Source organism: Callorhinus ursinus, unplaced genomic scaffold (assembly GCF_003265705.2).
Source record: "Callorhinus ursinus isolate GAN/ISIS: 27379988/994484 unplaced genomic scaffold, GSC_fseal_2.0 scaffold6, whole genome shotgun sequence".
In the NCBI taxonomy this organism is placed as follows: domain Eukaryota; kingdom Metazoa; phylum Chordata; class Mammalia; order Carnivora; family Otariidae; genus Callorhinus; species Callorhinus ursinus.
In genome coordinates this window covers 72,630,134-72,771,550 of record NW_027397068.1, presented here as the reverse complement: position 1 = coordinate 72,771,550, position 141,417 = coordinate 72,630,134, and the positions used below count along the sequence as shown (strand labels likewise).

At 45.7% G+C, this 141,417-nt stretch overlaps 7 protein-coding genes, 1 long non-coding RNA gene, 2 other non-coding genes and 1 pseudogene across 13 annotated transcripts in view; 6 read left to right on the top strand and 5 right to left on the bottom strand.

Annotated features, from left to right (window-relative positions):
* MAS1 (MAS1 proto-oncogene, G protein-coupled receptor) overlaps positions 1 to 13,074 on the bottom strand; it is a 20,427-nt gene extending 7,353 nt beyond the window's left edge. The window contains exons 1-2 of one of the 2 annotated variants that reach the window (XM_025866428.2): positions 12,947 to 13,074; positions 1 to 98 (exon numbers count right to left, since the gene is read on the bottom strand). The exon at positions 1 to 98 is cut by the window's left edge and continues 7,353 nt beyond it. In XM_025866428.2, the coding sequence (XP_025722213.1) occupies positions 1 to 62 (62 nt within the window). In that variant the 5' untranslated portion in view covers positions 63 to 98; positions 12,947 to 13,074. Of the gene's footprint in view, positions 99 to 12,896 lie in introns of both variants that reach the window. The other variant, XM_025866429.2, reaches the window with a different exon arrangement.
* LOC112819389 (uncharacterized) lies at positions 1,019 to 9,064 on the top strand. The gene is made up of 3 exons (XR_003206838.2): positions 1,019 to 1,509; positions 5,464 to 5,727; positions 6,797 to 9,064. It is a non-coding gene; the product is annotated as an uncharacterized lncRNA (long non-coding RNA).
* A 24,583-nt stretch (positions 13,075 to 37,657) lies between the features above and the next one.
* On the bottom strand, positions 37,658 to 55,525 carry PNLDC1 (PARN like ribonuclease domain containing exonuclease 1). Its single transcript, XM_025866423.2, has 19 exons — positions 55,429 to 55,525; positions 54,930 to 54,987; positions 54,546 to 54,619; positions 53,329 to 53,368; positions 52,668 to 52,791; positions 52,418 to 52,506; positions 50,697 to 50,797; positions 49,199 to 49,275; positions 48,875 to 49,018; positions 48,298 to 48,367; positions 46,665 to 46,750; positions 45,349 to 45,404; positions 42,241 to 42,305; positions 41,744 to 41,797; positions 41,514 to 41,556; positions 39,882 to 39,981; positions 39,397 to 39,572; positions 39,170 to 39,268; positions 37,658 to 37,913 (listed from the first exon to the last, which is right to left on the bottom strand). The coding sequence occupies exons 1-19, from the start codon at positions 55,502 to 55,504 to the stop codon at positions 37,850 to 37,852; spliced, it is 1,596 nt and encodes a 531-aa protein (XP_025722208.2). The 5' UTR covers positions 55,505 to 55,525; the 3' UTR covers positions 37,658 to 37,849.
* A 1,510-nt stretch (positions 55,526 to 57,035) lies between these two features.
* MRPL18 (mitochondrial ribosomal protein L18) lies at positions 57,036 to 62,516 on the bottom strand. The gene is made up of 4 exons (XM_025866425.2): positions 62,275 to 62,516; positions 61,852 to 62,038; positions 57,911 to 58,142; positions 57,036 to 57,422 (listed from the first exon to the last, which is right to left on the bottom strand). The coding sequence occupies exons 1-4, from the start codon at positions 62,366 to 62,368 to the stop codon at positions 57,351 to 57,353; spliced, it is 585 nt and encodes a 194-aa protein (XP_025722210.1). The 5' UTR covers positions 62,369 to 62,516; the 3' UTR covers positions 57,036 to 57,350.
* A 795-nt stretch (positions 62,517 to 63,311) lies between these two features.
* On the top strand, positions 63,312 to 74,174 carry TCP1 (t-complex 1). Its single transcript, XM_025866422.2, has 12 exons — positions 63,312 to 63,547; positions 64,359 to 64,444; positions 64,637 to 64,765; positions 66,598 to 66,695; positions 67,075 to 67,185; positions 67,494 to 67,675; positions 68,064 to 68,190; positions 71,797 to 71,972; positions 72,339 to 72,462; positions 72,773 to 72,965; positions 73,102 to 73,265; positions 73,871 to 74,174. The coding sequence occupies exons 1-12, from the start codon at positions 63,484 to 63,486 to the stop codon at positions 74,085 to 74,087; spliced, it is 1,671 nt and encodes a 556-aa protein (XP_025722207.1). The 5' UTR covers positions 63,312 to 63,483; the 3' UTR covers positions 74,088 to 74,174.
* Positions 66,852 to 66,991, top strand: LOC112819465 (small nucleolar RNA SNORA29). The gene has a single exon (XR_003206861.1). It is a non-coding gene; the product is annotated as a small nucleolar RNA SNORA29 (small nucleolar RNA).
* Positions 72,518 to 72,648, top strand: LOC112819463 (small nucleolar RNA SNORA20). Its single transcript, XR_003206859.1, has one exon. It is a non-coding gene; the product is annotated as a small nucleolar RNA SNORA20 (small nucleolar RNA).
* Positions 74,081 to 90,462, bottom strand: ACAT2 (acetyl-CoA acetyltransferase 2). Its single transcript, XM_025866424.2, has 9 exons — positions 90,327 to 90,462; positions 89,656 to 89,790; positions 83,251 to 83,432; positions 81,618 to 81,735; positions 77,267 to 77,410; positions 76,270 to 76,392; positions 75,526 to 75,680; positions 74,888 to 74,998; positions 74,081 to 74,482 (listed from the first exon to the last, which is right to left on the bottom strand). The coding sequence occupies exons 1-9, from the start codon at positions 90,379 to 90,381 to the stop codon at positions 74,312 to 74,314; spliced, it is 1,194 nt and encodes a 397-aa protein (XP_025722209.1). The 5' UTR covers positions 90,382 to 90,462; the 3' UTR covers positions 74,081 to 74,311.
* On the top strand, positions 79,071 to 79,980 carry LOC112819415 (TEN1 subunit of CST complex). Its single transcript, XM_025866447.1, is given in 5 exon segments — positions 79,071 to 79,089; positions 79,511 to 79,576; positions 79,579 to 79,677; positions 79,680 to 79,788; positions 79,845 to 79,980. Coding segments are annotated over 5 exon segments (429 nt in total).
* Positions 90,463 to 97,303: 6,841 nt separating the features above from the next.
* Positions 97,304 to 123,062, bottom strand: WTAP (WT1 associated protein). 3 transcript variants are annotated; one of them, XM_025866419.2, is made up of 8 exons: positions 122,930 to 123,062; positions 115,477 to 115,514; positions 113,058 to 113,113; positions 109,935 to 109,993; positions 108,168 to 108,295; positions 105,121 to 105,299; positions 100,002 to 100,156; positions 97,304 to 98,568 (listed from the first exon to the last, which is right to left on the bottom strand). In XM_025866419.2, the coding sequence occupies exons 2-8, from the start codon at positions 115,504 to 115,506 to the stop codon at positions 97,985 to 97,987; spliced, it is 1,191 nt and encodes a 396-aa protein (XP_025722204.1). In that variant the 5' UTR covers positions 115,507 to 115,514; positions 122,930 to 123,062; the 3' UTR covers positions 97,304 to 97,984. The 3 variants fall into 3 exon arrangements, with proteins under 3 accessions (XP_025722204.1, XP_025722203.1, XP_025722206.1); XM_025866418.2 differs by lacking the exon at positions 122,930 to 123,062 and adding an exon at positions 122,593 to 122,777; XM_025866421.2 differs by lacking the exons at positions 97,304 to 98,568; positions 100,002 to 100,156; positions 122,930 to 123,062 and adding exons at positions 104,068 to 104,901; positions 122,593 to 122,777.
* Positions 107,038 to 107,150, top strand: LOC112819469 (U6atac minor spliceosomal RNA; annotated as a pseudogene).
* Positions 123,063 to 141,417: the final 18,355 nt, after the last annotated feature.

The following is a 141,417-nucleotide window of genomic DNA, read 5'->3' as shown; positions in this document are numbered from 1 at the left end:
CTGGAGGTGGAGGCGTTCGTGGACTTCTCATCAACGAATGACGTCACGTTCGACTCATCCATGAGGAGGCCTCAGGCAGGGGCTCTTTAGGTAATTTTCTATAAATAAGTAAAACAGAAACAAAAAAGACAGCATGAAAATTGATGTACTAGGGGAGAAGGGAAAATTTCAGCAACGGATCACGAACTTCATGTTATTAACAAATATGTTTAACTGACTGTACAATTCTTTTTCTGACAATGACAAAATTAGACATTTCACCAGAAAAGAGAACTGATTTCATGATTTTTCGGTCCACCAATAGCCCTTAATTCTGTATTATTATTTGCTTGTGGCTCAGTGCCAAAGGGATCCAGCAAAGCAGGAGGGTCAGAGTGCCTGGCGTCCATGTCTGGCCTGGCCCAAGCTTTCCGAATGGCATCTTCAAAATCATTCATCTTCTGCACCTTTGTCTCCCGTTTTGAGGAACCTGATTAATTGCATTCAGGTGCAAAGACAAAATATATGTTTGGTCAGTGTTGTTGCTGTCATTTTTTTTTTTAAATGAATGAAGTGCCGTATATGATGGATAAATGAGAGGAAATAGCTAGCAAAATTATGTTCAATCGTGTACCAATATTTTTGCAAGTGTGAACAATGAGAAGGCATTTGTCTTATGTGGTCTCGATATCTGTGACAAAACTGGGCACCTCCCCAGACTAGGTGAGCCAGGGAAACCAATGCTCTGAGTGACAGATGGTGAGCCTTAACGAGGTGTGGTCACATCGCCACAAAGCATAGGCCAGACCATGCAGGAAAACACTACTGACAGACATTCAACAAAGCACTAACTGGAAACCAACAGAAACACTGAATATTTGAGACGGCAAAGCAAAGATTCTCAGAAACTTTCTATCACATGTCTATGAATCGCAAAATAAATATATGCACAGTCCCCGCCCTCTTCCTGTTATGTAACAAATACACAGATGCCACTTCCCCCACTGGAGAAAGGACAAGGTAGGCCGCGGCAGAGATCCTCCCCCTGGTGCCAGCTTTAACTTGTCCTTGACTTTGTCAAGTCGTTGTTGTTGTTGTCATTTTGATGGTGGCGGTAAAATACTGTTCTTTGCTTTTTGAATTTTGACCTTGTAGACCAGCGTCCCTCCGTGCGCAAAATAATTAACCTGTAGGAAGTTGATCAAACCAATATTTTAAATTAATAGATATCTGCCTTTTCCTCACAAGCTTCCCTGAAGCAGAACAGTGCAGAGATGCAATACTTTATGAAGGTTGCACGTCTCGATGATATTAGATGTTTTTAGGATCGAGTCAGCAGAAGCCCAGCATTGGCACAACTCGGCGTGTGGGGCTCAGTACAGCTGTGCGTGACACCCAGACTCGCAGGCGGCCTGCTGAGAAGGATAGTTACCTCTCCAGTGGTGTGTTCCAGGAGCCCAGGGGACCTCCACCTCTGCTGTCCTCATCACCCATCTCCTGACTAGCACTTCCCTCAGCTGCTCTGATGAGGTACTGGCAATTATTTTCACTGGGGCAAGTTCTCCTTCCATTTCATAATTAAACAGAAGAAATAGACTCCAATACCTTCGGGAGCCCAGCACCAGGACCAGAATTCAGAATACTATGGCCTGGCTGACCAAAGATCTGTTGTAGAGACCAGCCTTTGTTAGAAGTCTGTAGGTAAAAGAGTCACATTCCCCACATTCACCCATCAAATATTTATTCAGAGCCAACTTCCTGCCAGGCACTATTCTAGGTGTTGGGACACGGCAGTGAAGGAAATAGATCAAGCATCAACCTCTTGGAGTCTCTGCTCCGGTGGGAAGGCAGTCAATAACCCAACAACAACCACAAATAAAAAGATGTCAAGTCCTAGTAAGTGCCACACAGAAAAAGCACAGACCATGCATGAGCTAAGATGTGGTTGTGGAGGCAGCAAGACATTGTTGGATTCTGGAGGCAATGTGGTTTGTTGGTGGATGAGATGTGTTATTGTAGAGAGAGAGAATGAGTTTTCAGCCATTTACTGAATAGGCAATGTGCAGTTGGAGTGGGTTAGGAGAAGTACACTGAGTTTGCAAAACCTATGCATGGGGTGCCTGGCTGGCTCAGTCGGTTAAGTGTCTGACTCTTGATTTTGGCTCAAGCCATGGTCTCGGGGTCGTGGGATCGAGTCCTGGGTCAGGCTGCACTCTCAGTGGGGAGTCTGCTAGAGATTCTCTCTCTCCCTCTCCTTCTGCCCCTCCCCACCTCTCTCTCTCTCTCTCTCTCTCAAATAATAAATAAATAAATCTTAAAAAAAAAAAAAAGAAAAGAAAAGCCTATGCAAATGGGGATGTCTAAGAGTGTCAGGAGCTAGGGAGACAGGTACACGCTGGGCATATAAATGCAGGTATTGTACGCAACCAGGGAGGATTTAAAATCATGAGGCTAAATGAGATTATCTATGAAATATAGGTAATTATAAAGGAAAAGAGGTCCAAAGACCAATCCTTGGGGCATTTCAAAGTTTACAGGTCGTGGGGAGGTGAAGAGAAAGAAGCAAAAGAAACGAAGAAGGATCTGGCAGAGAGGCTAAGAGACAACCAAGGGAGAGTGATGTCCAGAAAGCAGAAGTGCTTCACAAAGGTGTGATCAACTGTGCTAACTTCTACTCCAAGTTCAAAGTAGATGAGAGTTGGAAACGGACCATTAGAGTGGAGTCATTGTTGACCTTGATGAGAGCTGTTTAGGCAGAGTGGAGAAAACGAACGTCTGATTAACCAACATGGATTCCAGGGAGGATGGGAGGAGAGTAAGTAGAGACGGTGAGTATGGACAACCCTCTTGAGGAAATTTAATGTAAATTCAAGCAGAAATGGAACAGTAACTGGAGAGGGCTGCAGGGGTTTTGGGAGAGTTGATAAGCTAATAAGAATTTTCCAGGAGAGAAGAAAGAGTTGATGACTCATGACTTAGGGTTCTAGAGCTTGGTGGAGTTGCTGGCTTTTGCTGATAGCATAATTTATTCATCAGAGCAGAAGGGAAGGCAGAGTGTGTGGTTAAAAATGCAGTTAGGCAGGTAGGCTGACAGCAGGAGTGTTAGAAGTTGGAAGAAGTTCTCTTCTGAATGCACAGTATCTCCTTTTTCAGAAAGTAAGAAGCCAAATCATCAGCTAAGAGTGAAGAGAGGCAGAAGGTTCTCCTCATGTGGGCAGCATGTGAAATAATCAAGTGAACAAGGGAAAGGACCAGGGAAATACACAAAGAGCGAGATTTGGGGCAAACATCAGAGCCCACCAGTGGGTCTTTAAACCCCCACGAATTTAAAAATTCAGCATGACACGTGTTTTTCTCCAGCTACCGTTTGGCCGTTCAGGTGTGAGCACGGTGAAGGAGGGGGTTCGATTTAGCCAGGGCCGGGGTTTTCCCAGGCTGGTGCAACAGTGGACGAGAGGCGCCAACGGGATCAGACCACATGGAAGGGAATGGGCGCCATGATGGACTACAGAATTCAACGGGGTTAGGAGAAATGTGAGGTCCTGAGAGAAATGACAGTGAACAGGACACAGACGCCGTCGGATAGAGCCCGGTGTTGTCAGACGCCTGCGGAAGTCCAAGCACTGAAGGTAGGGGACCAGAATAAAGGAGGTGGGGCTGGAGAAAGGGTTGCTTGCAGCCAAGATTGTGGCAGTGCGGATTTGGGGTTATCGCCGTTGACGAGTGTAGAGTATGACCATGGGGAAGAACGGCGGAGGGAGAGTGGAGGGCAAGGTCATCTGAGGTGAGGTCAGGACCGGGAGCCAGGCTTTGGAAGACTTCTCTACACGAACGTTGAAATGACTGGGGAATAGTGGAATGTGGTTGTGGGGGGGGGGGGAGAAAAAACAGACTGTGCACTAGGTGCTAAAATCCTCAAGGAATTTGGGAACGCATCCCAGGGGTGTATAAATAGTCACAGTGAGGAGGGTCATAGGTAACATAGTTGGATGGTAGGTGCTTCAGAGCTGGGTGTTTTGTTGTTGGGGGTGGTGTTTTAGAGGCAGAAGAGAGGGAACAGAATAGTCTGGAGAACAAAGAGGGAGAGAGTAAGAAGGGTCTAAATCGGCACGAGCCAGTAGAAAGATAGTGCAAGCCACATGTCTTACGTTTTTCTAGTAGCTACATACAAAAAAACTAAAAAGAAACAGGTGAAATGAATTTTGATAACGATTTTATCTGACCCAGTGTGTTCAAAATATTATTTCAACGCGTAATCAATATAAAAAATATTAATGAGATATTTTACGTTCTTTTTCTCGCAGTGCGTCTTTAAACTCCCATGTGTGTTTTGTGGCCACATTTCGCAGGCTCAGTAGCCCCATGTGGCTGATGGCTACCCTATTGGACAGCCAGGTCGAGAACCATCACAAAACCGAAATACCTTATACAAGGAAGTCAAATGCTGTCATCTTTTCATAGCAGACCTAAATTAAAGACCAGATATGTCAAATCAGAACTTTTCTAATTTCTAATTGAATTCTAATCAGAATGTTTAAGAAAGCTGGCAAGAACATCTTTCTGACTCAGACTTGCATCCTCGAACATCTCACAGACCGCAGCATCGTGCGGCTACTCGTTACGTGCAAGAGAGCTGCTATGCCCTCCTCATAAAAGCCAGTTCGGAAAGGTGTTTCAACACATGAGATCAAACTGTAGTTTTCTTTTAAAGTCAAACCAAAGTAACCAAATTCACTTTCTGGAGAGAGATCACCCTCTGTCCATTTTCCAATAAACATTTAGATGTCAGTCACTGTCCCGAGTGTTCAGGATGAAGAAATAAATAAGACCCAGTCCTCTGCAGTTTTGTAGGGGGACAGACAGAACTAAACCTAATTCAATACAGGAAATGGAAGGAAGGGGTCCTTGACCACGTGCCAGGCAAGCACACAGCAGGAGGCAACGTCTCAGGCTTTCAAGGAAGGTTCTACAAGGCTGGGCCTTGAAGGGTCAGTAGGAGTTTGTTAGCTGAGGGAAGGAAGAAAGGCATTTTAAGAAAAAGGAACAGATGGACTGACCCATGGAGGCAGGAGGGCACAAGATGTTGGGGATGGGGTTCAAGAAGGTGGGTGGACCCTGGGCGGCAGCTGGGCTGAAGCATGACAGCCAGGTTTTGATGCTTCTCTAAAAATGTTAAGCTTCTTCTATAGACTATGCTTATCCAGCTTGGTGCTTAAAAATTACCTGGGATTGCTTATGAAAAAATGCAAATTCCAAGACCGCACTGTTTCAGAAAGCCTGGGAATGGGGCTCTGGAATCTGTAATTTCACAGTCCAGGGGATTCTGATGCCGGTGGGACAGGGGTCATGGCTGGAAAACCTCTGCCATTTGCACTGGGGGCCAGGAGAGGTTTCAGCGCAGGGCGGGGATATGCCCACACATGCGAGATCTTTAGAACATTATTTGCCACTGTGCGTTTGCCTGGTTGTGAATTTCAAATGCAGGAGCAACCCACAGCATGCCCCTCTTCCGTTCCCATGACTCTGGCCTGGAACCTCGGGAAGTATCTCCTTGCCTCCTGCCTCCTCGTTCCCTGCACCAACCATCCAATGCTCCCTTCGCCCACTCTGGTGTTCTCTCTCCTCGACATTCCTCCTGGCAGCAGAGTTAAAATTGCCTCTCCCCTACCAACCTGCAAACTTGTGGAAAACGGGGCTTTATCTTATTCGTGTCTGAATCTCCAGCACTTGGCACACCGTAGACATCCAGTGAGTACTTACTGAATTATTCCAAGAAATAAAGCCCATCACAGTGGTCCAAGAGAGAAAACCACCACCTCCAGCCCAGGACGTGCCAGTTAGTAGAAAGTTCTGTCGCAAAAGTCCCAAGGCAGATTTTGATCAGGATGTGATTGGAAAGCAAATAAAGATCCCATAAAAATTAATTCTTATTAAAAACTAATGATAACTCAGGGTGTCTGGGTGGCACAGTCAGTTAAGTGTCTTGACTTCAGCTCAGGTCATGATCTTGGGGTCCTGAGATTGAGCCGCCTTGGGCACCCGGCTCAACGGAGAGTCTGTTTCTCCCTCTCCCTTTGCTACTCTCCCTGCTTGTGCTCTCTCTCGCTCTCTCTCAAATAAATAAAATATTTTTTTTAAAGATTTTATTTATTTATTTGACAGAGGGAGACACAGCGAGAGAGAGAACAGAAGCAGGGGGAGTGGGAGAGGGAGAAGCAGGCTTCCCGCGGAGCAGGGAGCCCGATGCGGGGCTCGATCCCAGGACCCCGGGACCATGACCTGAGCTGAAGGCAGACGCTTAATGACTGAGCCACCCAGGCTCCCCTCAAAGAAACAAATAAAATCTTAAGAAAAAAAATAACAACTAATGCTTACTCTCCACATTGTTTTGTTAGAGTGGAGTTTTATTTAAATGACGCATTGCTAAAAATCGCATTCCCGGTCTTAACAAACTGAATTTCAGCCCCTCCAGGGAAATAGCAGGTGGCACAAAGCGCCTTGGACGCAGCTGGTCCGACACGCTCGCTGCCCACCCCCTTCCCCGGGGCTCCTTGGTCATTCTGTCCGTTATCCCCCCTGTCGGTGGCTGGCTAGGACATGTGAGGCTGGGCAGGAGGAGAGGCAGGGTAGCTGCTGCTGGTCGACAAAACCACCTAGCTCAGAATAGCACACAGCTGAGTTCTCAGAAAGCCCTGAGGACGCGGGGAAGCAATCACGATTAAAACCGAGAGTAACTTGTCTCCGTATCAGCGCAGGTCTAGTGCTCTGCACTCTGACCAGACAAGCAAATCTTTTTTTTTTTTTTTTTTTAACACAGCTCATCTTTAGAAAGACATCATATTTGCAGTGCTGTCTGTTACCTGGTGGTAACCATCCGGGGAGGAAGGAGAGCTCGTCCCTACAGCCCTCTGTGCCCTGATGTGGTCAATACCCCAACACCGCCTAAGATCTGGGTCAGAACAGACGGAGAGTTGAGTGGGGGATGGCACCCGTATTTGGCATGAACCACTGGCGGCATCATAGAAACACCTTCCTACCCTCTCTTCCTTCTCCCTGAAGAACCCCGATGGAAAAAGCAATACATCAGGGCAGGAGAAGGCCCCTGGGGCGGACGTAACCGTCCAAGGCATCTTCCCTTCAAGTTAACTTTGGATCCTTCAATCAGCTCCAGAAATGATAAGGAAGGTGTTACTGCCTCCGTTTTTATAAGGGAAAAAGGAAGGATTAGTAAGCAGGCCAAGGTCAGAGCCGCTGTGTCACGCATCTCCCCAGGGCACCACCCCGGGGTGCTACCGGGACCCTGCAGGGCATCGGGGCTGAAAGCTCCCGCAGACCCTGATCCCAGAGCCCCAGAGCCGCCCAGGGCAGGAGCCCAGACCCCGATCCTAAGGGAAGCCTGAGCCGGTCTCCCACTTAAAAAAGAAGTCCGAAACCACGGGTCTGACCAACCCCCCTCATTTTACAGACCCATAAATGGAAGCCCACAGTGGAGACATTGTGAGAGCCCCTCTCACAACCAGGTGGAGGCAGCCCTGTGGCTGGGAGCTCCCGAGGCTGACTCCGGGCCTCCTACTCTGCCCTGGGGCCGGACCCTATTTTTAAGACTTTACCTTTTATAGCCTGTTCTAGTCTGCCTCCAGTCTTCCTACTGGAGGAATTGAAGGCATCGGATTCCCTAATGTTATGGGGGATTTTTTCCCCCCAAAGACTTGATGACTTTCTAATTGTGAGTTTGCCAGAGTAGGACGGGGGCTGTGTGCTCTCTGCATCCAAATCCCACTGGGAGGGAAGTAGCCACAGGCGTGCGCTGAACTGCCTCAGGGGAGACAGGGCTCAGCCACCACTAGACATGCACCCCCACACGCTCATTTTATGATGTCTCATCCCAGCCCAAAATGGGGGTATTTTCTAAATGTTATTGCCTTTTTCTCTAATTATAAAACAGTATGTGTTCACTGAAGAAGATTTGGAACATTTAGTGGGGGAAAAAAAATCACAAGTAAAACCACTAATCAAAATTAATCTGCTTTCACGTTCGAGGATATTTTCTTCTCGTCTTGTTCCTAGGCGTGACACATGCTCCTTTTTGAAATTGAAATTGCTTTTTTAATCTGTTTTGGTAGCCTGCTTTTTTTTTCTATTCATACTCAATACCATATTGTAAACATTTTCTCTGTCAGCATGGTCTCTAAAGACATGATTTTCCTAGTCACTATTTGGACGAACCATAATTTAGTTTTAATAATTCTCTAACCCTGGACATACCTGTTGCTTCTTATTTTTCATCCTTATTTCTAAAAACAAAGCACTGTAATGAACTTCCTCGGATGCCAGTTTTGTGCACATCTTTAATTATTTCCCTAGGACATATTTCTAAAAGTGGAATTGCTGGATGAAAGGGTATAAATATTTTTGAAGATTTTAAAGCATATTAACAAATTGTCTTCCAAAAAACACCTGGACCAATTACACAGACATCTACAGTATATGAAAGCTTTTTTTCTCCACAGCATATACATGCATATACTCTCTACCCCCCAATACAATATCTCCATCTTTTTTTTAATTTGCAAATTTAGTAGGTGATAAAAGATTCCTCGTTTTACTTTGTATTTATTTGATTGCTAATGAGTTTAGATGTTCTTTCCTGTTTAACATTCACTTGTCTTTCTTTTTTGATGAACTATTTTTCTTCTTCACACCACCTCCTTACTGCTACAAGTCTGTCTGCTCTGTGTTGGTCATAGACATTTGGAGCTTAGAGGAATCCTGTATTTCTCAGGTGAGGAAGCTCAGCCACAAGCAGCCCAAGATCACATCTTGAGTTAACAGCAAGGCCAGAACCAGAGCCTACATCGCCCAGGTCCACACGAGCACTGTTTCTACTCCCCACGCCAGTTCTTTGTCAATGGGTCATGGACGTGGGAAGTTCATAACCCATACACTTGGTCAGTAAGACTTTTGGGACATTTAATAACAGCCTTAATGTCATCAGAATCCATCACCACCATCAACTTGATTGTCAGTAATGGTCTTTATTAAAAGCTTCAAAGGATGGACTTTTATTAAAGGTTACTTAATAAAAGGATGGATTATGTATTGTCATTGAAGGATAATAACTGCTTATTAAAAGATGAATATTATTTATTAGAGGATGGATTTTTATTTATTAAGGTGCCATCTACCCAATGCCAAACTCATAACAGCAACCACAAAACAGGAATGAGCTGCTTTCAGTTTCTTCTGATCCCCGTTTCTTCTGTGAAGGGGAATGACCCAGAGTCATCACCACCATCAACAAACACTTCTATTGATGAAGGGCACCATTCTTCACCGTTTTAGGTAGTGATTATTGAAGTCAGACGGGAACATTCAAGTTATGGCCTTTCATGAGGACAAGTAATAAGAATGAGCTGCATCCATCAGTCAGCATTGGGCTTTTAGATGAGTCTTCCAAAAGGGAGGTGATTTCGCCCTCACCCTGCCCCCCAGCACACACACAGAGGGTTATGGCCTCTTACTCCACGTCTCTGCTGTGGGCTCCATGATGACACCATTGCCTAGACCCGCTTTCTTCCTCTGGCTCTCCCCCTGGCTACCTGCAGCTTCTTCTCCGTCACCTCTCCTGGATCTCTTCCTACAGAGCTCTTGGGCTGCTGGGGACCCTTGCTGACCCTCCGCCCTTCCTACTCTACAGACTCCCCCTGCGCGGCCTTGTCCAACCTCCTCATTCAATATTACCACACTCTGGTGACACCAAAATCTCTAGCTCTAACTTGCCAGCTCCCCAGAATATCAGACCCTGTAACCCCTAGTCCTGGAGGTCTCCCATTGGGCGGCTCACAAAGGCATGCCAGCCCCAGCCAACCCAAAACAGAAATCAGACCTTCCCGACAGTTCCACGCTTGCTCTGGTATTCCTAGTCTTCTAAGCCAAAAAACTAGGTATTTTACTAGGCTTTACTCCTCTTATATGTTCCCTGCACCAGTCCCTTTTGTATGTTATTTGTATTATATGTGGTATTTTATTTAAGTTTATTTATTCATTTGAGAGAGAGAGAGAGAGAGCGGGGGGAAGGGGCAGAGGGAGAGGAAAAAACCTCAAGCAGACTCCACACCGAGCGCAGAGCCCAACTCGGGGCTTTATCTTATGACCCTGAGATCATGACCTGAGCCGAAGTCAAGAGTCTGACACTCAACAGACTGAGCCACCCAGGCGCCCCTTATATGCTGTATTCTTATAATGAAATAAGCTGGAGAAAAGAAAATGTTATTAAGAAAATCACAGGGAAGAGAAAATACATTTACAGTGTTGTACTCTATTTATCAAAAACAAAACAAAACAAAACCCTGCATGTAAGTGAATCCAAGCAGGTCAAACCCGTGTTGTTCAAGGGTCAACTGTGTGTGTGTGTGTGTGTGTGCGTGCAATGGGTTCCCATCAGCATCCCTGATTTCAATCCAACACCGCTGAGTACAGTTTTGTTTCTTTCTCTCCACATTTCTAACTCCCTTCTCTGATGGTGAGAAACTTGACCCCCATTATCCTCAACATATTTACTTATTTGATCCATCCACAGTTAGTAAATCACCTCCCATGTCGGCCACTGCCCATCTCCCGCCCCTGCACCGATGCTCCCCCGACGCAGTCAGGCCACTGCCGCCACTGGCCTCTGCCCTGGGACCCGCTCCTCACGCAGCAGAAGCTCTGACCCTGGTCCCCTCCCCATCCCGTGCAGAAGCCCTCACCCTGGCTGGGCTGCCCCCCGCCCCCGTGCTTGCAGCTCAACACCTCACACACGTCACGGTGAGCCAGGCTGATGGTGGTAGAGGGTATACTTAGCACCCACCTACCCCTCGCAAAAATCAAAAGAATTACAGGCAATTTGGCATCTGAACACAAAAGAGATGTTTGAGAAGAGAGATTTGACGTTGTTCAAATCACACTGCAGAGATGCCCGTCTATTCTGCCTCTGCCTAAGGCTACTTTGCCTCAAAGCCACATTTTTAAAGTGGCCACTAGGTGTGAGTGCTAAGCAAAGCAGTCTGGCCCCTTGACCCTCAGTTGCTTCACATAACTGGCATTTTAATGTATTTCTGGAAGGCTGGGGTATAAGGAAACCTAGGTATTGAAAAGCACATTGCCAGTATGAGTCTTGTGGAAATGCCAAATGGAGATAATGAATCAGCAAGCAGGGAAAACAAGTGTGGTGGTTTCTATAGACATTTAAGGATGTGGGCTTTGCAGAGCCCATGTCCTGGCAGGTCTCCTCGAAATTGCTACCTGCGTTTGCCTCTCCACGAAAGGGACAGGAACAGATGGACCGTGGAGCTGACAGACAAGCAAGGAGACTCAAAGAAGGCTGAGAGTTGTGGGGTTTCTTCAGCTTTATCGGGGCACAAGGCAGAGAATTTTAAATGCTATACATTTTGCTTCCTGAAGTTTTCTCTAGAGATCTAAGAAGCAAACATGCTCTTCCACATTCGCATTCAAGGGCCACAGTCCTCCCATGGTCCTGGATTCCCAGCCTGCCACATCACTCTTGGAAGAAAGAAGGAAGGGAGGAAGGGAGGAAGGGAGGAAGGAAGGAAGGGAGGGAGGAAGGAAGGAAGGAAGGAAGGAAGGAAGGAAGGAAGGAAGGAAGGAAGGAAGGAAGGAAGAAGGAAAGGGAGGAAAAGGAAAGAGAAAAACCAACAAAACTAGGGCTTCACCGTGGGTCATCTGAAGCCTTTTTTTGTTCCTCCGCAACCAAAAAGAGAGGCCTGACCCTAGGCTGGACCTCCCAGGTGTGCAGCTCCAGAGGAAAGGGCAAATTCCTCCTTCTGTGTGTGTGCAGTAACCTGGACAAACAGAAACCTATTTGTGAGATGGAATTTCCATGGCAGGTAAGGGATCTGATGGCAATGTGCAGGGCAGGGACATCTGTCCTGGTATTAAAAGCCTCGTCTCCAGCTTCCTACCACTTGAGCCATCTGCACGGAGAAGCAAAAACTTTCTGCTCCCTCTCCAAGTGTACAGCAGGATCAACTTACAACACTGGCCTCAGGGCAGGGGGATGCAAGGGGCTGATCCTGTCCCCTAGAAGTCATTTGGCCTGGAGATTTGGGTTGTTACAGCTGAGAGGAGGGGTCCATCAGCGTCTAGTGGTTGAAGCCAGGGATGCTGCTGAGCACGCTACCACGCACGGAACAGCTCCCCACAACAAAGAATGATCTGGCCGGAATGTCATGGTGCAAGGTTGGGAAACCTTGCTCTAGAGGGAGCCTTGTTACGGCCTTCTCGTTGCTGCTTACCAAGCAATTGAACAACATCCTATACGTTGTTTCCCCAAACGACCCCCACCCCTGTCCTGGAAATAATTGCCAAAGGACATCAAAGAGAAGATGGAGCAGGAGATTTCTTTGAGTTGAGCCTTGCCGCCCATGGGCTGCACGTCCGAGTTTATAAGCGACAGAAGCTAGGACTAATTCTGGTGCCCACTAAGGAAAGGCACACACACAAAAATCAATCCAGCTTGCCTCTGGCCATGCCCAACTGCTCCTGGTCCAGAGATTTCCCCAGAGGAATCAAATATAGTACACCCCTTTCAGACCCCAACTCCTTTATCCCTCGTAGCAACAAATTAAACAGCCCTGAACACCCCCCACGTCCACATCAGACTCATGAATCGATCCTCAGTTTCTTGCCCCCATCACGAGTCAAAGAGAAAAAGCGAACACAGAAGTTTCAACCCCGAAGTTGAAAAACAGCGTCGGAGGACAGTTCACCCGGCAAGGAAGCGAATTTTCCAAAACAAAGGCAGGAAGGAAGATACAGAGGTTTTGGCCAACACACAGCGTATCTCTAACACACCGTAAAAGCAGCGGGCACAGAAAGGGTTGCCCGGGCAATAGGTTTTTGAAGAGGGAAAATCTTACTCTGGTTGCCAAGGGCAGCTGAACAATTAAAACCTGGGGTGCAGACTCACTAGCTCCATTTGCTCAGGGAGGGTCAGAGGTGGCAGCAGGGACGGTGCCCCTTCGAATCCTGGGGCCCCACTGCCCCGCCAGCCTGTAGGGTCTCCGAGGGTCCCCACGTCTCCGAGGACGGCTGCAGCCTCCTTCTCTGAAGAAATCAGAGCTACTCTCCCACTGCTGAAAATATTTGAGATGTGCCAAGCAGATGGTCCCACGCTTATCAGCAGAAGCCGTGCTTCAAATGGCATCATTCAGTGAAACGCTCAAGTGAAAATCTTCACGCTGATCCAGAGTGGGAACGAGCTGGTGAGAATGTGGGGTGGTTGACCCCCGGGGAGCCGTCGGGGCAGCCAGGGCTCAGGAGAGAGGTGATCCCGAGGAGTGGTCTACAGAAGGGCAAAAGCCACGTGGGTAGCAGACAGAACCACTCCCCTCCCCGACAGCCTGGAACCGGCCAACTGGTCTCTGCAAAGCTCTGTTTAAGACTCTGTTTTCTCGCCTGTAAAATGGGGCCGATCCTATTACCACCAAAAGTTGGAATGAGGAAATGAGATGCAGATGTCGATGTCGACCTGCACAGTGAGGGACTCGCTGTTCGGTAGTTGAGTACCCGTTCCCTCCCCACAGCCCATGTTCAGGGTCACGGCCCATGTTAGTGTGCGAGCATGAAGCGGGGGAGAGAGCGCGCCCAGGAGCTGGGTGCCCAGACCACTTCTCCGCCTGGCTCGGACACTCACCCCTCCAGCAGCTGTTCCTGCGACATGTTTTCTCGCCCCTGCAGTCACGTTACCCTTCCCGCCCGACCCCTGTCCCCTCTCCAACAGCCCCAGTGTAAAGGCCTAAAGTCCCAGCCGGAAAATTCTGGATGGTTTGACTCGCCCAGCCCTGGCATGAAGACCCACCCTCCACTTGTGGCCGTATTTCTTCCTTGTCAAAAGCATCCCGTCATGGTTACTGTGTCAAAGTAGTGATGGACCCGGGGGACCAATTAGATCGAAACAGGGCGAGAAGGCGATTTCAGATTCTGTGGGAAAGCAGACTTGGGAGCCCATGCGTGAGGCTTTCCTCTGACTATTTCCATAAGCAGCAGGACGGAAGTGAGCCCTACGGCTCCTGTGGGAAGCCCGACCTGTGGCTCTGTCCCCCCCGGGGGGGGGGGGGGAGGAAGAAGAAAAGGGAGAGCAGGAGCTTTCCCTGAGGACCTCCAAGCCACGGGCAACACAGGTGAGGTTCAGGGCAGCCACGGGCATGCAGGTGCTGAGCAGCGCGGCCCCGCGGAGTCCAAGTACGCTCGCGTTACCTGGTTTTGACGTTCCAAGGGAGGAGAGGGGCAGCCTCCTGAAGGACTTTACGTCTCCCAGAGGACCATCAGAAACTGGAAAGAGACCCGGGACTGCCTAAACCAAACCACAAGGCAGAAAAGAAGGCGCACTCGGCGGGAAGGGGATCAGACAGGCGCAAGCAGAGGTGGTTCCGAGAGAAGTACCAGGCTGCTGAGAAGGGCACAGAGTCACGGTCGGGAAGGAAGAGGCGCCCCGAAGGAAGAGAGGAGTGAAGGAGACTGGGGATGGGCAGAAGGAACCACTCCGTTCCTCTGCTCCACATTTGCTGCTTCTCAGAAGCTCAGGGACTGTCCGGATTCTATGAGCGTTTCGCCCTGTCCCTGCGGGGGCTGTGAAACCCTGAGCAGAGTGACCAACTGGAAGGAAGACTCCAACGTCATGATTTAAGTCAACAGAGCACAGGGCCTCACCAGTTGGCTTTTCCCACCTCCCCACAGAACAGAGAAGTCTGTCCACGCTGACGGAGAGAACAAGTTGCCCAATCTGTAAGTTGGTGACAGTCGCAGGGTGAACAGGGACCAGGCCACCAGGACGGTGGAGAGGCCAGGGGGTGCCCAGGTGAGGGCGGAGGGCAGACAGGGGGCAGGGGCTGGTCGGGGGGAGCCTGGAAGAGAGGGCGCTCTGTCCCCCCAGACTGAGTGGGCGGTAGGAGGTGCCAATTGTTTTGTGACTAATTGGCACCCCTCACAAGAGCAGGAACCACTGCAGATGGAGCTGGGGTTTCATTTGTGGTAGATAATGATTTCTACTTAGAGAAAATACAGCAACTCTCTGTAAAAATAAAACTGCTTGCATTTAAGCCACAAATAGGTTGGCTATTTCTGTGCCTGGCTTGTCTTTGTGAGTAATCATCCTCCTCTCGAGAGGTAGGGAGAGTTTGGGGGGAGGGAGGTGTAGAGAGAACGGGTAACAGAGCCAGCAGAGCCTGGGGAAGTGAGGTCTGCGGTCCCCAACGTCCGCTGTGGAAGGAACTTCCGGCTTTCACCTCCGCGAGCCAAGTCCCGCCTTCCAAAGTTCCCTAGAGAAACACCATCCCTCTTTCTCCCAACAAACAACAGGGAAACGTGGCGGAGGGGCCCTTCGGAAGGGCATTAGAGGAACAAGGAAAAGTAAAATTTAGTAACCCAGAAGGCCAGAGAGTGGGCCCCTAAGTGGTAGAACCCAGAAGAGGTAGAACCCATAAGTAGACCCATAAGTGGAACTCCCTCAAATTCCAAACCCTCTCAGTGCCACGGGGCTCCTGCTCAGTGCTAACCCCAGGGATGCCCTGTGAATTCCACTCACATCCTAGAATGTATCCCTCATCAGGAAGGAAGTCCTCTTTACCCTGGAGGTTGAGCTCAGGATGGTGGGGAGATGGCCATCAGATGCTTCCCCAGAGCCCAGCAATCCCCTTAGAGTTAGAAAGACGCAAGAAGGAGAATAACAAGAAGACGGGTCACCATGCTGAGAGGGAATGGCTGGGGCTGGGGCAGGCGGGAGGGCTCATTTTCATAGGAAGATGACAGACCTCAGTCTGCGCTGGAAGCAACAGATCTCAGAGTGGCAGACGACTCATTCTGTACAAATTGCCTTGGTTCAGCATGTGGGGGTAGAGCCACTTCAGGTACGCTAGAAATGTGGACTTGCTACCTTGACCAGAGTGATGAGTACGAATCTTTACCCCATCTGTTTGATTGGCAGGGCTGGCCCTGCCCTCTGCCCTCCAGTCCTGCAAAGGAGACTTCAGATCTCACTGGCCAGATAAAAATCCAAGATAAAGCCCTGAGAACAGAACTCTCCCAGGCTGATCTGAATCCCATCAGCCTCAGGGAATGTTCTCCAGGCTTCTCCTAGCCTGCCCTGTCTGGGATTGGTTGGGTCTCTCCCAAGCAATGATCTTTACTTTCAGTACACAGTTCTTAAACATCAAATCTTAAAGAAAAATGGCTTATTTCTCCCCCCTGCCATTTCTTTTCCTGCAAGGAGACAGGCCCACGTGGTGGGGCAGAGACCACAGCAGGTATGACAACAGGGGGAAGCAAACCCACGAGGAAGTTACAGAGGTCGCCTTCCTGGATGAGCCTGGGAGGATTAGACCCAGCTGTGGGAGGCGAGGTCCCCAGCCCTGAGTCTTCCCAGACCTCCCACCGCTTTTGGGATCCGCCAGAAAGGAGACTCTTCCCCCTCCGCACCACCAGCACCTTTGCAAGGTGATAAAGGAGAATGTGCAGGACACCAGATGAGGCTGCGTGGGGACGTGGGGACACTCCTGTGTGGCGCTCCTCCACAGAGACACACATCTCAGGCAAGTTCCCTAATCTGAACAAACGGAGTATCTCCTCATCCTCCAAATCAGCACCTAATTGGCTACACAGACACTTTGCCCTCTAGATTCCTTACCTAGATTGTAATCATGTGCTCTCGCTTGTCCAAACATCATGAAAAAATCCAGTTGTGAGAAAGAATATTTTTGGAGCATTGCCTTGGGACATGGAGTCTATCCACTCCTCTAGATGTTCTAAATATTACCCTGGGTTCAGCCCTGCATACTTGGCCAGCATTGTCTTGGCCCTTCATAAAACTCTAATTTCTAAATTATTCTTTGGAGATATTCATCAGCTAGCATTTAGAGGCTCTATAAAAAAAAGAGAGTGAGACATAAAAAGATCAAAACTGTGTTCATGTAGGATCTGGCTAGCAGCCTTCCCACCAGACCTACAGAGTCTCCTCCTAGAGATTTCTGCATCAGGAATAGCTGAGCTTCTCCTAAGCAAGCAACCAATTTGTTTATGTTAATAGAATACCATCAAGTGTGTAATTGGGTTTTTTTTTTTCATTTCCTGCTGGAAAGCCTGAAGACAAATATTTGACCTGCTTTTGAAGTGGACCACAGGGCTACTTAAAAGAAAAATTGTTTGAAATCACTAATTGAGTCAGAAGTCCACGTGGGCACCATTAAACTTGTGTTCATTATCCCTTTTCTGGTCCTGACTATGGATCTGGACGATGTTTTTTTTTTTACCTACAACGTCCTGAAGGAGACGGAAACCAGTCACTTCCAAATGACAGTAACTTAGGTATTGGGACTACCACAGGTCGCTAGCTTACATACCAGTGACTGGACCCGTGCAGAGAAGTGTTCTCTAAATACTGTGGTCGCACCTATTAAATGACATTTTCAGAGTGACTTGTTTACGTGTCCATTCTCCCCACAAAACTTAGCTCCTTGAGGCAGAGGCAATGCCTTACTCATTTAGTATTAGCTGAGCAAAAGAACAAATTGAATAAATCAACTCTGCTTAGAATTGCTACCATAATTCCAAATCTTGGTTGTTTTATGATTGTTTTATAATGGTTATAAAATTGTTTTACAATTTCTTGGGTGTTCACCTAGTTTTCCCAATAGACTGTAAGTCACTGGGGAAGGAGCTGGGGGCTTCCCTGTGTGGGCCTTACGGGGCTGAGAACACTCCACGTGCAACGCTCCCGGGCAGTTTGACAGGTCCTGGGCTCTGTGTGATGCCAGTGGGGCCCCAGGTTGATGTTTTGCTGAGACTGTATCAGACAAAAACAAGTGTCCAGCCTATGACAGTGTAAAGAGACAAAATAAATAAAGCCAACCTTCTTGATTCAGGCCCAACTTTAATCACTGTTCAGGGTAAAGAGGAAAGTACGGTGAAGTTCCAGTGATTCGGACTGGAGCCCTGGTGGGTGGCCCTCCAAGTCCTTGACCTGCTCTTCTAGCCTTTGGTCTTTCCTTGTCCTGCAGACCTGTCACCACATAAAGCTGAGCCGGAGACACAAGGGAAGGGTAAGCCCACCATACTCTTAGGAGAATGTGCTGGAGAGGGAGGTTGTACTATTGGCCAAAATGAGACTGACAGATTTTCAGTATGTTCCATCGAACATTCTCTCCTCTCCCTGCGCTCTGATGACAAGGACGTATGGGTGGGCCACTATCCTTGAGTCAGAAGATGGGGTGGGGTGAAGCGAGTGGTACCGAAGGGGGTCCCTGAGTGCTGAGAGGAAAGGTATGGATGATGAAGGAAGCAGAAGGCGTCCAAACACAAAGCAAAAATGAGTGACCACTGAGAAGTGCACCTCCATCCCTCAGGGACTCTGTGGAGCCCACAGGGAGGGTCAGGGGCAATGGGCAGAGACCTGTTGATGTAGGTCCAGTTCAGCCCAACCTGGGTTTATGTCATCACTAATCTGTGTTACCTTCAGATCCCTTAAATGGGGCTGATACTCTGAAATTGTAAAAGGATAACCTGAGGTGAAGTTCTGGAAAGTTCTAGGATCAGAAGTCTTTCCTGACCAACTCCACAGACACAGATCCTCTGATACTGTGTTCTCCCTGCACCTGGGCACACAGTCTTGACAAGATGCCATGCTGTTTGACTCCTTGCTTCCCCAGGGACGAGGGGCCCTCCCTGGGATCTGCCTTGCTAGAGACGAAATTTGAGGTGTTTTCTCCTTCAGCACATCAGGCAGCCTCAGAGCCGGTGACATCTGACTGCCACTACCTGAGGGTGGGTCTTCGTGTACTGCACTCTGGAAGCTGGCTTGCTTATGCTGTTTGAACCCCAAGCTACACCAAGAAACAATCCGGTTACACATACAGGGAAGCCTTGCTCCCCATATCCACCTCCAACCAGACCTTAACACGGTGAGTTCCTGCAGGTAAGGTAGGGGCTGGGTAAACATTTGCACAGAGCAGGGGAAAGGGAAGGAGCAGTGGGGACAGGCAGGCCCATTAATACCACGGGCTCTGTGCTCACACTGTCCAGGGTTTCAATCCACTTCACCTCCAGAGTCCTCAGGCAAGTTTCTTGACTTCCCAAAGCCTCAGCTTCTTCACCTGTAAAATGGGGACAATGTCATACTCCCTTCATCAGGCTGTGTGGGCATTAAACCGGGAGATGCAGGAAGTCTCCTGTAAGTGTTCATAACTCTTAGCTGTTTTGTTCTTGTTGTTTCTGCGGCCATAGTGGGGATGTCAGTGTGGCTCAGAGAATGTGTCATTTAAAATTCAACCCAAATTTTCAATAAGTCGGTTAGTTGTTTTTATAATACAAACTATAAAAACTAGGGCTTAGCAAAGTCTTTTTAACTGATGGGCTGCAGCAAAAAGAGAATGGGAAAGCATGGTAGGTGGCATGGTTTTGGGTCCCTGGGGCCACTGTAACAAAGTACCACAAACCGGGGAGCTTCAAACCACAGAAATGGATTCGCTCACAGTTCTGGAGCTGGGAGTCAAGGTCAAGGTGTTGATAGGACCATGCCTTGAATCTCTGGAGATAGAATCCCTCCCTGCCTCCTCCAGCCTTCTGGTGGTCCCTGGGGCTCGGTGGCGATCTGTGGGGATACGTGGCGATCTGTGACTGTCTGTGGCTTATAGCTGCATCATTCCAATCTCTGTCTCCAGCATCACATGTCCTCACATGGCCGTCCTCTTACAAAGACACCAATCACATTGGATTCCGTCATCCTAACTAATTATGTCTACATTGACCCTATTTTCAAATCAGGTCACATTCTGAGGTACTGGGGCATTACCACTTCGATATATATTTTGGGGGCCCAAAACTCAGCTCGAAACAATTGCTATACAGGAGTTGAATTTTACTGCTCTGCCACATTCCGGGATGATATTGGAAAGTGTTCTTTGGCCACTGCTTAGGTAACTCCGGGGCACCAACACCTCTGCTCGGGGGTATAGGGTGTCCTGTGTGCCGTGAGCAGCCATCCTTGACACCAGGACACTCTAAACCCCAACCCAGCCCTCCGCAGGTGTGTGCTCAGGGAAAACAAAGGCATTTTAATATTATTGAAAAATCTCACGTGTGTGTTTGTGGGCTGGTGACTAGGGAGAAAAGGGATTTGTGAAGAAAGGAAGTTGTCCTCCTTTGCTGCCATCCTTTTAAGCCGTTTCTATGGAAATGATCATCGATGGATGAATGGATAAAGAAAATGTATATATACACGACATTTACATATATACCACATTGATATTTATATATGTCCACACACGCGCGCACACACACACACACACACACACACACAGTGGAATATTACTCATCCATAAAAAAGAAGGAAGTCTTGCCATCGGCAACCACGTGGATGGACCTCCATGTGGGCATTACGCCAGGTGAAATAAGTCAGACAGATAAAAACAAATACTACATGATCTCACTTATGTGTGGGGAAAAACAGCCAAACTGATAGAAACAGAGAACTGGTGATTGCCAGAGGCTGGGGGTGAAGGGTGGACAAAATGGGGGAAGGAGGTCAAAAGGTATAAACTTCCAGTTCTGAGATAATTAAATCCTGGGGATGTAAGGCAGAGCCAGGTGACTATAGTTAACAATATTGTAGTGTACATTTGAAAGTTGCTAAGAGAATAGATCTTAAAAGTTCTCACCGCAAGAAAAGAAATTGTAACTACGGATGGTACGGATATTAACTAACCTATGGTGATGCTCATTTTGCAAGATATACATATATCAGATCTTACATTGTATACCTAACACTAACTAATGCAATGTCATGGGGCGCCCAGATGGCTCAGTCGGTTGAGTGTCCGACTGGATCTCAGCTCAGGTCTTGATCTCAGGGGTCGTGAGTTCAAGCCCCACATTGGGCTCCACGCTGGGTGCGGAGCCTACTTAAAAAAAAAAAAACACTAATGCAGTGTTATATGTCAATTATATCTCAATAGAAAAGTGTCTGGTGGTCGCCAGAGGGGAGGTGGGTGGGAGATGGTGAAATAGGTGAAGGGGGTTAAGAGCACACTTCTCGCGATGAGCACTGAGCAATGTATAGAATTGTTGAATCATTATATTGAACACCTGAAACTAATATAACACTTCATGTGAATTATACTTGAATTTAAAAAAAGATGACGTGAGTAGACTTGGGTTTATATATAAATATAACATACATATAAAATATGTATATATAAATATAATATAAATCTAAGCAACTACTAAAACAGCTATACCAAAACACTACATATAAAATAAAACATAGTTCTAAAATGTGTTCAAGGAACTCACATGAAGGGACTAGAAAGAAAAAAATAAATATAAGAAAGTGAGGGAGAACAAAGAAAAAATGTTTGCGTCTACATCTTGAATAGGGTGGTGCTTATACAGGTGTATGCATTTTCTTAACAGTCATTAAGCCGTGTAATTAAAATGTGTTATTTTTTGTATGTAAATTATATATCCATAAAAAAATTTTTTTTTTGAAACTAACACAAAAGCAAAATGTCCTGAAACGAGAAAGAGCCAGAGGATAGAAAACTCAGGCATAACATGATTATGCCCTGGGCATTTTAGCGGATGGCTTTGCACCACACATGGTGTCGATGTATAAATTGAACAGTTACAGAGAAGCAAGGATTGGATCTTTCCCTTTATCAGTCTGAAGATGTCCATGTCTCCTGCTCTGCTCTGGAGGATTGTGGAGCAGGGGGCCAACCCCTCGACAAGGGGGCGGCATTGCTGGGGGAGTCCAGCCCAGATGGACGAGAGCCAGGCTGCGCTTTGGACAACACTGACCTCAGGGGCCGTTAACAGCAAGAAGCAGTGGCCCCCCACACCCTCCAGCACACGCCCCCCCACCCAGCCCTGCACCTCGTCGGTCCACGTGGCTCTTTTACCCCTTCTCCCCAGCCCCTTAGTACATACCCAGTCACAGTGGAAAAATGGCTCTGCAAGGACGTGCATGATTCTTTCCATCTTGGCAAATTGCAGCCTCTTTTTTCCCTGCAACTGCCTCCAATAATTGAGCAATGCAGGCACAGGGCTGGGGAGAAGCCTTCAAGTTACAATGGTGAGGAGACGGAATATTGGAAATATTAGAACCTCTTGGTGCCCTATGCCTGGTTTCCCTCCGCAAGAGAGGAGCTGGGACTCTGTCTCCAGTCTGTTTCTCCAGCAAGATGTGTCCCCGTGCGCCATCACGCGCGCGCGCACACACACACACGTGTCCACCCCTGGGGACAAAGGGCTCATGGCCCTGCCCTCTCCCACAAGTACTCCGGCTGCCGCTTCTAGAAGCCTTTTCCCCACAGCAGACCCCTGCTAACCTCTTTGAGCCTTGAGTTTTCTCAAGCTTTCCCCTGGGGTCCTGGACATGTGGCCCCTGCAGGAGCGAGCATCCACACCCTCCCTGTTGCAGCCCCACCCATGAGGAATCCTGACACGACAGGACAGCCAGTGGAGAAGGCCGCGCACCCCAGCCGTTAGCCTCTGTGTCGGTCCTGGCGAGCAGTGACATGAGGGGACCACTGTCATCCCCCACCGCAAAGATAACTCCCTACTCCTACCCCCAAGACCCTCCTGTAAAGGCCCCCTTGACTAGGAAATGCAATGTGATGCAGGTTCAAGTCTCATTACCAGACAGCCGGACATGAAACCTGCTCTTCGGAAGACCTCTTACTCTGCATGTAATTTTCCATGTTAAAATGTACCTATCATAAAATTTAACATGTTACCCATTTTAAGTGCCCAATTCAGTGCGCTAGGTATGTTCATAGTGTTGTGCAACCACATGACCCTCCATCTCCAGGACGTTTTTCATCTTCCCAAACGGCAGCTCTGTCCCCACTAAACAGGAACCCCTCTCTCCCCTCGGCCCCTGGCAAGCCATCGTCTTCTGTCTCTGAGTCTGACCACCCGAAATGCCCCCCGTGAGCAGGAGCATGCAGTGTCTGTCCCCCCTGTGACTGGCTTATTTCGCTGAGCATGATCTCTTCGAGGTCTGGCCACGTTGTCTCATGTGTCAGATTTGCTTCCTTTTTATGACTCCATAAGGTCCCATCGTATGGAGCGGAATGTGTTCGGAACACATTTTCCCCATCCACTTATCTGTCGATGAACTCGGGTTGTTGGAGGACGTCCTTCTTAAGACTTGTATTGGGGGATTTGCCTAAACGCCCTTCTTTCCCTCTAGCTTTTAGGACCCCTCTCAGAAGCAACAGTTGGGGCACCCAGAAGGCGCCCTAAGCCATGTGTGCGCCCAGGGACCTGTATCACGTAGGGTCCTGAACTGCGAATGACAGAAACGGCCTCCTGCTAATCTGAATAGAGAGGGGGTTTATTAAAAGGATATTAGCTAGCTCACAGACTCTCCAGGACAGAAAAATCCGGGCTCAGTTAGGATGCCAAAAACAACTGCATGATTGCGAAAATCGTGCGGCAGCCTTAGCTCCATCAGGACGGGGCTGCTCGGCCAAGCCTCGGATGATTCAGCGGCTCCGTCACCAGCACGGTCCTGCTGCCCTGGGCTCGGGGTCTCCCTGGCCACCAGCCAGCCCCACCAGAGAGCGTATTCGCAGTGACCCTCTTGTCACCAGCAGCTGGGGCAAGGTCAGGACCAGACACAGCTGCCTGGCTGCCCACAGCCCCGAGACAGGTGGGCCAGGAGGGTGAGAGCTCCCAGGGTAGACTGTGGCCCAGTGTGGCAGGGGCCAGGCTTCTGCACGGCCAGAGGGAGGATGAAGATCCACATGGACTTTTGGTCGCACCTCCGGCCCTATGGCAATCCTCACCCCGGGTAGCAGGTGTCCCAAATCATCCAATACGGCCTTTGGCCTGATTAAGTGGGACCCTGGCCCTGTGCCCCATGCTTTAAAGGCCCCCCTGTGGCTCTCTTCCATCACGTCCCATCCACCATAGTCCGTGCCTCCAAGCCATGTGCCTGGCCTGTGTCCGCCTCCTGGGTACCATCAGCCAGACAACACTCGGCCTGCTTCGAGGGCCTGCACAGACCTTAACTCTGGGTCCACCCTTCTGAGGGTGAACGGCACTGCCAGGAAGGACCCCCAAACTGGGCTGTGTGCAGTGAGTGTGCTGCCAGGGTTACCCGTGCCTGCGTCAGTGAGGCCGCTCCTGGTGAGGGACAGGGCCAAGTGCAGGCAGGGAAGAGGGCTGGGCCGAGGCCAGCAGCCAGCTCGCCCCGTGCCACCAGGTCCCCACACGGAACTCCAAGGAGTCCAAAAATTCTCGACGCCGAGCTGGCCTTCCAACTGTGACAAAGGTGCATTTGTCAAGGGAGAAAAGCATAGAACGGAGTTAACAGTGCAGCAGGTTAGCGTGTGTGGTAAGACAGATGTAAGTAACATAAAACTGACCTTGTTAACCTTTTTCAGGGCACGGTTCAGCCGCATTAAGGAGAGTCACACTGTTGGGCAACCACTACCACCAACCGTCTCCAGAACTTTCTCACCTTGCCAAACAGAAACCGTACACAGTATTTGTTCTCTGCTCGGGCTTCTTTCCCTTACCAGACTCTTTTCCAGGTCCGTTCCCCTCGTGGCCTGGGTCTGAGTTCCCTGAGGCTGAATCATATTGGGCGCAGGGAACATACCCCTTCGTTTATCTGTTCTTCAGGCCACAGACCCTCGGTTGTCTCTGCCCTTTCGCTGCTGTGAGCAATGCGGCTGCGAACATGGTGTGGAGTCCCTGCTTGCGGTTTTGGGGGGTGTAGTCCAAGCAGCGGAACTCCCGGATCAGGTGCTGGTCCCGTGGGCGACCTGTTGGGGAGCCGCCACACTGTTTTCCCTGGGGCTGCACCATTTCACGGGCCCACCGGCAACGGCTGAGGGTTCAGATCTGTCCGCATCCTCACCAACGCTTGCTGCTGTGTGTGTTTTGGGTACAGCCAGCCTCGTGGGCATGGAGGGTAGCTTGTTTTAGGGCGTGCAGATAGTGAGGTGTAGAATGTGCGTGCTCCCCTCTGAGCCCAGAATCACCAGGGCTGGGCCTGTCCTCACCACAGTTACTTTGGAGAGTGGGTTAGCTTCCTAGAGTAACAAATCACCACACACTGGAGGGCTTAAAACAACAGAAATGTATTCACTCACAGTTCCGAGGGCCGGGCCCTTCTCCTCCCAGAGTCCCTAGGGAAGGGGGCCTCCCTGCCCCTTCCGCCGTCTGCTGGCTCCTCGTGTCCCTTGGCTTGGGCCACATCCCCAACCTCTGCCTCCGTCTCCATGGCTCCTGCCCCGGGTAGGAGGGATCTTTAGCCTCGGCACCCCAACAGTACTCATCTCTTCCAGTTTAAATCGTTTCTTTCAGGCAGGAAGGCAAGAAGACTTTCAGTTCAGTTGTTTCGAACACCCGCCCCATACAGAGCCGTCCCTCCCTGAAGAGCCCGTTCCTTCCCTCCCCCTGCAGAGCCCAGGCAGCGCCAGTACAAGGCGGCTAAGGGATCCCGTGGCCTTAGGGGTGGCGTCGAGTAGGGTCCGAGGAGAGGCAAACACCAAGGTGGGACGGTATCCGGGGCAGTCCGCCACGTAAGAGCAAACCGCAAGCAGGCGGCAGGGGGAGAGTTGCCAGACCTCAGCGCAAGCCTGCTCCTGCCTGCAGGGGCGGGGGGAAGATGGTTGGTGGCCGTGGCCTGGCCCGCCTGTGGACCAGGAAGTTTCGGCAAGGCCGTTGGAGCATCCCTGAGCGCAGGACGGCTGTCTGTGGAGTCCCGGTTGCCCCAGCACCCTGTATGCGGCTCCGCCTTTGCCGGGAGCGGCCCCTGGCGGTGAGGCCTCCGGGCCCAGCCACTGCCACCTCTGGGCTCCCCCGAGCTGCCCCCCACCCCCCAGGCTGCTGGGCTCTGGGCCTCAGCGCCCTCCTGGCCCGGCTCTGGCATGTCTCCCTGCCCCGCCCCACCTCTACCCCAGCAGGACGTTCTCAGCCTACAAATGAAGCAGAAGGTCACACCAGGCTGGTCAGGCAGGACGCCCCAGGGCCCCTCCACCCAGGCTCCCAGCCCGGAAGCAGGGCAGACCACCTCTCCTGCACCTTCTCAAAGCCCCTGGGCTCTCCACTGCCTGGGTCTGAACGCCACGTCAAGCACCCCAGCTTCGAGCCTTCATCCCCAGCAGGGATTCCCTGACCAGCCTCAGCCCCTGAATGTCCAGTCTATCTTAAAATAGACGCTCCGTGTCTTGTCCTCCAGGCCAGCGCTAACGATATCTATAGCACCCCCAAACAGCCCCCAGGAAGTTGCTCCTTCGAGCATCTCCGAAAGCTTTTTTAAACTGGTTTAAACCCTGGCGTGAGCAACGAGGTCTGTCTCAGGCAGAGGAAGAGAGACACAAGTCACAAACTCTGCTGAGAACAAAAACACATCAAAACATATTTCAGAAAATAGCATCCCTGCCTCCATTTGGGAAAAAAATAAGAGTTTCAAATGACTCCACCTATAGGCAAGGACAAGCCCTTTCGGATTTCTTATTTTTTGGTGCCCTCAAGTGGTGACTTGGGTTTTCAAAAAACAGAACTCATTCTCATAATTGTATGTATTCTTCTGTTTCTCTGCTTCTATAAGAAGTTGCGTTTTTTGGGCGCCTGGGTGGCTCAGTCGTTAAGTGTCTGCCTTCGGCTCGGGTCATGGTCCCAGGGTCCTGGGATCGAGTCCCACATCGGGCTCCTTGCTCAGCGGGGAGTCTGCTTCTCCCTCTCCCACTCCCCCTGCTTGTGTTCCTGCTCTCGCTATGTCTCTCTCTGTCAAATAAATAAATAAAATCTTTAAAAAAAAAAAAGGTTGCATTTTTATCTCTTCAACTATTTTTAGGGGAATTTTACCCCCCAAAACCAGGGAAGATCCCCTCACCTTGGCAGACCCCAAATTAAATCGGCTGTTTTTTAAATGAGTGAGAGAGAGGCTGTTTTAAGCAAATGAGAGATTCTGAATTTCTTAGAGGCAGCACTCAGAAGGGGTTTTAATGAAGTCCCTTTGTTTTCCACACAAGGTAACATTCCGCTATTCAGATAATGCCCCCGATCGTCCACACCTTCTGATCGACGTTTCCCCCTTGAAGTTCCAAAGGTTCAAGATTGGGGGCCCGCCTGCCTTACAAGGGTGGACAGAGACTGGACCCGCCCCAGCCCTGCTCCCCTCCCACGAGGTGACCTGTCTCCCTCTTTTATGCCCCAAGATGACTGATAATGAAGACAGCCAATTACGACTGTCCCTGTCTCCGTTTGGGGACACTGAGAGGTGGGCTCGTTCTACATTGTTAACAGAGCCATGATGAAAAAGGCAAGCACGCAAAAGCTATCATGGCATAAAGAAAGCTCTAAAGACCAAAGAACAGCTTACGCTCTCGTTCTGCTTTGTCATTAGAGCTCCCCAGGATGACCTCTGGGGCCTTGCTGGGCTGCCTCTCCCGGGAGACGATGGAGGAGGTTCTGGTAAGCGCCATGCTTGCTTCTGCCCAGGGTCCCCAGAACACCTGTCGTAACTGAAAAACTCAGAGTGATCCTTGGGCTGCCACAGGTCCTGAGAATGTGGGTGCCAGGTGTCTTAAACAAAATACTGGACAAAGTTGAGTACAGTTCCGCACACAAAAGACAAACTTCTTACACTTATCTCTATTGTATATTCTCAATGCATCTCTCGGCGGAACACACAAAAGCAGAGGATGTGGTTCAAGACTGGAGACTGGCAGTCCTGAAGGTGAGATCATCCCTGTTTCTTGCAGGAGTGGGAGGCGGGCAGGAGGTGCTCAGGGAAACAGCCCATGGAGCCAAACAAGGCCAGAGTTCCTGGATGGGCATGTATGTTAGTCCCCCGCCTTCCCCAACTGTCATGGTGACTCACAGGAACATTAGCCCTGTTCCCATAGCAGTTACATGCCTGCAAGGAATAAGAAGGGAAGGCCATTAAAGCCCTACAGACACGCCGTTGTAGGAAATGTTCACCCACAGGAGTGCCCGGGGGCTGGCTCAGCCACTAGAGCGTTTGACTCTCCGTCTTGGGATCCTGAGTTCAAGCCCCACATTGGACATAGAGCTCACTAAAAAAAAAAAAAAAAAAAAAAAAAACACCCACACACACAAATAAATAAAATTAAAAAAAAGAAATGTCCGTCCATAAATAAATATTTCTTCACTACTTTGTTTTCACCCTTCTCGACTGCACAAAATATTTGAGATGATTTTAATGAATGCTTATAAATGATGTAGATAAAATTAAGATCTTAGAAGCACAGGTAGGATGAAAGATTTAGTCCAAAGGAAAAATTACCACGGAGCTATCCAGACTGCAGTCTCACAGATATTAATATGAATTCATAGCTACCTACATATTTGATCTGAGCTTCTTGGTGGTCAAAGCAAAAAGGGAAACATGATTAGCATTCTCCAGAAGGATACTACACCGATGCTGTTTCTTAGCTCTCTTTGCACTTAGATCTGAATACAATTTCTCCCCTGGTCTTCTTTGGAGTGAATAATGAATGTTTTTTTTTAGCATAAAAACACTGCAGTCCAAGTACACAGCTTTTTAGAGGTCCAGCTTGGAATGTGCTTAAAACCCTACATAACCTAGGAATAGACTGACAATCTTCAGAATATTTTCCATAAACTCAGATTTCTCTAGGTAGGTTCTTGATAAGAGTAGATCATCAGGCTGTTCAAGGATATAGTCCCAGGCAGTTATTTTGTTCTGTATCAGAATCAAAATAAACACAGCTACATGAGTTCCTGGTATCTGAAGGACATCCACGGCAGCTGCCTGTAACAGTCGGTCTGCAACTCTCAGTTTTCTAAAGGAAGCTACCTGACACTTAGCCCGTGTGTGAGTCATAACACTGCACAGAGGAAATATTCTCTACTGCTTTGACAGGACACAAATTCCACCTAGTGGCACTAAGAAACCACCCACACTGAACAGTTAATTCCTATTTCTTCGGAAGTGACTATGTTCCCATCAAAGAGGAAACGCTCTAATGCGGAAAGCGGTAATGAAGACACAGAGGATGAGCAGTGGCTACTTGGCTGGGTATCCAAGGCGCAGGAGGGACAGAGAAGCTGTCGCCTACAGAGAGGGCCGCGGGCCACGGGCTACGAGCAGCTCTGGGCCGACCACCGCCAATGAGGAGAGGGAGGGGTGGAGCTGATGGCTCTGAATCCATGAGGCAGGAGATGCGACTGCTTCTCTAGCCTTCAGGACCCGAGGTCTGTCCACACTTCGCTGTGGGACCACAGCGCCGCCGGCTCCCCCTAAGCCCAGCCCTGGCCCAGGGAGGCCCCCGCCACCATCTCCCTGCCCTCCACCTGGCAAGCTGTCCCGGGCTCAGATCCTGTCTGGTTCTGTCTGCAGGATGCGGCAGTTGTACAAAGGCTTGATGGTCTGCAAGTGACCGCCAGGACCGATAGCCACTGCTGTCTCTGGGGCACCCGGGGGGCTCAGACAGTTAAGCGTCTGCCTTTGGCTCAGGTCATGATCTTGGGCTCTGGGGCCATGATCCCTGCTCAGTGGGGGAGCCTGCTTCTTCCTCTGCCCTCTGCCCCTGCCCCCACCCGTGCTCTCTCTCTCTCCCCGTCTCTCTTGGATGCCAAAGCAACATCCCGCTGCCTGCGACACCCCCCCGCCACCAGTGCTCCCAGCTCCTGCTCAGAGAGGGCAAACCCATGTCGGGACCAGGTGGAAGAATCTCGCAAGGGCGGGCAATGAGGGAAGGGGCCGTATCCAGGAGGATAATCAAAGACAAAGAAAAGCCAAATACAAATGGTTGAGGAGAAAGAAAGAAAACAAGCCTGTTACCTTCTTTATGAAAGGATCTGGGAAGAAACAAGGAAAGAAGAATGGAAGTTTGGGACACGAATATTTTTGCCCGTTGCATATTTTTAAAAGGATATTCCTGTAGGACAGGCCTACATACAGAGCACACAAGAGAAAACAGTTGACCAGTGGAAACCCCTTTTTGGTTTCTGATTTTTGGTGCCACTATGTGGCTTTTCTGCCTCTAACAACTGGTTCTAATGATTATAGTCATTACTATATTGCCAGTCATCTTTCCCTTGGAGGTAACTGATATGACCCCTTCCTGAATTTTGATAACCTTCTAAAAGTACAGAATCTTTCTAAGAGGTGCCTATTTATCTTGGGGGTACAGTTGCCAAACCTCTTTACCAGAAATACTAGCTATACACGATACAAATTTGTCAACCTTCTAGATTTTTCTAATAGCATTTTAAAACTTGATTCTCGGGCAGAAAGTACTGACATTAGAGTGCCCAATTTTAAGCAAGACCCTTTGCAATTCCATATGGAGGGTCATCCGTATCCGAGTCTCCTTTCCTTTATTTCGGGGGGTTGGGAGTAGAGGGGGGCGCTGGGGTCTTCATTACCAGTAGGTCACCTAGTGCTTGACTAACCCTCACATTCCGGGGAGAGTTGCCACTGCCTCTCCAAAGCCAGCTGTTGAAGAGGAGTCACCATGGTTCATCTGCAGGTGCATTACAGGGGACGTAGAAGGTTCCAGGAAGTTGTTACCTGTAAGCAGCACTCGGGAAATGTCCATAGGGATGTGTGTGTGTGTGTGTGTGTGTGTGTGTGTGTGTGTGTGTGTGTATTTCACTTGCCTGTATTGCACAAAGGATGTGAAGTAGCTAAGACACATAAATTAAGTAAAAATGTGGACCTGGATAAAAGCCGAAATCAGAAGGGCACAGGCAGAATGGGAAAGAAAAGCCAAGGGGAAAGTGCTACAAACACACAGACCACAGAGTCATCCGGACACCAGCCACTGGGCGCCAAGCTCCCGGGCGTCAGAGCAAAGAGAAAAACCCAGTAGCGGCCATGACTTGTGTTCTCTGTCCGCTGACTAGTTCCCGCCTGCGGGGCGCAGTGCGGGGGAGGGAGGCAGCACACACACCCTGGTCTGAACAGAATTTCTACCGTGGATGTTCCCAGTGATACAGTGAGCAAAGACTTTGAGATCAGTCCTCAGGTGGTGTTTTTTATGCCTCTGTGGTTCCACACATTTTTGCTGGGATACAATTCATATACCATCACATTCACCCATTTAAAGTGTACAATTCAGGGGGTTTTAGTATATTCACAGAATTGTGTAACCATCCCCATCTAATTTTAGAACACCTTTATCACCCCCCAAAGCAAGCCCATATTCCTTAGCTTACACTCCCCATTCCCTGGCAACACAAACCTACTTTTCCAAGGTACCTATGGATTTGCCTACTCCGAACATTTCATATAAATACAACATACGGTCTTTTGTGACTGGCTTCTTTCACTTAGCATAAGGTTTTCAATCCATGTTGTAGCCCGGATCAGCGCTTTTATTGCCAAGTAATATTCTATTGTATCCATAGATCTTACGTCTCTTGTAAAGTTAAGCAGAGAGCATAATTCTGTGGGGGGGGGAGCAGGGGGGAGGCATCAAGTCAGAGGCTTTCTGGTAATCCAGCTGGATCCGTGGAGCTCACAGAATATCTAAGAAATGAAATGCACAGGTAGTCCTTCAAATTATGTTTGCAACTTTGTTCCAGACGGGTGCTTGATCAAAACTGAGCAGGGAGCAGCCCAAGTGCATACTGCCTGAAAGGTGGGACAGGCAGAGCAGACCTGTGCTGGTTAAGGACGGACACACAGACTTCAAAACCGACAGGCCAGATGACGGGATTAAGGACCTTTTCTGCTAATTTAGGACCCTAACCAAGATTCCTACTTAGAAAGATGACTATTCCATCCATGTAGGAGGCCCTTGCAGGCTGAGATAGAGTTTTACTTAGCCAACTGTTCTAGATCTTCCCCAGCATGTGAACAAAAAACGATCAAGACCACAAAGCTGTGCAGCAGAGAGCCCATCTCAGGAGGTTGTGAAGACTCTCAGAGCAAAGTAAACAAGTACCCACCACTATGCCAGAGAAATCTTAATGCATCATGAGAACCATCCACTACTATGAATAGGTTGCAAAATGAACCTCTAAGTAGACACCCGTTCCCTTGCTGACTATACTTGCTGAATACAGACCAATTAAATTTGGACAAATTATCTGGCATTTTTATTTAAAATCATTTTGGTTTAAAAAAACCATTCTGGTTTTAAGTGATTTTTTTTAAATGTTTTATTTATTTGAGAGAGAGAGAGATCGTGCATACATGCATAAGTGTGGGGGGGGGGGCAGAGGGAGAAGCAGACTCCCCGCAGAGCAGGGAGCCCGATGCGGGGCTCGATCCCAGGACCCCGGGATCATGACCTGAGCTGAAGGCAGACACTTAATTGACCGAGCCACCCAGGAGCCCCTTGTTTAAGTGATTTTAAAAAGTCCTCCTTCCTGACAGTGTTCAGGTTATAGAGCCAATTACCTACTACTTGCACTTCTAGCTTCTGATAATATGAGAAGTTATTTCTCATTTCAGTCTGTGACCCTTTGTCTCTGTCCCAGCAGCCAAAAGCCCTCTTGCCCGTCAGATGCTCCTGGCCTGGTGTTTGATTCATCATTAAACAAATGCTCACTGAGCCCCTACGTGTCAGCACTGGGGACACAATGGCAAGCAAGACAACAAACCTCGCCCTCACGGAGCCCACACAAGCAATAAACAATGAAGTGCATGCAAGGTGCTACTTAGTGCAAAGCAGAGTAGAGGCACAAGAGTGGGGAGGCATTATATATTAGACGTGGTGGTGGCATGGCAGCGGCCTCCCCGTAGACGTGACCTTGAACGGAGACCAGTGAGGCGAGGAAGAAAGCCAAGTGGCCTTGGATCTGGAAGGAAGGAAGCAAGTCACTTAGAAATTGTTCCCTGCAGCTGTGCCAGAGCCTCAAGGACTGGAAAGGGCTCTCACTTGTCTGTGATGGGAAAATACAGGCGTGAGTTGTGAGCGTGATGGCACGGCGGAATGAAGCATGTCTGTTCGGTTAGGGTTCAGCCCGAAAAACCAAGCTGCTAAAAGCTTAACGGGAATAAGGGAGGAACCAGGACTGGAGGTGGGGAAGTCAGAGGATCCGGGGAAGGCCCCCCTGGAGCGCCAGCACAGGTGGGCTGCTCAGAGCACACAGGAAAGCATCGTGCCCAGCCATCCTACAGAGGGGTGCCCACAGAGAGGGCGCAGCTCTGCAGAAGCTAGCTGGGGCTCCTGATGATGGGCAGGGCCACAGGCCAGCGTGGTATTTGCATCCACCTCCCAGCACGTGTCTCAGGATTGAGGGGCGAGGAAGGGGAGACGAAAGGGAAACAGCCCCGAATGTGTCAGACTTTTCCTGCTCCTGTCTCAAGTTCCCTTTGTGCACTTGCTGCATGCGAGCTTGTCACAGGGATGTAAAGGAGCTGCACGCCCCACCTGCATGTGCCTGTAGCAACCACCCTTGAGACACCCCGGGAAGGCTTCGTGGAGGCTCTCAGACTGGCCGCCAGACCACAATCAGGCGGCTTTCGGGGGAAGGTGCCGTGGTTTGGATTTGGTGGGTGATACGGTGGAGGTGTGGGGTCAATGACAGCTGAGAGCTTGCAGCTCCAATTCCACGGAACTGAACTTGGCAGGTCCCTGGGCCCTCTTACAGTAGCTCCTCAGACAGTAGAGGTGACCGAAATCTTCAGTAATCAGCACTTTGAATGAAATCTCATGCTATTCGAAATCTGCCCACTGGTAGGTTCTGGCTCCCTCCCACCTGACTGCCCCGATCAGACACGGTAATTGTGCCCGCCGAGCGTCACGCTGCAGCAGGTCTCGAGCCCCCGTACAGCTGGAAGAGAGGAGGACTCTGCCACCGAGTGTGTGTGCTTCCACCTGCCACACGGTAAGGCCCCTTATTCTCCACCCAAAACATACCGGAGCATCAGCGGTCCGCATCCTCAAGCATCCTGCCTTGTAGGTCCGGGCACGGCGCGCTTCGGGCCAGCCTCCCACGGCTGGTTTTAGGCTGTTTTTATCCCTGTCAAAGTCAACGCTGACATTGAAAGGGGAATGGTCAGTCTCCAAATGATGTCAATCGTTCACTCTTATCACTAACAGGCTGCGCATTAACCCAGATGTGCGTATTTATTGATAAGTTGTGTGCTGACCTAATGTACTGATATGCACGTGAGAAAATGAAACGTTGAAGGGTAAGGAAAATAAATACAAATGAGGTTCTCCTATTTCCTTTCCAAACGCCAACGTAGGTCTTGGGTTTTAGCACAGTTTAGACCCCCAGGTAAGTAAATAGGCCCCAGTGTGGGCAGTTTTTTAAGACGTACAGAAAGGACCCCATTTGGCCTGCAACGTAACAGCCAGGTGTTTAGGATTCTGTTAGAAATAACTTCAGGTGCGACTGCAGGGTGATGCTATGATGGCATTTGGTGAAGGAACGCAGGAACACTGGAACACTTCCTTGCCCGGTGACATTCCCTGGGTTGGCCAGGGGATCCTCACAGAGCCGGCGAAGGAACACTCTCTGAGCTGAGCTGCAGGCAAGGCCTCCTCAGGGCCTCCCTGACTCCAGACAGCCGCTCTGTGGAGCCAGACACGGGCCCCTTCCTCCAGGGGATGCAGCGCCTCGTCAGAGTGCATGGCCTGGGGAGTGCTGCCCGGACTCTAGGCCCCGCCCCCTGCTGGCGGCCAGGCCCACATGGGGTGGCATGATGGGACCCCAGCTGTGCCCACGGGGGCGAGCTGACACGGGATGCGCCCAGAGCCGGGGTGGTGGCTGCTCCTTCTGGTCCCTGAGCCCATGAGGCCCCTCGGGGCGTCGGCATCTGAGTGATCCAGCAGCACCCAGTCAGCAGTCCGCGGCCCCTCCTGGAGGAACTTTCCTTTCCCGGCTTACTCAAAACCGAAGCATTCCTTGGGCAATACACTGACCACGTAACATCCTGTAAAAAGGGAACCACGTGCCAGGAGACCAGGCAAGGGGGCGGCAGGCACGGGGCCCAGCCGCATGGCAGAGCCCAAGTGCCCCGGCCCTCCGCCTGACCCTGGGGCGAGACCCACCTGCTGCCTCACCTGAATCGCTAACCACCAATAAATGACAAACACTATCTCGACAATGAAAATACAAACGTCCCCTTCTCGCGGGCACTGAAATAACACAATTTCAACATACTCACATGGCGACACCAAGCTTCTAGCTGCTCGGGCCCAAGACCACACATCCCCGACTCCGCTCGCTCTTCGATCCCACATTCATTCTGTCGGGAAGCACAGGGGCTCTAGCCAGCAAAAGGCACCTGGATGCAGAGCCCACCACCTCCCACCACTGCTGCTTCCCCTGCCCCATTCCCAGGCCACACCAATAGCCTCCTAACCTCTCGCCCTCTGCCCCACACAGCCTGAGCCATCCTTTACAACCGAAACTGGAATTGAAATTTAAAAAATAAAAAAAATAAAACCTAAGCCAGCCGTGCCCTCCCTGGGCTTCAGTCCTCAGATAAAAGCATCACCAGGGCCTAGCCTGATTCACCCTCGGCTGCTTCCCTGCCCTTGGCTCCTACCTCACCCCCCTGGGCAGGCACTCCTCGGCCCCAGGGCCTTTGCAGCAAAGCCCCTGCTCACACAGCACCTCTGCAAGCCTCCTGAACACTCTAAGGTTGCAACCTTACCCCCGTCTTTCAGTTTCTGCACTGCCAGCTCTGAATGACCTCACGTCCCCTTTCATCTTGGTCGTGTCTGCCTGTGCTTTCCTGGCCGCAGGGCAGGTGCTGAGCGAAGGTTTGTGGATGAAAGACCATGCGCTCTGAGATCCGTGCAGGGGTTCAAACAAGCATGTTTTAAAGAGCAAGTCCAAAACGGTATTAAGGGAGAGAGAGAATGAGGGCCTGACTTTTCCGTTTTCTGCAATATATATTTTATTTTTAAAAATGTATAAACTCTGGCTTCTAAAGAGTCTGCAGCAGCACATTTCACACGAGCATGGGTCTCTCCAGGATCACACGGGCAGTGATGGCCCGTGCTTCTCCACAAGGCTGACGATGGGGCAGGAGGCCGGGCAGGTCCACGGGAGGCTAAAGGAATCATCCGTACAAGTTCATGAGCAGAAGCGTCAGTGCCCTTGACAGAACAGCCAGAGCTCACTTTGGAACCGCCTGCCCTGGGCTCTCACTGTGCCGAGCGCGCCTCGTTTTCGTGGCTCCACTCTCGGGTGGGGCCAGGCTCCCGGCAGTCAGGGCGCACCCCCTGGAAGGACTGGGGCCCAAGTCTACACCAGGGCCTTGGGCCACGCTTCCGGGGAAGCGAGGACAGACTGGGCTAGAGGGTCGGGGTGGCGGTACGGTGGGCGTTATCCTGTAACCTGGCGTGCGGAGCAGGCTGGACCGGGGTCGGGTGTAAATAACAAAGTGGGCTGAGCCCACGTCTCCCCCTATAATCTCTCTTTCCCAATGTTAGGACCTGCTACTTCTCTTTAGGAAAAGGGGTCAAGGCTAATGATAGCAAGAGTCCAGACAACAGGGGTTGGGGTGAGGGAAACCCGTGTGTGGGGGCTGCCTTGTGTGGACCCTTGGCCGACACTGTGGAAGCACCGTAGCATTCCAGAGACCACAGCGGCAGTGTGGGGTCCCCAGCAGAGGCTGTGGGTCACTGCCTGCAAGCCTGGCCTCCAGCAAAGCCTGCTTCAGCCTCTGCTTTGTCGTCGTAAGGTGGGGTTACACACACTTTCCTGGCAGGACTGCGGTGAGCAGCAGCGCCGTGAAGACGGGCCAACAGGTGAGACAGTCCCTTCTCCAGAACCACACAAACCAGCTGCTCCAACCCCGGAAAAGTCAAAATGGTGACTCGGTTCACTCTGCCAAGGGGGTGTTCACTTTTCAAGTTTGCTTACCGAATGCAGAGCTCATCTAACGAGACTGAGCCCCAAAAGCCCCCAAGAGAAAAGGGAGTGCTCCTCAGCGTATACAAAGTTACATTCAATGGGGGCTGGGGGGACCTCACTAGGATGCCTTTTGGACAAACGGGTAAAACTTCCTTCCCCCCGGCCCCTGGAGAGCATGCCTTCACTGGTCCGACCATGAGCTGCCCCACTGGTCACTCACGTCCCTCAGGACGGGCCTGGGACTTCTGGAATTGCGTCTGCCACCACTAGTGCTTCCGCTTTACGGAGAAAACACTCCTCCGCACCCCGCCCCTCACCCTGAATTTAAGGAGGCTTTGCTAAATTGGTAAGTGAAGTTCACCGTTGAGAAAAAAGCCCAGCCAAGTTCAGCTCCTTTACACACACACACAGACACACACACACACACACACACACACACACACAGCTGGGTGAGGCGTGGAGCAGCGTGGCCCACTGCAGGGAAACAGAGTAACCGGATTGTACCTGGCCTCAAAAGGTACACAGCTGTGGCATATAAGTAATCTTTGCTTCTGAAGCGAATGTTAAATATTATAAACCACAAAACATTACCAAAAACATCACAAATGCACATGGACACTTAGCTTCATTTTTTCCCCCTTTACTAAACTCAGGCTGGTAGGGATTTAGGTCTGGGGAACGGCCTAGCGGCCAAGAATTTCTCTCCCAGAAATAACGGAGCCTTTGGTTCACCTACTGTCCAGCTCCAGTGCTAGTTGTCTGGGCAGGAGACCCTCTGGGGGTCTAGCCTAAATTCCCAGAGGCGAGGACTTCTCCCCATTTAAAGAAAGAAAAGCTCCGGCCACAAAAGTACCACATCTAAGGATTTCTTTATCGTTGATAATCATTACAGAATTTCACCTTCAAAACAAAGTTCCTCATAAGGACCGCAGAGATTGGTCTGCAAGTAAAATATGATTTACACAAACAAAACCCACAAAAAACCCAAACGGATGGCTGTCCCAGGGAGGTGCAGAGATAGGACAGAGGCTGCCGGCTGCACTCAGGGGCCAGGTCTTCCAAGGAGAAGCGCCAGGAGGGCCCAGGTGATGACCACGCCACAGACCCTGCAAGACAGAGAGGTCAGCGGTCCTGGACGGCGGCGGGCTGTGTGAGAACGAGCAGGTCCAAAGCCAGACGCAGGCCCCCACCACCCTGCTCACTCAAATGTTCCTCCTGTCTTCCCATCATTCTCCCAATGTGAACTTGGGCTTTCGGACACATGCGGCCAAGTCATTTTCCTAGTGATTTACATCAGAGGTCGACAGATGCAGAAAAGACTGCCTAAGGGCCATTTTTCTTCAAGCATGCGGTTTTCTATAGATATGGCTCCTAACCAGCAAGCCAAAATCCTCAGAGCAATTCCATCTTTCAGTTGCGCAGGCCAAAAACCCCGATTCAAACTCGACCCTGCTCCAGTTGGTCCCTGATGCCCCTTTAGTGCCCCACCCTGCCAGCACGCAGCCCAAGCCCCGACCAGACGGTCCGCCCGCCTACCTCCCCGGCGCTCCGCACGCTCTGCCGTCGGCCCCACAGAGAGTCAAGCATAGCACCTCTGCTGAAAACCTCCAGCTACCCGCAGCTTCTCCCACAGCCCTTACCCACAGCCCTGCACTCCACCAGGCCCACGTTCCTCCCCAGCCTCTCCCCGGGGTCCTCTCGCGGCCCCGCGGCATCCCGGACGCCTCCCCACTCAAGGGCCTCCGCCCCACTGCCTGGCCAGTCCTCCCCAGTGCTCTCCCTGGCTTGTCCCTTGCCTCCTTGGAGACTTTAATGGGGTCCCCATCTCTTCCCTTAACCCAGTAACCCCTCCTTCTGGCCCCCCCACTCCTACCTCCTGACCTGCTCTTATTTTTAGTATATGCTTGTCACCTGATCGATCCTGAAATTCTCTTGTTCACTGTTACCTCCCACTGCAGTGTGAGTTGTAGGACAGCAGGGATTTTATTTGCTGATGAGGCCTAGAACCTATGACACTACCCAGTACAGCAGACGATCAATAATAAATGCTCGTCCAGTGTTACTGAGGGACATTCAGGTCGCCGTACTTGTGAATGACTTCCTTACAACACACACTAGTGGGTTGCCTGGCTGGCTCAGGCGGCTGAGCGCCCGACTCTTCGTTTCAGCTGAGGCCGTGACCTCAGGGTCGTGAGCTTGAGCCCTGCGTCGTGCGTGCTCGGTGCTCAGCGGGGAGTCTGCTTCAGATGCTCTCCCCCGCTGCCCCTCCCTCCGCTCGTGTGCACTCTCAAATAAATAAATCTTTAAACACACACACTCCCCAGTGAGCAAACTCCGCAGCCGTGGCCCCGGGCACACTTACTGTAACAGGCAGTTGATGTTCGGGGAGTGCCTCCAGTACCGGTACAGGGACACCTGCAGGGTGGGGTGGCCCCTGTACTCCTTCAGGATGCTCCGGGCACTGCCAAGAGACATTCTCAGGTCAGGCATGCAAGTATCAGACCTGCCGCTCCAAGCAGGCTCCAAGCGGCCACAAAGAGACGGGGTGGCTGAGGGGCACAGGGATGGGCCGAGAGCCGAGGCACCTACTCCTTAAACTTATTGGTCAAGAGCAGGAACTGGCTCCGCGAGAGTCGCCGCACATCGAACTTGCAGAGATTCTGAAACTCACGATAGACTTGCTGCTCGCTGACCCCAGGCCACCTCCGGACACGGAGGAGGAGGATGGGAGGTCGGATACTGGGGCAATCTGGACCCGAGAAATTCTAGAAGGCAGGGAGAAGAACAGAGGAGGTTCTGTGCACTTCCTACGGACAACTGACCTGGTTTGAAAATCCCGAGAGGCTAGCAGAGGCTCTGCCTGGGCTGGGAGGGGACGGAAGAAACGCGCGCATCCACGGCGGTTTGGGCAGGAAGACAAGAACAGAACAAGCCTGGCAGGGGCGGGAGCACCCTCTTCGCTCTGGTTTTGGTTGCTTTCAGACCACCTCTGAGAGATCCCCCAGAAAACCAGGCTGCTTCCCAGCACATGCCTCTGAGCAGGGGAAAGGAGCAAAAGAAAAAAGGCTACTCACAATCTTAGGGACCCCGGCTCGGATGAGATTCACCTGGTTCACATAGGGAGCGAGCACGTCAAGGTACAGAGAGAAGGAGGGCTCAGGCAGGGGGCCGACACTGCAGGGACAGAGAAAACCCCAAAGCATTCAGGCACACCAGCGGTCACGCACAGGTCCTCAGCCACAGCGAAGGGTCTGGGGACGGAACAGGGGAGGGTGCCGCCGCAGACCACTCTCCCCTTCCTCCTTCCAAATCGGCGGGCCTCCCCCAACCGACCAATCCCACAGAGCGCCCTCTGGGGCTCCAGCCACAGCTGAGCTTTCAGGGGTCACCGTCTGTCGGTGACACTTGGATAAAGACTCCTTGACAAGCATCGGCAATGGGCTCAGAGAATCAGTGAGAAGCCACGGTCCACAGGTCCACTTGACAGGCTATCGCCCTCGATCCCAAATGGCCGTCCCTCCGCCCTTGTTCTTGTGTGCCTGCCTCCATGCAGACACGACCATACACCGGAGCCCAGGCCTGGGGAAAAGCAGGGGCCTCGGAGCCAGGCAGGCCTGGGCCGCCGTGGAACTTCTCTACGCCTAGGAGGGTTTTGCGGTCAGGAGGATCAGAACACAAGGATGGGAGGCACCCAGGTGCAGAGCATGAAGGGCTCCCCCGTCAGGCACACGTGTACCTCCCAGTCGGCACTCAGATGCTGTCAAAGCACAGGAAAGAGAGAGGGCAGACTTCTTATTTAAGTTATAAGCCTCACGTCGATAGGTTATAGAGTACATGGCCATTACTAAAACGGAAAGATATAGGTAGTACCAAATTTAACAGATTAGTAAAATTAATAAAAATTTTGGACTAGTCTGAAAAGGTTTCCAAGACAGCCTCAAAGACCCTGTTACAATTTTGATTTGCTCTTTCACCGGGCCTAAATCCTATTTAACAAATGCATACACCAAGGATGGTGGCCTAGAACGCATATTCTAAGTGTGGCCTTGGTGCCTAGGGGCCTGGTGCCGTTACCAAGGGGAAATGCATTTAAGATTCCAGTTTGGAGTTTTAAGAATCTCTCCCCTATATGCCTTATTCCGAGTCACTACCCTTCTCTGCAGCCTGACTGTGTGGACCCCAAGGATGTGCCCTCCCACCTCACTGACTTCCGTGGTTACAAGAAACAGGCGGATTGGGCGCCTGGGTGGCTCAGTTGGTTAAGCGACTGCCTTCGGCTCAGGTCATGATCCTGGAGCCCCGGGATCGAGTTCTGCATCGGGCTCCCTGCTTGGCAGGGAGTCTGCTTCTCCCTCTGACCCTCTTCCCTCTCGTGCTCTCTCTCATTCTCTCCCTCTCAAATAAATAAAATCTTTAAAAAAAAAAAAATAAAAGAAAACAGGCGGATAACAGACAAAGCCAGCATACCACACACCGGGAAGCACCGAGGCAGGTGTGAGGCCCTGCACCTGACCTTACTGCCTTGGCCTCCTGGCACGTGGATCTGCCCGTGCCCAGCTCAGAGGGGGCCGGGGCAGTAGGAAAGGCCATCCCGCATCGTCCCGTGTTTGGGAGAGCCACAGGAGCCCAGAGGTCTTCACTTACAGCGAGGGCTCAGGGAATCGGACCACAGTTCCAGGAACAGGACGGAAGGAAGGAACACTCACCTGTGTACTCTCCACAGGAGCAAGTGTGCCACTTTCAGAAGAACTGGGGGGTAAAGCTAGAGATGTAACACGCGTCCAGGCTCAACCAGATCACCCCATCAAAACACGCGAACTCCTGCTTTATTTCCATTATGTGCAACCCACCTGGAAATAAATGGAGAGCCTCGGGATGGTGGGGGATTATCACAAATAAAGCAGGAGTCCCCCTTTCAGAGGAGAGCAACTCTCACCTGATCCACAGAGGAAGGCATCATACGCGGCCTCATGAGGGTACTTGGTCTCAACTGAAGCAGCGTTCCAGAACCAGGAGAGAGCATGGAGCAGCCATCAGTACGTGGCCTGGACAAGGGGTCTCCCCCCACCCAGCTGCACACCCGCACTGGCCACGCACACACCACCGACAACCATCGTTCCTCCAGAGATGTGTGTGCCCTTCTCCCCACCCACACCTGTCTTCACCCCGGTCCCCCCACAGCAGCAAGAAGCCGAGGCAGAGAGCCTCCCGGCAGGCCAGCCACATGTCCAAGGGGAGCAGGTGACCCCCAGGAGCTGCAATGCCTCCTGGGGTGGCTCCTCTGTAAGGGGGGGTACCTGGAGCACAGACAGGAAAACGATGGAGCACCCCACGTGGCCCTCACACACACCTGCCCATGGGGAGGCCAGGCCTCCACTCTGGTACCGCAGTACTCTGCCGCCCATGGAGCAGCTTATGCTCACAGGAACGTACCGTATTTTTCACACTTGCTTGCGTGAATGACCACTGGCCCGGAATTTTTGGTAGGATTCAAGTCACTAGTAGAGACGAAAAACAGGATAAAGAATCACCGCAGGTAAAGCCCTTCTTGGTCTCTCCTCCCCACATTACTATGAGTAAAAAGGTCCTCAGGACCGGGGTGCCCTTTTAAAAAAAGACAAACAGGAACAGGCGGTAGGATCTTGGTAGGCAGCACCAGGGCCGGAGGCTGCAGCCGGGTTGCTCTGAGCACCTGCCACACACTGAGCCAGCCCCGCGGCACCAGGACACACGCGACACCGGCTCTGCCTGCAGAGCTACCCCGTGGTCCAGAGGGCAGGCGCAGGGCTGGTCCCGCTGCTGCAGCACCCCAGGCGTGCGCGGAGCACTCAAGGACAGGGAGGCTGCGGGCAGTAGGGGGGGAAGTCTTCTTGAAGCAGGCAGTACCCCAGGAGTCCCGAACCACAGGAACTCGCTCAGCGGAAGCCACGGGGAAGTGTCCGGCATTTCGAGCACGGAGAGCACGCAGAGGTACCGAGGGAAAAGGAGCGAGGCCCGACGGCGCTGCCGAGGTGAGAGGTGTGGCCGAAGCCCCCGCGGGAAGGGCAAGGGCCGGGAGGAGAGCCTGGATGATCTGTGGCGGGGAGCCTTCAGGAACATGCGGAAGACGGACCAGAAACCTGGCTCAGTCAGGTTCATGTTTTGAAAGATGACTCCAGCGGCAGTACGCAAGGAGCCAGGACTAGGCCAGGGGCTACCCGTGGTGCCTCTACCGTCCCTGGAATGAAAGGGGCCGGGGCAAGGCAGACCTGAGAGACACGCTCAGGGCATCAGACAGAGGAGTCCACAGACTAGAAGACGTGGCTGGCCCAGCCCTGGCCTTGGCACAGGAGCTGGCCCTCAACGAGGAAAACTTCCCTTTGTTTTCCGACAAAACCTCTCAGAACCTGGGCGCGCACCGAGCGCCTCCGCACCGCTCATTTCCCCACCTGTCCAGTGCACGTGCCCGTTCGGTTTCAGGCTGCCGGTCACAAGGCCAGCAGCAGACGCCACGCAGACACGGGCCGAGCGCAGGCACCGGTTCAAGTCCTGTCCCGTGTGCGAGCACGCTCATGTCCACGGCCACCTGCGAGCTCCCCGCTGTCATGTCCTCAGGTCACAGGTGGTACAACGGAGGCTCAGAGAGATTCAGTCGTTGCTCACAAGCCCGTGGGTGGCAAAGCTGGCCTTTCAACCCAAGCAGTCTCGATTCAGAGCCTGTGTGTTTCCAACAAAACCCTCACATTCGCGCACGGCCCCCGTGGCCATGAGGACTTTGCAAGAGTTGCAGGCACAGAGGTGGGTTTGAGGGACGGAGAACAATGCCAAGTTAAAGGTGCCCGTGGCCGCAGGGGGCAGGAAAGCCCGGCAGCCGGGCGGCGAGTGAAGGGCTGTCCTGGACGTCTAAATGGTCACGGGCGGCAGTAGCTAAAGCTAAGGGAGTGCATTTGGTCACCAGGGACACAATAATAAGCAAGAAGGGGGTCGAGGAATGACCCTGAAGGGACTTATGGGATAGGTAGAAGAACAAGAGCCCACAAGGAATGGACTGAAAAACCATAAAACCCACCAGAAATCCAGGGAAGGGTACCACTGAAGCACGGGCGGGGAGAGGCTGAGGGTGCCAGGCTCCAGAGAGCAGTCACCATGCCTGTTCCTCAGGCCTCCCATGCATCGGCCCTCGGCTGGGACAACGGGGGAGTCTGCCCCGGGCAAGCTCATGACAGCGGGTTCCGTGAAGGAAGAGAACCTGACCTCCATGGGTCACGGCCGCGTAGAGGCCCCTGAAGAGGCATGTCGCAAAGAACGAAGGCTGTGGCAGCGAGTACACAGAGTCAGGAGGGGAGCTCTGCGGTTTCTGAGCCAGGAGAACAAGGCTGATGGCAGGGGAGGGGAGGGGAGAGGGCCAGGCTGGAGGCCCCGCCAGGGAAACCACCGAGCCAGTGGAGGCAGGACCACAGGGCTGGAGGCTGGACAGGCGGGCGCAGGGCAGCCCTTCCCGCCTGGGCCCCACACACAGGAGGCACTAGTGTCCTGGCTGCTGGGTGAGACCCCGACAAAGACAACACCGCAAATGTCTGCAGGGCAGGGCAGGGCGTGGAGACTGCCTGCATTTGGCCTCGGATTTTCTTCCTGGAAATGGGGACCGGGGTGAGGGGGGCGTTGGAGGAAGACCACAAAGGATGAGGAGACTACCACGCACCGCACTGCTGGGGGGTCAGGACTGTCCCCAACAGAGACTACCACGCACCGCACTGCTGGGGGGTCAGGACTGTCCCCAACAGAGACTACCACGCACCGCACTGCTGGGGGGTCAGAGGACTGTCCCCAACAGAGACTACCACGCACCGCACTGCTGGGGGGGTCAGAGGACTGTCCCCAACAGAGGAACAGACCAGTTCTCCTTTCAGAGAGGTGCCGCCTTCAGCTGCCATGATGCCCCGCCCCCCTGCTGCTTGGGGTTTCCTGGTCCTCCCAGTTGGGGAGGAAGGAACCAAGCTCCCCGGACCCTGGCACTTCCCAGGCATCGTGTCCCCACCAGCACGACCCAGGCCTCAGTCAGTCAGAGCTCTGAGGGGAGGTGGGAGCTGCTTCTAGAGAAAGGTCAGGGTTGTCCCTAGTATTGGGATCATTCTTTCACTCAAATGTTTGGGGCGCACCCTCCGGCCCCACAGCAGGCCCATGACAAACACCAGGGTCCAGATGGAAAACGGCCCAATATGCTGGAGCTTACCCCGCCAGTAATCAGACACAGATCAAGAGAAATTAAACCCTGGCCACCAGAAACCACCACATAATTCAACAGCTGTACGTATTTCACGGGTTCCTGCCCTCTAGATAGTGTGTACCCACCTCAGCACTAGAAACACTGTGGGTTGGGGAATTCTTGGCTGTTGGGGGCTATTCCTGTGCATCCTGGCCTCTACTCACCAGATACAGCCCCCAGTTGTAACAACCCACAATGTCTCAACATTGCCAGATGTGTCCTGGGGAATAAAATCCCCCCCACTGAGAACCTTTGCTCTAGGAGCCGCTAAAAAAAAAAAAAAAAGGCTTCCTTACCTGTTTAGGACTTCATAAACTTCTGAAAGATTTGAAACCCTTGGGAAATTCAGTTCCTAAAATTATGGAAAACAAATCAGGGAGAATAAAACTTGTGCTTCTGTTATCTGCTCTGAGTATTGCCAAATGGCCATTAAAAGAACATGGAAAATAGTTCCTATAAACCCCTCTTTCTATTCAGACATAAGTGTCCTTATTCCTTGATCAAGATGTCCAGGCACCTAGTAATCTTGGGTTTCCTAAAAGGCTCCCAAAAACCGAAGCTAGAAAAACTGCAACAGCTCCTACACCCTTCCTTCAAAGACATGTGCTTAAGTAGTTCCATAAACATACGCCTCCAAGGCACCTTCCTTCAAAGACATGTGCTTAAGTAGTTCCATAAACATATGCCTCCAAGGCACCAGGACATGGCCAAGGACATACACATAGGACACCAGGTGCTCTGAGAACCAGAGCCTTGGGACATGACAGGTCGCCGTAGAGCTCATCTCCTCTTGTGTGACAAGGAGTCCACATGGGTCCCCACAGATCAGCCCACATCCTTCCTGCTTCATGCTAGGACTGTGCCACATGAACACGAGCAGCATCACAGAGGTGTGCAAGAGCTAGAAACCAGGATAGTACAGTAATGAATGGGCTCTGGGCAAGGATGCACCAGGCAGCCCAGTGCCATTTCTGTGGCTCCCTTATTGGATAGTTAACTTCAAGTGACCAGCTTCAGGCTTTAAAATGCTGATCTGATTTCCCTTTCTCTGTTCCTCAGTTTAACTTCGAAGATGCATTTAGGCCAGTTGGGTGCCTCCCTTCTCCAAGTGTGCTTCTCACCCTAACTGCACTGCACAAGCCACTGCGAGCTTTTGAAATACATGCCCCCCCACCATCCCTCCAAACCACTGAGAGCTGGTGGGACCCAGGTGTCAGGATTTGGCCTCCTGGGTGATTGTAATGCACTCAGGGTGGAAAACCCATGACCTTACGCCTCAGTAAAGGTTCTTCAGAGACTCCTGCACCCTGATGCTCTGGGAGCTGGCTGCAAATACTCCTCACACATACCTCAAGCTCCAGCACAAGCTCTTCTGCGGAGTGCTTATTTAGATCAGACAAGCTCCATATACCTCATTCAAAACATGGGAGCTTGAATGACGGAAAGAAAACACTCAGAAGCTAATAGGATAACCCAATGTTAAAACACAAAGGCAGCCAATACTGGTTGTAAAATAGGAGAGAAGGGTTCCAGGAGAGATTTTTAAAAAGAGACAAAGTGAAGTGTGATTGGGACAAAGCACTCCTTAACCCAAAGCAGCCCAATTCCTTACCTTCCAGATATCCTTGGTCACGTTCTTGGTGTCAATGAGAACAGGGAACAGGTTGTGGATATTCAGCTTAAATTGATCATAGCTTTCTGAAGAGAAAGACCAGATAGAAGAGAGTTTGTTGGTAAAACGTGGGAAGATTCTCCCACCTAGCTTGTCACCAACACTAACAAAGCAAACAAAATGGGAATTAAAAACGTCCTTTCTCCTAAATCATTAAGAATTGACAGATCTCAAACCAACCTGCCATCACCATTCATGGTGGTGAAAGCCAAATAAATGGCTTTCCATTAAATTCAGGATATCGTCTATAGTCAAGGTTAATGCAGTTTGCAAGGTTCTAGCCAATGGAAAAAGGGAGACAGAAGTGCTATTGAAAAGGCAGATATGAAGTCGTCACTTATAAGGGACTATCCAGAGAAGATCCAAGAAAAATCAACTAAAAATTGTGAGTGAAGTACCCCGATAAGGAATTGCGCTATTGATAGGTTTATCTATCAAAGGCCTACCTGCACACAGTTTAAAGAGGTTTGCTACGAAACCAACCAACACAACCCTTGCTCTCCTCGACCCACTCCCCAGACAAGCACTTTCCAGTCCTTTTCTCTGGTTGGTTGGTCCCGGACTGCTCAGCAGGCAGCGCTGTGCTGCGGGCGATTTCCCCAGTTTTAGTCACCTATGTGGTTTCCTACTGTGTAAGAGGACAGCACGACTCCTGACTCACCCCCAGACCGCACCTCCTTGCTCTCATGGGGCCAGGTCACGTCCTCCCCCCCCCCCCAACTTTCCTTTCTTACCCAGCTCTTGTTCTCCCTGCAATTTTGTTTTGTTGTCAAAGTTTTTCTGGTCATGGCTTATATATTTTACCCCAACTTCTCACCCAATTTCCTCAATATGCTCAAACTAAGGTGTTTTATCATTTCTTGGGGAAATCTTAGAACCGTCTCACCCTCTTGATCTAGATAGTGTACATTACTTCATTTAATCCCCCGATACTAGGATATTGGTACCATTATTACCCCCCATTTTATAGGAAGCAGAGAATGTGCCTTGCTGGACCTCACACACATAACAAGGGGTGGAATGAGGAGCCACGCATGGCTCCCAAGTTCATGCTTTTAACGGCTACACTACCCTGTTATACATCCAGCCAGGGCACCATCAGTCATAGAAAAGTATGGCCCAACCACAAGACAAGGCCACACAGCCACTGATATGACATTTATTAGGTCAATGACACAAATGCTTTAGGTAAGTGGAAATAAAGCCAAACGTAAAATCACCTACGTAGTGTGATCTAATTTGTGAGAACTCACAGAGGAAAAAGCAAAGTGTTAGGATTATAGCTGAGATTGAAGGCAGCATCTCTCCTGCTCACATTTCTGATTTTATACGGTTTTATAGGAGGATCTGGGATAACTTCCATAATGGGGGCCAGAGTATCCATTCAAATGTAAGTTTTTCTGCCAGAAAGGCACCTGGCTTCCACTCTGGGAAAATGGGCACAGGCACAGAGGTGCTGGGACTCTGCAGAAGCCAGCGGATGGTGAGAAGATAGCACAGGAGGACTCTGGCTCCCACCCCTTCACAAGGTGGCAAGTGAAGGCGGAGAGGGGGATGGCACATGTGCCTGTACCTGGGAGTGGCCGGAAGAACTTCTCGTGCAGATGCAGCAGGTCCATCATCATATTGTGGCCCACTAAGGGCTACTTGGAGGAATCGGCAGGTGGCAGAGACGAGGTTTAAAAACAGACATCCGAGGTGAACACGCTCTCGCAGAGGGGGTAGCCTTAGAACCCATGGTGATCCTACCACACGGCAGTCCACCCCCCCTTCACCCCACCCTCGTGAGAGGTGGCCCAACGGCTCTGATGCCGAGAGGACAAGTGCAGTGCAGGAGGGATGTGGGGCACGGTGTCCTTGCTGGGGGTCTAAACTGAAGAACTTCCCCCAGCAGTCCTAGGTCAGCTAGTAGTGAAGCGGCTGTGTGCCCAACAGGGGGAAAGGAGCCGCAGGGTTTTATGCAGACACTCTGTCCCAGTTAACCCATCATGATTTGGGGAAAGCAAGGCTAGATCTAGATAGCCAGTTACTGACAGGAAAGAACCACTTATCTCAAGAAATCTTATTTTTGTTGGAAGACAGAGCACATTTCTATGCTCAGAAATACAAATGACTGCTAGGGATCAAGAGATTTTTTTTTCCCCCCCTACCTTCTGGGCTTTCACCAGCATCTGGAAAAAGACCGAAAAACCCCTGGCGGAGAGAAGAATCTTCTCCTTCCAACAGCTGGCTCGATCACAGGAGGTGTTTTCAAGATACCAGCGATGTTGTTTACTCACTTTTTTCACTATTATCTGAGACAAAAGTAGAGACAAGTTCTCTGAATCCTGGGTTCCTGGGAACGAAGCCAAAGAAGCAATTCATCTCAAAAGGAGAGGGGAAAAGATAAGAGAAAGCCTTTCACAGAGGCCAGATTTGGTGGAATGAGCGAGAACGGAGCCGCTGGGACCGCCCGCTCGCAGGTGGGAACTCACCCCCTGCTCTCTCAGGACCGTCCAGATGTCAGGGAGGGCCTGCCTCAGCACCAGCTGGACCTCAAAGGCCTGGAAACCTGTGGCAAAGGAGACGCAAGGCTCGCACAGAACCACCCAGACGGGGGTTCACTTTCCCCTCAGGAGAAGAAGTTGAGAGATGCATGGGTACAATGCAGAGGCAGATCTCAGGTGTACCTAAACCCAGGAGCCCCCACGACAGGGACGGCACAGCATTCTTCACATCCACTCTCAAAGTTTATCTCAGGGCCACTCTGAGACAGCCCTGGCGAGCCTTTGTGGGGGGGTTATAGCTTTTGACATTCACTGCGTTAGAACAGTGCACGTTAAACAGTGCAAAGTTCTCTTTTAAAATAATAAAACCATTACGCTGCTACCCGTGATTTTGTAACATCATGCACTGGTTATGTGAAAAATATTGGTTTGTGGAGTTACTCGAATCTTCTGATGTTCACACATTACATATGATCAACAAAAGACATGTACCATGGGCCATCAGAACGGTCTCAGTATTGGGAAGCTTGTCAAGCTCCCGGTGGCAGACCCGAGTTTTCCAAAATTTTAGTTTTTGATGGAAAGCTCAAATTTTATCACTCACAAATTCTGCGAGTTATTTTCCTGCAAGTGACAGGCTTACTTTTCTCACTTGAGAAAAGCACTGAAAATATCAAAAATCAAAATAACCACAATCTGTTCATGTAAAAACGACATTCCATTAAAAGAAAAGGCGTGGACTTAGCTCCCAGCTCAGAAACATGCACGAGCGCTTTCCTACAGGCAACCGCTGCACTTCGGTTAGCAACAGCAAGGTTTTACGCATATGTATTTTGACACACTGAAATTAAAAGATGAACAAAGGTTGAGATGTCATAAAAGAATTACTTCTTTGCCACGAAGATAGTTCATAAAAACTAGATTGTGTTTCTAAGCTGGAAGTGGCAACAAAGTACAGGAGGACAGCCAGCAAGGTCTGCTCCGAGGTGCATTTTTACCCACCGGCACCCCCCTCAGTACTATCCATGCAAATGCCCAGTGACAACGGCAAGTGACAACCAAGTGAGATTTTGACAATACTTTTGACCTTGTGCACCCCTTGGAAAGGGTCTGAGACCCCGGGGGCCACAGACCAGGCCCAAGGACCACTAATTGAGGGCATGTTCATTGTGATTCCACACTGTGCTGTGGGGAAGAAAAAAAAAAAAATCCAGAGGTGAACACAAGTAAATAAGAATAACACAGGGTTCTCAGGATAGACGACTCTGAACGGAACTGGACGTCTTCAACCTTAAAACTCAAAATAGGTCAAAAGGCCTCCGGCTTCCGAGTTGAGGTCAGAGCTTGATCTGTCCCCAATGACAACACGCCCGCTGAGCGTATGCCCAGGATCCACAGAAAGGGGAAGGTACGTGTCCCCCAACCCCTGCACCCAACAGTGACCAGCCCCAACACCCCCAGGCTGGGGGAGCAGCCTCCTGCCTACCAGCGATACCAGGGAGAGTCATCCAGTCGCCCTCCTCCGCCAGGTCCAGCCACCGTGTCACCTCATCGATCACCACCTTGATCTGGTCTTTATCCAGAGAACTGAAAATGGGCACATGAAAGTGGGATGCTGGAGAAAACCACGAGAACCTTAAGACAATGTTAACATGACAAGAGTTTCAGAGGACTCCGGTTTTAACATTGTGATCTCAGCAAAAAAATAGACCCAAAAAAGACTACTTTCTGAATCTTGCTCTGCAAGAGAGAGCCAGACGCTCGGCTGGTACTCTTCCCTACAATCACAGGAGCATGTTCCATCCCTTTCTGCTTCACTGGGATGCATGGGAGCTTAGCCAACACTAAACACTCCTGTCAGGCCTGTCTGCTTAATTCAGCTTTTGGGGTGAAAAAGCACCATGTGGTGAAATAAGGAAGAGACAGGAACTTTGGTAAGCACATCTTCTACGTTAGAAATATAAGAACATGATGTTATTTTGAGATAAGGAAAGACTTTTCTCCAACATTTGAAAATAACAGAAGGTTAAAAATTCAAATAGATCTTCTCTTACAAAAAAAAAAAAAATACATTTTTATATGAAAAACCCAAAATAAGGATTTCAGGGGGGGGAAAAAAAAAAAAAGGCACCTCCAGGGGCACCTGGCTGGCTCAGTCAGTGGAACACACGACTCTTGATCTTGGGATTGCAAGTTCAAGCCCCACATTGGTCATAGAGCCTACTTTAAAAAAAAAAAAAAAAAAACCCTCCAATATTACATAGTTATCTGGACCCAATATTCAATCATAATATTCAGAGTTAAAAATCGGTCTAATTTAACCTCCCATCCTGATAAAGGCAAAGAATCTAAAGCTCAAAGAGCTGAAATGACTAGTTCAGCTCCAGACTCTGCCAACACGCCCTGCCTGGGGCCCAGGGGACCACACAATGCTGTCACTCCATCACTCCTGGCCCCAGCTCCATAGAAGTACTGGTTTCAAGTAAGACAACTGGCACTGGGGGCTAAAAAAAAGGCAGAGAGGCGCCTGGGTGGCTCAGTCGGTTAAGCATCTGCCTTCGGCTCGGGTCATGGTCCCAGGGTCCTGGGATCAAGCCCCGCATCGGGCTCCCTGCTCAGCGGGGAGTCTGCTTCTCTCTCTGCCTGCCGCTCCCCCTGCTTGTGCTGTCAAATAAAAATCTTTAAAAGAAAGAAAGAAAGAAAAAAAGGCAGACCCCGCCTTCAGGAGCATGCAGATTTAAGAACACGGGGCAGTATGTCCAGGGCAAGGCACATGACTAGCGTGGTCAAGGTTACACGTCATTTACCACCGAGACATCCCCGAGATCACCCTGAAGGCCAGCGTAACATCTCACACGGAGTCCCACAGAGCCTGCTCCCCTTCCCCCCACCCCGCCACAGCACTGGCATGAAGCTCCCGCTTTTTCATTTGATTATGGAGTTAAGAGTCAGTGCCTCTTTTTCCTTCACCTTTCAACACGAAAATCATCCTCGATATAGTAGGACGGCTCTCATCTCAGGTGAGGGAACAGAACCACCAGCACCCTGAGCTGCTGTGTTTGGCTGATCGCATGCTGCCAAAACCACCCCAGCTAAAGGTGATGGCGTGAGGTCACCGTACCCTGGAGCCGGCACACCAACCCACAGGAAACTCGGAAGATCAGCAGAAACAGAGAGTCCCAAAGTCCCCAGAGAAATGGGCTTTACCTGCGAACTCTCCAGTTCCCAGTCAGGATGCTGTGTTTAATTTTCTTCTCCTGCTCCTCATTCATATATGGGATCCCATTTTTGAGAAACTAGACGGGGAACAAGTGGAGGCTAGTGGAGACATCCTCTGGGCAGGGGAGCAGAGGGAAAAGCCTTCCTTGTCCAGTTCACGTGGACAGAAAATGGGACTCAGCCCAGTTGGACCAGAGAACCTTTAAAACCTCCCCATTTGCCTCCTCTGCTGCCATACCTTGTTGTAGTCGAAGCCATACTGATTCAAAAACTGAACACTAGAAGCCTGGAAAGAGAATTCTGAATCCAAGATCCCAAATGTCGTTGGGAAGAGAAAGAAATTACAGGAATGGGCTACATACCTATAAAATAAATAAATAAATGTAAAAAGGAAAAGCCAAAACCATTTTTAAAATTCTAGCTCACAGAGCTGACTCTGGAGCAAGCTCCTCCTTTCATTCAAGGAGTATTTGAATGTTGGCTATTTCTAGTACTAACTGGCCCTGGGGCCAAAGGAAAAAGGCAGAGATCCTGCCCGCAGGGAAGAGTCTAGCCCCCATGCTGAGCCAACTGTTCAGCAGGCTTTCTGACTGCTGGTCCCTGGGAGCCACATCACCCTCATTATGACATCGTGTTAACTGCTACCTTGAGGGCACACAGAAATGGGGAGAGGAGCACCTAAATGCTGGGAAAGGCCCCCCAGAAAAGATACTGTGCCGGGAGAGACTTGGACAAGCCAGAAGCTGCAGGGGACAGTGGGGTGGAAGGGCACAGAAGCAGAGGAGACTATGGAATGTCTAGGGCCAACGTGGTTTGGACCCCGAGGCAGCTGGAGGGGAGCAGGTGGGGAGGATCAGTGGGCAAGAGCCAGGTGTTTTGCAAAAGGTCTTCATACATACTTGTTCGACTCTCCTTCAATACTGGAAAACACAGACAATCCTAGAGGAAAGAGAAGGAAATGAACACCAAAGAAAACCTACCAGAAGTGAGCTTCAGGAAGGAAACATTTTGAACAATACTTTGCACCTAAAGATACTGTGTACCCTTTAAAATAAGATTATCTCTTAAAGAAAACTTGGTTAAGCATCTGCCTTCGGCTCAGGTCATGATCCCAGGGTCCTGGGATGGAGCCCACATCTGACTCCCTGCTCCGCGGGGAAGCCTGCTTCTCCCTCTCCCCCGATTCGTGCTCTAATAAATAAAATCTTTAAAAAAAAAAGAAAGAAAGAGAACACAGACTTGGAACAGGAGAACTGTCAACTATAATTCACACTGAAATTATTAAAATAGGATGGTGAATGGTTCTTCAAACACAGAATACTGGCATATTTTTTTCTAGTTTTAAAACTCACCAGAGGAAATGCTAAAAACCATAGATTTATACATTTAATGGCTTTAAAATATCCATATTGCTAAAGAGACCCTACGCAAAGTGAGGAAGGCTTCAAAGTAGGGGAGGACAACAGAAAGGTATCAATGTGCTGTTTCATGTACTTTTCACAGAGGTCTTACAATCAAGAAAAAACCACGATAAAATAGCAAAGGACAAGGACAGATAGCAACACACACACAGATGGTCATCAGTCACAGAAAAAGCAGGGGTCAGTAAAATCTGCTGGAGGTATACCAAATACGTATGTACATGCCAGAACAACACGCACAAAAGGTAACTCAAATGTGCATCATTAGGAGACTGAGTCAATCGATATAATCAATTTGGAATACTATGTGACTGTTAAAAATGGAGAGCTGTTTATGTCAATATAGAAAGATTTCTAAGCTCCATTAGCAAGAAAGGCTACAGGGCAAGATACTTTCAACGTGATCTTGTTTGTATAAGTTTTCTGTAAACAAAAATCATACGCATTTTTCCTTGAAAGATGGTACAGATTCCTTCATGTTGATGAACGGAGGCAGAACAGTGCTGCTAAACGAGGTTTCTGCTTGTTGCACAGTGTTCGGCCCACAGGCACAACACGGACAAAAACCAAACAAGCATCCAAAACCATAGCCAATCTCCGAAAGGGGTCAAGGCTGTTTCACCAGCAGGAGACACAAAGACAACACAAGTATCTCCTTCAGTAACTCAGAGGGAACGGCTGAAGAGGACACTCACCAATCTGACAGATCGTGAACTGCTGAACACTGTGGCGGGTCTTTAGATACCACTCGGAGGGCAAGTCAAAAAGGCTGTGAAAAAAACACGCATCTCATTCCACAGGCAAGGAGAGGATATAAAGGTGCCACAGCCTCGGTGCCGCACGGGCACCTCTCAACCAGGGGCAGCATTACCTTGTTACCCCTGGTAGGGAAGGCTACCAGCATTTAGAGGACAAGGGCCAGGTCCCCAGCCTCCCCCCCCCAAGTACTGCCCTGCCCCCTCAAAGCCAACAAGGGGCCTGCTGAGAAAGGACCGGGACATGGCCAGAATGCTAGGCACAAGGGCACAGGTGAGCGCACCTCCCCTAGCTCAGCTGTAAGGCAGCTTTGGCTGCTGTACCTGATCTGCTGGCGGCGGGACAGGTTAGAGCGAAGGCCTGTGAACTCTATATCCAGACCTGCGGGCCAGGAAAAAAAAAAAGACAAGAGTCCCCAGACGCAGACCATTGCCACACTGTTCTTGCTGTCAATCCTGCGGGTGGCAAATGTGTTCGGCTCCCCGTCGGCGCTCAAGAGGCCAGGTGGGGTCAAGAAGACGCAAACGAGAAAGCCAAAGCAGGGCTAAGCCAGGCCCGTCATCCCACGGGCTCGGCTCCACCTGGGCCACAGTGGGGCCAAGGCCGTAGGTGCTGCTTAACGTCTCCCCGCCCGGCCGGGAGGACCCCCCCCCGCCCTTCGGAGGCGCCCTCTCGGAGCCTCCCGCGGCCTGGCGCCCGGCCCCGCTGGGCCTCACCTCTCCGCCCCGTCCGGCCCCCGCCGCCTCGGCCGCCCCGCCGCCTCCGCAGGCTCGCGCCCCCCAGAGCAGTCCGGCGACACAGCCCGACTCCCCCGCGCCTCACCCACGAAGTCTGCGCCCAGGACGAGCTCCTGCAGCAGGGGGAGACTCTGCTCGAACTCGTCGGCGCCCACGTCCATGGCCACGCAGCTCGGCCGAGGGCGCCCAGCGCGGCCACGTGCGGCCACGCGCTTCCGCCGCGCCGCCCTTCTTGGGGGGCTCGCACGGCGATTGGCCGCGGGCCGCCGCCCGCCCGCCCACAGGTGCCTGGTGCGCACCCCGCCCGCCCGCCCCGGCGGCCGGAGACCCGCCTTCGCGGCCGGAGCGCGGCGACCCTGGCGGCGGCGATCTCTGCAGTCGCTGGAAGGGGCCCTTCCGTAGAGCTGGGTATTAAGAGGCGTGGTAGGCGGAAACAGTGCGCGGGAAGGGTACGTGCAGACCGGCGGCCGCACCGGAAGGAACTGCAGAAGTAGGCAATCACGGCAGCCGCGGCGAGCGGCGGGGCCACGTCGCATCCGTGTTGAAATCTGCACGTCTTCGCACTTCGCCCCTGCTGAGCTGGCCCTGTCCCCTCCCCCCCACACCCCATCTTCACTTGGCAACGTCATCCGTAATACCGTCTCTCAAACTTGGCACAAAGACCCTCAGGAGTTGCCTATCAAACTGAGGAAACCTTTGGTGCAGAGATGATTCAGGACCATCCTGTTGCTTGCAGAGAAAACCCCTACCTACGGCGTTACCTCCAGGTGAACCCTATTTTTGTCACTGCCAATTTCCAAAGCCACTAGTCCAGTCTTTGGTCTTTACACCCGCCCTTGAACACCAGACTTGTTTGAAAAGCCTTCTACAACCACAGTCTTCAAAGTGAAGTGCTCCAATCTTTAAGATGAGGCAAGAAAATATCGGACCTATAATAAACACTTTCAAACGTCTCCACTGGGGTATTGATCACAAGCGGACCACTAAGGCACTGCATTCTGAAGGCCTCTCAGAACCAATCATACTTTTAAAACCTGTTGGTGCATACCCATCTTTTTTAAAATACCAAACACTCGGATTAGAAATAGTAATGTTATTTCACTTCTGTATAAATATGTAACTGGGATACACATTTAAAAATTGGGAAATGCTCTAGAAGCCACCTTAACTGCTTACAGGTTCTTTCTCATTGCACCGGTCTTATAAATAGCCAGAAAGTTATTTTGATTTAATCGACTCCTATAAAAGAGCTGCCATTGATTCCCACTTAGCCCAGCTTCATTTTAGAATAAGGTGATTGCACTTCAAGCTTCATCTCCTATCCAACAAATTCTTTTTTCAAGGCAAACTGAGCATACACCAACCCTGCTCCTTTCCACCTCCACTTTCAGTTCCTCACTGCATTTCTTTCTTCTTTCACATCTGGCTCTGCATGTCAGGATTCAGGAGCCCAACTAAGGTCACAATTTGCCCCTTCTATCTTCACAGCACTAAGACTGTTTATAATAAATTAACTGATACGGACAGTTCTTATTTTTAAAAAAGGTCCACACTCTGAACAGCAACAGCTGTCATTTATTGAGATTAACCACTATGAGCTGGACATGGTAACAAGTAGTTTGCACAAACCTCCTATGTGTACTCTTGCCACAGAGGGCTCAAAGGCAAAGAAGATTTCACGTAACCAGAAACTGCTCATATCTGCGTTTATTCTTTAACTTATAAACAACATTTAATTTGTCCTTGCAAAGTTAATTATAATTGGCAACAGCTTTTCCCAGATACTTCAGTCCAAGAGAGGGGAAGAATTTAGCCCTTGATTAAACCACTGCCCCCCCAACACACACACACACAAGGGGAGGAGGGGATGACCTTAACTAGTGATAACATTCCACCGTTACATGATTATACAAAACTTCCAAGCTGGCTGTTCTTCCAGATGCTCTCTTCTGAAGGACGGAACAGCTCACAGCTTTATATTCACACGTTCGGAACAATGCTCCTCTTTCATTCATAGATTCTCCGAGGCTCCTGCAGCACCACACCACCTTCTGTCATGGCACTCTGTAGTCGTTTCATCTGGTTTTGAAGATCCGAAAAAAGGGAAAGGTTAAGTCAGCACGATAAGGAAGCTGACAAACAGTTCGCGTCTCAAGAGAACTAAAACAGCTGATTTGCTCCTTGCTAACCCCCAGCCTACACTGATTTCCCAGAAAGTGATCTTAATAATGACACAGATAAGAGACTCTAGAGATGTCAAAGATTAGTGATGTTTCATCATACAGACAAGATGTTAACACATGAACGGGGAAGTAGAGTGGGGGACATCGCAGCTGTAGAGTCAGTCACCCTGGACTCACTCTGCACAAGCCAGCCTCAGGTGACTTGGGCATACTACTCCTGACCCTCTGGGCTATGAGGATGGAATGAGGTCCCACATGTCAGGATACCCACCTCAGTATCTGCCACATGGAAAGAACTTGATAAATCCAACTATTGTTATTATGTAAGCACCTGCTGTCAAGAATTCATACCTTTTAAAAATAAGTACATGAAAACCAAAATACCGAGTCTGAGGCTGCCTCCCAAGGAGTGGGTTGGTAGACCATGAAGTTGATTCCTGCCTCTAAGCATCGCTCTGCCAGCACTCGTCCTATACTCTCACAGGCCACCACGTTTTTGGTGCTGTAAAGATGCTTTTTAATAGCCCATTCCCGAGTGGATGCTGAAACCACAACCTGGCCGTTGCAACGCTCAACCAGCGCTTCTACATGATGCTGAGTCCTTATAACTCGCAACCTAAATGAGATGAGAAGAGAATAAAATCATAAAAGAATCCTAAAGATAAAAGGCCTCAGGTGAATAAAGGCCTACACATTACTCAAGAATGCAATGTCTGTTTCATTTACTTCAACAGAGTTAACCTGGATTTGACCTGGGAAAGCTATTTTTCCTCTGTCTTTATGAGGTTACCCTCAATAACAATAAACTAAACATTTCCACTTAACTTCAAATATCCAGGAGAAATTTGGTATTTCTGAGATGTGAGAATTATTACACAGCATCACTTCAAAAAAGGATCTGAGGAGGCAGAGCTAAGCTGTGACCCTCCAATGAGTAAGGATATACTTACTCTATGTTTCTACTTTCCAGTAACACCAAAATAAATGTAAGATTGATCAAAAATTTAAATTAAAAACTGAGATAATACTAGCAAGCAAATTGTTTTTTACAACCTAAGTCTATTTAATTTACTTAAATTCAATTAACATATAACGTATTATTAGTTTCAGAAATAGAGGTCAGTGATTCATCAGTCTTATATCCAGTGCTCATTACATCACGTGCCCTCCTTAATGCCCATCACCCAGTTATCCCATTCCCCCACCCTCTTCCCCTCCAGCAATCCTGTTTGTTTCCTATGATTGAGTCTAAAGCCTATTTAAATAGGACATCAAACCATGTCATCCTGATTTTACAAAGAAAAAATTGACAAAGTTTTCTACAGTTAAAAAAACAGTAAACTGAAGTCAAGAGGCAGCAAGAAAGAAAAAATAATTTAAACACATATTATTTGGGCGCCTGGGTGGCTCAGTTGGTTGGGCGACTGCCTTCGGCTCAGGTCATGATCCTGGAGTCCCGGGATCGAGTCCCGCATCGGGCTCCCTGCTTGGTGAGGGGCCTGCTTCTCCCTCTGACCCTCCCCACCCTCATGTACTCTTACTCTCTCATTCTCACTCTCTCAAAGATAAATAAATAAATCTTTAAAAAAAAAGAAAAAAAAAATAAACACATATTATTTGAAGGGCTAATTTCCATATGTAAAAAGCCTCCTACAATCGGAAAAAAAGAAAAAGACCAATACCTTAATAGGCAAAGGATCTGAACAGACTGTTCACAGAAACAAAATATTAAAGACTCTCAGGCCCATGAAAATACGCCCATCTCACTGATGAGATGCATGGACAAGGCAATTCACTGCTACATTGTTTGGAATCATTAAGGTAATCATCAATATGGAGCTAGCTAATTAAAACATCCATACGGTGGTGTTCTATCCAGTTACCGGAAGGAATGAAGGAGCTGCCATTTACTGAGCACCTACCGTGCCAGGCACCGTCCTGTTTACGGGCAGAGCTCATGTTTCAAAATGATCTCTCATTATTCTCTTTTTTTCTTTCTCTCTTTTTTTTTCAAGGCCACATAAACTGACATAGAAAGGGTAACTCTAGCAAGATTACAACTAATGGTAAGTAACAGAGCTAGGACTTCAGTCCAGGGGTCTGGCTCCAGAGCCAATGTTCCTAAACAACACAAAGGATTTCCAAGATGGATTCTGAAGGGGGCAGGGAGGATTCAGATGAAAAACAGTGTATGTGGTATGCTAATATTTGTAAACTTTTTTTTAAAGATTTTATTTATTTATTTGACAGAGAGAGAAAGCACAAGCAGGGGGAGGGGTTGGCAGAGGGAGAAGCAGGCTCCCAGCAGAGCAGGGAGCCCGACATAGGACTTGATCCCAGAACCCTAGGATCATGACCCGAGCCGAAGGCAGACACTTACATTTAAAACAGACTGAGCCACCTAGGTGCCCTAATATTTGTAATTTAAAAACTACTAAGTTTATACTTATGTGCAAAAATTATCTCCAAAAGGATACACATAAAACCTATTTGCCCTTTGGATTTTATAGCATACATTTATATTACACATTTAAAAATTAGGCTCACATTAAATAAAACACCAAAATTAGAGGTGACACCAGGACTCTTAATGTGAAACAGCAGGAAAAACACTAGATTGAGAAATGTGGGTTCTACACCTGGTTTTGCTGGCAGGCCTAGTAAAAATCACAATTTCTTAATCAAAGATCAACAATCCTTTTCCATAAGGGCTCAGACAGTAAATGTTTTAGGCTTTGTAAGCCATAGGGTCTCCTGCAACTGCTCAACTCAGCCATAGTAATACTAGAACAGCCAGGTGAGAATGAGTGGTGGTGTGTTACGGTAAAATATCCTTTGTGGATAATGAAATTTGAATTTTATATAATTTTCACATCACAAAATATTATTCTTTGGAATTCTTTTTCACGTTTTAAAGAAAGGAAATTTTTAGCTTGCAAGCCAACTATGGCCCATGGGTCATAGTTTGCTGATCCTTGTCTTAAACCATTTGTTCAACAAAGGCTTAGGACTCATCCTCTCTAAGGTCACTTCCTATTATAATATGCCAAAATTCTATACTGATAATACTGTGAATATAGCAGAGAGGAAAAAAAGTGGGAAAATAAATCTCTAATTATTTAAATGATCCAATATTAATAGGTTGAACGTGTCAAAAGAATTTTAGATTAATTCAAGTGATCTGCCTACTCCCTTTGACTCCTTCCTACGTACACTAAGTAAAAATGCTTCATAGCAACTGTAAAATTTTATTATCCCTATTCCATCTTCCACAACAAAACTTAAAAATTTTTGCTAACAAGGATGACATGTATTTTATCTTTGTATCTCCTGCATCTAGCACAATGCCTATGAAGCGTCATAGGCCTGTTTGTTGAATGAGTGTATCACAGTTATGACTCCTATTTAACTTCCAATTACAATTTACATAGTCCTTAAGAAATATTCCATTTTTAACAAATGCTTACCAAGTAAATAACCAGCAGATAAACACCAACATAAAGCAGCAAGTGGTAATACCTTATAGTGTCTTGGATCTTAGGTAGGTCGGACAAAACGTGTCTGTATCTTAGCTCTAGCGCTATTAACCTTGTCCCCCTAAGCTTCCATTCTCTTGCTCCCATAAAATGAAGGAAATTACTGTATCTGCTTCATAAAGTAATTAAATGAGGGTAAATGAGGAAATGCACATAAAGCAACTAAGAATTCCTGGCAAATACAAAGTGTTCAGTAAATAACCATCTTCGTAACAGAGTAGACTCCTAACTTGCCTTCCTGCTTCTATTCTTCCCCCGTTACAGATTTCTCCCCAAAGCAACTAGAATGATCTTCAAGCTCAGAATGTATTAGACTCTGTTTTCCACTACTGTGAAAACCTGTGACGTGCTTACTTCAATTTACAAAGTTAACGATCTGTCTCCTGCCTACCTGTCCATTTTCACCTTAACACCCCTCACTGCCTCCGCACACTCGGCTCCAGGTACACTGGCCTTGTAGCGGTCCAAACACACAGGCCCATTCCCACCCTAGCCATTTCCTCTGCTGGGAACGCTCTTCTTGGCAGATGTCTCCTCTTTCAGAAGGGGCCTGGGCAGGCGCCCAGCCTCCCCATCCGAACACCGTCCTCTTTAAACACCTACTCACCGTTTGTGCCTCCAGGCCCACCCCCCACCCCCCGGCCACTAACCCCTCCTCCTCCACCACCACGTGCAGCCTCCTGAGAAGACAACCTCCGGAAATATCTGGACCGCTGACTGAATGGATGAAAGCAACTGTAGGGCACCGAGCACCGCTGTGTGGGTCAATTACCTAGCCGACCCAATTACCTGTGCCAGAACTCACGCGGGGGCCACGCCGTCCCCCAACCCCGCTCCTTCCTGGCCACACCTAAGAGCTCCAGATTGCGGGGGTTCCGGTTGGTGAACTCTGGGGCGACAGCCGCATTTTCCAGAGGGCCCACGTCAGGCTTCGCCGCTGGCCTGGAACCGGTTGAGAGCGCTGCGGCCCCACACCCTAAGAACGGGAACCCCCACATGCATCTTAAAAGATGACAAACACGGACGCAACAGGACTGTGAGCCAACCCCTATCCCCATCCACTCCCCGGAAAGAAGAGGGAAATCCGGTCACAGGGTACAGCCACCACAGACCCTGGTTCTGAATTTCCTCCCACCGCCGCCACAATGCTGCTAGCCCGTTGACTGCTCGGTGGGGTCGAAGTGAAAGCACGACCTGCAGGCGCACACTTACTGCGCAGGCCCCGGGGAGTCCTCTGAGAGAAGTGGGAATTAGCAGGGCTCCGGCAAACCGACAGCCTCTCCCAGAGCCGCGCCCGGAGCGCCATTGCTGACGGGTCGCGGGCAAAGCCTCGGAAAAGCCTCGCGTCCTTTCCTCATCGGCGTCCCAGCCGCTGGCCGGCCGCAGCCATGTTAACTCAGGGAAAAGCTTTTGGATTCAGGAGGTCACCTACGCCTCGACCCGGAACTAACAAGCCCCGCCGCCGAGCGGCGGACAGGACGATCGGCTGCCTCGGCTCCTCCAATCACTGCCTACGATGGAGTGCACGTGACGCCGGAGCCCGCCAACCACTTGCCGCAACGCGCTTGAGGGCGGGGCCTAAACGAGCAGGCACCCCGCTAGTTTAGGCGCTGCGTTTCCCCAGAGTCGCGGTCGCGAGGCTCCCGTAACTTCACGTTGCTTTGTTTAGGCCTTGCGGTCGCAAAGCGCCGGCCGATCGTTGTTGGATCCACACCGCAGCCCCGCTGGGGAATGGGAGAAACCGGGGGCAGCGCGAGATGCAGTTTCTCTTCAGAAACCGTAGTTGTCATTTTTCCCGTATGGCCCATGTAAAGCTCTTGCCCGTCCAACCCACGTTCAGGCCCCCAAGCTTAGGCCCGTGAGCGCAGGAACCAAGCTCGTGGCTCGCCACGTGGTCGCCGAAGACCGTTAAAAGCGAACACGCGCGACTAGCTCAGAAGGCCAGCCTTCCCGTGAAGGGCCCGCCCTCTCCCGTCACGCCCCAACTCCAAGCCCCGCCCTACCGTCCACTTTTTCTAGAAGGCACTGGAATGGGCGAAGGCGCACGCGCAACCCGTGCCTGGAAGGGGGAGGAGAAGCTGCAGCCGAGCACCTCCTTCCTTCTCCCCGGCAAGATCCTTACTTCCGTTCTCCTGCCTGCGTGCCCTTCTTATTCGTTCTCTAATTGGGCGAAATGCTGAGCCCGCCCTCTCCCGGCTCCTCCCTTCCTGCTCTTCCGCACTTTACGCTCCCCGCCTAGCCCTTCTTTCCTTCCCGCCCTGCCCCGCGGCCGGGCGGGGGGACCGGTATTCCCAGCAGCCTTCGCGGCCTCGCTCGGGCTTGTTCCACGCTTTAGCCGCCGCCGCCGCCTCCGCCGCCGCCGCCGCCGAGCCTAGGGACCCAGACGCTGCTTTCCCGCTCGACGTGTACGCCGCCGCGAAGATGGAGGGGCCTTTGTCCGTGTTCGGAGACCGCAGCACTGGGGAGGCGATCCGCTCCCAGAACGGTAAGGGCGAACAAGGCCTGGGCCGGGCCCACGGCGGTGTGCGGCTGCGGGCGCAGTGCTTTTCCTTTTTCTCCCGGGAGAGGGCCTGGGGTCCGACCGCGCGTGTCTCGCCACTTCGCGGTGGGGCGGCAGCGCCCTCTCCCCGCAGGCGAGGAATTCCGGAGAGCCCCGCACGCTTTGGGGATCTGCCCCCGCTGCGTCCGCTTGGGCAGCGGATGCCCAGGCTCTGGAACTGGAAAAGCGCTCCCGGACCTGGAGAGCCAGCTCCCTGCAGTGACACGTGCCGGTCACGCCTCGAATCCCCTTTGGTCCGGGTGCCCTGCGCCTCCTGGGTTCCGACTCTAACTAGCATGAGCGTGTATCTCAACCTTTGCGCCTCGGTTTAGGACCATTACCCAGAAAAGACTAGTCTTAACTGCTCGTTTCGCTGAGGAACGAATGGCCGCAATCCAGATGACTTGCCCATTGTACCCCATTGGTTCGAATCTGCAGTAGATGCCGGGTGCTCCGTGCCCAGTTCCGGTTCTGACCCACCCATCGCTGACAGGTTTTCACGGTGCAGTTGGTTGAGGAAATTTCAGTTGAACGTTAGCCTGCGTGGTACTTAAAATGCGTTTTTCCTAGCAAACGGTACGAATTAAGACATTTGTTGTTGTTGAACCTCTTGAGAGCGCGTACACCTCGAATGTGTGGATGCCTGCCCATCTTATTTTAAGTAATTGGGATAGATTTGTAGATTTGGGAAATCCGGAGGCTGTTGGATGTCATTTGGGGCAGTGGATTTATTTATTTATTTTTTTCATTTCTACAGTTATGGCTGCGGCTTCCATTGCCAATATTGTAAAAAGCTCTCTTGGTCCAGTTGGCTTGGATAAAATGTTGGTGGATGATATTGGTGTAAGTACACCTGTTTGTTATTTTAAAGGAAAATAACAGTGCTTAAGCATTTAGCTATGTGAATTCTGTTTTTATCACAATGCTGGTATTGGAAGGTGTGGTAAAGGTGATAATGGGTTTGTGTTAATTTAAAGGATGCCCTGTGTTTGCCAGTGATTGTGTTGTCTTTTTTCTTCCCTGCAAATTTCTTAGGATGTAACCATTACTAATGATGGTGCAACTATCCTGAAGTTACTGGAGGTAGAACATCCTGCAGCTAAAGTTCTTTGTGAGCTAGCTGATCTGCAAGACAAAGAAGTGGGAGATGGAACCACCTCAGTGGTAGGTAGTTTATCACCTGGTAGATGGCTGTAGATGAGTTGTTTTCCTAAAATTGAACTTCCGACAAAGTGAAGCCATAAGCAAGTCATTTGTTTCTGAGTCAGAAATAAGTTATATACTTAAGGGAGAAAATTCAAGTTGTTTCTGGCATAATGATTCAGAAACAGAATTTGAAAATCAGTACTTACGGCTAGTTTGTACTGTTGAAAGAAGAGAAACTTAAGAGATAATATAGTTGACTCATTTTAAATGTGGATTTTCACAAGTTTCATGAGTTTTTCAGCTACAACAGTACGTATACATCGCATACAGAGGATTTTTTTCTTTTTAAGTTCTGTTTTTATGTTGCTTAGGTGGCTCAGTAAGTTAAGCTTCTGACTCTTGATCTCAGGGTCCTGAGTTCAAGCCCCTCGTTAAAAAAAGTTTTCTCCTCTCACTACCTGAAACTTAGAAGTTCCTAAAAATCTCTATAGCTAGCTAGGGGAAGAATGTTACTGGCTTTAAACCAGAAAAAAAAGATGTTTTATATTAAATGCTGATGGGCAATCTCGAGAGTTCACGGTGGGAGTGCAGGAAAGTAAACATGAACAATAACGTGATACAAACTTCTCAGGATCATCTAGCAAACCGATGTAGTGTGCTTTGTAGTATAGAAACACTGTTGTTTGGTAAGGAGCAAATAATAGTTTGCTTTAAAGAAACAGGCAGTGGTTTTTGGAGGAAATGTTTATATTTCAAGATTAAAGTTCAAACCATGAAAAAATGGAATGTACCTCTTCTGAAATAACAAAAATAGTTTCTAAGTAACTTGGTTACAGTATTATTAAAAATAAAGTGATTATAATTTCCCCAGAAGCAGCAGTTTTTGATTTTTTAATGTCTTTAGAAGAATGTTTTTTTTCAGTTTTACTTAAATTCAATTAATTAACACATAGTGTATTATTAGTTTCAAAAGTAGAGTTCAGTGATATCGGTTGCACATAACCCCCAGTGCTCATTATATCACATGCCCTCCTTAATGTCCATCACCCAATTACCCTATCCCCCACCCACCACCACCTCCCCTCCAGCAACCCTCAGTTTGTTTCCTAAGATTAAGAGTCTCTTATGGTTTGTCTCCCCCTTTGTCATCTTATTTTGTTTTAACCTCCTCCTATGATCCTGTTTTGTGTCTTAAATTCCACATGAGTGAAATCATATGAGTGTCTTTCTCTGATTGACTTACTTGGCTTAACATAATATTCTCTAATTCCATCCGTGCCCTTGTACATGGTAAGTTCTTCTTTTATGATGACTAATATTCCATTGTGTGTGTGTGTGTGTGTGTGTGTGTGTGTATACACCAATAGAAGAATGGTTTTTAAAATAAACCAATAATCTGAAACAGTGTAGGTAATAGTAGAGGCTTCAGTTGGTTTCTGTTGAGCACTTAATCTTTTAAAGGTAGTAGATGTGTAGTTCTCTACTATTGTTCTGCAGAACTGGTTTGTAAGCCAGAACAGTTTTCAGGCTCCTATCAGCCTTTGGCCATTTGCATATAAAACACTGTAAGGGGCACCTGGGTGGCACAGTCCTTTAATTGACTCAGGTCATGATCCCAGGGTTGTGAGATCTAGCCCCATGTCAGCTCCATGCAGCCTGCTTAAGATTCTCTCTTCTCCTCTCAAAAAAAAAAAAACAAAACTGTACAGTTATATTTTTTTTTTCAGATTCCCGATAAACAGTTATTTGCCATCACCATTTTGGTTGATAAAGCTGATCATTTTAGTGTTGTTTTTACATATGCATTGCACATGTTGTCAGACTAAGAGCGATGAATGTTTTCTTAACAGGTTATCATTGCAGCGGAACTTCTTAAAAATGCAGATGAACTAGTCAAACAGAAAATTCATCCCACATCAGTTATTAGTGGCTATCGACTTGCTTGCAAGTAAGCTTGTTTGCATTCAGAGAAAATTTTGCAGTTATGTGATGTTACAGTTGTAAACAGTTTGTGTTGTTTAAATGTTAATGACTAAATTTTATTTTGAAAAAGTGCTGTTCTGTAGTAATATTTGAAGTAAGAAGTGGGGCTAGTGTGTTTTTTTTTCCCATTTGACTACCACATTTTCTCCCAATAATAGATTTTGGTGGCTATGCTTATGGGATAGATTAAAATTGCCATGATCTGAAGAGGGAGGATTTATTTGTGTCCTCCTCCTATATGAAATGGCCAAACAGAAAATTGGTGCCTAACACATTTTGACAGTGATAAAAAAAAAAGTTGAGTAGTGAATTTATAAATGTTTTCTCTCACACACTTCAAACAGGGAGGCAGTACGATACATCAGTGAAAATCTAATTATTAACACAGATGAACTTGGAAGAGATTGCCTGATCAATGCTGCTAAGACATCGATGTCTTCCAAAATCATTGGAATGTATCCTTGTGATGGTTGAATCAAGTTTAGGCTTTTTTAAAAGCAAGATCTTGGTTAGTTTTTGTATTGAGTGATAACTGTATTGAAATTATTTGCTCCCTTCCTTGCTTTTCTAGGGGGAGAGATTAAATAAAGTGTCATAGTAATATGAATTGCAAGCAATGATAAATAGTACTCCAGTATTTTGATGGCATGATTAAAGCTTGTTTCTTTGATGAGATTGCTAAAAGTGCCTTTGAATTCCCTTGATTTTTGTGTGCACCCATTATCTATTCCATGTCTCTTGTTCTCCTTAACTCTTGGCTTAGAAATGGTGATTTTTTTGCCAATATGGTAGTAGATGCTGTACTTGCGGTTAAATACACAGATGTAAGAGGCCAGCCTCGCTACCCAGTCAATTCCGTTAATGTTCTGAAAGCCCATGGGAGAAGTCAGATGGAGAGTATGCTCATCAGTGGCTATGCACTCAACTGTGTGGTGGGATCCCAGGGTAAGGCTTAGGATTTGATACTAAAGGCTGAAGTTTGCTTTTTGTGGACTACGTACTATGTATGTCCTTCAGGTGAGCTATCCAAGACTAGCACTTACTGTTCTTTAGGGAAGCGCAGGGGAAAAGGAAATTGTACATCCAGGTTTTCAGTTTCGCTTGTGTAACTTAAGCACCTAAAACTTAGGAAAAAGGCAAGTTAAAGTACATGGGTAGAGGCCATAAAAATTTGTTTGTAGGGTTAAATGTAATAAAAATGTAAATTTCTATCTTTAAGGATAGTAAATTTAATATCTCTCACTGCTTTTATTATACTTTAAGAATAGCTGTATTTTATAAAATGTAACATTTTTATAGTTCTTACAAAAGGATTTAATATGTTTAATTATAGGCATGACCAAAAGAATAGTTAATGCAAAAATTGCTTGCCTTGACTTCAGCCTGCAGAAAACAAAAATGAAGCTTGGTGTACAAGTGGTTATTACAGACCCTGAGAAACTGGACCAGATTAGACAGAGGTATGTTGAGAGTTTATTTTTGATCTTTGAAAGAGGTGTTTGTAAATTTTATTTCTTTTAGAGCAGGTGACAGTAAAAAAGTATACTAAAAACAAGGAGTGGGGCACCTGGGTGGCTCAGTCAGTTAAACATCTGACTTGGACTCAGGTCGTGATCTCAGTCCTGAGATGGAGCCCCATGATGGGCTCTGTGCTCAGCAGGGAGTCTGCCTGTCCCTGCTGCCCCCTGCCCCCCCAATGCAATCTTCTTTTAAAAAAATAAAAACAAGGAATGTTACACTTTCTAGGTAACAGCAAGTAATCAACCAGTTGCCAGGTAGCAGAGGATGGTGATAATGCAACTGGATTGATTATCTTAAGTGTGGGTGTCTTGGAGGACTTGAAAAATTAATTTTTATTTATTTTTAACTTGGTTATTTTTGGGACGCCTGGGTGGCTCAGTTGGTTGAGTGTCTGCCTTCGGCTCAGGTCGTGATCCCAGGGTCCTGGGATCGAGCCCCGCATCAGGCTCCCTGCTCAGTGAGCCTGCTTCTCCCTCTCCCTCTGCCTGTCACTCCCCCTGCTTGTGTGCTCGTGCTATCTCTCTCTGTGTGTCAAATAAATTAAAAAGTAATTAAATAAACTTGTTTTTTTTAAGATTTTTATTTATTTATTTGAGAGGGTGGGGGAATGAGCAGGGGGTGAGGCAGAAGGAGAAGCAGGCTCCCCGCAGAGCTGGGAGCCCGATGTGGGACTCGATCCCAGGACCCTGGGACCATGACCTGAGCCAAAGGCAGACGCATAACAACTGACCACCCAGGCTTCCCAAAAAATTAATTTTTAACCGAAGTCAAACTCTTGCTGGAAAGTTAGAAGATGGTGGTGACTTGGTGTTTTAAGATAGATTTGGTATAAAAGTACTATGAAAATTTTGATTCTGTGTGTGATTAACATTAAAAATACGTCCAAGAACATGGCTCTTCAGATAACAGTGTAGTGCTGATTGCATGCTTGCTGCACACCAGGTGCTAGGGAGACTACGTGGTTATTGATTGGCTAGCGTGCTAGAGAACTAGAGTTCAGTTTGCCTGCCTGCTTCCATTTGACCCATATCTATCGTTCACATATTTTTTAATGGTTGGTTGGTTGGTTAAAAAATAAACAGAAACTGACCCAAACCTACAAGAAATCTGTGCCAAGAGTCAGGCATGCTCTCTCCTTTTAGATCTGCATATGTACTTTTTTCTTACCAATAAACTGAAATTGTCCTTTCTTCCACCAAATTCCTCTAGTGTAAGTGTTCTCAAGCTGCATCTTCTGTTACTAGTTCTATTCCATTTCTATTCCATTACTAGTTCTATTCCTTTTCTAAATTCCACTTGCAGCCCCTTTGTAGCTCTCTTAACCAGAAATAAAAGCCTCTTGCTCCCGGTACCCCCATCCTTCCCCATCTCTTCACAGCTGGATATCCCACGTTTTTTATACAAAAACTGTGTTCTTATCCTTTATTTTTCGTCTTCTCAGTTCTGTTTTGTTCTCCAGTGGAAGACCATTTGCTAAAGTCACTAGTGGTGCCTAGGGTAAAATTCACTAGACACTTTGAATCTTCATTTGACCTTTATCAAGCTGGTTGACTACTCTCTTGAAACACTTGGAGAAGTGGTGAGTGGCTTTGTGATACTGCCCCGTCTGTATTTGCCTGGGCAGCCCCAGGGTCTGCTCTGCTATCCCCGGGGTAACTTCTTGTCACTCCTAGGACTTCAGATATATTTCTGTGCTGGAGACTTCCAAATCTGTTTGAGCTCCGGACACCTATGAACGCTTCTTATGCATCTCCAAATCAATGTTTAAAACTGAACTTAAGGTGGTACCCATAAATCTACTTTTGCCGTTTTAGTGATGAGGACCCTCAGAGGAAACTAGGAAATATTCTTAACTCCTCTTTGTACCTCGTGCCTTTCCCCTAATCTCTAATCAGATCTCTTGCCAAGGCTGTTGTAGGGGCAGCCAAGCCAAGCTAGTCACTGGGTTTCACCCTTTTTTTTTTTTTAACTTCTATTTATTTATTTGACAGAGGGAGACACAGCGAGGGAGGGAACACCAGCAGGGGGAGTGGGAGAGGGAGAAGCAGACTTCCGTGGTGCAGGGAACCCAACGCGGGGCTCGATCCCAGGACCCTGGGATCATGACCTGAGCTGAAGGCAGACGCTTAACCGACTGAGCCACCCAGGCGCCCCAACCGGGGTTTCACTCTTGTTCCCTCTCCCAGACTGTTTTCCACACAGCAGCCACGTTGACCTCATCACTTCCAAGGGCAGAGCTTTTTGTAGGTTTCCCATTGCTCTGGAATAGATTTTTTTTTAATTTCTTACATGTTTTTTTCACTGTGGTCTGGCCACACCTGGAACTAAGATCCTCCAAACTTACCCTGCTGGTCCTTAGTAATGTTCTTTGCTCTGCCTGTGACATACTCTCAGCCTACTGGTTTTGACTGGTTAATTTTTTTATTTTTACTTATTCTTTAGCTGGCCAGTCTCTCAAAGCAGCTTTTCTTTTCTCCTTCAATCTAAATTCTACTCTGCCATGAGTTCTGTACTTGATCTTCCTGGGCCTTAGCACGATTTTGTAGGGCTCAGACTGTAAGCTCTAAAGGCAGAGCCTTGAACGATGTGCTTGGCTTCGCAGCTCCTGCCCACAGTGTGGCATCTAGCTCAGTATTCTTGGGGAGGTTAATTTGAGGTTCATCTTGAATTCATTCTACCTTAAAAATTCTTTGGTAAGTGAGATTATTTCAGTGATCTGTATTTTGCCTTCTTCAAATCTGTTACCCTTCCCCATAGCTTGCTTACGATTTCCGTTCTGTGTCTGCTTGCCTCTTGGCAGGCTCGCGTGAAGAACACAGGGGCCTCAGCTGTCCCTCTTGAAAACTGAACGCTTTCTCATCCTGCACCATTTTACCCCAGGAGCCATTGACTGACCCTCCGCATCACCTCAGCCATAAACTCAGACTTCTCTTCAGACCATGTGTTCTCCTCAGACATGGTCTTCGGTCTCCATTTACCACCTCCTTACCTCCTCCTCCATCTTGCCAGTGCAGTCTCTCCACCCTGACGTCAGGGCATCCTTTTGAAGACAGATTTGATAATACTCTTATTTAGAAATATTAAACTTACTAACGGTCCACACTCTAGCATCCGTACAAAAGGTTTTCCGTTTTCTGGTTCTACTGGCCATTCCAGTGCTGCACCCCTCTTAACTCCAGACTTTCGGGCTTTCGTTGTCTCACCTGGCAGGCTGGAGCCTGGCCTCTCACCCTCTCTGCATTCCATTGTAGTAACGCTTTTTCAGAGCATGGTTGACAGTGCTTCCCTGCCAGATCCCTAAAGGCAGGGTCACTGTTCCCTTCCTGACCACAGTGTTTGGTTAGGAACTCCCATTGGGGTGGGGGAGACAAGTGATAATTTTAAATTATTTGAACTTTTCTGTAAATTGATTTAAATTTTGATCACAGAAGGGAAAGGATGTTTGATGTAATTTAATGTGCACTTATTTTGTGGAAAGTACTTAATGGAAGTTAGAACTAGATTAACAACACAAAAGATAACTTTGGGTTATCCTGTCTCTGTAGAGAATCTGATATCACCAAGGAGCGGATCCAGAAGATCCTGGCTACTGGTGCCAACGTTATTCTAACCACCGGTGGAATTGACGACATGTGTCTGAAGTATTTTGTGGAGACAGGAGCTATGGCAGTTAGAAGAGTTTTAAAAAGGGACCTCAAACGCATCGCTAAAGCTTCTGGAGGTAGGGCTTCTGTTGGCTCCCAGCGGCGGTGTGTCACGTTACCGTATACACCAGCATGTCTCTTTATGTTGGAATGTTCTAAGCAGCTTCAAAAATATTATAAAGTTTTTACTTACTCCCTTAAATGCTTTGTGCTACAGATATATCTTAGCCATTTTTCATGTTACTGGAAAAGTTCTTTGAATTTCTTTACCTCAAGATGACATAGTTCCATGTTAGGATAAAAGTACAGTGGTTTGTCTGATGCCTAACTGTAAACCTTATATTTGCATCTATACATTGCTTTTGTCATGTTTCTGAATTTAAGACCGGATATGAAAACATTCATAGGAAAACCATGTTTACAGATCTTTGTCACTTTAATAGCAACTGTTCTGTCAACCCTGGCCAATTTGGAAGGAGAAGAAACTTTTGAAGCTTCAATGCTGGGACAAGCTGAAGAGGTGGTACAGGAGAGAATTTGTGATGATGAGCTGATCTTGATCAAAAAGTAAGCTGCTTTCTAAATTACAAAGCTGTACAGATTTTATTAGTGAGTAGATCACCTTCCCATTGATTTGCTGCTCTAGTCTTTTCAGTGATAGGAGCGGTTATACGCATGGGAGAGAACAATGTTAGGCCGTGGTTAATGGAGGTGGAGTGACCATTTCATCTCCTCTGTGCGGCCCAGACACTGCTTCTCTGTGTCTGAATGAACTGTTTGAGCAGGATTCAGTTAAGGTGCTTACAGTGAATTTCTATGTAGATTTATTTTATAAAAGTTACTGACGTCAGAATTCTACCTTTATTTTTTTGAATAGCACTAAGGCTCGTACATCTGCATCAATTATCTTACGTGGGGCAAATGATTTCATGTGTGACGAGATGGAGCGCTCTTTACATGATGCTCTTTGTGTGGTGAAGAGAGTTTTGGAGTCAAAATCCGTGGTTCCAGGTGGGGGTGCCGTAGAAGCAGCCCTTTCCATATACCTTGAGAACTACGCAACCAGCATGGTAAGAACATCTAATAACGTGTTTTTTTCAAGAAGGGTATGGGACACCATCCTTGGCATTTGGTTGATAAGGCCTTCTCTGAGGCCGGCACTGCTGCTGCGGGTTTTTTGTGATGACAGCTCGTCTTTCTTCTCAGGGGTCTCGGGAACAGCTTGCCATCGCGGAGTTTGCAAGATCTCTTCTTGTTATTCCCAATACACTGGCAGTTAATGCTGCCCAAGACTCCACAGATCTGGTTGCAAAGTTAAGAGCTTTCCATAATGAGGCTCAAGTTAACCCAGAACGCAAAAATCTAAAATGGTAAGCATACAGTTTGTCTCTTTCATGGTCACCCGTGTATTCTATGTGGTAGTGTAGCTTTGTTTTAAATTAAAGAAAAGATGATAGCTAGTGATTATATTAGCATGGGTCTATTTTTTTTTTTAAGGATTTTATTTATTTATTTGAGGGGGGGGCAGAGGGAGAAGCAGACTCCCTGCTGAGCAGGGAGCCCGATGCGGGACTTGATCCCATGACTCCAGGATCATGACCTGAGCCGAAGGCAGTGGCTTAACCAACTGAGCTACCCAGGTGCCCCTAGCATGGGTATATTTTAGTTAGCACCCCTGATTCCCAAATCTCTTCCTGTTTCTCTGGGTAGTCCCTGTACCTATACAAGGGTCCCACAGAGGCAGAGCGGGGAGTTTTGGGGTGACCTGAATCCTCTTAAGCAGTCCCTGTTTAAGATGTTAAATGATGTTTAGAAACAGTATCTTTATCCTCTAACCTTTACCATAAGGTCTACCATAAGGTCCCAACATTTTCCAGGATGAACATTTGAGTGGAGTGGCCGGATTTAAAGAGCTGGAATGGGATAGGTCTGCATTATATAAGAACCTGTTTAGCGTTTGTTTTTTTAATTGCAGGATTGGTCTTGATTTGGTTAATGGTAAACCTCGAGACAACAAACAAGCAGGGGTATTTGAACCAACCATAGTGAAAGTGAAGAGTTTGAAGTTTGCAACAGAAGCTGCAATTACCATTCTGCGAATTGATGACCTCATCAAATTACACCCTGAGAGCAAAGAGGACAAGCATGGAGGTTACGAAGATGCCGTTCACTCGGGGGCCCTTGATGACTGATCTGCTTTCTCTTTTATTTAAAACAATGGTTGGATGCACTTCTCTTGTTCCTCGAGTATTACACATTAAAAAATAACAAGCTGTCAAGCCTTGGCTTTTTATGAAAGATGGTTTCCATCCTCACTTTGGTCCTGTGATTTCACATACTGTAACTTAGTACCTTATTAGTTTAAAAAGAGATTAGGTTCCAATTGAGTTTAGGCATGATTAATTGTTAAGCAATTTCATCCTCTTTGAACACACATTGCTATGCCCATCCCACCCCCGATGCACAGGGCAGCAACACCACGGTGTCCACCCTTCCGCTCCATCGTGTGTAACAGGGTAACGAGAATCCGACAGCCAGATGCTCCAAGAGGGTGGCCCAAGGCTATAGCCCCTCCTTGAATGTTGACCTAAGAGGGAAAAGATACATACCATTTATTCTCTGGATATAGGGTAAAAATCCTAAATTATCTTTTCCCTTTTAACGTTACACCAGTAAACTCTCCTTTCAAATTCCACTTTTATTTTAACTGCTTAGGAACTTTATACCCATGTGACATCCACCCTACCTTACTAGTTTAGAAGAGTCATAATGCTCTGTGTCAAAAGTGAATAGAGTCCAGGGGTTTCACCCTGGGAAGCAATAAAATAACTCCTGATCCCAGCCAGAGCTTCCCAGTGTGCGCCCAGTTAACAAGACGGCCAGTACCTGCCACGCTGTGGGGCTCTGTACCTGGGTTTTGCGGTCTACAATCAAATTTGCATTGCAAATATTCACCCGCCTGCTGTCCTGGCGACTGCCTGCTCGGGCTTACCTTCTCCGGTTTTAATCCCAGTTCTTTAGTTATTGCAACAGAGAGGGCTGCAAACGCTTCGTTGATCTCAAATATGTCCACATCCTCCAGGGACCAACCTGCTTTTGCAACCTAAGGGAAAGATGAATGGAACAGAGGTCTAAAAACCCAGGTGGAATCTTTCTTGTAGATAGCAGAACAACAGACTGTGATATTAAAGGATCTCTTAAGGGTTCCCACATGAACCTAGTGATACCAATTCTAAGACTGTGGATAAAACATCCGCCTGGATTTTAAAAAGTTTTGAAGCAGTAACATGTTAAGCGTAGGTGAGACGATCTAGGTGACGCATCGGTTCCACTAAGAAGTGTTATGATCCAGATGTTCTCGGCTGTTTTTGGCAGGGAAGGAGACTAGAGAGAGAAAACTAAATGAACACGCTCATTGAAGGCCAATGGGAAGACTCGTACAAGAGAAACAAAGCAAATGAAACCTGACAGGGATAAACAAAAGCTCAACCTTGGCATTTTGGAGTGGAGAGGATCTGAGCCAAGGTTTAAGAAGGCGAAACTGAAAAGGGAATTACAGGGTGTTGGTCTGGTCCCGAAGAGGTTCGTTCTACCAACAGAACAGGTGCTAACATTCAGAATTAAACTCACAGCTTGCTTTATTGCTGGAATCGGTCCTGTCCCCATAATGGAAGGCTCCACACCTACTTGTGACCAGGAAACTATCTGTGCTAACGGTGTGAGCCCTCGATTAGCAGCCTCTGACTTCTTCATAAGAACCACAGCTGCAGCACCATCATTTATTCCTGTAAAATAAGAACGTCTTCATTTTTGAAAGGCTCATTCAGTTCTATACCTGTGTCTACTTTCTCTAACACCTGAAGACATGCACTCAATTATTCTTAATACAGCTTGGCAAAGTCATGTGCCATAATTCCTGTTTTACAATGTAGTTAGAAATGCTAAGTTTGGCAATATGACCTAAGTGGCCACAGAACATTCTAACCAAGGAAAGTGGAAAGATTAAAAGACTGGGGGAGGGAAGAGTCATGAGAAGAAATGGGAGAAAGAGCCTTGCTCTCACATAAGGCATTGTGCGTTTCTGGTTTTGGAAAAGCATCAGGGTAGGAGATTAAACTTTGTGGTTCCCTAGTTTGCTTTTTCATTCGTATGTCTAGTTAGGATGTCAGGAAGTCAAATCCATTCTTTAATGTATAGGTTAAGTTGAAAGTAGGGCGATGATAAGTAATGATCAAATATGAGAAACTACCTCTTCCCTTCAAGCAACTAAAGGTCTTAGCATAATTCGTACATAAATAATAAATGAAAAAGGCATTAATTTGGTAGACCTAGCAGAAGATGGTATTCCCCCACATGCCATTTGGGAAATCTAACCTGAAGCGTTCGCTGGGGTGACCGTCCCTGTTCCATCTGTAAGAAAGTAAGGCTTTAACTTGGATACAGCTTCTATGTTGGTCCCATGGCGAGGAAATTCATCTGCTTTCACTTCAGTAAGACCTGAGCAAAGGAAGATGAATTAACCAAAATTAGTACAGAGACGGCAGTGAGTGTATTAGGAATGGTGGAGTCCTCAGACATGATGCGTGAGGCTTCAGATATGGAAAGAAGGTTTATTAAAAAACACTTTCATTCCAACGGGAAAGCACACATAAAAAAGTTGCATGTTCAAACATTTCATAAGCACTGTCCTCATGAGATACTTCCAAGTGTCTTCCACAACCACAGCCCTTTCTGAGGAAGGCAGTTCTTTGTGCAAAAGGTGGATAAGGTGTGGAGCGTAGGACTTGCTGGTTACAAAACGACATGATCAGGGAACGTCAAAAGGCAATCTCCTAAGGGCTGGATGTAAGCAATGGCACTTATGGGCAACAGGACAGTTTTCAGTAACAGCTCTTTGACCGGAGCATTCCATATTCCGTAACAGCAAAGGACCCCAAAACACGCAACCTCATGAAATATGAAATGTATGCAGATACATACAGGAAGTAATGGATGTTCACCTCTGAGGAGATTGCACCTGGAGGGGCAAAACGTCACTGTTGCCTCCTAACAACCGGAGCCAAACTGGAGCCAATGCTCCAGTTTCTCACACAAAACCTGCTCCATCTACAGAACGGTGTGGACACTCTGGGACCAGGAGTGCTCAGTGCTGACCCAGTGTCCCATGTTCTTCACCCTCCAGCACCCCATAAACAAGACCCCCACCCTGCCATTTTCAGGCGTATCCAAGATCAATCTTTTCTTTGCAGCCGGAAAGACGTAACTAAGACACGATGTATAGACATTCCTGTGTATTATTTCTTGTGTATTATTTTTTCTTACGCATAAACAGGCACGCCAATGTTCAAACCATTACAATCTATATACTCACCTTTTCTAGAAGATACAAAAACTGGTATAATCTCTTTGTCAAAATAGCCAGCTTTCTGTGCACTTTCTGTCCTGTTCTGGGACAGAACGGCAAACTTGTCCTGATCTTCTCTGCTCACTTGCCATTTTTTGGCTACATTTTCAGCTGTGAAAGAAAATAATAATAATGAAGCGAAAGACAAACATTTTCAGGAACTGGCTTTTAGTAGCTCAAGTTTTTCACCTGAAACCGAGCACTGCAGCCCCCGCCGCACACGAGCAGGCCCGCTGCCGGGCTGGGACAGTGCTCTGCAGCCGTCCGGCCTCCCACGGCCAGTGACTTCGGGGAGGCCGCAGTGACTCTTAAGAAGTCATTTTTTTCTTTGCTTCCTTCCTTCTCTTTTCCTTTCTATGTAACTGTCAACTTTCAGAAACGTCCTTCATGCAGATTCACCAACTGTTTATATTTTTGCCCCATTTACTTCATCATTCTCTCTCAACCATCTGAGAAAAAGTTATAATCATGCCTCTTTATCCCTAAATTTTAATGTCGTTGTGTATTTCCCCCACACGGCCATTTTCTTACATAAGCACAGCTCTCAAAATCAGGAAATTTAACACTGACACAGGCCTATTATCTAATTCTTGGTCCATATTCCAGTTTCACCTTGTGTCCCAGGGATGTCCTTTGTGGCTAGTTTGTATGTTCAGTCTAGGATCATGCCCTGCACTTCACTGTCAATCTCTTTAGTGTCTTTTTACTGGAACAGTTCTTCACACTATCTTTGTGTTTCTTCATCTTGATATTTTTGAGGAGCAGGGGCCAGTTCTTTTATCACATGTCTCCAATTTAGGTTTCAGATTTCCTCAAGATTAGATTAAGATTTTGCAGAAAAGCAGGTATCCCACTGACATGACCTTCTCAGTGAATCTTAATCAGGATACTTGTGATATTATTGATCTCGGGTGGCGTGAGCTTTGATCACTTGGTTAAAGTGTCTCTACACTGTAAAGTTACTATTTTTCCATTTATAATTATTTTTTAATTTTTATTTATTTGAGAGAGCAACCGAGAGAGAAAGCACAAACAGGGCAAGGGGCAGAGGGAAAGGGAGAAGCAGACTCCCCGCTGAGCAGGGAGCCAGACGTGGGGCTCGATCCCAGGACCCTCATGACCTGAGCTGAAGGCAGACACTTAACTGACTGAGCCACCCAGGTGTTCCTCCATTTATAATTAATTAGGAAGTTATGGGAAGTTATTTTGACATTATGAAGAAATGCCTTCTTCCTCATCCAATTTCACCCACTACTTTTCACATTCCTGATTTTCTTATTGCATGCTGGACATTACAGTTGCTATACTGTTGAACATCCGGACTTTGTTATCTTTAGCAAGTATACTGAGTTTCATTCCCATTAACATACTGGCAGATCATCTGGATCCTTTTGAAGCTTATTTTTTTAAGCTTATTAGTTTGGGTCTAGAGTAGTCCTTACTCTGGGGCTAGAGGGACCCTGCCCCTAAACTGTGGTCTTTCTGAGATGTCAATGGAGTGTCCAGTGGGTTCAGTAAAGTTTCTACTCTGCAGGGTCAGAACTCCTATGTCTCCAAGTAATCAATTCACAACTCCCTAGAAGCTGTTTCTACTGGACCTGGTAGGGTGTTGTCCTACACATGCATAGCTGAGTATTTGACCCAAGAGTTGAGGGAACCCTTACGGAGATTTCTGGAGCTCCTTTCCTAGCTTCCTTCTCTCCAGTACTCTGCCCCTCAAACTCCAGGAGTCTCAGCAGCTCCAAACTCTGACCTTGGCCTCCCCAGTTCAATGGCCACCATCCCCCCAGGTAAAAAGTCAGTGACAGTGAAGTTTTCCCTTCTTTCAAGAATCTCGGGGCGCCTGGGTAGCATAGTCGGTCAAGCATCCAACTCTTGATCTCAGCTCAGGTCTTGATGTCAGAGTCATGAGTTTAAGCCCCACGCTGGGCTCCACGCTGGGTGTGGAGCCTACTTTAAAAAAAAAAAAAAAAAAAGAACCTCAGTCTTGCAACTGACTGCATTTGAGGTAGAGGTGGGGCTGGTGTGGGCGAGTCCCCCACTCTCGTCCAGGGGAGCCCTAGAGCAGCCCCTGGGGAGGGGACCCCAGAAGAAGGGCAACAAAATTGCTCTGGGTGGGGGAAAGCTAGGTGCTCTGCTAACCCGCCCCTCCCTGATCATGGGATTCTGTGAGGCAGAAAGAGGGAAGCCGAGGCCCCAGTGCCCTGACAGGAATCTGCAAACAGCCCTCTCAACTATTTCGGACGCTCCCCAAACCTGGGATCTATTACCTCCCCTGGGCCAAGTTCCGGACGTGGGCACACTGAGAACATTCGGCGGGCTGTGGCTCTGTGACATGACTCAATCCCGAATGACCCTGGGGGCTCCGCACGGATCCGACAGCACAGGATCCTGGTCTGCTCCAAGTTGGTGGAGCTGTTCCAAGCCCAGTTAGCCTCCCAGTACCTTGTCCTTGGGGAGCTCGAATACCAGAAATGGAAGAACAACATGTTCCTCCATACAAATCTAGGAGGAAGGGTTTCCCGAGGCTGACAGGAGGAAAGAGCTGATAGGCATCAGACGGAGGCTCCATGGGGAAGGCCTGGGTACTGACTTGTGTGAAAGGAATGCATCTACCCTTGTTAGAACAAGCCCTCCAGGAGCAGAGGAGGTGCCAGCAAGAGACGGGGAGCAGCCAGTGAAATGGCAGTTCCTGGCAACCATCGCCCACAACCTGCTCCGGAGGCCACGCCCACTGGAGATGCCTACACCACTGTGGAGATCATGCAGGACCTTCCCTGGAGTGACAGCCTTTGTCCGGAACCAGAGAGAAGGGGAGTGGGGGGCGGCTGCTAATTTGGATTGTTCCAGACACCCCCTGCCAGAAGCCTGCAGGAGGCCGAGCTGTGGGGTACTGGGGGCTGAGCCTCGAGTGGGAATATGGAGGGTTCTGGAAGGTCCTCACAAATAAGGGCCCCAGCAGCGTGTAAAAAAAAAAGAATCTCAGTCTTATATGATTGTTGGTTGATATTTGAAAACAGTAGCTTGATATATTTTGACCAGTTTTATATCTGTCTATATTAGGGAGTCTAGTCTTTACTAATTACTACATCCTGGCCTGAGTGTTTTTTTTTTTTTTTAAAGCAACAGAAATTTATTTTCTCAGCCCCGATCAAGGTGTGAGCAGGTCTGTTTTATCCTGAGGCCTCGCTCCCAGCCGCCTTCTCGCTGAGTCCGCACACGGTCTTTCTCCCGCGCTCATATCTCTCGTATTTCGTCCTCTTCTTACAAGGCTGCCACTTAAGACGGCATTCGGGGCCACGGTAAAGGCCTCGTTTTAACTTAATTACTCCTTAAAAGGCCCTGACTCCAAACACAGTCACGTTCTGAGGTCCTGCAGTTTGGGCTTCAACATAGGACTTCTGGAAGGTCGTAATTCAGCCCGAAACACCTCAGAAAGGGCTTGGGAGCTGGATTTTCAGGGACAGCCTCTGGTGACGTTGAGACAGTAGGCTGTCGTATCACACTTTGAGAACCCCTGGCCCAGTCTCGACGACCAGGAAGACCCCGGCCCGGTGCACACAGAGGCTGCCGGGGTGTGGCCACACTCTCTAGCCGTCCCTGCTGCCGCTCTAGCTCACGGGGGCCAAGACGCCTTAGCTCCTCACTACTCCTCTGCCTTGACACACACTGTCCCCTCTGCTTAGACTCTTGCTCTTTCCCCCACTTTCTCATCTGACTTCCGTCTGATTTCTACTTCTCCTAGACCCAGAGCCACTGCCACATGCATTTAAGGGTGTGTAACCTCTCAGGGCTTGTTTCTTCAACTACAATGAAATGTCCCTTCTGTTCTTGAGTTTTATGTTCTAAAAGCGGGAAAGACAGGAGGTCGTTGGATTTTCTGGCTGCTCTGCTGGTTCACCTGAACCGCAGGCGACTAAGGAAGGCCGGGTTGCACAGCACAAAGAAGGCAGCGTGAGGCACCAGAAGTACCCAGTCATCTCTGATAACTGCCTTGGCCACACAACCGCGGTTCGTGGGCCCTGGTCTCTTCCCATAGTAAAATGGGAGACTGCTCAGAGCTCAGAAGCCCCACCCACCCCTAAACTGCAAAGGTCAAGGAGTCACAGCAGGGGCAGGGGGGGAGGGGGGTGACACACACATAGGCTATTTCCTCAGTTGGGCTCAGCAAAGTGGAAGGAGCCCTGCCATCCGTGGTGCAGAAGGATCAGGACATGGTCCCTGCCCTTCAAGAGGAAAGCACCTGCAAAGCTGAAGATTATAGGATCTTTTGTAAACCTTTCTGCACTTGGTCTGTTTTCGGCTGTGTCTGCCTTACCTGTAATGCCCATGTGATAATTCTGGAATGCGTCAGTAAGCCCGTCACAGAGTATGCTGTCGGCCAGTGGCATTTCCCCAATCTTGACTCCTGCCCTCAGATGAATCAGGTGAGGAGCCTGGAAACAAGAAGTACAAATGGATTTAGGATGGTGTGACTAGTCCTCCTCATAGGGTCCCACTCAACTATCCAGTGGTTCCTCAGTCTTCACCTAGACCGCCCTCTGTGACCCTTCTCCACAGTTCTGGCCCACCCTCTTCCCCACCCAGGGTCTGGGACCTGAAGACCCTTGGAATCGGAAGGCTACTCTATCCTGCCTACTCCCGAGAAGCTGTTACTCTCCTACCTACCTATTTCCATTTACCACCAAATCTCTCCCTTCTGTGTCCTATTTCCTTAAGGACCTCATTTATTCTTTCCAAAGAGGCAACAAGTTATCTGTTAAATGAGGAGCTCATCTAAAAGCATAAAAGATGCTAACAGTGTGTCACTTATTTTGATAAAAGACATAATGCCTAAAATGAGAATAATCAGGTTGCCTAATTAACTAATGGGAAGGGATTTCTGGGTGGGGATCTTCTTAACTCCTACCAATTCAACAGCAGCTATAATAGGATGGAAACATTTGGGAGTCAGAAGATCTGTATTTGAATTCTGGCTCTGGGCCTCAGTTTCCTGATCTGTAAACTGGGAACGATACCACCTACCCTCTACGGGCTGCTGTGGCGGTTACGTATAAAAGCACCTGTGAAGTACCACAGAGACACTGGTGCACTCCCATCAGTCACTCTGATGCCGTTTGGTACCTTCCACTTACCGCCTCCTGGGCCTCAGCAACTGCTGAGCCGAATCGGCCTCCGTCTAGCGGATCCCCAGGTCAGACCCTGAACTACCTGTAGGAAGCCGGCGGTATACTTGTTCCTTTTCACTGCCATGCCAATTTGAGGGCTGGACCTTGGTGAAACAAATCCCACCTGGTCCTCTTTTCCACATTCTATGCTTCCCAAAGGTCAACTAAATTGGGTCCCTGGGGTCCTCCTTGTCAAGTGCAGGTCAGTAAGTCAAAACATCTGCTTTTGACTTTTCCCCATAATGAGAAAATTTGAGATAGGGATACCAACTGACTAATGTTATGGGTCTAATTCAGAAAATATTTTATGCTTTGGTAACGTTTTGGAAAAAAGTGTATTCTGTTCCAGTCACACTGGCTGATGCGCTTTTTCTACAACCTGGATCTCCCGTGCAACGTGGAAGACTAATTAACAACCAGGTAGAGGGGCGTCTGGGGGGCTCGGTCGGTCAAGGTCTGCCTCGGGTTCAGGTCACGATCCCGGGGTCCGGGGGTCCAGCCCCGTGTCAAGCCCCCTGTTCCGCGGGGGGCCTGCTTCTCCTCTCTTCTTTTGCCCCTCCCCTCCTGCCCCCCAGCTCATGCGCTCACTCTCTCTCAAGTAAGTAAATAAAATCTTTTAAAAAATAAAAATAAAACCATCCAGATAGGGATTCAAAGTTGAATCAGTTTTTTCAGGGCTTACTGTTTGGTTTCAGCTCTGCTATGGGTCAGTTTACTCCGCTATGGGACGGACATGAGCTTATTAGTGAGAGGTGAGTGACAGCCATCTCTCCAGAGGCTTACCTTGCTCATACTTTCCATGCCTCCTGCAACCACAATGCTGGAGTCTCCTATCCCTACTGACTGGGCTGCAAGGCACACGGCTTTTAGGCCTGATCCACAGACCATTTGGCAGCTCCATGCTGGAACCGAGTAAGGGATTCCTGCACCCACACTGGCTTGTCGAACAGGATTCTGCCCACAACCTGGCAGAGGGAACACAGAGACCTCACAGCAATCAAAGAGAAGGGCAAAATATTTAGATGAAAGGGCACAGATATCAGATTAACAACTGGGCTCCTGTCACTTCCCAGTCAAGCTGACCCAAGCCACACTCCCAACCAGACAGAAAAAGGCCCATGGCCACTCTATACTTGCCAGTAGGGCCCCTGACTATGGATTATCCTTTGTTTGTGGACATAAGCTTTCTTTTCCACAAGGAAGTTATTAATATCATAAGAAGGAAACATGCTTCTGGTGATCTTCTGACAGGGCCTGAATAAGCACACTCTCTCTTCTAAACACAGGGCAGAACTCGGGCATTATTCATGTTTCTAACTAGGGGTATGAGCTTCCATGATCATGGCTTAAGACATCTGGCATGGTAAGAGGGTTAAAGAGGAAGACTTCTTCCCTTCCTTGATATTCATCACACCTGCTTAACTGGTTATGTAACAAGACATGTACGAAATCAGAACTGACAAATACCTTTCTATAATTCAACTGTGGGGACCTCCTTCAGGGAATGCGAAGAAATACATTACACACATAATCGTAGCAGGGAAGGGAATGGAGTGGAAAGTTTCGAATATTCTCAGTACCCATTGTCTATTATCAAAGGATCAATGTTTTTACAATGGTCACTCTATTGCCAATTTCAGATATACCCACACCTAGTACCTTTCCTCAGTGAGTTTGTTAGCAAAAACCAGCACATGGGTCACAGACAAAAATTGAGAGATTATATTCATCACGGTGTTCTTTATCTGGGATTAGACTGGTAGCCCTGAGACTGAAAACAGATACAGGAGAAATTATTAAAAAGACAGAATGAGGAGCGCCTGAGTGGCTCAGTTGGTTAGGCGGCTGGCTCTTAATTCTGGCTCAGGTCATGATCTCAGGGCCCTGGGACTGAACCTCAAGGTGAGCTCCAAGCTCAGCGAGCAGCCTGACTGAAGTTTCTCTCCCTCCCTCTGCCCCTCTCCGTGCACACACACTCTCTCTCTCAAATAAATAAATCTTAAAAAAAAAAAAAGGAATCAAAATACCCCTGAATTAAACTCATAGCATGCTAGTTAATTAAAAAAAGACATTATTTACTTGGAAGCTAAACACCACTCTGCTCAAGAATGTTTGGGTCAACCAGGAAATCAAAGAAGAACTTAAACAATCCATGGAAATCAATGAGAACGGAAACACATCGGTCCAAAACCTATGGGATACTGCAAAGGAGGTCCTAAGGGGGAAATACATAGCCATCCAAACCTCACTCAAAAAAACAGAAAAATCCCAAATTCACCAACTAACCCTACATCTTAAAGAACTAGAGAAAAAGCAACAAACGATGCCTAAGCCATGCATTAGAAGAGAAATAATTAAAATTAGAGCAGAAATCAATGAATTAGAAACCAGAAACACAGTAGATCAGATCAACAAAACTACAAGTTGGTTCTTTGAAAGAATTAATAAGATCGATAAACCACTGGCCAGACTTATCCAAGAGAAAAGAGAAAGGACCCAAATTAATAAAATTATGAATGAAAGGGGAGAGATCAGACTAACACCAAGGAAATAGAAACAATTATTAGAAATTATCAACAACTATATGCCAATAAACTGAGCAATCTGGATGAAATGGAGGCCTTCCTCCAAACCTATAAGTTGCCAAGACTGAAATAGGAAGAAATTGACAACCTAAACAGGCCAAAAACCAGTAACGAGATTGAAGCAGTGATCAAAAACCTCCCAAAAAACAAGAGTCCAGGGCCTGATGGATTCCCTGGGGAATTCTACCAAACATTCAAAGAAGAAATAATACCTATTCTACTGAAGCTGTTTCAAAAAAAAGAGAAACAGAAGGAAAACTTCCAAACTCATTCTATGAGGCCAGCATTACCTTAATCCCCAAACCAGGCAAAGACCCCATCAAAAAGGAGAATTTCAGACCAATATCCCTGATGAATATGGATTCCAAAATCCTAAACAAAATCCTAGCTAATAGGATCCAACAATACATTAAAAGGATCATCCACCACGACCAAGTGGGATTTATCCCCGGGATGCAAGGGTGGTTCAACACAATCAATGTGATAGAACACATTAATAAGAGGAGGGAGAAGAACCATATGGTCCTCTCAATTGATGCAGAAAAAGCATTTGACAAAATACAACATCCTTTCCTGATTAAAACTCTTCGGAGTATAGGGATAGAGGGAACATTCCTCAAGTTCATAAAATCCATCTATGAAAAACCCACAGCAAATATCATCTTCAATGGGGAAAAGCTGAGAGCGTTTCCCTTAAGATCAGGAACACGTCAAGATGCCCACTCTCGCCACTACTGTTCAACATAGTACTAGAAGTCCTAGCAACAGCAATCAGACAACAAAAAGAAATAAAAGGTATTCAAATTGGCAAAGAAGAAGTCAAACTCTCTTTTCGCAGATGACATGATAACTTTATGTGGAAAACCCAAAAGACTCCACCCCCAATTACTAGAACTCATACAGCAATTCAGTAATGTGGCAGGATACAAACTCAATGCACAGAAATCAGTTGCTTTCTTATACACTAACAACGCAACTGTAGAAAGAGAAATTAGAGAAATGATTCCATTTAGAATAGCACCAAAAACCATAAGATAACTCGGAATAAACCTAACCGAAGAGGTAAAGGATCTATACTCTAGGAACCACAAAACACTCATGAAAGAAACTGAAGACGACACAAAAAGATGGAAAAACATTCCATGCTCATGGATCAGAAGAATAAACATTGTTAAAATGTCTATGCTACCCAGAGCAATCTATACCTTCAACGCCATCCCGATCAAAATTCGAATGACATTTTTCAAAGTGCTGGAACAAACAATCCTAAAATTTGTATGGAATCAGAAAAGACCCCAAATCGCCAAGAAAATGTTGAAAAAGAAAAACAAAGCTGGGGCAATCACGTTGCCCGATTTCAAGCTATATTACAAAGCTGTGAGCACCAAGACAGCATGGTACTGGCACAAAAACAGACATATAGACCAATGGAACAGAATAGAGAGCCCAAGATATGGACCCTCAACTCTATGGTCAAATAATCTTCGACAAAGCAGGAAAAAACATGCAATGGAAAAAAGACAGTCTCTTCAATAAATGGTGCTGGGAAAATTGGACAGCCACATGCAGAAGAATGAAACTCGACCATTCTCTAACACCACACACAAAGATAAACTCAAAATGGATGAAAGACCTCAATGTGAGACAGGAATCCATCAAAATCCTAGAGGAGAACATAGGCAGTAACCTCTTTGACATCGGCCACAGCAGCTTCTTTCAAGATACATCTCCAAAAGCTAGTGAAACAAAAGCAAAAATGAACTTTTGGGACTTCACCAAGATAAAAAGCTTCTGCACAGCAAAGGAAACAGTCAACAAAACAGAGGCAACCCACAGACTGGGAGAAGATATTTGCAGATGACACTACAGATAAAGGGCTGGTATCCAAGATCTATAAAGAACTTCTCAACCTCAACACCCAAAAAACAAATAATCAAGTCAAAAAGTGGGCAGAAGATATGAAAAGACACTTCTCTGAAGAAGACATACAAATGGCTAACAGACACATGAAAAAATGTTCATCATCATTAGCCATCTGGGAAATTCAAATCAAAACCACATTGAGATACCACCTCACACCAGTTGGAAGGGCAAAAATGGACAGGGAAAGAAACAACAAATGTTGGAGAGGTTGTGGAGAAATGAGGAACCCCCTTATACTGTTGGTGGGAATTCAAGTTGGTACGGCCACTTTGGAAAACTGTGGAGGTTCCTCAAAAAATTAAAAATAGAGCTACCTTATGACCCAGCAATTGCACCTCAAAGACACAGATGTAGTGAAAAGAAGGGCCATATGCACCCCAATGTTCACAGCAGCAATGTTCACAATAGCCAAACTGTGGAAAGAGCCGAGATGCCCTTCGACAGATGAATGGATAAAGAAGATGTGGTCCATATATACGATGGAATATTACTCCACCATCAGAAAGGATGAATACCCAACTTTTACACCAACATGGATGGGACTGGAGAAGATGATGCTAAGTGAAATAAGTCAAGCAGAGAAAGTCAATTATCATATGGTTTCACTTATTTGTGGAACATCAGGAATAACATGGAGAACATTAGGAGAAGGAAGGGAAAAATGAAGGGGGGACACCGGAGGGAGAGACGAACCATGAGAGACGATGGACTCTGAGAAACAAACTGAGGGTTCTAGAGGGGAGGGGCGGTGGGGGCATGGGTTAGCCCAGTGATGGGTATTAAGGAGGGCACGTACTGCACGGAGCACTGGGAGTTATACGAAAACAATGGATCGTGGAACATTACATCAAAAACGAATGATGTATTGTATGGTGACATAACATAATAAAATTTAAAAAAAAAAGATATTATTTAAGGCTCCTGCTTTTGAAGCTACAATTAATTACATATGCATTTAAGTAAACAACTCCTTCATAAAAATATTATGTGTCTATTCATAACCCCCATCTTCAAGGTAAGAAATGAGTGTTACACATAATTAACTAATAGCCTGGCATTTAGCAGAATATGAGTTCCATGAGAATGAGGATTTCTATCTGATATGAACACTGCTTATCCCTAGTGGAAAGAATAGTGCCTGGAGAACAGCAGGTGCCCAGGTAATATTTTTACAGGATTGTGGAGGGTACCTAGGCTTAAGGAGTCAGACAGATGAGGGTTCAAATACTAGCTGCACTTTAAAGTGTGCCCTTGAAAATCTCATTTAATCATTTGCAGAACGGATAATATGATTCAACGGACTTACTGACAGGATTCAATAAAGCAATGAAAGCACTAAGCAGAGTGCTTTAAAGGCCCAGCATTCAGCAGGTCCTCAATGAACATAGCTATTATTTGTATTATAATAATGTGGAGATCCTAGAGAGGACAGATGTGGAGGAGATAACAGAGAAACCAGCATGATGGACCCTATGGCAACTGAGTAAGTCTGAATCGTGGGTCTGGGAAGGAAGGAGGATGTGGGCAGAAGGCAGCCAGTCTGAGAATATTACATATTTTAAAGCCCTTGAGAGTCATGAGAAAGTGGTAGGTTCCAACTTTATAGCCCCTAAGGACAATTTGAGAAAGGAGAATCAGGAATTGGAACTACAAAACTATAAAGTGAATATAAGAAAAGAATGGGCCAGGTCTCCGGGTAAGGACAAAAGTTGGTTGTAAGTGAGCATTACCACTTACCACTGGGAACAATTAGAATTTATGCTCCTGAGTGAGCATGAATCTAGTTGTTTGTTTGTTGTTGTTGTTGTTGTTTTTTAAAGATCTTATTTATTTATTTAACAGAGAGAGAGACACAGCGAGAGAGGGAACACAAGCAGGGGGGAGTGGGAGAGGGAGAAGCAGGCTTCCCGCAGAGCAGGGAGCCCGACGCGGGGCTCGATCCCAGGACCCTGGGACCATGACCTGAGCCGAAGGCAGACGCCCAACGACTGAGCCACCCAGCCGCCCTGTTGTTGTTGTTTTAAGATTTTATTTATTTACTTGACAGAGAGAGACAGAGCGAGAGAGGGAACAGAAGCAGGAGGAGTGCCCCTCATGAATCTAGTTGTTAATAACCACCTAGGAATTGTCAGTGGTCACTGGTCTACAGACTCAGTGGGAACCAGAAGTGAGACTGGAGCGTTCCTGGTGACTCACCTGTCCCCAACCCAGGGAGTGACAGCCCTGTGAGGAGCAGGAAGTGAGCCTTATGGGGCCTGGGGGCAAGGACTTGACCTGTGTTGTTGGAGCACTCTCCGCAGCACCCAGCACAGTGCAGGGCACAAAGGAAGAATTCATACATTTCTGCTAAATGCGTGACACTTCAGGGGCATACGGAGGGCCGTGTACACTCTCTGATGGATGAGGCTGGGCCTCGTTCTGAAGAATGGAAAAGGTAATGGAGGCCCGTGGTCTAGTCTAGGTTCATCGGGAAACGCCTAGGAAAGTCGCGGGGTGTTGAGCCGGACAGCAGCTAGTGGCGGGGGCTTGGCGGGGGCGCAACAGAAGAGCCCCAACAGACGGAGCTCCGTGAGCAGATCTCCGGAGTCAAGACTTAAGTTTCGGGAGCGGGAGGTGTGAGGGGGTGTTGAAGGGCTGCTTCCAATGAACCTGACCTCCGCCGGGATCGCTGAGGAGTTACCTGCTGCCAAAACGTGTCCAAATATGACCTCCGACACCTCTTCGGGAGCCACAGCGGCTCTCTTCAGGACTTCTTTGATGACGGCTGCGCCCAGGTCATGGGCAGGGACGGTGGCCAAGGCACCATTGAAGGAGCCTGGGGAAGAAGGGAAGGTTCGGGCGATGAGGAGGGGGCCCAGCGCGGCTCGAGCGGGTCCCGAGCGGACCGGCGGGAAACCCACGCATCCGTTTCCCAAGCGCCAGCGGACGGACTCGGCCCACGCTTCCCTAACAAAAGGGGTCCACGGTCCCGCACGCCCAAGGGCTTTGAAATCTCTACGGCGCTACGCATCGGAAGGCAATTCTCAGGAATCCTCCATTCACCAGCGCGGCTCCGCTCGGACCACCCCGCGACCCCGCCCCTGCGGCCACGGGCTGACATGGTTCCTCCAGGAGCTGGCCAACCAGAGGACTCGAAAGAGAGCGCCTACCTTCGCCAGCCAATGGGAATGCAGAGCGGCACGGTGGTTCTACCCGGGGACCCAATCAGAGCACGTGAAGCGGAGTAGGCCTCACCGGGCGAGGACGGGGTTGGGCTGCCCGCCGGCAGGCCCGAGAAGGCGCGGGGTGCCTGTTCCGGGGCATCCCAGGGGTTCCGGGGTCCCCGCGGCTGAACCGCCGCCGGCCACTTACCTATGGCGGTCCGAGCCGCCGAGACGATGACCACGGGATCAGAGCCTGCACTCATGCTGCCGCACGATCGCTTCTCGAGCTGCTGCCGGCCTGACGCTGCGGGCGAGTGAAGCAAAACCCTGCTCGGCCGCTGACGGGCCGCGTCGGGGGGCGGAGCCGCAGGCTGCCCCGCCTCCGTCTCCGCGGGCGCCCGTGCGCAGGCAGGACGGCGGGGCGCGTGGCGGTGAGGTGGGCCGTGAGGGGGCCCCGGTGGCGGGCGGGCCCCCCGGGCCCCAGGCCGAGATGCGCCCCGACCTCACCTCAGACCCTTATCCGAACACCCCGGTGTTGTAGTTTGTCTTGACGTTTTTGTTTTGGGTGGCAAGCGTAGGTTTTTTTTGAACTGAAGTGTTTTTCGAGTCAGTGAAAAGTGGCGGTGACAGTAGTACCCCACGTTCAGCCCAGGACTCGGATCCCAGGGGTGAGAATGTGGGTACGAATCCTGCAGCTGCAGGCCTGCGGGCGGTTCTTTTGTGTGCTTCTGCTCTGGTGGCTTCGAAAGCTCCTCTCCGTTTGCCTGGGCGCCAGTGTCACCCATTCATTAGAGGTTACCTTGGTTCTCCTCTGGGCAAACCCTTTTCCGTGCATTCCCGCGGGGTTGGCACCATTTGCCTTATAATTATGCTGGCAGATCAGCTCCAGCGCTGATGGGTGAGGAAGTCGGGGTGTCAATCCTACAGACCAAAACATTTCCTCCAGTAACAGTAACCCGCTTTTCAGCCTCAGGTTTGGGTGTTTTCTCTTGGACATACCCCACAGTCTTCCAGAGCGAGCTCTTGCTTTGTCTTCTCTAGCCCTCAGGGCAGTGTTGGACCCACAGTAGGGGCTTAATGCATTAATAAATATTAATGAATTTTCATGATGCTATCCAAAAGCTTTAGCAATCCCCAAGGGCTGCATAAGACCCCATATAGAAATTAGAGTCCGCCACAGATACGGAAACTTAAATATTTCAATTGGGGTGGCTCCACTGGCAGAGCATGCAACTCAAACTCGGGGTTATCAGTTCGAGCCCCACACTGAGGGTAGAGATTACGTAAAACTAAAAATCGTTATGGGTGCTTGGATGGTTCAGCTGGTTAAGCATCTGACTCCTGGTTTCCGCACGGGTCATTATCTCAGGGTTGTGAGAGTAAGCCCTGAGATGGGCTCTGCAAGAGCACAGCATCTGCTTGAAATTCTCTCCCTCTGCCCCTCCCCCTGCTCACGTGCACCCATGCACTCTCTCAAATAAAATCTTAGAAAAAATTTAAAACTCTTAATTTTCTGAATAATTAACATTGAACAATCACCGATTGTCAATAGTGGCAAGGTGTGTTTGAGTCAACACCTGGGTGGGGTAATCGGCGGTAGCTGGAACATCATGGATTTAGACTTGATACTTTTCACCTCTTTCCATAGATCCAGTTATGATGATTGAGTCCCAACATCCATTTTACTGAATGGATATGTGACCCAATCTTTGCAACAGAAGGGTGAAGGAAGTTTGCTGGCTTCGTTCTGGGAACAACAGTCTCACTTCTAAGAAATAGAAAGAAGGATGGATCATCCTTTCCTTCGGACAGTGTCTGGGTGTGAGGCCTGGAACAGCTGCATCCACCTTTTGAGTATGAGTGGAGCCAGCACGACCCTTGGCAAGACCAACACACCGAGGACAGCAGAGTAGAGGTGAAAAGAGTACAGCCTTTGAGGGCATCTCTGAGGTCAACCCTAAGTTCAGCATCTGAATTCAACCTCTGATTTTCCAACTACGTGAGACAAATACTCCTTCTTGTTTAGGCCAGCTTGAGTTAGACAAGCTATTGTGTCACAGGCCACTGAGAACATCCTGATTTATCCACATGGAATTCCTGGGAGGAAAGTAAGATTTTTGGGTACGATAGGAAGGAAAGGGGTTTCTAGGCAGGCAGTGCTTGTTGAGAACACTGGGGCAAGAGAACTTTGTCACAATGTTGTGCAGGGGAAACTGCTGCCAAGCCTGGAAAAGTCTTCTGAAGAGCTTTCAAGTAGACTGAAAACTCATTAGGTCCTAGGATACATTAAGACTTTGCAGAGGTATGTGGATGGGCCAAATGAACCAGAGAAGACAGAGCATCGGCCCTCTAGTAGGATAGCTTGGGTAACAGTTGTTTTCTTTGGGAGAAATCCTTAGTCTGGAATAGTGGTGGAATCCACAGTCCTCCCTAAGAATTCAGCAGCAAATCTAAGAGTCTTCTTTCTGCCATGTGGTCCCTGTCCCAAAACATAGCACAATCCAGGCATGTATGGAACTTGTGCCTTGGCTTCAGGCTCTGTTCTATCCCCACGTCCCCTTACATCTCTGGCTACTCAGTCCCCTTTGTGGGCTTACTTTGACTGCCCCTTAATATATTCCCCAAGGTTGTTAGTTTGCACCAGCACTCTGGGTAATACCAGTGACTCCCATGGCTTCAGTTACCACTATATGCTGACCACTCTGAAATCGAGTTGTATCCTGAGCAGATGCCCTTTCCATTAAAATTCCCCACAAGCACATCAAGTTTAACACATCTAAACCAAACTCATTATATCTACCTCTTCCAGCCTTTATTCTTTAATCTCCGTTCAAAAAATCAGCAGTGCAACTTATCTTCTGTCAACCAATCTACTGGGTAGCAAGCATGCTCCACTTAGACATCACTTCTTCCAGGAAGCCTTCCTATCTCCTGCCTTTGGTGCCCCTTGGCATCATCTACCTAACTTGTCTTCTTACCAGATATTAAAATTCCTAGTTTCATCTGTCTCCTATAGCAGACTACATAAGCTTTGCAAGATCATCTTGTTATACTGCTTTATGCACAGCTCCTAACACATTGCAGGCATTAAATATGAATGAATATTTATATATTCTCTATGCCCAGTGCCTAACACACATGAATGAATATGAATATATTCTTCAGGATGCAAGGAATGTATTCAACTGTTTCCTACCTGGAGGCTCTATCAAGAACCAAGAGCAAAAATTGAGAGGATAATTGCTTGCGTCTGTTGAGGGGCTACACAAGCACCTGTCTTCAGGGGAGTCATTACAGTTGCTCAAAAAGCTCTATTCAGAGCTTTGTATGGGCCAGATGGGAACTAAGAATAACAAATAGGCAAAAGAAGACTATCATTCTAAAAATGGCATCTAGATCTACGATCATATGCTACCTAGGCTGGTAGAGTGGGTGGGGTAGCCACCATAATGTCCAAGTGCAAGTGAGGGGCCACTGCTACATCAGTGCTACTGAGCCAGTTTCTCCTGAAGGGGCCTTGCAACCGTTCTTGGTTAAGTGTCACAAACAGGGTTGCAGGAGTGCAGGCCAGATTTAAGCCAGAAGGTAGAATCCCCCAACCTCCCATGCAGCAAACCCCCTGGTTTGTCTGAAGGGAGCAATGACTCAACACTGTGGATTGGCCACAGCTAGTTTCCTGTGCACTCTTGACAACAGGGGTAAGCTCCACTCTTTCCTGGCACAACTCCCCCAGGATGGCTCCAGGTCAAAGGTAATATCATCCAGGGTTGTAAGAAGTGTTCATTATAACCACGGGGATAAACAAACTCCCAAGAAAGCATCAACAGAGGAGGGGGCAATGACTGGTCTAGAGGACAAACTGCTACTAACGAGAAATAAGGAATATCTGAAAATTGTGAGAAAGAATGGCTTTGCAAAATTGTTTGCAGAAGCGTCCTAGAAACTAGAGTGCTCAGTTGCATCAAATATAGCTGAGAGGCCAAGAAAACGAACATCTAGTGAGCCCTCTGTACCAAGCATGGTTACGTTTGTTCTCTTTACCACCTTTCCAGCAGCAGCATCCACTGAACCTTCTGTGAAGAAATGGCAACTGGTACACCACCCTCCAATCATGCCAGACCTTCATGAAATGTTCTCATCCCTCTTGTCCACAAACTGGTATGTCCTTCAAGTCAAACCACTGCTAAGACTATTCTTAACTAAACCCTCTTACTTTATCCAGCATCTTCAACTACATTCAGAAGTTTTATAATTTGCATTTTTCCCCCATCACCGCATTGCTGGTTCATTTGGTTGTTTCCAGCTCCTACATATTTGGCACAACCATTCAGACTGCTTGCGAGATGTCACGCTCAGCTCCAGCACAGTTCTTCCTCCTACTACAGAGGATGAGGCAGGAGGACACAGCAACAAGCCTGCGCTCTTGGAATCAAGACATGCTTCTGCTGCCAGCTCTGAGGCAGGTATTGTCCAGGAAGCCTTGACGACAGCACCCTAGAGCGCTGACCCAACACTTAAAAAACCTTTGGGTGATCACTTAACCCTTTTAAACCCATTTCCTGTTCTGTAAAACAGACAAGTGCCTCTTCTCACAGGGGGTGATAGTAAAATTGCATATATAAAATATGTGTCAGTTTCTGGCATGTTAAGTATTCAATAGATATCAAAAATGTTAAGGCTTTTTTTTTTTTTTTTTTTTACTATCTTCATAGTACAAATCTCCCTGGAATAATGCTAAAGTAGAGACATCAAAACCATCTTACTTTTTAGGTTTTACCCAAACGGACTGCCCTTAAAAGTAACCTTCTTTGGCAGTGCACTCAAGCTTTTGCCAAATGGTGGGATTCTCCATTTCCAGGAGTCATCTAAAGAATGCCTCAGCACTCTCGCTTGTACCAGGTGAAGAGAAGTAATACACTTTTAACAGGAAGTAAGCAGCTTTTCACTTTTACATCTCAGACATCACAATCCATTTAAACTAAGCTTCCATCTTTTCTACCAAATAATACAAATTTATATTTGAAGTAGTTTGATCAACAGAGATGGTCTATCATCAGGACTGGAACTTTGAGATAAGAGCAATGGCTAACATCTACTGAGCACTGTGTGCTTGGCACTGCTGTAAGCACTTTACATGTATTAACTCATTTAATGCAATTTACAGGAAAAAACTGAGCCACAGAGGGAGAAAGGAGTTTGCCCAAGCCATGAAGCAGGTTAAGTAGTAAAGCCAGGATTCAAATCCATTTGCTCCAGAGTCCACCTGCTCATCCTGGATTATGACTTACCACCTCTCTTATCATAGTTATACCAGCAAAAAAAGCATCCAATTCCAAAAATGAAGAATACTGACTCTGCACAATCCAAAGTTCTCTCTGCCCAAGTTACTCATCAACTAAGACAGATGCATCAGAAACTTCAAAATGAGTAATGACAGACAACAGGTCTATATTAAATTTAGTCATAAAATTCTATCACTAGTTGAAAAATTAATTTCCTACTGTACACCAAGGATTACAGAACATCAAAGGAAAGAGAAATTCCATTTTGGTTTAAATTGGGCAAGTTAAAAAAGGACGTACATAAGAAAAACCAAAGTCAAAAGTACTTTATAATGGGGAAAATACTTAGTATTTTAATATACACCAAAATGTTTAATTATCCTAAGTAAATGTATTTAAAATTGTGTAGAATCTATTTACTTGAGACTACACAAGAGGCTAATCAAAATTCAGGAAGTGCAGTTATCTTAAACACACCAATGAAGACAAGATATACCTGTATGCCAGTTAAACAAGCAAAAACACAGGAGCTATTTTCAAATAAGCTGTACCTGTTTCAAGTGTCGTTAACTCCACCTTCTGAGGTTCCTTGTTACAATACCTAAAACAAGAAAATATTTTCAACAGAAATCACATTTCATCTCAACCACATATATGAAAAGCTACAGATTCTAAAGCCATTCCATACCACACACTTTGATACTTAATGTTTAAAATCAGACAATGAAACCAACTTGAGTCTTCAAAACATCTTAAATACATTTTCTCCTTTATTCTAACAACCCACAGCCTTACCATGTAGTATCAGCAGGTATGTTACTAGTTAACTCAAGAGCAGTGGCTAATTTTATTTTTAAAGACTAATTTTAGAGAGCGAGCAAGCAAGCGAGCAAGCAGAGGGGAGACGGTTAAGAGGGATAGACAAACTCCAAGCAGACTCTGTGATAAGCGCAAGCCCGATGTGGGACTCAATTTCACGACCCTGAGATCATGACCTGAATGTGGCCAATGTTTTAAAATGAACATCACTGGGGCACCTGGATGGCTCAGTCTGTTGAGTGTCTGCCTTCGGCTCCAGTCATGATCTTGGGGTCCCTAGGATCAAGCACGTCGGGCTCTCTGCTCAGTGGGGAGCCTACTTTTCCTTCTCCCTCTGCCTGATGCTTCCCCTGCTTGTGCTGTCAAAATCTTAAAAAAAAAAATAAAAATCATTGACTATACAGATACCTGAATCATTTCACAAAAACTCTACTTTTCAAACTAAAAACTAATATGTAACTATTTTCTTCTAATACTTTTCTTTATACTGAAAATATCTGAATATTTTATAGTTATTTTTACAAGTCACAAGAATCATTTATAGTCCTAAATTCCATGTTCATTTTGCAAAACAAAGCATACTTGTTTTATTTTTTTTTTAAGGATTTTATTTATTCATTTGAGACACAGAGATAGAGAGAGAAGAGAAAGCACGAGCAGGGAGAGAGGCAGAGGGAGAGGGAGAAGCAGGCTCCTTGCTGAGCCAGGAGCCCGATGTGGGGTTCAATCCCAGGACCCTAGGATCATGACCTGAGCGGAAGGCAGACGCTCAACCATCTGAGCCACCCAGGCGCCCCAAAGCATACTTGTTTTTAAGGATTTTATTTTTTTAAGTAATTACTATACCCAATGTGGGGCTGTAACACACAACCTATGATCAAGAGTTCCATGCTCCACCAACTGAGCCAGCCAAACGCCCTAAAGCATACCTTTTTTAAAAATTAAGTGCACAATCAAAATTGATGCATAAACATAAGCTTCACCATTGTGGTATGTTGAAGGATGATGAGTAGAAATTCAGCAATTCAATGAAAATAAATGACAACAGTTAAACACAAACAAATAAAAAAACGAATGCAAGCGGTTACAATAAAAATCTTTATTTAGGTTTGGTCAGTACAGGTAAGATCTACTGGAGTCACAGAGCAATATGCATTAACAGGATACAACAGTTCATAAAAACTGAGTAACTATGCACACAAATTTCTTAAACATTCAGTCACCTAAAGAGAAAATGCACAGATGTATGGTGGAAAAAACTGTATCTAACACTGAAACTACTATAGGACTCCATCAGCAAGTCCAACTTTTAGTGATAAAACTACTGTACTGGGCAAACTTGGCAGTCAGAAACCCACATCTACTCTAACAAGTCTGAATGGTGCGTAAATATAGTAACAGCATGAGTAAGAATGCCCTTCCACAGCACAGGTTCTAGGAGACACATATTTATACAGACAGCATTGTGTTATACTTTAAGGAAAGATTTCCATTTACAACTTCACATGAACTCATATAAAAATAACTTGACCCTACACAAAATGTCCTTTTAGCAACATTCAAGGTAATTAACTGTTACAATTTCCGAAGTGGCAGAGGTATTGAAGCAAAGAAGGGGAGGGAAAAAAAAAAGGGGGGAGGAGGAGAAAAAAAAAACCACACCCACAAAAAAAAGGCAAATTGTGACAAAAGTATGCGTTAATTTCCTGGACAGTATCCTCTCCCAAATTAAATGACACTGTATAAAAATTTGCTGGAAAAAATATTACAAAACTGAACCCTGTACATTTACACTTGAGTCCAAGCCATTCTGAACGTGGCGGGAACCCGCAGTTCGGTTACCTTTCCCACTCACTGTTTTCTCCTCTTGAGGGTCATGATTGGAGTCTGTGTCATTTGAGTGGTGTGTGAGAGAGTTTTCACTGCCCGTGGGAGAGTCTACACTTTCATACCCCGCACTGAGTTGATTTACGTAACTACTACCTCCTCTGCCAGTTCTCTCCTCTGAGCTGTTGGAGGCCTTATTACCATTCCCAGGAGAAGAAGGAAAGTCATCTTCGGCTGTGTCCCCCTCCCTGTGAAATCCAGACCCAGACGTCCTCGGCCGGGAGGAACTGCCATTACTTGGTCCGTTGGCCAGCCGACTGCAGTCTTTACCTGTGGCCTCTGCCTGTGCTACAGGCTCAGAAGATGTAGTCCTGCTGGTACTTGGGGCTGGAGCTTGAGACTGCTGCTGTTGGTACTGAGCCAACTGTTGGCGAGTCTCTTTCAGTTGTTGCTGAAGAACTAGAATGGTGCTCTGCATACCCTCTACTTCTTCATCAAGTTGAATGATGAAGTCATTCAGTTCTGTGCAAAGGAGAGTCAAACCTACTTTAATATCTCTTAAACATATTTTATTTTTTTAAAGATTTAGAACATATTTTAAAATATTAGTGTCTGTCACAAAGCCAGTCAATACATGTTTAAGTGAACGAATACAATTCTAAAAATCACGAAATATTTTAATTAAATTTTTTTTGCTTGCAATTTAAGAATGAGTTTGAGTTTTTTGGGGGTGGGGAGTGGGGGAGACATGCTTAAAATACCTTAAAGCAACCAAATTAAAACTGATTCAAACCATCTAGCCATATACAACTGATTATAGTCCCCCAAATCCATTCCACATGTTTACCTGGGGCCCACATGGCTGGTTCCCTTTCTCCTTACCCCCCCAGCCAGTGTTTGTCTCAGCTCCACAGCAGGTTTAGCCCTAGGGAGCAGTGGGTCCTCTACTCTAACACTCCAAAGAGGCCTATGCTATAATGAAAACAAAAATTAGAGAAAATAACTGCTGAAAACTGATAAAATACACATGTCCATTAAGTCCTAAAAAGGCTTGGGAGAGGGGAAAGTCCTTGACTACTATACAAAATCTCCTAGTCACTATGTTTACAAATATTAAGAGCTAATAACTATCACTTTGAAAAGGTACGTTAAAAGGTATCATATTGACTACTGATCTTTGCAATTATCAAATATATTGACTTTCAATTTATTTATTTTTAGAATTGTATTAATTTGATAGAGAGCAAGCAGAGGGCACAAGAGAGAAGCAGGCTCCCCGCTGAGCAGGGAGCCTGATACAGGGCTTGATCCCAGGACCCTGGGATCATGACCTGAGCCAAAGGCAGGCACCCCTTAACTTTCAATTTTATTTCCAGAGTTCAGATATTTTAGTTACTATTCATCTTCCTCAAAAAGAGAAAAAACAGAAGGGATACAGCTACACTTGCCCCCCCAAAAAAGGCGGGGGAAGAAGGGGGACGGCAGTGGCCGACAATTAAGTCCAGTTTATCTTTAGCAAATTTAAATATTACATCTTATTCACTAAACAGGACCTTAACAGGTACAATTAATTCTGTATTTTTAGACCACTGGAAATAGCCAAATACTTCCAAGACTTACACTTAGAATATTGGTTAAGTGAAGATAACCCCCTTTTAAATATTGAATATGAATTTGTATATGTAATGCCTTAGTAATAAACAGCCTTTCACCAAATTCCACCCCCCCCAAAAACCAAAAACTTATGAAATTTGCACAATAAACAAGAGTGTGTGTGGGGGGGGACCACTAAAATTAAATGGCTTTGCTGACTCAACTAGAAATGTTTCATTTGTAACTTTTCAGGACCACTGGCACAGATTAGTACATACAGAATCTAATCTATTAATATTCATGCCTGGCAAATTTTTTAAAGCCAGTGCAAAGTTAACCAAACTTTTCAAAAAAACCCTTACCATCCTGACTGCTTTTAAGCTCCTCACTATATTTCTTCTGTAAAGCCAACTCTGCTTCAAGTTGTGCAATACGTCCCTGGGACAGCTGCCTTCCAAGCTCTTGATTCTCCTGGATAAGCATTCGACACTTCGCCATTAACTTTTTGCCTGTTTGGCTGCAAAGGAAAGAGCCATCCATCATAAAATGAAGACAAGTGTCTACAACCTTGTTTGCTTGCAATTATTACAGCAATAGATGTTAACACGTACAGAATGTAACTGTCACGGCAGCTGCCTCCCTATAATTACCATCTTCTTTTCTGGAACACGTCCATCTTCTGCATTTCAGTATTTTGCCAATACAGCAGCAAAAATAAACCCTAAACAAAAAGTACCCAAATGGCCACATTTTCTATTACACTAGTAATGGATTCTGATATCTATTTTCATCCCAAATTATCATTTGAAATGGAAACAAGCCAGTTAACTAATGCAAACCTCAGATATACCAATATTAATAAAACACTAAGGTACTTAGTTTCATGGAACAGAAAAGTTCTTGAAAAGGTAAATGCAATGACGTAGAGTATATTTATTGTTGCTAAAGTAGCATTTGATGAGGGTGTCTCTTCATAGGCAGCTGTCATAAGAATGTTTATTGCAGTAAATGAGGCATAGTCAATAATTGTTTTTAGAGACTTTTAATATTTTTAAAGTATCTCTACACCCAACGTGGGGCTTGAACTCATGACCCTGAGATCAAGAGTCACATGCTCTACTGACTGAGGCGCCCCTAAAAAACCTTTTTAAAAAGAGCCTTAAGAATATTTCCATCCACTAATCCCTCATTTAACTTTTTTATATACTTTTGAGCTGTCTTAAACTGTAACACAAGTTTTTAAAAATTTAATATTGATATGTGGTTAAGATTTTATCCATGTTATAAAAGATTACCTTTAGAACAGGAAAATAAGATTGGGGTTGTTTATCACAAATAATGTAAATATGTTAAGTATCTGCCAAATTAGGAGCACCAAACTTTCCACAAATTAGTTACCAAGTATTAGTGCAACCTTCTATAGAACCTACACACACATACACAGCAACTGCAAAAATGCAATCAAAAGCCTTGATAACAGTCCTCAATGAAACTTTGCCTTTTCTTTAGACTCAACGATAACAAGAGAAATGATCACTTTTAAAGGGATCTGATTTAAGTACATAATTGTGATGTTACCTGATACTTGACTAGGACAGCCTGATATTTAAAAAAAAAATTAAGTGGGCTCTACACCCAATGTGGTGCTTGAACTCACAACCCCGAAATCAAGAGTCACATGCTCCACCAGGGACAGTCTGATACTCTTCTGATGGTGTTAAGTTCAGAAAGACCTAACCTAACTGGTTAGAAAATTTTTTTGCTGACACTTTCTTTCCTTCACCTACCGGGGCTTTCACCCGTCTGATATATCACTTCAGAATGCATCTGAACCTGATTACCAAAGGCCTTCAGACTTAAAATGAGAGCATTTTGTAAATGATTCTCATTCTTTTGACTCCATGTTGTAAGGTGTTTTTTTTTTTTTTTTTTACCCATAGTACATATCCTACCCTAATGTAATTCAAGCAAAAGTTGGTAATTTAAATTTATCTGTGGTACAGTAAAACCTGGGTTACTGCTGCTCAAAGCAGCCTCAGGTGAAAGCACTTGCTAAGGGTTTTATTCTCTATATGGCAACTTTAGCTGGTGTTCTTGTTCATTGCAACTGTAGCTCCAGACAACTCCCCTCCCCGCCATTTCCCAGTATCACCCTCAGACTTTGGCCTCCAATGAACAGTTTAGAAATCTCACGAGGGAGTTCAGAGATAGGTACCACTGTCAGGTAGTGGCACTCCTCCCACCTTACTGTCCATGCTCCCATAATTTTGTTTTCTTACACAAAGTCTATATAGCATCAATGTTCTCCAACTAACCTGAAAATCCTTCTATGAATTTGAGAGCAGAAAAAAATACTGTAAAACCAGTAATTTGTGACCTAACTTAATCTCATATAAAGTCTATCATAAAGTGAATGCAAAAAAATGTTTCATTCATAGTCGTAGTACCTTTTTATAAAGGCCTGCTCTAAGATAATCCTATCACTTCTACAAGTCTTAACAAAACTGTTCTTTACGTATTTTGTCATTTTACCATGTCATATAAGATTTATGTTGTGTTCATCACATCCCCCAAAATGAGAAGAGTTCAATTACAAGTAACTGTCTTTGGAATAATTTTCTTTAATTACAACCCCCCCCAACCCATTCCTAAAATCAAATAATTCCAAAGAAAATATGAAAGGAAACAGTTTGAGAGAAAGATTTATGAAAAAGAACAGACACTATACATTGCTTTATAATCACAAGGAAGGGGGCCAAGATATCTGAGAGGTGTACACAAAATTACCTAAATGATTAAATGCAAAACAGAACTGTCAAAACAACTGAAATAGATCGCTCTTAAATACTCTTAAAATATATGCAGTGTTACATGTATGGAATATTTTAACTAAAGCAGAGAAGATAACTCAATCTTTCTCTTTCAAAATTAAAACAGAGTAAGAAAGTGTGTGTATGTGGGGGGGACCCACAACCCATTCTATTTTAATTATTCCAAACACAGTACTGACTGAGCACTGTTTCACGTTAATGATGTATTTATAGTACCGTTTATAGCCTATTCTTTACAGAACAAAAATCCATTTACAGGTGATTAAAATAAATTATGATTTATTAATACAAAGAAAATATTATGTAACCATTAAAAATTAAGTAATCTAAATGTACTTAAAAGATAAAAAACTGTGAAAGGGATAAAATGTGTGTTGGGAGGGGGGACACCAAGCTTCAATCATCTATGTTATGTACGTTCACATTTGTTTAAAATCGGTATCTATAAAATGACTGTATATGCATAATCTTGATGATACCCAAGAAACTTAGCAGTGGTTACTGCTCTTGGAGAACAGATTGGGGAAGGAAAGGTCACATCCAGGAGTGACTCTCACTTTTTGTCTCCATCTTTCTTCATGCTGTTCCAATTTTACACATGAGCCTGTATTAACTTATTAAAAAACGTTTTTAACAGTAAGAAGAAAAAAATCCACAGACCTCACAGTGACTCTTACCTAAGCGGCAAAGAAAGATGCTAGCTAATAAATCTGAGTACACGTTAATAATACATTTTATGAATTATTTCTTGACTTACTAAAAATACGTAGGCCATTTCTACTGTGATCTTAAATGGCATAAAATATATGCAAATGCCTTAATGTGGCACAATAAGCTAATTTCAAACAGATTTGGTTACTTACCCTCCAACCCCACAAATAGTGAGAATTTTAGAAGCGGATTTCTTGCTGTAAAGTCACACAAACCACTTCTTCAACCCACCCTCTGCCCCACAATCAGTTCCCTAAAGCACAAACATACAAGATACTTACAATTGATTTGAATGGTTAAGAGAGAACTTAAGTCACCCTTGTTAAAACTGCACTTAAACGTTGGGACAATCTGGAACATATATCTTCCACTCATCTTAGACTCCATTATCACCAAGTGAAAATTCGCACTGGTGACTTATAGAATGATCTGACGAAAAAAATTCACCTCCAGGATTGGATGGAAGCATGAAGAAAATAATGCCTCATTTATCTAAATGATCAAATGAATTTGCTAGAAATGATCACTATACCTTTTTTTCAATTCACAAAATGTCTCACTTAGGCCAGCCCACAGTTCCAATACATTATTTCCCCAATCTTCTGGTAGGCACCCTGTGAAGCTGTCCCACATTAATTTCTACTGCAATATCCTGGGACAAGGTGTCAAAAAGTAACAAGTGTCAAGTCTCCTTGTCTTTTATGATACCAGCTGGAAAAACGTAGGTCTTTAAAAATGAGACACAGCCTTTTCCTTCACTTTGAAGAGCACAGCAACAATTTTTCCAAAATCAATCTGCTCTCCACAGCCCCCCAAATCAAAATGTTAAAAGTACAACAAAATCATCATAGTATTCCTTGAACTTAAAAAAAAAAAAAAAAACAACTATTTCAAGGCACATTTAATTTAATATCAAGAGTGCAATACAAAAGGCCCAAATACAATGAAGGAAACACATTCCCCCATTAACACCAACGACAATGCTCTTTCAACATGTGCCTGTTGAATGGAATGGGGATTTAATTTCACTACTAAAAAAAATAATGCAGTGAGTCTCATCACAGCCAATATCCTTATACAATCTAGTAGTGAAATGAATGTTTATAATGCTTCAAACAGTTTCAACCTGAAGTTTGATACCACACCTTTTTGTTTGTACAGTCCTCAATAAGATTATCTACAGCATTAGCAACCATTCAAAGAACAAACCATTGATTAAAACCACATTGATTTAAGGCTCAATCAAGTAATATAGAGCCCCAAACTAAATGGTTAAATATATGAACTACTTGTACTGACATCTATTATTTGATTCTCTCGTGACTATTATTAAATTGGTTCTTAGCAAATAAACTCTTTAAAAGGCAAAATTCACCTCATTTGAGTTTTGACCCAGAAGTTCAACAACAATCACGAAGTCCACAGTCTTATTGGCAAAACTGATATACAGTGTCTCTAAGTCACTATGCTCAAGGTTAAGAGCGATGCATATTCCATTTTTACATTTTACTGGAATTTTACATGTTCAATTCATGATTTTAAATCTCTAGGTTTTCATTCCTCCAAACTGTCTGAAGACACAGTGTGCCACAGACTTAAAACTTCTGTTTCTCCCTCTATTTTCTTCAAACAGAAACATTTCTCAAGTGTCTACATGTTCTAGAAGGGGAATTTTTCGGAGGTGGCCACTTCTTCGGAATAGTCCGACGCCATCAGGCCTCTGAAGCAAGGGGAGGGGGAAGAGAAAAAAGCTGAAACACAAGGTTCATCTGGTAAGTTTTACATTAACCATTACAAGCTGGATAGTATAAGAATGTGGCTTTTTTTGGCTCAAAAAGTCTGAGTCTTGGTGTGGAAACGAGTACTTGGCTGTCCCACCACAGCTTTCTCGTAGTGGGACTGTCAGGGAAGTCTTGACTGGGGAGTATGATTTGTTTACCTATCAGGCGTAAACTTCCAGGCACTCAGTTCATTTTGGGCTTGTTCCAGTTTGTCTTTAGTCTGTTCCAGTTCACCTTTCATTTTTAGGAAAAACAAGTTGATCGCTGGGTCTACCATTGTTGATCTCAGTTGGGCAACGCTAGGCTGCTGGACTTGCTTGAGGTACTGGATTTGAGTCTGTACAAAGCAAAAAAAACAATTACTACCAAATCAAAGAAAAATACATACATAGGAAGGTGGGACAAAATCCCTTTCGTTCACAGAATTTACCAACTTAAGTCCTTCCCCCTTTGATCTTAATATCCTCTAAGAAAAGTACAAATTATAAACAACTATTTAAGGTTATCCATGTAGGAATTAAGGCTTTGATTGCATTTCCATATCTGGAAAGGCTACATCTTACTTTGAAACTAAAACGATACCAAAAAAAAATTCACTGTTGTATTTCCTAAAAGTGTTGACACCCACTAGAAAAAAGCCATGTGTAAAATATTATATAAGAGTACAGTGAGTGGTGCCTGGGTGGCGCAGTCAGTTAAGCATCTGACTCTCTTAGTTTCGGCTCAGGGTCATGATCTCACGGTGATGAGATCAAGCCCCACTGAAGTTTCTCTCTCCCTCTCCCTCTGCCCTGACCCACTGTGCACTCCTGCTCTATCAAATAAATATAAAAAAAAAAAAAGAAAAAAGTACAGCGGTTTACTCTTTCCAATTTGTATCTATGGAAATTATTCTATGTATATCTCCTAAAAAATACACCTAGTAAAAAATAACTTATAATACATATTTGTATTTCCAAATTTAAAAATATATAATGCTTATATTTACGTGAGTTGACATCACAGCATTATAAACAGCAGCTTAATCAATATATTCAATTTTTCCCTCTGAGTAGATTTGAATCATAGAATTGTATAGGTAGAATGTGCCTGACCAAATCCAAACTGCTTATTTTTGAAATTAAATAAGCTAGTTGTCCAAGGATACAGTTAGTTCAGTGCCAGAATTGAGACTTGAGACTAGAAAATGGTTCTCAAGCCTCCTCACTCCCAACCTAGGGCTTTTTCCACCACACCAGAACCCCTCTACTTACATATGAAACCTTCAATTTCGACTTCAGTTGTACTACTTACTAGCACACTAAAAATACATTTCTAAAATATGAAATACAGTTTATTAGCATTAAATGCATCACTTTCTTCACACCCAAAGTAGATTTGGTTCAACATCCTGCTGCACACTAAGGCTTAAATAGGATTAAAGTTAACAATTTATAAACTGTTAATTTCCACGATAAATTTAGTAAAAAATACAAATATCTGGATTGGGAATATATTTACTATTTCACTGAACAAACAGAAGTAATTTTTATTTAGCTTAATGAGATTTTTTTTTTTTAAAGTAACTCATTTTAAACAAAAAAGTACAACTGTTTATTCAATATAAGACCAGTTGCTAAAATAATTGAACAGGAATAAAGCATATCATATAGCATATACAACACGGCCTGGGATCCCTAAAGAAAACATGCCTCTCCAACACTGACATAGTTACTTTTTAGGTTTACAAAGTGACCTGCCCTCATCTGCACATATAATCTTGCCCTTTCCTTGTGTTTTTGCTCCTGCGGCCCTTTCTGCAAAACCTTACTCTGTATCTAACTGAAAACAGTTGTTCAGCTGACCTGTGCAGGGGAGAGCTGTAAAAAATATGACTGGAAATGGGTAGGTTCTTGTTCAAACAGCCTTAAAAACCTGGGATGAGAAGACAAAAGGGTGATGGAGCATCACCAAAGGCTTTTATCAGGCATCATACGATCAAAACTGCCAGAGTATATATAAAATAGCTGGAGAATCACAGAAGTGAGTCAAGAGCATATACTGTCTAGGTAAGTGTTAAGAAGTATAAGAACTACGTGTTGTATAAAAGGAAAACTCCCCTTGACAAGGATGGAACAGGCCCTCAGTCCTTACAACACATATATAGTTAAGGCATCGCCATCCACTGCGTGGCATCTAACCATTGTTTAAAAAAAAAAAAGTACATAAACTAGGATCGCAACAATAGGACCCAAGAAGAAAGAATTCAGGACACACTGGTGCTATGAGATAATACTACTGACATGATCCATTCACACTCTACCAGCGGCAGCACTTTGAAGGTAAGATTCATCCTTTGCATGTGATAAGCATGTAGCAGAGTGCCATGCAAACAGAGACCTAAAACTAGGTAGAATCTAGAATTGTTAATACCAGAAAAAGCAGAAAAGAACTAAAAAGTTTTAAAACTCAGTACTCTAGAGACATAGTACCCACTCCATTAGATATGAAAATCTAAGAGGGAAAAAAAATTTTTTTTTGAAGGGATGGAGTTACAAATAAAGAAAAAATTATATTCTAACTATTGGGCAAGACTTCCTGGAACTAGGTGTCCAGATTAAAAAAATAACCAAAGGTTGGGATGGTCAAGAGTTTAAATTACAGAAACTGAAGGTGTGTGATTACTGAGAAAAGAAATTTTAAGAAATAAAAGGACTCTGACTGAGCCCTAAAGAACACTATACTGGTAAGAAAAGAATTAGGAATAGGAGTGTGCCCCAAATATTATCACAGTCTCCAATGATCAGAATATTGCCTTCTGCATTAGATCTAACAAACAGTATTATCAGATCAATGGAGGTTACACAAAGAATTCAAGCAAATTTCAGATTTTTGGGGCGCCTGGCTGGCTCAGTCAGAAGAGCATCCAATTCGGCCCTCAGGTATCAAGAAAAATATCTGAATCAATATACTGATTCTTGTATCATGGAAATTTCAGAGAATAACTTAAAACTTTTAACTTCTTGGCCAAAAAAATTTTTATAATCCAACAATGGGGTGATCTACCAAAATTTTAGCATTTTATAGCTCAAAGCCTATCTACCTTAACAAAATGTTCGTTTGTAATTACTATTAAGTTTGTAAAATTAGCTAACTACCAATACATGTAATAATGCAGACTAAAAACCAATTCCTCAAAAAGACCTTAAACATTTGCAATACTTACAGTACACTCTTGCATCTCTTGCTCCTTGGTTGCTAGTCGCATTACAAGGATGTTTTCCCTGCGAGCAGACTCTTGCTGTTGTTGCTTTAGTTTTTCTTCAGACTCCCTTAACCCAGTTACATCATTAGCTGATAAATAAAAGAAAAAAATTCCAGAACATTATGAAATATAATTTCAAGATCAAAATGACCTACCCAAAATAAAGTTCTGATTGCCTTTGTCAAGAATAAAAGCAGGGGCAAAAAATTTCATCAAGTCTTTAATTTCTATCCTACTTTTATAACAATTTGTTATAAAATTTGTTCTTGATCATGAGTGCTCTTTTAGGAGATAGCGGTGTTAGAGTGGCCTACATCCACCTAATACTACATAGAATTATGTTGTTACTGTACAATCTACCTCCAACAGAACATGGGGAATGTCATTATCTTCATCTATAGCATGTCCACAACGTCCTGACTATATTGTTTTCAACCTATCCAATGAAAACATGCCAGTAACTACATAAACAATTATCACTTAAAGCTCTCACAATATTGGGGCATCTACGTGGCTCAGTCAGTTGAGCATGTACCTCTTGGTTTTGGCTCAGGTCATGATCTCTGGGTCGTGAGACTGAGCCCCACATGGGGTTGGGGCTCTGGGCAGAGTCTGCTTGAGACTGTCTCCTTCTCCCTCTGCCCCCCACAACCGCGCATATGCACGCGCAAGCTCTCTGAAATAAATAAAATCTTAAAAAAGAAAAAAAGCTTTTAGGGCACCTGGGTGGATCAGTTGGTTAAGTGTCTGCCATCAGCTCAGGTCACGATCCCAGGGTCCTGGGATCAGGCCCTATTTCGGGCTCCCTGCTCTGCGGGGAGCCTGCTTCTCCCTCTCCCTCTGCTGCTCCCCCTGCCTGTGCTCGCTCTCTCCCTCCCTGTCTCTCTCTCCGTCAAAAAAAGGAAATTGTAAAAAAAAAAAAAAAAAAAAAAGCTTTCACAATACTAATGTCTATGGATTATACTATAGTCATACAGTAATTGAAATTTCAGGGTATTAAGCTTTCTGAACTTGGAAAACAATACTGCTTGGTACACTCACAAATAGTATGTGACTCCTAACCCAGTGAAAAGTGACAAAAACTAAAATGGTTTGAAATTAATAAACTTTGTTGGTATTATTTTTCAGGTTTTGAAAAACCTGTAAATATGTACCTATACCCTATTATTACACATTAAGCTCTCAAATTTATGTGTTGCTTCAATGTACCTCCTTTCTAAAACCAGTAACTCATACTTCACTTTCAATTCTTCTGTGGAAGGAATTATGGACACATCAAGGAAAGTTTCAAGTGGTTGTGTATTTCCCCATCTCTACTCTCAGACACCTGTATGTAATTCTACTAAAACAATCATGCTATTATACAACTATTATATATCGGGTTTTCCCCAAATGACTGGGTAGGAATTCCTCAAGAAGAGGGATCATGGCTCATTCATCTATTTTGTAGCAGCAATATAGTGAGTGCTTGGGAGAGTTCTTTAACAAAATGCTTGAATGAAAATTACAATTGCTTAGGGGCACCTGGCTGGCTTAGTTGGAAGAGCGTGCGACTCTTGATCTCAGGATCATGAGTTTGAGCCCCACACTGGTGTAGAGATTACTTAAATAAAAACTTAAAAAAAACAAAATTACAATTGCTTAGTAAAACCAATTATCCTGTGTCTGTAACAAAAATCTAAAAGGAGACAGTCGCATAACTTTTAGGAAGCTAAAACTCAAACTTACAATTAAGATCTGTGTACTTGCCCTCCAAAGCTTGGACATATGCTTCATATTGTTTCCATCTAGTACAAAAATAAATTCATGTATTAGTTGTCACACTGATACTCCTTTTATTAAAAATACTAGAAAATTACACACATAAACTTATAAATTTAAGTAATGCCAGGAATTTCACTACATGATTTTTAACCAATAATAAAATTAGCCACTTCATTATTCCTTCTCAACTTACAGAAACTAGGTAAAAGAAAATACAGAAAAAAAGTGTTCTCTGCTAAGAATATACCAAGTATGCTCCTTTGGGTCAGTTCATATGTCTTACAGGACTTTGTATCTCTGAGGCTCAGCACAACGCCTGGATTACAAAAGCTAAGCACAAAACTTATTACTACTTTCAGATATGCTGTCTGCCTCAAACAAATGGAACCTAAGAAACGTGCCTAATTATAAAGAACTTAAAGGTTCTTTATCTTGGCTCTTTTGTGAAAATACCATAAAGCCAAAGCAGTGGTTCAAAGTAGTATTTATTTTTGTCTGTAAAAAAGGGAGAATATACTGTTTTCCAGGACTATTCTTTAAACCACACCTACTTGGCAGAAACAATCTGCATAAATGACATATACTATCAGAGTATGAAGGAACCTTTCTTCCTTGTTATATTCCTCTACCCTCAAAATACAAGCTATGTGAGCTTGGTAATTACTGTTGAAAACAAGGTCCCTAGTCTTATGTTTAAGCAACTAACAAAAAGTAACAAGCACTGAAATTCTGCTATCCTGCTTACTGAAGAGCTATGCTTTTAAGCTGCTCTTCAGTTACAGCTAATCAAAATTTACAGTTGATCCTTGACCAATGTAGGGTGGGGGTTTAGATGTGACAAGCCCTGCATAGTCAAAAATCCGTGTGTAACTTTTGACTCCCCAAAAAGCTTAATAAGCCTACTGTTGACCAGAAGGAAACCTTACTGACAAATATAAACACTTAAATTACACACATTTTGTATATGTATTATACACTACATTCTTACAATAAAGCTAGAAAAAGGAACCATTAAAAAAAAAAAAGAAAATACACTTGAAGTACTATACTGTACAAGATCTGAACTTAAGTGGACCCCCACAGTTCAAATCTGTTTGAAGGGTCAACGTACCTTTGATTTTAGAAAATCTTTCTATAAAACCTTAGTAACCTTGACAGGTTTGCTATGAGATATGTTAATATTACAATATAATGAAAAAAAATTTCCATAATACCAAGCTTTACATAAAGACTACTGTTCAAAGGCATGCTTATTTTTCTTTTAAGATTTTTATTTATCTGAGAGACCATGAGCAGCAGGAGGGGAGGGTAGAGGGAGAAGCAGTCTCCCCACTGAGTAGGGAGCCCTAGGTGGGACTTGATCCCAATGACGTGAGCTGAAGGCAGATGCTTAACCCACTGAGCCACCCAGCCATCCCTCAACCAAGAGCATCCTTTCAAAATGACAGATAACATAGAATAGTTAGATAAATAGCACTTGATTTAAAATCACCAAGAGAATTAACGAGGGGGAAAAACTCACTTAAAAGTCATACATGAGGGGGCGCCTGGGTGGCTCAGTTGGTTAATCAACTGCCTTCAGCTCAGGTCATGATCCTGGAATCCCAGGATCAAGTCCCGAATCAGGATCCCTGCTCAGCAGGGTGTCCTGCTTCTCCCTCTGACCCTCCCCCTTCTTGTGCTCTCTCTCAAATAAAAAATCTTAAAAAAAAAAAAAAAAAAAGTCACACATGAGAAGTCCCTAAAAGAAGTTAAAGAATATAAACTGCAGGGCTTAAAAACCTTAAAGGTAACTTAATATAAAAAATTGCTATGAAATTTTATTAAGATTATATTACTGATTTCTCTCCCTACAAATAAATGAAGACTACACATACTAACCAGAGATACAGAGAGAGTATCAACACGTGAGCGGCAGTATATCAAAGCAAGGGTCTACACCTCAGCAGGAGAGGACAAGTGTTTTAGAATACTAAGAATTTAAATTTCATGTATGAGAAAACAGTATGCAATGAAAAAACAGTCCTTTGCATGAAGACGATAAAGAGCTTGTCCACAATATGAGTAGCTAAGGAAGGTGGGAAATTACCAGACTCTATTTAACAATGGTACATGTTATCTGCACCTGCCTATTTTATAAAACACCTTTTCTGGGGCACCTGGGTGGCTGTCGGTTACACATCTGCCTTTGGCTCAGGTCATGATCCCAGGGTGCTGGGACTGAGCCTGGAGTCTGGCTCCCTGCTCAGCAGGGAGCCTGCTTCTCCTTCTGCCCATCCCCCAGCTCGTGCTCTCTCTCTCTCTAATAAAATCTTAAAAAAAAAAAGAAAAAAACTTTCTTTGTATCTAAAAATTATCATCTAAAAAACTTATCACCCAAAGTAATAAAATGTAAAAAGAACAAATTTAAGTTACACAACACAAAAGATGTGTTGATCCCATTTTATATTAAAAAAAGAAATACCCTTAATGCTGTTCTTCACCACCAGCTTTTAAAAGACATTTATAAGATAACCACAGAAATTCAGAGCTTGGAGTAACCTTTTAAAGTAATTTAATTCAACTCCTTAACTTGCAGAGGAGAAAATGGATATAGTTATACGAACTGACCAATGTCACAGTTATGAAAAAGAGTAACTTTGCTCTCAGTAAATAATGTATTTCTTCCATAACTAAACATGTCATCCTTTAGGACTACAACTTTTTCACGCATTAATCAGAAAAGGAAAAAATAATGACATCAAAACAAGTCTACGTTATTTGTTAAATTGAAAGCTTTCTAAGAGCAGGGTCTTTCAAATGCTTTAAGTTAAAATTCTGAGTATCTTCCCTCTGCAAGAAAAACTGAGGTTATCTAGCAATCTAGAAGTTACCCAAGCTAGTACTTTAGTTCTTTCAAGTGTTATGCTTTCCTCAGTGTTTACCTATTGAAGAAACAGACCATAGAAAGTGCGTTCAAAAAGTACATTAAATGATTTGAGGATGTATTAATGTTAAAAACCAAACAAACTTGAAAATAATTATAGGATAGAATCACAATATATTCTATAGAAAGCATTTTATATTTTTGATAAAAGAACATTTTACCTTAGAATTAACTCATCTCGTGCCATAACTTTGAAGTCTGTTTCACTCAGCCGAACCTATATATAAAGAAAATTAAAATATGAAATGACTGCTCTTCCTAAAACTTTTAAAATATTAAATACCACTGGCTCTTATATTCTTCATATTTTTTATAAAGACAGGATCTTATTTTAGTCCCCCAATTGCTCATTTCTGTTATTAGAAATACCCTTATTATTGAAGATACACAAAGTCCCTCCCAAAGGACCTCTGTGCTGAAATAATATGAAACCTCTCCAGAGCCCCAGGTTAAATGGCCCAGTACATATTATTGTTTTTTTAAAAATTTTATATTATTGTTTTTAAAAGGTACACTATCTTTAATATAGGCATCATTCTTAGGGAAATGCAAATTAAAACTCCAATGAGCTATCACTACACACTTTTTAGAATAGCTTTTAAAAAAATAGTGGTAACACCAAATGCTGGGGTAAGATGTAGAGAAACCAAACTTTCACACATTGCCGGTGAGAATGTAAAATGGTACAGCTGCTCTGGAGAATATTTTGGCAACTCCTTTTAAACTAAAAATGGATGTGACATACAACCAACCCAGCAGTTGCATTCATAAGCATACATCTCAAACAAATAAATTTATTTTCACACAGAAATTTGTAGATGAATGTTTACAGCTTTATTTGTAGTAGCCCCCAAACTGGAAACTACCCAAATGTCTTTCAACAGGTGAATGGTTAAACTATGATACATCCATACCCCTGGAATACTAGATTCACCATTAAAAAGAAAGCCTATGGATCAACTCAGATAAACCTCCAGGAAATTATACTGGGTGGAAAAAAATAACTCAAAAAGTTACATATACTGCCTGATTTCATTTGTACCTTTGTGAAATAGCATAATTACTGAAATGGAGAACTGATTAGTGGTTGCCAAGGGTTTGGGATGGATGGGGCTATAGATGATTGGCAAAATGGAAGCTTGTGGTAATGCTTCAGTTAACTATTTTGGTTGTGATGGTGGTTACACTAAGTTACCCGTGATGAAGCTACACTGAGCTATCAAAACACACACAATATGCCCGTGTTAAACTGGATTGTATCAATGTCAAGTTCCTGGTTTTGGTGTTGTTATGTAAGAAGTCTGATAGTTATGCAAGATTAACACTGAAGGAGGCTGGATGAGGAGTGCCACAAAACCCCCTGTACATTTTTTTGCAGCTTTCGGTGTAACAATAATTATTTTAAAATAAAAAGTTTTTAAAAATGGGCACAATATTCTAGCTGAAACTGCTTTGTAAACTGAGAAATATTAAGTATTTCTCTATACCAAGTGAAGATTGTAAAGGTGAAGCACCTCTGCTGCTTTAGTATAAAATTAATGCTTTATTAGTTTCCTTTATAAGAAACTTGTTTCAAATTTTAATACTAACCAGTAGCATAGTACCATTATAGAAGAGAGCTAATCATTGTACCAAAATATATTAAAAGTCTAACAGAAAGTGGGGCGCCTGGGTGGCTCAGTCGTTAAGCGTCTGCCTTCGGCTCAGGTCATGGTCCCAGGGTCCTGGGATCAAGCGCCACATTGGGCTCTCTGCTCAGCGGGAAACCTGCTTCTCCCTCTCCCACTCCCCCTGCTTGTGTTCCCTCTCTCGCTGTGTCTGTCAAATAAATAAAATCTTTAAAAAAAAAAAAAAAAATCTAACAGAAAGCACACAGTTAATTCTGATTATTAAAACACAGTAAAATTCTTTATTGCATGAATAATTCGACTTCAAAACTTAAGACAAATCCATACTACTTATCATCTAAACTGTTCATTTAAATATTCACTTGTTAATAAGCTCATACCCTGCTTTCCCATTTGAATTATAAATTACCTTCAGAAACTATGTTACTTTGCGACTTTAAGAGTGTGTGTTTGTGTGTGTGTGTGTGTTTAATAGTGACTAAACTGAAGCTAGGGAAACAGAACAGGGAGAAAATGAGACTAGAAAACAACTTCAGAGAAGAAAGCAGAATCTACAAACTAGCTATAACCTTCTGTTGAAAAATAAAGAAGTGGTTTTACCTTACAACCAAAGGGATTTAAAAAGTACGAAAGAAAAGAAAAGAAGTAACTTATAAACAACTCGTGAAGACATCTTTTTTCACATTTATAGTTATGTAGGTAGAAATATTCACAAAGCAAAAATTAAGAGTAGACCACAGAGATAAATTAGAACACAAGTTTTCCAAAAACTGAAAATATTCTAAAAATACATTGCATACAAGATAAAATATCTAGCACATTATACACCCACAATGCTAGTAGTGTTATAACGCAAGAGAGTGAAAAATAAGCAAATAAAAAGTCCTTTCAAATCTATTGATTGCCCCCCCACCAAGGACTTAAAAACTGTGGGCAAAAAAACAAAACACACCTTTTTGGGAAGAGGTTCCTCGTTGGTCATCTTGAATCCTAGGAAAAAGGGGCAGAGAAGAAGTTCAACTGATATTCTTCCAGTTAAGGTAGTAACAAGAAATAGCGGCTCTGCCAAACCAATGTATTAGGGAACTCAGATTTGACCAAATCATTAGTTATTTAATAACAGTTTTAGATTTACAGGAAAGTTACAAAAATATTACAAGGTTCCTGTATACTCCAAACCCACCTTTCTCCTTTGTTAACACCTTACATTACCGCTATTCTTAAGTTATTAAAAAAAATTCCTTTGCAAAAAAAGTTGATCATTCCTTTTGATATTCCTATAAAGGACTGACAGAAATGTAAATTTTCAATGCATTCTTACAACCACCCTATAAGAAAGACAAATCTCACAGAAGTGACATCACTGTGCTAAAGTCAGACACTGACCTCAGGCAGTATCCCAGGCATCTTGCTGAAAGGATATGAAGTATAGTTCCAGTTGCTAAGCCTTTCCTTTTACAACATCATGTTGTTAGAGTAAGGTAGACTCTATCATTGTGATAATTCACTACTGTACAATGCTTACATATATGATATATATTTACACCTTAATAAAATATTCCTACACTAATTTCATGCCACAGAATTTGTATCTCAAATTAGTTTCATAAATTTATACAAAATTGACTTAACAATAGCAAAACATAGGTTATGCAACAGAACTCTCATTAACTTTATTATGTTCACTGAAAACACTTCTACTTCCTAATATTCAAATAAGGACACAAGCTAATTTAAATTTATTCCTAGGTTTTATTTCCAACAGCTTTGTCATGAATCTTCCCCTTATATTTTACACTTCCTTTATATTCATTTTACTAAAAAAAAAAGATATATTCATTTTACTTACAACAAATTCCAAGAGATGTACAGCATGGTAACTATAATTAATAATACTGTATTGCATGTTTGAAAGTTGCTAAGAGAATAAATCCTGAAGGTCTTCAAAAGGAAAAAAGTAAGAACTATTTTCTATGTGGTAACAGATGGTAACTAGGCTTAAAGTGGTGAACATTTCACAGAATACACAAATATCCATTATGTTGTACACCTGAGACTAACTGACCTTACATGTCAATTATACAATTTTTAAAAAATTAGCCAAAGAATTTATAGTGTAAAACTGAATTTTTAAAAGCTACTGGACTTCATATTATTTGAGTTCCTCAAAAGGAGATAATCTTCCGATACCATTTTTTATGTTACATACCATCCCAACTCTGTAAATCAGATATTCCATTCATAAACTGCCATTAAAACCTCATTTTCAGACTAGATATACTGTGTTGAAGAAATCAGTACATTTTAGAAAAAAATCATAAATTGATCATATATTATATAGTAATATAATTCTTTTTTTTTAAGATTTTATTTATTCATCTGACACGCAGAGATAGAGATAGAGAGAGAGAGAGAGAGAGAGAGAGAGAGAGAGAGCATGAGCCGGGAGAGAGGCAGAGGGAGAGGGAGAAGCAGGCTCCTTGCTGAGCCAGGAGCCCGATGTGGGGCTCGATCCCAGGACCCTGGGATCATGACCTGAGCCGAAGGCAGACGCTTTAACCATCTGAGCCACCCAGGTGCCCCTAGTAATATAATTCTTAATATAATTCTGGCTTAATTCTTCCCTCTTTAATAATCTTTTTTTTTTTTTAAAGATTTTATTTATTTAATTGACACAGAGAGAGAGAGACACAGAGAGAGAGGGAACACAAGCAGGGGGAGTGGGAGAGGGAGAAGCAGGCTTCCCGCCGAGCAGGGAGCCTGATGCGGGGCTCGATCCCAGGACTCTGGGATCATGACCCGAGCTGAAGGCAGTCGCTTAACCAACTGAGCCACCCAGGTGCCCCCCCCTCTTTAATAATCTTATCATTGGATGCAGCAAGCAAAAACCTGAGTATGTCATTTTTCTTCTGAGCTAATCAAGCTGACCAAGTCTCTGGCCAATATCTATAAAGACATAACCATATTTCTATGATTTAAGGTCTGTACGTTTTTCTAATTTTTTCCTTTAAATTGGTCCCTGTTTACTTTAGACCTCTTCTTGTTGCCCAGTTTATACTCTGTTAGAAGTAATGGACAGCGCCTTAGTGACTATCCTAACATGTTACCAGTGATTCCAATCATTTGGGAAACAAACCTTCACCATGTTTATTCCCACAGAGATCTACTTCTATTTTAGTATGTTTAAAGTACATTCACTCTACTTGACTGCAACCTCAAGCCTGGCATTTCCTTGGAACTTCCCATTTGTCTAAGCTAAATATAATAGGTAAACATCGATTCTAGCCATTTGAACTTTTAGCCAATTTAACTAGTATATGTGTACCTATATATGTCACTAACCTGATTAAATCCTTCTAAAGGCTCCCATCTCACTCAAAATAGTGCATGCCAAACCTCTGCTATCCCCTCACATCAATCTTTATTTTTCTTCATAGTTCTTATCATGATCTGATATTTTACATACTTATCTGTTTCTCCCAATTATAAAATAAGCTCCATGAGAGCTGTTTCATTCACTGCTAATGCCACAGTACACAATAGGCACTCAAACATATGCTGAATGGAAATATGAACAAATGAATTTGCTTCAGTTACTACTGAAATCATTAGTAGTGAGCTAAATAATCCAATATAATTTTCCCCAAAAAATAACCATGATGACCTACTGTAAAATTTTGAGAATGTGAAACCTAATGTAACAGATACTGTGGTAAAAGGCTGTAAGTGACAGTTTGAAAATTTACCACTGCGGAGAGTCTACCTGTTAACTAGTTAACGGGCACTATAGCTACTCAAAACTTTAGTTATAAAACTTAAGCATTATGGATGTTACTCAATATAAATTCCAGTTATAAACTAGTAAATGCTTCTACAACATGACACTTTCCCCAGATTTATTAATTCATTCTTTCCTTAATACATATCCAAATTATTCCATTAAAGTAAAATTAATTGCAAGCTTTATTAGCAACAAATAAGCTACTGTTTTTAACGGGCATTGAAAGGACTAGGAAACACAGGAAAGAAGTTCTAGTAACCCTGCTTTTCTATAAGAAGGTGGAAACTATGAAAACAAAAAAAGCCACAGAATTTGAGCGTCGGTTTCCCATCCCAAAATGGATTATCACCACCAAGGCTCAAAATTATTCAGCTACTTCTAAAGATAAACTATATTAATCTTTAATATGGTCACTAGCACAAAATAAGCAATTACTAGTTTCCTTCTCCCCATGAAAAAAAACAAAGACTCTCAATCACTACTTCTTGAAGAAACTGAAGGGAGAATTCAAAGGCTGAGATAACAATGAAGACCTGCTGCTCCTGTCATTTTTTTTTTTTTTTAAGATTTATTTATTTGAGAGAGAAAGAGACAGAGTGGGAGAGGGAGAGAGAGCAGCAGGCTCCCTGTGAGCAGGGAGCCCGATGTGGGGCTTGATCCCAGAACCCTGGGATCATGACCTACACCTGCTCCTGTCTTTGTTTCTAAGCCCCACTGCAGAATTCTTGGTGATCTCCAATCTTTAAAACTCTAAACAGCAAGGTTTTAAATTTTTTAAACACTGGTTTATATTCTCTTCTAAAAAGTTTGATGGTGGACAAATTTTAATTACACATCGCTCAAAGAATGTGTATATTTTCTTTATAAAAATAAATATAAATTTGTGGCATACGCCAAAGATAAAAGCAGTTTTTGTATAAAGGTTTGCATTTCATGTTGACTCTGAGTCACATGTCATTCCACATGTTATAGAATATGTCACTTAGGAATTCAAAGGTTAAGCATTTTGAAAGAAATTCCTCCCTGATTTTTAGCTACTGAAAAATCAATCTTTCCTTCAGAGTCCATAATATGCCATAAGAGTTAAACAAGCAGCTTGGCAAAAGGCAAATTAGAACAGGTTTAAATTTAAAAGTATCAACATTCAACTATTTAGTCAAAATAAAATTTGGTTTTCAAATTTGACTTTCACATTGCATGAATATACTAAGAAAATTATTCCCCAAGGCAACCTTTAAATTACAACTGAAAGCACAACAGTCATCTAAAATCAATTCTAGATTCATGAAGACAGTGTACATCCCAGGTTCTTAGATCTGTTTTTGTATCAGAAAAATGGAGTAATTGAAATATCTGGAGTTGAATCCTGAATCTTGGGGGGAAAAATGAGTATATACTCATTGCTATGAGTCACACACTTAACAATCACAACTTTTCAAAGTCAAAGTTAGCCTCCATTTTCCAGATGATGAAAATGATTATGAGTCACTAAATGATTAACTCTGGTCAAAACAGCTATTAATTAATAAATTGGGGGTTAGGACCCCAAATGCAGCACCTCTCTAAAGTTGGGAACTGAGGAAGACGGATTATTCTTCCACTCTTCCATCCTCGATAATGAATAAGCTTAACTAACTAAAGAACACAGAAAAGCAAAAGAGAAAAAACTTAAAGTTGGCTAATATGGCTACCTTTTTGGAGGTTTAAGATTGCTTAAAACATGGTCTTAAAATTATGTGAAGGTTTTAGTTATTCACATGCATTAATTCAGGATAATCTCTTAAATTCAGATCTCAGAATCACTATGTACTCTTGATGTCTTTTAACACTGACAAAAACTTTACGATGGAGAGTTCAGTTTCAGTTGGCTAGGTGCCTAGCATCCCAGATCACAACACTTCCCTGGCTCTTAGCATTATGATCCTAAGTTATGCAACTCAGTTCTCTCTTAGAGAGGTGAACACCAGCCAACACAATTTGAAAAAGCACGTACCTCACTGAAACCAATCCTAACTAAACTCAAAAAACTAACAATCCGACAGCAAACAACCTTGGCTCTATAGTAAAAAGGGTATTACAGTTAGGAATCAGACGACCACCTTTTCCTGATTCTTATCAGTCAATGGATCTTGAGCAAGTCACTTAACTCTGGGCTGCAGTCTCCAAATCAGCAAAAAAAAAAAAAAAAAAATACCAATTTTGCCTGCCTTACAAAGTGCTGCAAATCTCAACGCTGAAGTGCCATAAAAATGTTACACAAAGGATTTTTCAAATAAAATATCAACATCAAAAGATAATTTTAATGTGCATTTTTAAAAATTAAACTAAATTCCACCAACTACATGTTCAAGAGTGGAGAATATTTATTTATAGCACCCAGTTCTAGCTTGATGAACCAGCTTAATATCCACTGGGATATACGGTTATGGGAATACTTAAAAGTTTTTCTGAGAAGCTGAGTATCAGAAAACATTTAGAGGCAAAAAAGTAGGAAATAATTTTAAAAATAAAAACAAGCATAAAACCAAACACTATCTGGATCTTGTTTTGCTAAAAGACCCATCAACTTAAAAATTTTAAGAGTCACCTTTTTTCAAGAGCAAGATAACATACTATTATATGGGGCGCCTGGGTGGCTCAGTTGGTTAAGCGTCTGCCTTCAGCTCAGGTCATGATCCCAGAATCCTGGGATCGAGTCCCACATTGGGCTCCCAGCTCAGCGGGGAGCCTGCTTCTCCCTCTGACCTCTCCCCTCTCGTGCTGTTTCTCTCTCTCTCAAATAAATAAAATCTTTAAAAACAAAAAAACCCATACAATTATATGAAAATGCTAAGACCACCAAGTACAGGATATTTTCAAGGAGATTCTATACTACATACATACAAGAACACAAAGGGCTTTGCAACCTGTAACGTCCTGTACAAACATAATCACAGCTCTTGTCTCCACACTGTAGAGATTTTCTGTATCATATGGACCAACTCATTCCTAACACACAAAAATATTTTGAGCAGGCATGACTCAAAATTGAATCAGTAAAACTAGATATTATTAAGTTCTGATGAGCGAAGTAAAACATCAGCAGTGCCTGGGACACACTTTTATTATTACTTGCCTCCTTTGGGATTTAGAAATTTATGCTTCACTTCCACCACTGGGAACTGAAAATACTACCACTTGGCTACAGCTATGTGTTTAAGACAAGGTAAGATCTAAAATAAAAGAACTCCCCAAATACACCCACCCAAACCCTCAAAATTTAACTTCATCCTTAGCACATGCCACCTGGTGCACTGCAATTTCCTTCCCCGACTTGCCTCATCAGGTGCTCCTGAACGACAGTAGTAAATAAAATTAGGTATCTTGAAAAGATTTTCCAACGTGAGTTTTTTTCTTAATGGGGGTTTGAATGTCAACAACCGATGCACCTATCACAGAAAACTTAATGGTCAGAACTTAAAAAATTAAAAAACGAGAACTCGTGACAGACCCGTGACTTCCACTTATCTTCCTCAGTAATGGAATTAGCTAAATTCTAAGAAATGCAAAACTAGATGGACAACTCAAAACTGTAAATACTCTCTTGGAAATACTCTTCTACCTAGCGCAAAAGAACCGTCTCTCTACTTTAGAAACACAGTTATTGAGGAATGTAACACAGTCCTTTAAGATCAAATTGACTTCATCCAAACAAGAACTTGGACTTTTCCACTGTGTCCTCCACTAACTAAATACGGCTTTCAAAAATCAAATAACCTTAGAGAGACCCAAGACGAGACTTAAAAATTGCACGAAAACCTCCCCCTACAGAATTAATACAGAATTCTCTCTTTACTCGGAACGTATGCCATCATTTAAAAAATGGAAGTCTCCAGGAGGATGCAGCTGCAGTAATAACCTGCGCGACGTGAAAATCTGGTCAACGAACACGGCTTTCCTTCCCTTGCTGAACTCGTTAGTGCCGCCAATCCTCGGAACCCAGAGGAGAGGTGGGAGAGGGCGACATAGAGGCGGGCACACGACGTGCACCGAGGGGGCGGCCTCCCGGTATCGCCGGCCCGCGGGAGCGCCCACCTCGCCCCCGGGACGGAGGATGGAGGCAAAATGGCCTCGGGACGGCGGAAGTGTCCCCGCAGGCGGGAAAGAGGCGCAGCTAACGGGAGGCCGGCGGGCCCGGGAGCCCGACTCACCCTCTGAGCTCTGCCCGCCCCTTCCCGGGCCGGCCGCGCCTCAGCCCTAGGGACCCGGAGGTCCTCGCGGCCGCTCCCGCCGGCGGCCCGCACCTACCTCTCCAGACGGAGGCCGCGCCGGCGCCGCCCAGTCACATAGGCCAAGGCCGCGCTGCCCGCTCGCTGCCCAGACCTCCAGACCTCACTACCCCCGGCCCCCGCGCTCCTCCTACCGCCGCAGCCCCGTCGCTCCCCTTTATTTGCGGGTCTCGCTGCCACAAAATGGCGCTGAGGGAGGACGCGAGGCCCCGACGCCCCACCCCCTTCCCGCTCCGCCCGCCGCCCCGCCCCGCCCCGCCCACCGCCCCGCCCGCCGCGCAGCCCGGCCCTTAACGCGCCGCAGCCGTCGCCCGCCCTCGTCGCCGCCCCGCCATGTTTGCGTCCGACCCACTCACCTAGTCGTCTCACGGATGCGGACGCAGCCACCACCCCGTCCCTGGGCCCCGCTGCAGGGAGTAGAGGCGAAGGGACGGCGCTCGCCCGGAGCCTCCAGGCGCTAAGGGAGGAGTTGCGCTTGGGTAGCAGGCCCCGCAGATTTGGAGCCCTGCAAACTCGGCGGGGGCGGGGGGAGAATTGGGCCGCGAGGAGGGGGTGGGCGACGAGGTCGGAGGTCAGCCGCGGGGCATCACGGGAAGGGCGGCGGGGGTCGCGATTGGCGGCACGGGGCGAACGCGCTCGCCGGGCCACCTGCGGCTGCGGCGAGCCTCTGGCGGAGGAATCTGGGCCAGACGGCCCGTGATTGGCCGGTTTGTGGTGCAGGGTGCATCGGAGATGCTTCCGCGCGCTGGCGGGCCAGGTGCAACCTCAGGATCTAGGCCGTGGGTGGAGAGTAGGGTCAGTTCAGGCTTCGCTTAGCCTTGTTGCTTGAAAGCTTAGAAACCAGTGTTCTGTCTTCTGAAACGCAACATCCCGGCTTCTTGGTTCATCCCCACCTTGACGTCCCGAGGCTAAACGGAGGAGCTATTGTCTAGCAGATGGGGGTTGTGCCTATGTCAGCAGCTCTAGGGGCACCTTGCAAACTCTCGGAAACGCGGGGAAGGCGAACCCTGTGAGTTGTTAATGAGCCTTATGAAATACGTTTTGTAATTTGAATATGCTCCATTACGCAAGGCTTTGTGTCACCCAGACCGTTGCGTAAGAACGATGGTGTTACCTGCCAAGCGTGAAACAGTTTTTCACACTTACTACAAGGGGCCAGGTAACTCTTTTGATTGATCTTCCCTTATCCGGCTTTACTAAAAGTGTTTATCCTTAAAGGAGCTGTCCCGAAATGAGGTGATTTATAAGGATAAGATTGGCGTGTTCTCCAGATGGTCAAAGGGTTCATGGTATATTCCCAGTAAGTCAGATCAGTATGGAGAAAATATTTGCAACTTACAGCACAGGAAATCTTGAAAACTGGGAAAAGACCAAAATCCAAAGAGAATTTTTGGGCAAGAACGTGAACAGACAATTCACAGGAAAGAATAGCACTGGGTCCTCAAACATAAAAGACTGTTTGTCCTCACTTATAATGGAAATACACATTGAAATTACGAAACTCTGGAGAAGCAGTGCTCATAAATTTCTTCGTGGCAATGGAAAAATGACTGAAGACCTATGGAGTACCAAAATGCCATTTGCATTTATTCTTAAATCTTGCAATTCTACTTCTAACCCAAACCGTATTCTGAAAATACACCTCCACAAATAGAAACAACGTGTAGGCAAGGTTACTTGTTGCAGTGTCATTTGTCATAACAAAAGTTTGGAAATAACCCGAATGTCCACTAATAGGGAACTGGTTGCACATGATAAAACCATACAATGGAAAACAATGCAGCTGTAAAAAAAAAAAAAATGAGTTGCTTTGGAATGAGTCCCAAGTTATATGGAAAATTGGAAGGATAGGGCGCCTGGGTGGCTCAGTCAGTTAAGTGTCTGCCTTCAGCTCAGGTCATGATCCCAGGGTCCTGGGACCAAGTCCTGCATTGGGCTTCCTGCTGATTGGGGAGTCTGCCTCTCCCTTGGCCCCTCCCTCGCCACTCGTGTGTACTCGTGTGCTCGCGCGTGCTCTCTCTCGGTCTCGGAAAAAAATAAAATCTTAAAAAAAAAGAAAGAAAAAATTGAAAGGATATCCTAGAAACAAAAACGGTTACCTACAGAGGATTGTGGAAAGGGTGCAGGGGAAAGAAGAAGAAGCAAAACGTCTGATTTTGAACTTCTAAAGTTTTACATAGCCAAAATAAGCGAAGGAAACAAAGTAAACGTTGAAAGCAAATTGAAACAAACTTATCTTTAAGTCAAATTGGTAACATAACTAATGTTGTTACCCAGAGAAAATAATTATTCCCCCAGGGCTTTTGAACATGGTACTCAGGCAACATCTGTGGTGGGATATGTGCTAAGGATGAAAAAGAACTACAAAGGAATCTTAAGCTTCTCTCAGTGCTTTAGAATTAATGGCGATACTGTTGCTGTGGTTTTGAAACTATATATTATAGGATAACAAGTAATACTATAATGTATAACTTTTAGGCAGAAGAGAAAAGGAGGTACAAATATAAAATCAAGGAAATTCAGAAAAAGCCTGTAATACACTTAAATTATAAGTATCAGTTTGAGCACGTGATTCTAAAAATAAATTTCCTGGTTCTGTGCACTGAAATGGCCAAGAAGCACTAGGGTGACAAACTGTCCCAAGGGATTTCCCAGGATGCTGCCTTTTCGGTGTTAAAACTGGAACTGTCGGAGGCAAACCAGGATGCTTGGTCACCTTCAGGAGCAATGAGCACACTTGCCCCCCAGATCGTGGTTTCTAAATTCCATTTCTCACTAAATAGATCCAAAACTCTTTGGAGAATTGGCTGATTCCAGGCTGAGGCAGAGAAAGTACAGGATGAGTCAGACATTTTGTGCCTCAATGCAGAGGAAGTGCTTAGGCTAATAAAGGTAAGCCAACAAGACTCGGGAGAGCAGGCAAAACTGATCTATAGGGATAGAAGTCAAATCCATGCTTGGCTGGGGGGGGGGCAGAGCATGAATTGACTGGAAAGGAAAATGGGGAACTTTGGGGGGTTATGGAAATATTCTACATCTCGATTAAGGTGGTGTTTACCCAGACTTTGTATGTGTGTATATATATGTATATATAACATACGTATATGTCACCATTCATCACACTGCATCACTAAATGGGCACACTTGATGTCAATTTTACCTCATATAAGGTATACATATTTATTATGGAATACACTTCGTATAAATTAACCCTCTTATGTATGTATGTATTCATGGTAATTTTAAGATCAAAAGGAAAATGGCAACGATTAATTGTAAATACTGGATAAAAAAATCTATGACCCTAGAGTAACACTTGATGAGAGAAGGAGTGGGGGATGATTTTCCATCATTGGAAATGAGTATTACATCAAGTCACTCTGAAAATGAGCAATTAAAGGGAATATAGTATTTTGCCCTCCTTTTTTTTTTTTTTTTTTTTAAGAAAAGGAAAATTGTGGTTCACTCCTGGTTAATGAGGAAAACCTTTTCTTCACAATAGGGTGCTAGCAAATGTAGAATAAATAATGTAATTAGCAAATAATTAGTATGCAAATCTAAAATAATTGATTCAGGCAAGGATCATCAATGGACTTTAAAACCTAGAGTATGCATTTGGAACCAAAATATCATTTCTCAGATTATTTATCTAATAGTGAAGAGAATACATTTTTGTAGTGGAGTCATTTTGTGGTCACCATCTGAACCAAATGAACAAATTTAGAATCTGTAATAGTGGGACAACCTCCAATTTACAGAAAATACAGGAGAAAGAGTAATAGTAACAAATCTAATGGCACTAGCAAAATTATTCCCCCCCAAACTTTACGAAACTGTAAGCAATAACTTTTTATTGAACACCTGAGTTAGGTCTAGCCCAGTCCTCAGTATCACTATCCACCCAACTTTAAGCTACAATTTCAAAAGAGATATCAAAGTATGCTGAAAGTTATTTACATTTGACTGTTTTGAATAGCACATGCTGTTGAGTTAGATTGACGTGAAGTAAATTGGCCACTTCTTTCCCATCAGCCTAGTAGCCTATAACCTATATTCCTACTACTTTGATTTGGGAACCATCTAATAAAATATGAATAGGAAAAAAGAGGAAGAAGAAAAAAGGCATTCACAGTAAGTCTGGCCTTTGTCATTGGCACATAAGAAGTCCAGAGACCTTGGAGATGGGCAGAATTGGCAGTTAAAGAAGTTGGTAGTAATTCATGTATGCTCTTCTGAGCTCAGAGATGGTGTGACCATGACCCTGAGCATATCAAGTTTTTCCATAAGTCAGTACTTTAGCTTGATCCATTCTTCCTGTCTGCCTTGCTCTTTTACTCTTCCTTACTAGGTTATCTGCTATTGCTCATTAGCAATTAGCTTTAGAGACATTATTTAGCCTATTATGTGTTGATCATGGAGATTTGTGGTTTCACACATGGGGAGCTAAACAAAGCTTTCTAGACCAATTTTTTGTATTTAAGCTAGTGGTTTTACAGTGACTTTCTTAAAAAGTTTATCTTTGAGCAGCAATGCAATATACTAACCCAATGTATCTAATCCTTCAGGTTTCGTTAACGTTTACAACAGTAAAGCTAATGATGTTTAGTCTTTCTTTACAGACCAAAAGAACTCCATTGGTACTCTTTAAACAAGTTTTAAAAAATAAGTAATTATATTCATATAATAATTTTTACAAGTACTATTTTTAAAATGCTATTTCACTGTACTTATCTCCTGAACATAATACTGAACAATTTTCCAGGCTTTGTTTCCTTGTATTTTTTTTTTAAGATTTTATTTTTCTGAGAGAGAGAGTGAGAGAGTAGGAGGGGGGAGGTGCAGAGGGAGAGGGAGAAGGAGGCTCCCTGTTGGGCAGGGAGCCCAATGCAGGACTCAATCCTAGGACCCTGAGATCATGGTCTGAGCCAAAGGCAGATGCCTAACCAACTGAGTCACCCAGGTGCCCCTTCTTGTATTGTTTTGAATCAGTGTATTTGTTATAAACACAAGAAACATTCATTAAATATTTGCCACACTGTACTAAATACAGAGGAAATTTTATTCCCCAAATAGTGGCTCTACTGTGAAGTTTCAATCATTCTGAATCCTTGATGGGGGCAGGGAGCAAAGATAATAGAGGTGTGGGGAACGCAGAATCACTTGTTCTTGAAAACAGGCTTGTCTAGTTCCTGGGAAATCCTTTATTAAAAAAAAATAAAATAAAGGCAGACCTTGGAGATAATTTCCCTATCATGATCTCTGTCCTTGTCACCTATTCAGTGCAAATAACAGCACTTTCTGAAAAGGATTCAGTGTGCCAGCATGACTAAGCATCACTGCCCTCCTTCCAACTTGCACCAGGGTACCATGGCACACACTGCTGGGAGCCATGTTCCTCTTCTTGCTGATGGTTTCCTAATGGTGTTTGAGTCATAAGATCTTCAGCCCAGGGGATGAATTATGGCTGGTATGAGCCAATGTTTCTTAACAGGAGTGCTATTGATATTTGGGGTAGGATGGATTTTTGTGTGTGTGCAAGTGTTCCGTGCATTTTAGGACATTCTGCATCCCAAGGCTAACCCACTAAATGCCAGTGGTATCTCTCTATTTATGTGACAACTGAAAGTACTCCCTCTATAGTTCCAATACCTTTGTATGGGGAGGATTCCCCTGATGAGAATCAATGGGGGGTATTGGAATCTTCTTTACCAGAAATCATGATACCCGATCTTCCTGCAGGCAGAATTAGCCAGTTGATCAGCTCTGGCCAGGACCAGAGGAAATCTCCTGGGGCTTCTGAGAAAGGTTTTTCTTTCTGATAAGAGAGGTGTACGTGAGGAAAAAGTGTTTTTCACCCTCCCTTCCTCTTAACAGTCTGAGAGAGGCTGTGATGCTTGTACCTATAGGAACCATCTCACGATCAGGAAGTACCAAGTGGGAAAACAGAAGCCAGCCTGCTGAGAATACAGAGTAGGGAGTGAAAAGTTCCTGGATTGTGGATGACATTGTTAAGCTTCCAAATGAACCCAGGGACTGCCAACTGCTGGGCTTTTTATGAAGTAAAATAGAAATATATTTTAAACCACTGTCCATCAGGGTGCATATTAACACATCACCAAACACATTCTGACTTAGGCATTTAGGGAAAAAGAGTATTTACATGATAAACAAGTTAAAGAAAATGGAAAGATACCAAGTAAAGCTAGGTTTTTCTTGGGGAGAAAATATAATAAAACAATTCACTTGCAGAGAGTTGAATACTTAAAAGTCTCAATATATGGATTATGTTTGCTTTATTGAACCCATGCATCAAAATAATTGTTCTTCCTGTACCACTTTACATTAGATTATGATTATGGCCCTCATTGTTTAGTGACTTGATAAAGCAGAAATTTACGTACCATTATTTACTTCCAGAAACCCAAGCCTTATAAGACACAGAGCTAGCCACATTAAATATGTAAAGGGCCTGGAGAATCTTATTTTCAGAACTTTTCAAAACTGTTCTCTTTTCCTTTGCTGCTTGCCAACCTATGGGTACAACAGTTAAGTTCTGTTGGGTCAAACCCTCAATGAAACCACTTCTAATTTTTAAAAAGGACAGCCTTTTATTCCCCACAAATTAAAGAACCACTAGCTCAGGAGACAGTACATCCAAAAACCATGTGCCTGACTCGCTCCTGATCATTGAAAATCTGTACTTCTTCCAGAGAAGAACAGTTGTTCCAGTCACTGTGCTGACCACCTGCTACAGACGCCTGTTAGGAACAACATAAGATTTATTTTCATTGCTCTTTCCTGCCTTTTTTTTTATTTTTTTATTTTTTTTTATTTGAAGGCAGAGAGTACAAGCAGGGGGAGTGGCAAGTGGAGGGAGAGGGAGAAGCAGACTCCCCACTGAGCAGGGAGCCCGATGCGGGGCTCGATCCCAGGACTGTGGGACCACGACCCGAGCCGAAGGCAGATCCTTAACTGACTGAGCCACCCAGGCGCCCCCTGCCTTTTTTAGCCTCTTTTCTCTATCCCACTCATCTGTGTCCAGTGCTACTGGCCACATCCAGATCTTTATCTTTTCTCATGCCAAACTCCAACAGCCTCCTAGTTGGTCCCCTGCCACCCAACAAAACCATCGTCCACAGAGCAGTTCTGGGAGATTTCCATTTTTGGGGTTATGGAGCAGACATACTATTCCATGTTCTTCTCACTAAGCACAACAAAAAGTCCCGCATGTTACCTATGAAACAAGCATAAGAAAGCACATGAGCTAGGGACATCAGGACCAGAGAGCAACACAAAGCTTGTCCCGTTCCCTGGGCTTTCTTTTTGCTTTATAAACCTCAGAAGCAGGCAATCTTGAAATACCAACAGGCATAGACAAAACATACTCCACCCCCCACACACACCCAGAAAAGTCTGCTCCCTATAACCAAAGGACCAGGGAAGAGGAAGCCCAGCAAGACAGAAAATCTTTAGACAGCAACCACTCTTTACAGCCAGCACCCCCACCCGTGCCATCACTGGCTACTGATCAAAAGCATCGGTGAGCCAGGATGTGGTTAATCCGGAGACACTGGAGCAGGAGTTACCTCACAACCCTAACACGTTGTTACACCTTTTCAACAAATGATGACACCGGAAGTGCTTTTTTTTTTTTTAGTATTCTGGGAAAGAGCACCACCTTGTGATGAAAGAAAGGAAACAATCGAAACGCTGTCCTTCTAAGCCCTTGGTCAAAGCCAAGTCAAGGTGGACTTTTAGAGGATGACTCTCCAGGGGGTGGTGTACCATCCAGAGAAGGGGCTGATGAAGCCCAACGTTCCAGATCAAAGCTGGGCTCATCCCTCTTGAGGAGGGAACATTCTGTATGAGATGTATCACACAGTGGGGGACTCAGGGTTATCTGAGGTCCTGGCTTTCTGGACAGGAAAAAGAAGATTGGGAAAGTTATAGAAAGAAAGAGAAGGAAAATGATGCTTAACACTTCGCTGGAGGCTTTACATACATTGTTTTATTTTCACAAGCCGACTTGTAGGGAAGTGAGGTCTTGTATTAGTCCCATTTGGCAGGTGGGACAGCTGGGGCACAGAGAGGTTCAATAACAGCACAGATAAGAAGAGGGAAAGCCTCAACTTGGACAAAGTTAAGCTGATTTCAGGGTCTCCTCTCCTAAACATACACAACAGGCTTCCCTCAGGAACATATGTACACATAGAAACCTTCAGCAAAATAAAGGTACAACTACTGCAGAGAACGTAACTTAAAAGTATGTTTAATCTCCTCAGCCTGATATAAAAGTAAGGGTCCCTCTTTCGGACAGCCTTATTTTATGCCTGTAGACCCCTGTGCCTAAGAGCAAGTTCCCCTCTCAGCAGGAGAAGGTTTATGTACCGTGGAGGGGGATTTTGTTCTTGTTCCGTAGAAAATAAGTGCTAAATATAGCCAAACCATCCAGTAAGTTTGAGTCATGCTTCCACCCAAAAGAGAGGAATAACCAAATGATAACGAGGGCAGATTTGGGTAGGAGGCTATCTAAAAGTGGCTGCAGTGACCACAGGGTCTTTCTTCATAAGGAAAACCAGGCTGTCCAAGGCCATGTCCAGAAGGCATGGAAAATTTAGGTGTGTTTAGGCAAATAAATGTTTCCAGAGCTCCATTCTCTGAGCAGGGCTCAGCAGTGAGGGAGTCCTGCAGGTGGAAGGTGATGCTGGACAGAGTTTGTGGCAGCCGTGCTAATTATAATCCAAGTGGGAGCCCAAGCGGGAGCCCAGAGGCAGAGAAGGGGATCCAGCCCCTAGAAGAAGGGACTGGCAAGGGCCAGGAAGTGTTCTTGGGCCTCAGACATTGAAAACAGGGAATGAGTAAGAGAGCCAGGATAAATCACAGCAGCTAAATGTGCTCGTTTCATATAGGAATCTTACTAGAAGGCATTACAAAGGTAATAAATATATAGTACTTTTTTAAAAATGTTATTTAATTACTTGAGAGAGAGAGAACAGGGGGAGAGGGACAAGCAGACTCCCTGCTGAGCAGGGAGCCCGAAGCGGGGCTCCATCCCAGGACCCTGAGATCTTGACCTGAGCTGAAGTCAGACAACCGACAGCCACCCAGGTGCCCCTATTTAATAAGTTTTTAAAGGATAAACCGTGGTGTGGCTTTGACCTAGGTATTTTTCCAAAACCCACTCTATATGTGGCTTCAGCCTTGGCCTTTAGAAAACTGGGATCAAGTGCTCACTTCATTGTCATTTGGACCATCCCTGGCCTTGTGCTAGACGAGAGGTTGTGTAATTGCTTCAGTTACTGTCATATTCAACTGGGGTAACAACGTCACTCATAGAATCAAGGCAGAGTGTTCTGATTATTTTCTTTTCTTTTTTTTTTAAGATTATTTAACACAGAGAGAGACAGCTAGAGAGGGAACACAAGCAGGGGGAGCAGGAGAGGGAGAAGCAGGCTCCTGGCCAAGCGGGGGGCCTGATGCGGGGCTTGATCCCAGGACCCTGGGATCATGACCTGAGCAGAAGGCAGACGCTTAATGACTGAGCCACCCAGGCGCCCCCCGATTATTTTCAAGAGACGGATGTAGCATGGGGTGAACATCTTCTTGGTTCTGTGTTCACTGAAGTCCTATTAGTTATATAAATGTATATTCATTACACAAAAGCTTTAAAAGAGCTAAAATGTATTTAGCTCTTTTAAATACATTTCTGTTTAATATCATTTAAATTCTTATCAACATTTATTGACTCAAAAGAATATAATGGTCTTCCTAAAGTTATCTACCTAATATTTAACATTCTCATTTACTTCAACCTATCTTCAAATGTATTTAGCTTTCTAAGTATTCTTAATAACTACTTTGTACAGGGGTGCCTTGGTGGCTCAGTCGGTTAAGTGTCTGACTTTGGCTCATGATCTTTGGTCATGTTCTCGGGGTCCTAGGATTGAGCCTCATGGAAGGCTCCATGCTCAGCGGGGAGTCGTCTTCTCTCTCTCCCTCTGCTCCATCCCCCCCTCGTGCTGTCTCTCAAATAAATAAAGAAAATCTTTAAAAAAATAAAAATAAAAAATTAAGTTAAATTCATACTACTACTAAATGTTTTATTTTTTTATTTTTAATTTTTTTTTAGAGAGGGAGGCAGGAGGGTCAAAGGGAGGGGCAGAAGGAGAGAATCTCAAGCAGTTTTCCCACTGAGCCCTGAGCCCCCCACCTCCCTGCCTCAACATAGGGCTCAATCTCACAACCCTGAGATCATGACCTGAGCCGAAATCAAGAGTCAGGCGCTTAACTGACTGAGACACCCAGGCGCCCCAACTTTTCTAAAGGAATTTTCAAGAGACATTTGAAAACAACTCAGGATGCCATAACATATCTTGAAGAACCTAAGTTGTAACTTTTCATACTACTTGCTAGATTTAAAGTCATGTTTGGGCTGACTAGAGGTGGGTACCCTTGGGGAAGGTGGCGGTGTGGGTGCAGGCTTGCCTCTAAAATCCCCACCAAAATGACCCATGGGACAAACTCATGGGGAAAAAATATCCACATTACTGCTAGAAATCTGAAGTGCCACTCAAAGACCAGAAATCTGGGAGAATTTCTGGTAGACATAGTCTTTTTTTTTTTTTTTTAATTGGGAGGGGAGGGAGGCTGAAGGAGAGAGAGAGAGAGAGAATCCTCAAGCAGACTCCCTGCTGAGCAGGGAGCCCCACCCAGGGCTCGATCCCACGACCCTGAGATCATGATCTGGGCAGAAACCAAGAGTCAGAGGCTTAACTGACTGAGCCCCCCAGGCATCCCTCTGGTAAACATAGGCTTGGTGTGTCGCTGTCACATTGGGTAGCAATGACTTGTGGGATGTGATCCGCACAGTGACTCTACTGTATCATTATGTTGGCTGGCTGAGCTTGGTTTTTTCTTTGCCCCTGGACAAAAATGCTGGTGCCAGGACGTTTTTTTTTCTTTCTTTCTTTCTTTTTTTTATTTTTTTATTTTTTTTTTAAGATTTTATTTATTTATTTGAGAGAGAGAGAATGAGAGATAGAGAGCACGAGAGGGAAGAGGGTCAGAGGGAGGAGCAGACTCCCTGCCGAGCAGGGAGCCCGATGTGGGACTCGATCCCGGGACTCCGGGATCATGACCTGAGCCAAAGGCAGTCGCTTAACCAACTGAGCCACCCAGGCGCCCTCTTTCTTTTTTTTTAAATTGTAGGTGATAAATCATATAATCACTTTAAGTTGGGACACAGGCTCAGTGTTAAATGCCCAGTCCTATGTACAAACCTCTGCCGTGGACTTTAAGTTGAGACTTGTCCTTTAGTGTAGGACTGCAGTGGGAGAAGGAGGGGGAAGTCTGCAGTCTGCAGTGGGTGGAGAGGGAAGCTGGTGGGCTCTTCCAGTCTTGGGCCTTCTTCTTCTGCTCTTCCTCTCCTAGCATGCTAACCCTGGTTTCTGGCTTTCCAGGGATTGAGCTGCAGGAGAGAGGAGGTGTGGGCTTATGGTTCATGCTGGTGGTGTGGGGAGGGAGGGGCCTGTGGGGGAATCTTAACTTGACTATTACTGTCTTGTCTGGCTGTTGTTTGACACTGACTCTTATGGTTTTGGAGACCACCTGTCACTTAGGATTTCTCACCCAGAACTTAGTCAAAAAGCTGAGAAACTGTATTGTGTTCCAGGGAAGCTTAAGAAAAGAAAACGAGATCTCTGCTTTATGCTGACCCTGAAAGAAAAGTAGGCCAGCAGAAAGTCAAATTTTAACAAAAATAAACGTTATGTCCAAAGACCAGTCATTTATTTATTTATTTTTAAGTTTTTATTTATTTATTTGACAGAGAGAGACAACAGCGAGAGAGGGAACAGAAGCAGGGCGAGTGGGAGAGGGAGAAGCAGGCTCCCCGCTGAGCAGGGAGCCCGATGCGGGGTTTGATCCCAGGACCCCGGGGATCATGACCTGAGCCGAAGGCAGACGCCCAATGACTGAGCCACCCAGATGCCCCCAAAGACCAGTCATTTAAACATAACTTCCAAAGTGCATACCCAGAGATAGGTGTTCTTCATTTAACACTAAGAGACATCTTCTTATTCCACGTGATCAAAAAAGATGGAGTCAGAAAAAAAATGTCATGTACTTACCTTAAACAATGCATTTTAACTTAAAACATGCAAATGCATACCCATTCAATACTTTTCAGATGAAGAGCCAGAAAATTGTTGGAGCTGCCCATGACCACACTAATCATGCATTGTCTGTGGTTTCCGTTTTCAGTTCTCTGCTGTGGGGTGGGAACTTCAAGATACCTGCAAAGCAATCTGATCCTTTCACCATTCAATGATCTTCCCAATCTTATATTACTTGTTTTGCCCTCATCTAATTGAACAGTGATTATATTTAGTGGCTCACCTTTATTGAAACTTTACCAAGTATTCACTTTAGTTTTCATTAAAATAACTTGCTTTCTCACATCTTATCAGTTTACATAGGACTTCGTTAAATCACGTAATTTAAATAACTGGTAAATAAGTAAAACTAGGCATAGATCTGTTAGGGGAACAAATACACCTGCCTCTTGGTAAGCATCCACCCCAACTGCTGGGGCAGTAGTGAGTGGTCTGGCCCTGATAATTCATGGGTTATGGGCATCTGTCACTATGCCCTACAGAGGAATGGAAAGATGTCTGTTAATCTGGAAAGCTGTTGAGGTGGACTGTGTATGAAAGCTTCTATGATATGTATTCTGCCCTGAAAGGCATGGTATGGTGGAAAAGCATGGGTTTCTCCACTGTGTCTTCCATGGTCTGGCATCCTTTGCTGACTAACTCACTTGGTGTGACATTTTTGTAATAGTTTTACCTCTAGGACAGTGGTCCTCAATTGGAGATGATTTGGCCCCCAAGGGACATTTGGCAATGTTTGAGACATTTTTGGTTGTCAAAGCTGGAGGTAGGTGAGTGCTATTGGCATCTAATGGGGGGTAACAGGGAGGTGGATGAATATCCTACAATCTACAGGGCAACTCCCATAACAGGGTCATCTGGTCCAAAATGTCAGCTCTGCTGGGGGGAGAGATCCTGCTCTCTGGGTTCTGGCCTCTGACCCCAGACTCCAGTGTTTGGGTGGCTTTTGGCCTTCCCATCAGCACTCCCAGATGTCACCATCCTTCCTGAGTGACAAGCTCCCCAGGTCTGTGACAAAGCTCCTAGAGATAAGGATGATGGCTGGTTCTATACACAACTCATAACGAGCTTAGCATCCAGAGGACAGTTGGTATGTCATTGTTTAAATAATAACAACATGGGCGGCTGGGTGGCTCAGTCCTTGGGCGTCTGCCTTCGGCTCGGGTCATGATCAGAGTCCTGGGATCGAGCCCCGCTTCGGGCTCCCTGCTCCGCAGGAAGCCTGCTTCTCCCTCTCCCACTCTCCCAGCTTGTGTTCCCTCTCTCGCTATCTCTCTTTCTGTCAAATAAATAAAATCTTAAAAAAATAAAAATAAATTTATAAATAATAACAGAACACAGAGGTTAAAGCACTAGTTGAAATCCTTTCTCATTCACCCTCCAGTTCCAACTAATGGAGTCAGCCGCTACCAGAAGTAAGATTATGAATTCCCTACAGCCTGGATCAAAGGTGGAGAGGTTCATGATGTGGACAGGCTGTGCAGGTTTGGCAGCTTTCCCCACTGGGGAATACAGAAGGGGGATTGAAAAGAAGAGCAGTTCTGGGCTTTAACAGAGTGTTGGGCTTGATCCTTTCTGGTTTTGCTCTCCACTCATGCCCTTGGAGAAAGGGGATCCTGGAACCTATGCGCCCTGAACATTGGGGGTGAGCTTGGACACTACCTGCTTTTTGTCAGGATATTTTTGAAGGTGGAGGCACCAACCTCTCAAGGGGAGGATGGTGATGAAGCATGAACCAGGCTGCCCTGCCCTGCATGTTGATCAAAGGAACATTCACCCAGAAAAGGGACAGGGGAGCCTAACAGAGGCATGGCCACACCTGGGCAGGGACAAGGGGTCTACCTGACAGAGAGCCAGCTGGGGTGAGGCTGAGCCAGATATGTCATCTGTATAAAAACGCTTGTACATATGTGGGGCCACTAAAATGAAGTTGAACCAGACCGAGATAAAACGCACCTCTTCTCTCTCAGCCCCTGACTGTGGCTGGAACTGGTACCTGGGGTCAGATGACACCAAAGCAGGAGACAGCTAAGAAAGGCCATCCCTCCTGGATACAGACTCCCCTTTCCCTCCCTGCAGGTGAGTGCCAGCACGCCCTCTGAAGGAGCAGGGCAGGGAGGAGAGGGGAGGGGAGTGCCGTGGGGGAGTCCCTAGTGGGAAGGAGACCCAGTGATTGTGATTATAAACTCAACAGTGGCTGACAGTTTGATAACCAGATTGGATTACAGAAAGCTGTGAACTGCTGTATTAGTTTGCTTGGGTTGTAAAGCAAAATACCATAGACGGGGTGGCTGAAGCCACGGAAATCTATTTCCTCACAGTTCTGGAGGCGGGAAGTCTGAGATCATGCTGTCAGCAGGATTGATTTCTCCTTAGGTCTCTCTCCTTGGCTTGCAGATGGTCACCTCTCAGCCTGTGTGTGACTTTATCTCCCCTTATAAGGACACCTGTCACACTGGCTTAGGGCCCACCCTGAAACTCTCATTTTAATTTAAGCACCTTTTTAAAGGCCCTATCTCCAAATACAGTCACATTCTGAGGTACTGGGTGTTAGATCTTCAACATATAAATTTTGGGGGGACACAATGCAGTCCATAATAACTGGGTTAAGTACTAACCTGGTCTGGGACAAAACTAAGATGTCTGCTCAAGGGAGGGTTGAATGTTCAGGGTCAGTGTTGAGATTAAGAGAACTTCTGGTTTGTACATCACTGAGAGGACACTCTTCAAACCCCATACTAAGAGTAATTGATGAGCCTTCTTTCATAATCAACCAGACTATCTTGTATCAATATATAGCTGACTAGCTCCTTAAACTAAACTAATACTCTCTTTTTTAAAGATTTTATTTCTTTATTTCTTTATTTATTTAAGAGAGAGAGACAGAGATAGTAAGAGAGAGCATGAGCGGGGTGGGGGCAGGGAGAGGGAGAAGCAGACTCCCCGCCCAGCAGGGACCCCGATGAGGGGCTGGATCCCAGGACCCCAGGATCATGACCTGAGCCAAAAAGGCAGACGCTTAACTGACTGAGCCACCCAGGTGCCTCTCAATTAATACTCTAGGGTGAAAACACTTCTAGTCTTATTTCACATGATTTTATGCTATTTCCCCCACAAAAGGGCCAGTGAAGATGTAAGCCAACACCAGAGTAGGGGGATGTAGGCCAAGATAGCTAGTGTTCTGGGACATGCCTGAGGTGGGACCCAAAGTTCATACTATTCCCAGTGGACCAAGTTCTGGCATGAACCTCTGTGGTATATGAGGCCAAGCCTCCTGCACACCTACTCTGGTTCCTTGGTGTGGGGTGTAACCCCTGGCATATGCTGGCCAGGAGATATAGCCAGCCTGAGATCTTTATGCTTGGTCATTGCCCTCAGGGATGTGGGTCCACTCATCTTGGGTAGCTCTCGGGAATTATTCTTAGAACTGTGCCCATGAATCAATTTTATTCCATGATAATACTGGGATGTTAATAGATCAACCCACTTCTCACACAGAATACATTGGCCAAGTTGTTTTTCTACCTAGTGTGATGGTTAATTTTACGTGTCAATTTGGAGGGTGTTTTGGATGAAATTAACATTTAAATGGGTGAACTTGGGTAAAGCAGATTGCCTTCCATAATGTGGGTGGGCCTCATCCAATCAGCTGAGGACCTGAACAGAACAAAAACTGACCTCCTAAGCAAGAGGAATTCTCCCTCAGATTGTCTTTGCACTGGATCCACGCGATTGGCTGTCCTGGGTCTCCAGCCTGTCAGTTCACACTGTAGACTTTGGACTTGCCAGCCTCCATAATCCATGAGTCAATCCCTTATAATATATCTCTTTCTCTCTCTATATACAAATCATATCAATTCTGTTTCTTTAAAAAAAAGATTAATTTATTTATTTTGGAGAAAGAAAGAGCATACAAAGGAGAAGGGGAGAGGGAGAGAGAGAATCCCAAGCAGGCTCTGTGCTGAGCCCAACACTGGGCTCAATCTCATGACCCTGAGATCGTGACCTGAGCAGAAATCAAGAGTTGGGCGCTTAACCAACTGAGCCACCCAGGTGCCCCTCAATTCTGTTTCTTAATACATCTCTTTCTCTCCATATATACAAATCATATCAATTCTGTTTCTCTGGTAAACTCTGACTAATACACCCAGAGTAGTTACGATGGTGGGTTATTCATTCCCCTAAAGGGGTAGACATTGCATTGTCTTTATGGAGGGATCTGCTGGACTCTAGATATGGGACCCCCTTTCTTTTTACGCTCCTCTATTCTGGTTTCCCAGGTTTATGGCTTGCAAGGGTGGGAAAAGTCAGTGCTTCCACACTGCGCACGTGTGGAAAGCGTGACCCAGTGCCAAAGGCAGCTCTAGGAAGCTGGGTTTTCACTGAGGCTAAGAAGTAATGTGATTGAAAGTACAACCCAACACGAGAACAGAGGGGCAGTATCAAGCTCGGGTCCAAGAATTATGATCTGAGTCATATGCAAGAGATGAGTCTGGAGATTAGGTTTCACATTTTTTTCAGGCTGGAAATATGCACAGCTAACTGACTACATCTCCCAGCCTTTTCTGTAGCTAAGTATATGTTGGGTTAATTACTACAAAGGGTCCTTAAAAGGGAGACAGCTGGGGCCCAACCTTTTTTCCTTCCCTCTTCATGGGAAGGAGGTGAGATGGCTGGTGCTCTAGAAACTATCACGGATCGTGAAGCAACTCTGAGGATAGAGGAGCCTGGGTCCTTGATCATCTCATGGCACTGTCATCCCAGCCCTGGACTGCCTACTTCAGATTGCTTGTACATGAGGGAATGGATATGCTCTTCTGTGTTTGAGACACTCAGTCACTAGAACATGAACGTGATTAATAACTGGCTCAAAATGATTTCATCTCAACCCATATTTTGCTTTCTGCAGCCAATATGTTGGTATAATGTGGTGGGTCTGAGTAGCCTTGGGAAGTTTATGCAAGGGAAATGCCCAGTTATGATGCCAGATATGGCAGATGCTATCCTGAGCTGGCTGGAGGAATTTGGGACAGACCCCAGTCAACAGTAATCTTAATTCCGGGCCAGTACTTCCTACAGTGGCCAACTAAAAAGAAAAAGAGGCCGGTTTATTGGGTGTGGCAGACAAGGTAAAAAAACTTCTCCTAATCTCCAGTAACCCCCAAATCCCTGGTTTCAATCCAGATACTCTCACAGTTGGGGTTGTCTTCTGGAAGGATGTAGCTGCTACAGATGTGATGTGAGAGACACTTCTACCAGACTGTTACTGTCACTAGCCCACCCCCCAATTGTTGGTTGTTCAAAAGGGCATCTCCTGAGGGGGTCAGTTTAAGTATCAAAGTATCATCATCTGTACAAACTAGGAGTACATCCACGCAGTCTTAACTGGGCTCAGTTGCCTTACAGTGATAGAACAAGCCTTTTCATTAGTGACTGATCTGTCACTGAATTCCATTATTTCGTCCTTCAAAATGTCCTTTTCTTCCAGTTCTCAGAGCGAGTACCCTAAAACTGGCTCTTAGGACCTCAGCTAGGATTCACAGAACAGCTTTCTAACTAGTTTGCCCTTCATGATATCAATGCCAGACTACCTTGACTGAAAAACTACTCTATACTCAGTTCAGCTAAAATGCTTCTTAATTTCTGTAACCAACCATATGTTTGAGTTTTAAGCACATGCCTAGCTTGCCCGCAACCTGATTTTCCTCTATTTTTTTTAGAAGAATTGAAATTTGCACTAGCAGTCTTTTTTTTTTTTTTTGTAAGATTTTATTTATTTGAGAGAAAGAATGCGAGAGAGAGAGAGCACATGAGAGAGGGGAGGGTCAGAGGGAGAAGCAGACTCCCTGCCGAGCAGGGAACCCGATGGGGGACTTGATCCCGGGACTCCAGGATCATGACCTGAGCCGAAAGCAGGTGCTTAACCAACTGAGCCACCCAGGCACCCATGATTTTCCTCTCTTATCCCATCAAATGTTCTTGGTTAGTTTCCCAACTGTTGGCAAGCCCCAGCCCTCTTGCTGAGAAGCCAGCTCAGTGGTTCCCGTTAGCTATTCCCCAACCCAAATCCTAGTCATCCTTGGGAAGGGGGGAGAGATGGGGAGGGGGGTGTAAGAGAGTAGCTGAAACTCTTCAGCACCTACTCTCTGCTTCCTTTTATATTATTCTATTCAATAAGTATCCAACTTAACGCCAATAATAGTGTAAGGGTTTCCTAACTTCTATATAGAAAGGATTCACACAATTCAGGATTCTTTTTTTAATTGTTGAGAAAGCATTAGATGCAGCTCATTAGACTGTTCGACACACTAGGAAAGAATCCTCTGTTGCACTTTTGTAAAACTCTCCTGAGCTTTTGGTTCATGGACGTCACTCTGAACAAACACTCAGGACCTGACTGGTAAGGCTCAGTAATCAAGACCGTACGAACTTTCGGTTCTAATCCATTCTTTTACTTATTAACTGTGTGATCAGGACAACCTGCTTAACTTCAGTGAGCTCAGTAATATCGTCTGGAGGCAACGATACCTACTCTAGGAGTGAAATAAAGATAAATGCATATAAACCCAGCAGCATAGTCCCCGGCACACTGTAGGCGTTCAGTAACACTATTATCAGGCCGCCCCGGTCCTGGCACCGGTCCCAAGGTCAAATTCACTCGGAAAGAAAGGTCA

Bases quoted from the DNA above. Each gene is read 5' to 3' on its own strand.
- TCP1 (XM_025866422.2), top strand. From the start codon at position 63,484: ATGGAGGGGCCTTTGTCCGTGTTCGGAGACCGCAGCACTGGGGAGGCG. The intron at 67,186-67,493 runs GTATCCTTGTGA...CTCTTGGCTTAG, and splicing joins TCTTCCAAAATCATTGGAAT to AAATGGTGATTTTTTTGCCA. The intron at 71,973-72,338 runs GTAGGGCTTCTG...TCACTTTAATAG, and splicing joins CATCGCTAAAGCTTCTGGAG to CAACTGTTCTGTCAACCCTG.
- PNLDC1 (XM_025866423.2), bottom strand. From the start codon at position 55,504: ATGGACGTGGGCGCCGACGAGTTCGAGCAGAGTCTCCCCCTGCTGCAG. The intron at 54,988-55,428 runs GTGAGGCGCGGG...CCTGGCCCGCAG, and splicing joins CCTGGGCGCAGACTTCGTGG to GTCTGGATATAGAGTTCACA. The intron at 54,620-54,929 runs GTACAGCAGCCA...TTTTTTTCACAG, and splicing joins TCCCGCCGCCAGCAGATCAG to CCTTTTTGACTTGCCCTCCG.
- WTAP (XM_025866419.2), bottom strand. From the start codon at position 115,506: ATGACCAACGAGGAACCTCTTCCCAAAAAG. The intron at 109,994-113,057 runs GTAAAATGTTCT...TTTTTGTACTAG, and splicing joins CGAGATGAGTTAATTCTAAG to ATGGAAACAATATGAAGCAT. The intron at 105,300-108,167 runs GTAAGTATTGCA...TGCTTTGTACAG, and splicing joins AAGAGATGCAAGAGTGTACT to ACTCAAATCCAGTACCTCAA.
- ACAT2 (XM_025866424.2), bottom strand. From the start codon at position 90,381: ATGAGTGCAGGCTCTGATCCCGTGGTCATCGTCTCGGCGGCTCGGACC. The intron at 83,433-89,655 runs GTAACTCCTCAG...TCCCTCTGCCAG, and splicing joins TGGACACGTTTTGGCAGCAG to GTTGTGGGCAGAATCCTGTT. The intron at 74,483-74,887 runs GTAAGCCCGAGC...TTTCCCTCTTAG, and splicing joins TGGGATTAAAACCGGAGAAG to GTCAACATTCAAGGAGGGGC.
- MRPL18 (XM_025866425.2), bottom strand. From the start codon at position 62,368: ATGGCGCTCCGGGCGCGGCTCTGGGAGAGGCTGTCGGTTTGCCGGAGC. The intron at 58,143-61,851 runs GTAATTGGGTCG...CATCTCATTTAG, and splicing joins CCGCGTGAGTTCTGGCACAG to GTTGCGAGTTATAAGGACTC. The intron at 57,423-57,910 runs GTATTTTGGTTT...CTTCAAAACCAG, and splicing joins GGGAGGCAGCCTCAGACTCG to ATGAAACGACTACAGAGTGC.